The 143,015-nt window shown below is 35.5% G+C and overlaps 12 protein-coding genes and 1 pseudogene across 19 annotated transcripts; 7 read left to right on the forward strand and 6 right to left on the reverse strand.

Annotated features, from left to right (window-relative positions):
* The first annotated feature begins 3,475 nt into the window (after positions 1-3,475).
* Positions 3,476-20,145, forward strand: LOC109005119 (villin-4-like). Of its 3 annotated transcripts, none has more exons than XM_018983913.2 (25): positions 3,476-3,823; positions 4,107-4,240; positions 5,867-5,964; positions 6,223-6,322; positions 8,095-8,163; positions 8,253-8,489; positions 8,619-8,796; positions 8,884-9,016; positions 9,532-9,694; positions 9,801-9,948; positions 10,111-10,211; positions 13,787-13,942; positions 14,979-15,047; positions 15,155-15,223; positions 15,356-15,493; positions 15,656-15,784; positions 16,051-16,198; positions 16,321-16,331; positions 16,822-16,962; positions 17,213-17,338; positions 17,419-17,484; positions 18,746-19,073; positions 19,173-19,375; positions 19,461-19,627; positions 19,742-20,145. In XM_018983913.2, exons 3-24 carry the CDS (start codon positions 5,909-5,911, stop codon positions 19,572-19,574), a joined length of 2,883 nt encoding a protein of 960 aa, XP_018839458.1. In that variant the 5' UTR covers positions 3,476-3,823; positions 4,107-4,240; positions 5,867-5,908; the 3' UTR covers positions 19,575-19,627; positions 19,742-20,145. The 3 variants fall into 3 exon arrangements, with proteins under 3 accessions (XP_018839458.1, XP_018839459.1, XP_035549006.1); XM_035693113.1 differs by lacking the exon at positions 3,476-3,823 and adding an exon at positions 3,952-3,968; XM_018983914.2 differs by lacking the exon at positions 4,107-4,240.
* A 2,288-nt stretch (positions 20,146-22,433) lies between these two features.
* Positions 22,434-23,963, forward strand: LOC109005121 (peroxidase 16-like). The gene is made up of 4 exons (XM_018983915.2): positions 22,434-22,652; positions 22,764-22,961; positions 23,165-23,330; positions 23,557-23,963. Exons 1-4 carry the CDS (start codon positions 22,434-22,436, stop codon positions 23,961-23,963), a joined length of 990 nt encoding a protein of 329 aa, XP_018839460.2.
* A 2,418-nt stretch (positions 23,964-26,381) lies between these two features.
* Positions 26,382-29,847, reverse strand: LOC109005122. The gene is made up of 3 exons (XM_035693046.1): positions 29,411-29,847; positions 27,872-28,110; positions 26,382-27,249 (listed from the first exon to the last, which is right to left on the reverse strand). Exons 2-3 carry the CDS (start codon positions 28,106-28,108, stop codon positions 26,605-26,607), a joined length of 882 nt encoding a protein of 293 aa, XP_035548939.1. The 5' UTR covers positions 28,109-28,110; positions 29,411-29,847; the 3' UTR covers positions 26,382-26,604.
* An 18,244-nt stretch (positions 29,848-48,091) lies between these two features.
* Positions 48,092-50,494, reverse strand: LOC109005118. Its single transcript, XM_018983912.2, has 3 exons — positions 50,255-50,494; positions 49,937-50,107; positions 48,092-48,588 (listed from the first exon to the last, which is right to left on the reverse strand). The coding sequence occupies exons 1-3, from the start codon at positions 50,395-50,397 to the stop codon at positions 48,345-48,347; spliced, it is 558 nt and encodes a 185-aa protein (XP_018839457.1). The 5' UTR covers positions 50,398-50,494; the 3' UTR covers positions 48,092-48,344.
* A 1,694-nt stretch (positions 50,495-52,188) lies between these two features.
* LOC109005530 (homogentisate phytyltransferase 1, chloroplastic-like) lies at positions 52,189-57,596 on the reverse strand. The gene is made up of 13 exons (XM_035692995.1): positions 57,424-57,596; positions 56,899-56,943; positions 56,476-56,798; positions 56,243-56,326; positions 56,089-56,163; positions 55,648-55,731; positions 55,118-55,207; positions 54,169-54,270; positions 53,868-53,963; positions 53,663-53,734; positions 53,468-53,563; positions 53,098-53,202; positions 52,189-52,432 (listed from the first exon to the last, which is right to left on the reverse strand). Exons 1-13 carry the CDS (start codon positions 57,473-57,475, stop codon positions 52,391-52,393), a joined length of 1,266 nt encoding a protein of 421 aa, XP_035548888.1. The 5' UTR covers positions 57,476-57,596; the 3' UTR covers positions 52,189-52,390.
* Positions 57,597-63,602: 6,006 nt separating this feature from the next.
* LOC109005528 (pentatricopeptide repeat-containing protein At2g18940, chloroplastic-like) lies at positions 63,603-66,831 on the forward strand. The gene has a single exon (XM_018984511.2). It carries the CDS (start codon positions 63,866-63,868, stop codon positions 66,401-66,403), a length of 2,538 nt encoding a protein of 845 aa, XP_018840056.1. The 5' UTR covers positions 63,603-63,865; the 3' UTR covers positions 66,404-66,831.
* Positions 66,832-67,294: 463 nt separating this feature from the next.
* On the forward strand, positions 67,295-77,797 carry LOC109013202 (adagio protein 1-like). The gene is made up of 2 exons (XM_035693681.1): positions 67,295-67,808; positions 75,692-77,797. Exons 1-2 carry the CDS (start codon positions 67,564-67,566, stop codon positions 77,298-77,300), a joined length of 1,854 nt encoding a protein of 617 aa, XP_035549574.1. The 5' UTR covers positions 67,295-67,563; the 3' UTR covers positions 77,301-77,797.
* An 890-nt stretch (positions 77,798-78,687) lies between these two features.
* On the forward strand, positions 78,688-81,841 carry LOC109013203. Of its 2 annotated transcripts, XM_018995203.2 has the most exons (4): positions 78,691-79,145; positions 79,585-79,682; positions 81,316-81,384; positions 81,472-81,841. In XM_018995203.2, the coding sequence occupies exons 1-3, from the start codon at positions 78,857-78,859 to the stop codon at positions 81,367-81,369; spliced, it is 441 nt and encodes a 146-aa protein (XP_018850748.1). In that variant the 5' UTR covers positions 78,691-78,856; the 3' UTR covers positions 81,370-81,384; positions 81,472-81,841. The 2 variants fall into 2 exon arrangements, 1 of the variants encoding a protein (XP_018850748.1); XR_004802156.1 differs by lacking the exon at positions 81,472-81,841 and having other exon boundaries at positions 78,688-79,145; positions 79,585-79,752.
* Positions 81,842-82,361: 520 nt separating this feature from the next.
* On the forward strand, positions 82,362-84,061 carry LOC118349294 (annotated as a pseudogene).
* Positions 84,062-85,522: 1,461 nt separating this feature from the next.
* LOC109013201 (WD repeat-containing protein 75) lies at positions 85,523-95,287 on the forward strand. Its single transcript, XM_018995200.2, has 16 exons — positions 85,523-85,741; positions 85,820-86,005; positions 87,303-87,482; positions 88,029-88,437; positions 89,066-89,184; positions 89,299-89,376; positions 89,524-89,664; positions 90,310-90,354; positions 90,484-90,650; positions 90,877-90,955; positions 91,033-91,118; positions 91,853-91,982; positions 92,370-92,502; positions 92,867-93,030; positions 93,707-93,905; positions 94,542-95,287. The coding sequence occupies exons 1-16, from the start codon at positions 85,622-85,624 to the stop codon at positions 94,745-94,747; spliced, it is 2,442 nt and encodes an 813-aa protein (XP_018850745.2). The 5' UTR covers positions 85,523-85,621; the 3' UTR covers positions 94,748-95,287.
* A 3,231-nt stretch (positions 95,288-98,518) lies between these two features.
* LOC109013200 (probable receptor-like serine/threonine-protein kinase At5g57670) lies at positions 98,519-101,875 on the reverse strand. The gene is made up of 7 exons (XM_018995199.2): positions 101,333-101,875; positions 100,965-101,219; positions 100,729-100,886; positions 100,560-100,639; positions 100,332-100,467; positions 100,060-100,209; positions 98,519-98,877 (listed from the first exon to the last, which is right to left on the reverse strand). The coding sequence occupies exons 1-7, from the start codon at positions 101,541-101,543 to the stop codon at positions 98,662-98,664; spliced, it is 1,206 nt and encodes a 401-aa protein (XP_018850744.1). The 5' UTR covers positions 101,544-101,875; the 3' UTR covers positions 98,519-98,661.
* Positions 101,876-107,273: 5,398 nt separating this feature from the next.
* On the reverse strand, positions 107,274-113,819 carry LOC109013199 (VIN3-like protein 2). 5 transcript variants are annotated; one of them, XM_035693202.1, is made up of 5 exons: positions 113,587-113,819; positions 113,310-113,400; positions 111,323-111,998; positions 108,997-109,316; positions 107,274-108,792 (listed from the first exon to the last, which is right to left on the reverse strand). In XM_035693202.1, the coding sequence occupies exons 2-5, from the start codon at positions 113,332-113,334 to the stop codon at positions 107,516-107,518; spliced, it is 2,298 nt and encodes a 765-aa protein (XP_035549095.1). In that variant the 5' UTR covers positions 113,335-113,400; positions 113,587-113,819; the 3' UTR covers positions 107,274-107,515. The 5 variants fall into 5 exon arrangements, with proteins under 5 accessions (XP_035549095.1, XP_018850741.2, XP_018850742.2 ...); XM_018995196.2 differs by having other exon boundaries at positions 107,274-108,702; positions 113,587-113,810; XM_018995197.2 differs by having other exon boundaries at positions 107,274-108,702; positions 113,572-113,759.
* Positions 113,820-132,850: 19,031 nt separating this feature from the next.
* LOC108979244 (AP2-like ethylene-responsive transcription factor AIL5) lies at positions 132,851-136,496 on the reverse strand. The gene is made up of 9 exons (XM_018949884.2): positions 136,208-136,496; positions 135,732-136,089; positions 135,495-135,577; positions 135,075-135,083; positions 134,741-134,829; positions 134,562-134,635; positions 134,357-134,407; positions 134,047-134,123; positions 132,851-133,868 (listed from the first exon to the last, which is right to left on the reverse strand). The coding sequence occupies exons 1-9, from the start codon at positions 136,323-136,325 to the stop codon at positions 133,192-133,194; spliced, it is 1,536 nt and encodes a 511-aa protein (XP_018805429.2). The 5' UTR covers positions 136,326-136,496; the 3' UTR covers positions 132,851-133,191.
* Positions 136,497-143,015: the final 6,519 nt, after the last annotated feature.

Below are 143,015 nucleotides of genomic sequence, written 5' to 3' on the forward strand. Positions count from 1 at the left end.
TATTCGAGTTTTCATGGATATGATCATATCTTGTCATTAATTGAGTTGAAGTCTGTTTATCATTCAGCCTGTTTTGAGTTAGCATTTACAAAATTTATACCTCATGGCTACCAAAGTTCCCAATGAATATAAATAAATAACATGATATAATTTTAGAATTTTACTACATATAAATCGGTGTGTTAATACACCAATTATATTAAGATCTATTATAATTTTAAAAAAATAAAAATACCAATTATTTTTTCAGCATAATTGATAGCTAGCTTCCACAACAACGATATATTTATTTTATCGTATAAAAATGTGTGTGTGTATATATATTAGCATGGCCGGTTGTATTGAGATTGTATATATATATATATATATATATATATATATATATAAGCTCTGCTAGGTACGACCGACCATGAGGAATTGATGTGCAACCAGCTGACACGTTAGCATTTCACAATTTCAATACAACTGCAATTTCCTTCCCCTCCATCTTCATTCCACACTAACACAATTCATTGGGGGTATTACAATCTTTCACGCCAATGCCGACGCCCAACATCTAGCATTCTCTCTGGAACTTCCTCTGTAAGTCTCTTCCCTCTCTTTCTGAATCCAAATCTTAGGGCTTTGGAGAAGAATGAGAGTGAGCCAGTAAACCCCCTTTCGTCTGCAGTCTACGCTCCTCTTGATTGTCATGCATTGAGCACGCTCTTTCTGATTTTCATTCTTGGTACGAAGAGCAGAGAAGAGTGACATTGAAGTAGGAGGGAAATGGTGCTGGTCGTTGACAAGTCTGGGAGGCTCTTCATGGCAATAAAAGAGCAGGAGCAGAAGACTAGATTGGGAGGCTTGGATGCTCAGAAGGCCAAAACTTCCTCAGGTATGGCCGTCGCTCGCCTCCTCCATACCTCACTGAGACTCAACTCTATTGTTTTTGGACTGTGCTTATGAACATGCTCTGGGTTTTTTACTTTTGGAAGATTAAGGAATTTTGAAGTTTGATCTATCTACGAATTTTAATTTATACTTGTCAAAACAATTGACTACGAATTTTAATTTTTAAGTATGAAATACTTTATCTAAGATTCTAAGTATTGGTTGCCAGGGCAAGTTAAAGGTAAATGACCCAAATTTGTTATTTTGAATTGAACACATCACTTACTATTGTTGATTCTCCACCAAAGTCAGAGAGTAAGGAAGAGGATCTTAATAAGTCAATAGATAAGCTGCATATTGAGGGGTAAGTTATCTGGGCAAGTTGGAAGTGAGTGTTTTTCCCTTTTTGTATATTATCTACGTTTACTTTTTATTTACTTTATGAGTTTATATACTTACGCTTCCAACTTTTGATGGTCAGCTCCCAAGCAATGGGAGGAGCCCAGCCTGGTGCTTTGACCGCGTGCCTATTGAAGAATCAATATATGGTAAATTATTGAGCTTGCTTGCTAATTGAGGGGAAAAGAAAAAAAAAAAGCAGTGGGAGGAGCCCAGCCCAGCCTATTGAGAAAGCATAAAGAGAGAAGGTGGGGGAGGGGGGGGGGAGGGGAAAATAAGTGAAATCGAGAGGGAGGATGAGAGGAAGAAGAGGGTAGGAAACATTTGATAGAGAGAGAGAGGAAATGAAATGAAGAGAGAGGTAGAAAAAGTAAAATTTTTTATCCACCCGATTATGTGAGGGTTCCCCCAACAGGTTGCAAGTAGAGTTTTTCTATATATATATATAAAGGAAAATTATTTGTATAATCATAACATGTACTTTCTTTGAAGAAAATACGACAAATATGAAATTTATATGAAAAAAATAGTATTTTCATGATAAGAACTACTTATATATATATATATATAAGAGTGAAAACCGACATAGGCTGTTCGGTTTCAGTCCAAAACCAAGATCGAACCGACTGTTTTCTTACATGTTAAAAATAGGCCGATTAAGGGAGAGAAAACCGGCAAACTCGATTTCGGTGTGATTCCAGTTGGTTCATCATTTTCCTGTCAGTCATGCGATGAGAGAGTGGCGAGATAATAAAGGTCACGATGAGAGAGAGATTGGTGGCACTGTGTGAGAGAGGAGAGAAAGATGAGCCAGTGGATGAAGCTGCATGAGAGAGAGAGAGAGAGAGAGAGAGAGAGAGAGAGAGAGAGAGAGAGAGAGAGAGAGAGAGCTGGAGAGGAATTGAAATGAGGAAGATGGGAGGAGAAGATTGATAAAACCCTAACCAAAACGATGTCGTTTGGTGTATTAAACCAAACGACATTGTTTTACATAAGAATAAAATAATATATATTATTGGCCGGTTTACATGCAATCTAGACCAGGGTTCTAATAGTTTTGGACTACTGGCCGACCGATTCGCTGTCAATTTTGGCCGGTTTCAAACTCCAGAAGCTGGTTCACGTCATTGACGATCAATTTTGGTCCGTTAGTGTAAACCCCTACTTTTTTAGAAAAGAATGACTTACCTATTTTAATACTATATCTAAAAAATGATACATTTATACAAGTTAAGGTGCAGTTTGAATAAAATAGTTTTAAATGAAAATTAAAAGTTAAATAAAATATTGTCATAATATTATTTTTTAACATTATTATTATTTTAAAATTTAAAAAAAATTGAATTATTTATTATATTTTGTGTAAAAATTTAAAAAAATTATAATGATGAAATAAGATAAAATAAAATACTTTCGAGACTTAAAATCGTCAAAACTCAAAAACTAAACAAAAAATCAAAAAATGAAAACACCTTAAGCAGGCTTTGCTTTTAAGAATCCAAACCTTACAAAGTGGAAAGTCTTTCCTCTATGCAACCAATCATTTATTTATGAGAAATGTTTTTAGTAAAAAAATAAATTCATAAATTAATATAATTTAAAATAATATATTAAATTTATTTTATAATAGAAATAATTTTATAATTTAACATATTATATAAAATTATTTTAATTTATGAATTTATTTTTATAAAATTTATATATGATAAGTATATTTTTTTTAATTGATACTCTAATTTCACCTTTTTTTTTTTTTTCAAATTTGATTAAAAGTTTCAAAAGAAATAAAAAAATAAATCTAAATTACAGAACAAACAAAAAGCACAATCTCACAGAATACAAAAAACATAACAGCTCACGAAGACGACGACAACAAATTCTACCTGTAAAGGTATCTTGGCATATTTTCTTTTTCAACCTTTTTTACTGTTGTGATTAACGTTTCACCTTCCCATTCGTCGAATTGGAAACAATCCTCGAAGTTTTGACCTTAAAAAGGCACCTGAATTCACTGTTGCTGATTGATTTTCCATTGAAATTAATTTAACCGCGAAGACATTGATAGAGACTAAAATCATTGAATCAATGAATCCATTGCCATACACAAAGAAAAGTAAAAAAAGAAGGAAGAAAAGATGTAAAGATGATTTTTTATTTCCTGGGCAACACATGGAAATGAATTAAACAGCCGAAAACAAAAGAGATTAGAAAATCATCAGTTGACGAGCGAGGAAGTGAAGGTGGGAGGGGGCAACAGCTGCTGCCGCTAGTGATAAGCACGATTGGCATTTCCATCATCGTCGTCGTCATCATTCACTCCAACCCCTTTCACCCCCCCTTCTCTCTCTCTCATCCTTTTTTTTTACCCTCCAAAATTCTTCTTCTTCAGCCCCACTTTCTTTTTCTCTGTCTCACTTTCCTTCTTCTCGTTCCCCTGCCTTTTTCCACTGTTCTGGTCCTCCAAAATTTTCATCGTGATGCTTTCTTTTATTTTCCTTCGTTAGATTGGATCTGGGTGCTCCTTCGTTCCGTTTCCCCCCTTCATTTCCAGGTACCCTCACCTCAACATTTCGTATTCTTTTTCTTCCTTGTTTTTTTACCCATACTTTTCTTTAAATGCTTATTGAGTTCGTGAATTGGATACTTTTTTATTTTCCTTAATCCAAGGAGTTAAACCCTATCGAACGCTAGAACGTGTAAAATTCTAGTATTTCCTTACTAATTGTTATGGAAATTAGCAAATTTGACGTCTTTTGCTTTATTTTATTTCTTATTAGTGGTGGGTTGTTCTGATTCATGGATTTGCCTGTTATGATTGAATTTTACTGATCTAGGTCGTATAGAGGGTTCTGTTGCCTGATTTTCCCCCAGCACACCGTAGTTAGCGACGTGATTGAGCTGAAACTGTTCGAATTTATGTGAAATGTGGTGCTTTGTAAACCACATTGTATCGAAGTTCGGAACTTTGGTATTCTCCTTCTTCTTCTTTATTTTAAGCACGGAATTTTGGTATTCGTAACATTACATAAGAATGTTGGGCTTCTGAAATCAGTTTAATAGTGGAAACGGTGACGTACTGCTATAATTTGGTTTTTTTAGTGAACGATACAAGTAGCCAGCTGTTGGAGAAAGACCCTTCTGAAATAAATTTCAAGTTCCATAAACACTCGGTGTCCACCTCCTCTGTTGCAGTTCCTTGCTCAGTTATAAGACATACACAAACTTTTTATATGTAACATCATTTTTATATCTCTACAGTGTTCCAGTTATGTTTTTCTTCCCATTAAAATTTTTGCGGTCATATATCTTTCCGATGAACAGCTGTGTATGCTTTTATGCTGACATGTATAACAACCATGGGCTACTTATAACGAGTTTCAAGTTAGTTGGCTGCTGGGTAGTTAGCTTATTTCAGATCAACTGAAGAAGTTCTTTTTGTTTTTTGGATAAGTCAGCCATCTCAGTTGATGAGTGGTAGTTGGCAATTACACTTGGAATCAATGTCGTGATAGTGCGTTCAGCTGAGCTGAACACTTTCTAGTTGTTTTTGAAAGTAAGCACTCCATGGAGAAGCCAAAGCCTGAAATGATATTGAAAGCATTTCAAGGTCACTCAAAAACATGTTGGGTTATGATTTTCCAATTTCTTGGCAAGCATTTCACCAATTACTTTTCTCAAGGTCCTCAACAAATTTCTGTCATCTAGCCTTTTATGCCTTCTTTGGAAATGCATGATAATACAGGGGTTAAGATCAGGGGATACTAATTGAATCAAAATCCTAACTAAACCGTGGTTAGTTTTTGAAGGTGAATTGGTGACATCTCGGATATATGTCTAAATTGCAACTTCAAAAGAGTTATATGAGATGAGAAACGGTCTTGAGAGGACTTTGTAGTTTCGGGTCAATTGTGATGAGAGACTTTTATTGGTGACCATTACGAACACTACAACAAAATGCATGTGAATTATTAAGAAAACATATGAAAGCCTAGATGCAAAGGCTCTCTAACCTAATGAAGACATTGAACTAAATTCCAAAAATTATTGGATAGCATTTCCCATGGAGGACATTACTGGATATATCATGATGATAGGATAGCAGTCCATTTTAATTTCATAAATTGAAGGTTTTTCCTTTAGCATTCGTTAAAGGTTTGCGGTGAGCCTGTATGCTTCTCATACTTCTCTGTAATTATGCTAAAATGTTGTGACTAAGCTTGTATAGATGTTAGACTATTATTAGAAACACATTATCTACCTGACAAAAACTGAACTGTTATTTAATTTTTTGCCGGCATAAATAAGTTAAAATCACATGTGCAATGACCAAATCCATGGTTGGATTTTGGCTTTTCCATTTTACTGTCTTTTTTTGGAGATTTATATCTGCCTCATTTTAACAATTGATAGATGTCAATAATTTTGCTCACCTTTTCTTTGTAAGAGTATTAGCAAGAGCTTTCTGTGCTGGCGAGAGTGAGTAGTTACCAGAAGTTTTTGGTTATTTGTGTCTCCTTTAATAATATTCCAATTATATTTACCCTTCTTTATTTTGAGTTGAGACTCATGTAATATTTCTGTTTCTATCTTCAAGCCATCGTGGTGAAAATCAATTGGTTAAAGCTGCAAAAACAGAATGTCTGTTTCGATGAGAGATTTGGATCCAGCTTTCCAAGGAGCTGGACAAAAGGCGTATCCTTTATCTGTGAATATTCAACGTCTTCACTGTTTTAGGATTTGGTGAACATATAAAAATCTTCTCCTTGACATTTTCCCTACTGCTAATAAACTTAGGTTGTAAATTAGGGTAAACATAAGAAAAATCTAAAAACATGTTGCGGGTTCTGCTGCTGCTTCTTCTGCCACGTGTGTTCTTTTTATCTTGGATATGGGTTCGAATTCGATCTCTTTCCTAGAAGGTTTCCAGTTATTCTCCTTGACAATATATAGTGGACTTGAAATATGGCGCATTGAAAACTTTCTTCCTGTTCTTGTGCCAAAGTCTACTTTTGGAAAGTTTTTTACGGGGGATTCCTATGTGATCTTGAAGGTAAGCAATTTGGTTCTGATCCAAATTTGGTACGTATTTATTTATATTAGATAATCACCTGAATGTGGCTTAAAATATTTCTCACTCAGTTATAGTTGTTAATGTGATGGCCAGAATCTTTCTTCCTTTATTTTGTTGCTAAACCCAATCCTTCACCTGAACAACCTTAACTGGGTCTGCTGAAACAAAACATGCCATGGACATATTATGGAATATGTGCTTAATCTGAATAATCTTTAGTATTTTGGATGAAGTTCATGCAGGTAGATTTTGTGTGTACCATGATCCTCAGATGACACCCAATATCGAAGGTTTTTGAAATGATTAGAATGAATATTCTTTTGCATTTCCTTAAAGAGTTGGTTAAACTACTACATTTTGCCTGTTGATGATGCTGTTCCATCAATTAGGTTAACAGTTGAACTGCAAGGTCATTGAAATATTAACTAAAAAAGTTATCCTGTTTTGAAACATTGGAAAAACTCAATAATCAATATACAAAGCGCAAATCGTTTGTAATGTGCATAAAATGAGAAAAAAGTAATAAATAATGACATGCTTTGTATGATATTAATTTTTGAGCTTGTTTTATGCAAGATAAACTAAAGGAGCTCACCAAATATTTAAATTACGATATAGATATGGTATGAAGTCGGTGTCTAGAAAAGCATGGGCAAAGTAGGTAATAGAGAACACTGGATTTTGATTATTAAAGGAATGGATCAAGAGATACAATTAGGAAAAGAATTTATATGTACATAGCAAGAAAGTCATATAAAGATAAACATATATATTTAATGAAGATTGTCATGAGGTCAAACAATTTGATATGGAAGTAATTCCAAACATTTCAAGTTTTATAACTTTTCTCCGTAATTATTTTACATAAATCAGAATTATGAAAGAATCAAGGAAGATGTATTCCCTGATGTTTTCCTTAGTATAGTTTTTCTCCCGGTGATAAAGATCAAAATGGCAATATATTATAGAATAAATGTTTAACATTAAATTGGTTTGTACCATGAAGTACATAGAACAAAAAAGAAACTCTTAACAGTACAAACCTGTCTGATTAAACATGAAACAAAAATCCCATCGAGTTTGACTGAGTCATACACATAATAGATTTTATTATCAGCCTGGACTGGTCGAGGCACCCATTTCCAGTTCACTGGTCCGACCTAGCGGACTGATCTGGGTTTAGTAACTATGTGTAAAACCATATTTTTAAGAATTAAGTTTACTTATCAAAAAAATATTTTTAACAATTAAGTTATACCACTATTGACCTAGGTACTCATATCACTATATTTATTGATTTGATAATTCTAGTTTTCATCATGTGCCTTTGCCCAATACCAGCACAAAATACAGGTTATATGGATGTAATTCTATTGCAATCCAATGAATCCATAGAATCAAAACAGTATTGTTGTGCTTCCATCTTTTTTCATTGGAACTAACTTGGCTTTCCTCAAATATTGGGAGTAAGATCATCATTCCTGAGTGTTTGAATAGCTGTATACTAATTTAAACTTTGACTGCAGTTTTTCATCTTTGTTTTCATGATGTAAGTCCTGTATTTCTGAAATACTTTTGTAGATAGGTGCTTAAAAGTTCATTTACTTGCTGCCTAAGAATCATGTTATGTACTGTGATCTGTTTCTGTTATACTTATCTGCAGACAACCACCTTAAAAGGTGGTGCCTTACAGCATCATATCGATATGTGCATTTGCTAATTAAGTTGTTTGCTTCTGAAACCGCTTGCAGACGACTGCCTTAAAAAGTGGCGCTTTGCGCCATGACATCCATTATTGGCTTGGTAAAGATACCTCTCAGGTTAGTGATTGGCACGTAAATGTGGTTTATGTCCAATTCTATATTGAGGGTGAAAATTACAACTAATGAGCTCAACTTTGTTCAAACAGGATGAAGCTGGTGCAGCAGCAATCAAGACAATTGAACTTGATGCAGCTCTTGGAGGACGTGCCGTTCAGTATCGCGAAGTACAGGGTCATGAAACTGAAAAGTTCCTATCCTATTTTAAACCATGTATCATACCTCAAGAAGGTGGAGTTTCATCAGGATTCAAGCATGCTGAGGCTGAAGAGCACAAGACACGCTTGTTTGTCTGTAAAGGAAAACATGTTGTCCATGTAAAAGAGGCAAGTCTATGGACAAACCTCTCTGTTGGAAAAAGGCTAAAAGCATGACTTATGTTTGTATGATATAAAATATTATAATCTAATAAAATATATCTTCTCTCATTGTTGATTTGTTATTGTTGGTGACAGGTTCCTTTTGCTCGATCTTCTCTCAACCATGATGACATTTTTATTCTGGACACCAAGTCAAAAATTTTCCAATTTAATGGTTCCAACTCGTCCATTCAAGAGAGGGCTAAAGCATTAGAAGTTGTTCAGTACATTAAAGATACTCATCATGATGGGAAATGTGAGATAGCTGCAATTGGTAAGTGGACTACTATATTCAGAAGCTCAAAGATGATTGTTAACTAATATCACCTTTTTGAGTCAATGCACTTACCTTTCCATGTAGAGGATGGAAAGTTGATGGCTGATGCTGAAACTGGAGAATTTTGGAGTTTCTTTGGTGGGTTTGCTCCACTTCCTAGGAAAACAGCTAGCGACGAGGATAATACTGTTGATTCTCATCCTACTAAGCTATACAGGTAATATGATGTTTTGTTTCTTTTATTTGTGATGATATCCCAAGGATCTCGTCCTACTGTTCTCCACATCCCGTTATTTCTCCATCGACCAACACCTTATCTTGGAAATAGGTAGATATACATATTCAGGTATATTTTATCCATGTATATATATTTTCTTTTTTCTTTTTCTTTTTTTGGACAGGTAAGTACATAACTCATGCTAATAGACAGAATTAAACCTGTGATTTCACCAGTCCCATGTGGGGGAAGATGTGATTTGGTTTAGATCATCTGCGTTGCATTCTTACTTTCACTGTTTCACATTATTATAAGTGTCATTATTTTTGTTTTTCTTTTGTTATGATTTAGGATTTTCAAACTTTTCTGAGGTTTTTAGTAAGAAAATGAGAAAAAAGTTCAATTATTTTGATATTTTTTGAAAGACGCAAGTCCAATGAATTTTTCATTGATCAAAATTTATTGTGGGGTCCAATTATGTTATAGTGCTAACAGATATATATTTTCCTTTAAAGCATTGAGAAGGGGAAGGCAGAACCTGTTGAGGCTGATTCTTTGACAAGGGACTTGCTAGACACAAATAAATGCTACTTACTCGATTGTGGTATAGAAGTGTTTGTATGGATGGGGAGAAGTACCTCTCTTGATGATAGAAAGAGTGCAAGTGGAGCTGCAGAAGTAGTGCTCATTGCTTTTTTCTTTTTTTATTTAAATCCAATATAAGTTAGGCACTTTGATGATAATATTCAATGGCACTCATACTATTATTGATCTCACCAAACAGGAGTTAGTCCATGGCCCCAATCGACCTAAGTCTCACATCATTCGTGTAATCGAGGGATTTGAGACAGTGATGTTCCGCTCCAAGTTTGATTCATGGCCTCAGACAACTGACGTAGCTGTGTCAGAGGATGGTAGAGGCAAAGTTGCAGGTAAGTGATTAAAATATTTTCTGGATGATTTTTTCCTTTGTGATAGTTTATCTTTACCCACCGAAAAAAATATCACTATCATCATCATTATCAACAGCAGCCTAGCAGTTGTCATTTTTCATATAAAATTTTTATTTTTGTTCCTTCTCGATGATTCTGTAGCACTGCTAAAGCGCCAAGGTGTTAACGTGAAGGGTCTATTAAAATCTGATCCAGTTAAGGAAGAACCTCAGCCATACATTGACTGCACGGGGAATCTACAGGTGCTGTATTGATATCTGTATTCATATTTTAGTTCACCAGACTAGCTGTTAAGTCAGGATCTTGAAAATGGAGGATTTTTTTTTCCTCCTTATTAGCCAACTAAAACTAGGGTTTGTCTTCCAAAAGTTGTTTTAGGACAAGAGTTTTGCTAGATGTACCACTTACCTGGAAACTCCAAAATGCTGCCTGCTTAATGTAACCTGAATGGAAGCAGATGCCAAAAAGGCATGGGGAAATGGCCGCAGGAAATGTGGTCAGTAAGATACCCGTGATCTCCGAACTTTGGATTTTAGGAAGTACAATTCAAATGACTGGATGACTTGTAAAAAAACGAGTCAACTAAGAAGCGAGAGAAAGATTGACCAGAAAAAAAAGAAAGGGATTCTGTGAGAAATATTTTCTTATTATACATAGAAAGGGCTTAAGAGACAACTAAGAAGCACTAGACAATTATGGATTCTTTTAGGTTCTTTTTCTATTTTATAAGTAATAATTTTATTCAAAGAAATAGGCATAAGCCCAAGTACACAGGACGTATACAAGGGAAATACCTACAACTTCTAGAAACAAAAAGAATACTAACACCATAAAGCTAAAACAGATGCAGAAAATTATCCGCCATTACAAAAGCTTTAGCCCAAGAACTCAAAGTACTCAAGAAAAAAACCCTAAGATCTCCAAAGAACGTTCTCTATCTTCTCTCTATCTTCAAAGCATCTCCCATTTCTTTCGAGCCAAATGCACCACACAAGACTGCCTTCTTACAGCCCTTCACACCCTTCCACCCTACCAATAAATCCACCACTTCCTTGGGCATTACCCAATGTAATCCTATCCAACTCAAAACCTCGTTCCACAAGAATCTTGTCACTTCGCAGTGAAGGAAAAGGTGATTTACAGATTCACCATCCCTTTTGCACAAAACACACCAATCAGCAATAAACAAACCTCTCCTTCTAAGATTATTAGTAGTCAATACTTTGCCCAAAGTAGCCACCCAACAGAAAAAAGCAACCTTAGAAGGAACTTTCACTTTCCAAATACTTTTCCAAGTAAATACACAACTACTATGGCTTGACAAAATTCTGTAATAAGATGAAACTGAAAACTTAGCATTTCCAGCAGGAATCCACACCATGCAATCCTCTCTATCTTGCACCAGTTTTGGGCTGTAAAGTTTAACCAGCAGAGCCTTAACTTCATCCACTTCCCAGTCATTAACATCCCTTTTAAAAATAACATTCCATTCAACCTTATTGTTACTACTGCAATACAAATCACAAACAGCTCCATTTTGATCCCTTGCAATTCTGAAAAGGGCAGAAAATTCCAACTTAAGAGCAGTATCCCCACACCACATATCATGCCAAAAGAGTATCCTCTTTCCATCTCCCATCTTCAATCTGAAATTATTGGAGAAGGAATCCCAACCTTTTCTAATAAATTTCCACAAACTAACCCCGTAAGCTCCGCTAGATGCTTTAGAACACCAACCTCCCCACAAACTTCTATATTTCACATCTATCACATTTTTCCATAGAGCTTTACCCTCCAATTGATATTCCAAAGCCATTTCCCAAGTAAAGCTCTATTAAAAACCCTTAAATCTTTAATCCCCAAACCACCGCGATCCAACGGTTGACAAACCTTCTTCCAACTAACCAAATGACACTTCTTTTCCTCACCTATGCCTCCCCATAAGAAGTTTTGAAATAAACTCCCAATTCTCCTTTCAACCCTTGTGGTTAGAGGAAAAAGAGAAAGGAAATATGTGAGCAGGTTAGACAAAGTACTTTTTATAAGAGTGAGTCTTCCCCCCTTAGACAAGAAAATTCTCTTCCATCCAGCTAACCTCCTTTCAATTTTTTCAATCACCCCATCCCATATGTTTACAGCTTTAAAAGAAGTCCCCAAAGGAAGTCCAAGATACCTCAAAGGCAATGAAGAGATTCTGCACCCCAGTAAGTTTTGCCAAATCTGATAAATTCTGAACATCACCCACAGGAACAATTTCAGACTTCGGTAAATTAACTCTTAACCCCAAAGCAGCTTCAAAACACAGCAAAAGTGCTCTTAAAGCACGTATATTATCCGAATCAGGCTTACTAAAAAGCAAGGTATCATCAGCAAATAACAAATGAGAAATCTTTAAACTATTCCTTATCTCATTACCCACCACAAAACTGGACAGAAAATTACCTCCACAGCCTTTTCAATCATTCTACTCATGGCATCCATGATCATAACAAAAAGAAAAGGGGACATGGGATCGCCTTGCCTCAAACCGCAAGAACTATAGAAGAAACCAGCCGGTTCTCCATTCGCCAAAATAGAAAATTTTGAAGTCGATACACAATGCTTTATCCACGATCGCCATTTAACACCAAAGCCATATCTCCTCAATAGATAATCAAGAAAATCCCAACTTACATGGTTGTAGGCCTTTTCCATATCCAATTTAATAAGAATACCAGCTTTTTCCAACTTCAATCTACTTTCCAAACATTCATGAGCAATTAAAACAGAATCTAAAATCTGCCTACCTTTCACAAAAGCATTTTGAGATGGTGAAATTATCCTCTCCATCACCCTACTCAAACGATTAGTCAGCACCTTAGAGATGATTTTATAAATGCCATTTACCAAACTAATAGGCCTAAAATCTCTTATCTCCACAGCCCCTGCCTTTTTTGGAATAAGAGCAATGAAAGTCGCATTCAAGCTCTTCTCAAACTTCATAAACGAGTGAAACTCGGCAAACACCTTCATGATATCATCTCTAACAACATCCCAACAAACTTGAAAAAATGCCAAAGAGAATCTATCCGGTCCTAGAGCCTTATCCTTGTCCATACCCTTTACCACATCTAGAACTTCTTCTTCTTCAAACTCTCTTTCCAACCACACAACATCAACCTGCTCTATTGAGTTAAAAACAAGGCTGTCCAGTTTTGGTCTCCAAGAAAAATTCTCTGAAAACAACTGCTCATAATAATGCACAATGTGGGCCTTAACATCTCCTTGGTCCTTAATCAACCTGTCCCCGTCACGAAGAAACTCAATCGCGTTATATCTTCTATAAGAGTTCGCCATTTGATGAAAATTTTTTGTACACCTATCCCCTTCCTTCAGCCACGACACCCTCGATGTTTGCCTCCATGAAATCTCTTCCATTAGTGCTAAATTTTCCAAATCAGAAACCACCCCTAATTTTTTCATCTGATGGGGAAACACTGTTGCATGTTTATAAACCATGAGTCAATTTGTACTTCGGATTATAACCCCTAGGGGTTGGCTCAAGTGGTAAAGGCCTAGGGCTTGGCGGTATGCTCCCCTCGGGTCTAAGGTTCAAATCCCCTTGGGCGCAAACAATCTCTAGGGGCCATCGGACTAGGGGATTTTTCCCTTGAATTAACCGAGGTGCACTTGCGGGAAACTCCTAGCTGAGGGCTTGTGCACCCCCGGGAATAGTTGGGATGTTCCCAAACACCCGGTGCCAATCTAAAAAAAAAAAAAAAATTATACTTTGGTTTATAGTGCTGTTGCTGATGGCTGCTCAATCCTGGTTGCACAGGTTTGGCGTGTGAATGGCGAGGAAAAGATTCTACTTCCAGCTTCGGATCAATCAAAGTTTTACAGTGGAGATTGCTATATCTTTCAGTATTCATATCCAGGAGAAGATAAGGAAGAATACCTTATTGGAACATGGTTTGGAAAGCAGAGTGTTGAGGTGAAAATGTTTTGTGCATTTTGTGATTACTTTTCTAGTTTATATTTTAATACCATGTTAGAGCATTTATAGCCTTACAAACATTTTGATAAGAAAGGCCTTGGGGACCTTGAAGGTCATATGGTTAAGAATGGGAAATAACTCAGCTTCATTGTTTTTTATCGGAAGAGTACATGGCATCTATGATAAGCCTATTTACTGACTATTGTTTTAGTTCTACTTTCTTTCCCTGCAATAGTTTATATGCTTTATCATTATGCATGTTGTGCAATTTTGATTTGATTGATAAATTTTAATTTTACCCTATTTACATCAACAAATTCCTTAACAGATTTTTTAAAAGCTTTGTATACCTAATGAGTTGTACTGATTGGTGACAAATAATAAGAGAGAATCTCGTATCAGTTTTAAGATGGATTGTGATGTGAGATGGGAAATGATTTTATTTAATTTGGTTTAGATACATTCGAATGGTTAAGTTCCATGTTAAAATAACCCCAAGGGGTTGGCCCAAGTGGTGAAGGCCTTGGTCTTGGGGTATCACTCCCTTCAAGGTCCAAGGTTCAACACCTCATGGGTGCAAACATTCCTTTGGGGCCATACCTCCTGGTGAAAAGCTAACGATTTAACCAGTTCCGTGTAAGGAAACTTCTGAGGGTGCGGTGCACGGGACCGGGCTTTACTCTACAGGGGTGGGTCCGAAGGGCCTTGCCTTAGAAAGGTTCCCCGACATACAAAAAAAAAATCATGTTAAAATAGGTCCTTTATTTGAATGTCATAAATTAATTCTTCTTAAAGAAGTCCTCTTAATTTAATCAAGCATGTGTACTGACTTATTGACACAGACTGCTTTGCTTGCAGTCTGGGCTCTGGAGACCAGAAGCTATAGTTATTTGTTTTCGTCTATAACTATTTTGTGTTTGAATGGATATCTTTTTGAATAATCACACAAAAATGGAAGAATGATTTTGGCTACCCTACTGCAATTATCAACCCACTAGTTTTTTACTTGCAATGTATTTGCTTCTGGAAATAGGGTGAAAGGGCTTCAGCTACTTCACTGGCAAGCAAGATGCTTGAATCATTGAAGTTCTTTCCTTCTCAGGTTGTTTCTTTCACTTGTGAGTTGTAACTACTGTTGTTTGATCAACAAAATTATTTTCTTTATTGCTTTCATATGCCTCACACATGGCATTCATTATTTATTGCTAGGCTCTCATCTACGAGGGAAATGAGCCCATTCAGTTCTATTCAATCTTCCAGAGTTTTATTGTTCTCAAGGTTTGTAGAATTCTGAGATACAGTAGAGGGAACTTAAATTAATAAACCCATCTTCTTCTTCTTCTTTTTTGACAAAATACTACTAAGTAAAAATTCAAATGACTGCCAAGTCAACTTATATGAAATTAACAGGGCGGTCTAAGTGATGGATTCAAAACTTGCATTGTGGAGAAGGGAATTCCAGATGATACATACAAAGAGGATGGTATTGCATTGTTTCGTGTCCAGGGCACTGGACCTGATAATATGCAAGCAATACAAGTTGAAGCAGTATGTCTTTTTCTGAGTTTTTTTTTTTTTTTTTATTGGTTAAACTGATTATACCTTCTGGATATTTGTTGGCTTTCCCCCATCTTTGGTTGGCATACACCTGTTCTCTATGTTAAAATAATTTTACCTTCTCATTTCATTTTCTCTCTTTTCTTGAATCAGGCTGCATCATCTTTGAATTCCTCCTACTGTTATATTTTGCATAGTGACTCTGCCGTCTTTACATGGTCTGGAAACCTCACAACGTCAGATAACCAGGAGCTGGTTGAGAGGCAGCTTGATCTGATAAAGGTCTGATTTTGTTTGTTTTGCTCCTCCATAATAAAAGGAAAATGAGTCAACATATATAGATTCTTTCCTTTTTGAACAGAGGCAGTACTGGTGATGGCTAGATACATTTTATATATCTTTGAGTCTTATCGACGAATTCACTGGTGGATTACTTTGTTGACAATATGGCTGCAAATTCATCTGAACATATGGCTGCTATATTTGTTCTGTGCATCAGGATTTCAGTATGTCTATCTTCTTCTCATATGCTTATTCATTGTCTGCAGCCAAATGTACAGTCCAAAACCCAAAAGGAAGGTGCCGAATCTGATCAGTTTTGGGCTTTGTTGGGAGGGAAATCTGAATACCCCAGCCAAAAGATTGTCAGGGATGCTGAAAGTGATCCTCACCTATTTGCTTGCAATTTTTCAAAAGGTATGGACAATTAAAAATTTTGGTCAGTAACATTTATATATTTCTCCTATTTTGTATCCGGCTGGTTCAAATTAAAATTGACCTTTTCTTTTCCATGGTTTAAATTGCACATGGATCTGCAGGAAACTTGAAGGTGTGTATATCTTATAGCTTATCATTTTTATTCTTGTACCCTGATTATCTTTGTATGATCGTCAAATTCATTCAGTTATGATGCTTGTAATGAAAAATGCTGGCATTTTAGGAAGTACTTTCATTTGTTTATGTTCCATGTGCTTCTATGCTTTTTTTTTAGTGTAGCTCATCCTGGTTAGATGCTCTATAGTTTATTGAGTTATGTATTCTCATATGAGAATATTTATGAAACTAATGAGAAAAAAGAGTGTTATGAAACCAATATGATGAGATAGATGATGTTGTTCACCTTCATGGTGTATAAAGCCCTATTTAAACGAAATTCATACTGTGAATGTTATCACTCAGGACTGGTACCACTTAAGTTGGGGGTCATGTAAGAAGTGCTTTGGATAGGGTTCTGGCCTTTTGCCTGAGAGTCGTGCTATATTTGTTCTAAAATTCTAATTTAATTTGCACCATGAGTTTAAGTTGATTCATTCTTGCAGGTGACAGAGATATACAACTTCACTCAGGATGATTTGATGACTGAAGATATATTCATTCTGGATATTCACTCAGAGATCTTTGTCTGGGTTGGTCAACAAGTTGACTCTAAGAATAGAGCGCATGCTTTAACTATTGGGGAGGTGAGACTAGTATGGGTTTTACAAAGTATAATGAGGTAGTTCTCTCCCTTTTCTTAAACCCTACCTCTCCTGATTTAGATGGGATTCTGCAGTAGGTTCCATGTATGATAAAAGACCTTACTTCCGAGCTAACTGAAACCCAACTGCTCATTTAAGTATTTGAATTTGAGTTAAATTCAACATGGTTTTGTTCCAGAATCGTGGAAACTTTCATTGCATGTTCTTAACTCTTGCCTCTCACTTTCAACAGAGTTTTCTTGAGCATGATTTTCTTCTAGAAAAGTTATCTCGTGAAGCTCCGATATATATTGTCATGGAAGGGAGTGAGCCGCCTTTCTTCACACGGTTATTTGAATGGGACTCTGCAAAATCTGCTGTAAGTGACTTTGTAATTGTTGTGAAACTATTACTAATTATGACTATAATGTTCGTAAAAGTCTCTTCATTTGGGTATAGATGCTTGGGAACTCATTCCAAAGGAAGCTTACCTTAGTGAAAAGTGGGGGTACTCCAACTGTTGATGTAAGTTAAACCTTTCCGCTCGCTTTAACTTTTCTTTGATCTTGATCTTGAGCAACTGCTTCTGAGTTCATTTACATTCTGTTCGTGGGACTCTCTGTCATCGTATGTTGATCTCATCTGCCATATTGATTCGCGTGTTTGTCTGTCTAACTTCAGCTAGTGTTGCCTAATAATATGTGGGATTGAAGGCATTCCATTTATTATAACATGGTGCATTCATTATTCTACCACATAAAGATGTATTAATGTGTACTTTGCTTTCGGCAATTTTGGACTAGACAGTAATTTATTATTTTGCTGCACTTACATTTTTGCTTTGTTTTCTTCCGGATTTCGGTCATTTTTTTTTTTTTTGGAGTATTAAAAAGTCTAAGGTACTTCTTGAATTTTCATATTTTTTTTTTAAGTAAAGTTAAAATTTTGTTAATAAAAAAAGGGCATAGCCCAAGTATAGAGGAAATATACAAAGAAAAAACCTAACAACAACTAGGAACTATAGATGGAAACAACTTCTTCAATTATCATGTTGATCAAAGCTATAACTGTTTTTTTATAGGTGAAAGACATTTTATTAATAGAAATGAAAATAGGCATAGCCCAAGTACACAGGACGTATACAAGTGACTATAACTGTTTTACTAGTGTGATAGTCAAGTCTTTAACCAAGCCCGAGAATTACCTGCTATTATTAGGAAATCAAAAACTATGGGGTTCCTTTCCGTAATAAATCTGTGGTACGACACCACAATTTTGCATGAAGCCTCCAAAAAAGTTGTGCTTTACATTTTATCCAACTTTCTTATAATGTCAAATTGAGAAACTTCAAACGAAGTTAATTACTTGATAAGATAGCGTATACAAGAGGGATTAATTTTTCTTCATAAACAAAAAATATTAATTTTTTTATGATTTCATTTTTTCGAGAGAGAACTGATTAGTTAACAGAGTTTAGTGATTTTAGGAAGGTCCGGAGGTCGATATATAAGGTTATGAAAGCTTAAATTTTTTTTTTTTTTTTGTTGAAAGATAACCCACTAGACACTTTCAACGCTTGTTTAACTGATAGATATGTCAGCTTAACGCAGTAATCAGTTAATTATACTTTAGTTACAGTCTTCATATTATGTTGGAAAACTTTGGTAATACATGTCAAGGTAATACAACATAGGAAATAGTACATCGAACAATCTCATGAGATATCTGGTTTCTTGTTGCCACCGTTCTGACCTTAACTTACTGATGAGATATGATGCACACTTAGAAACCCAAACGGAGAACACCAGTATCTTATGGAGGAAGGTCTAGTGTTCCAGACAAATCACAGCGTTCCAGAAGCATGTCTTTTAGCCCCGACCGAGTTCGAGTAAGGGGCAGGTCTCCAGCTTTCAATGCACTAGCAGCTAATTTTGAGAACCCTAATGCCAGAAACCTTTCTACTCCACCCCCTGTAGTGAGAAAGCTCTACCCAAGATCTGTAACCCCAGATTCGGGAAATTTGGCTTCCAAACCTTCAGGTATTGCAACACTAAGTTCCACTTTTGAACAACCTCCACCAGCACGTGAAGCTATCATACCTCGATCTCTTAAGGGTATGCATTTTTTAGTTTCTTGAAAGCAAAATTTATTACTAATGCACCTAAACCTTAGAAGTTGCTTAAATTTGATGTACTTTTTTTTCCTTGGTGAAGTGAGCCCAGTGGCCCCCAAACAAAAACCAGAGACAAATGATAAGGAGAACTCTATAAGCAGAAAACTAGAATCGCTGACCATACGGGAGGATGTGAAAGAGGGTGAAGTTGAAGATGAGGAAGGTCTCCCAGTATACCCGTACGAACGCCTTAAAATAACGTCATCAGATCCTATTACGGAGATTGATGTGACCAAGCGAGAGGTAAATAATTGATATTGCATTATATCATCGTATATACATTCTGTCATTCTCATCTCAGTTCTGAGTTCTTTTAATTCACATGCAGACATATCTGTCTTCTACCGAATTCAGGGAGAAATTTGGGATGACAAAGGATGTTTTTTTCAAGTTGCCCAAGTGGAAACAGAACAAACTCAAGATGGCCCTTCAATTATTCTGAGTCTCCTTTATCCCCTGATTTTTTCTTCGGCTCCCTGCAGTTTTAGGTTGCAGGTGGATGAAACCTTCCTTGCAAATCTTCACATATTCTTGTGATAATCTTACTTTCTATGTCCTTTTTATAACTCACTAGACATTCTAAGTGCGAAGCTGTTTTATTTTGTGCAGTGGGGAACACAATCTCAGGAGTGAAAGGGACAGCATCAGTGCATTTTTAGCTGCTTCTGCTCCCAAGAAGCTTGTTTCAATGGAGGATGGACAGAATCAGATATTTTCCCTACACCTCTTTTCCCCCTTTCTGGTGGTTTGAATATCTATTTTAGTTTCTTTGTTGAGTTAGTTGCTTGGTATTCTTTTTGGTCACAGGCTTGTTGTGAGTTTGCATTTTTGTTTTTCTTCTTCATTTTCATTGTTGTCGATTCAAAATTTATTTCGATAGCAATGAATGCAGTCTACTTAGGTTGTATTGATAGCTGAGGATGGGAGGATGGAAGTGTGTGCAGCAGAGTATAAAAAACCAGTACTCTATACTTGTTTATTTGTTTTGACAATAAAGTGTGATTTTTGTCTTCTTCTTAGGACACCCTTCCCCCCAAAAAAAAAATCATAAAAAAAAAAAAAGAAAAATAAAATAGAAAACCAATATATTTCTTTCTACATTTAAATCTTATCCTGTTGGCTCGGAGCTCTTTTTTTTCGCTGTACATCAAAGCTTACCACCACCATAAGATTGAGAATTTTGTCATATTTGTACTTGTACAAACTGTTTTACCTGTAGTCAATTTCATTTTCTATATGATTTTGACATACAAAGGATGCAAATTAAAGTCTAGTTTGTTTTTGCAGATGAGATGAATTGATATTAAAGTTAAAAGTTAAATAAAATATTGTTAAAATATATTTTTTTAATATTATTTTTATTTTAGGATTTGAAAAAATTAAATTATTTATTTTATTTTGTATATAAATTTGAAAAAAATGTAATTATTAAATTAGATGAGTTGAGAGGAGGTTTGAAAATAAACAAGGCAATTCGATTGATGAGTCTGGATTTCGTTTTAAGTTATATTAATAGCCATCTGTTGCTGAGAGTGAGGTGCTTTTTTGGAGCTGCGTTCTTGTGTACTGTTTTCGGCCATATCAGAATAGGTGATATTCTGTGTCATGCTCGTAATCCAATAGGCAGGATATATGCATCTGCCTCACACCGGCACACACTCAACCTATTGAGTGTAAAAAAAAAAAAAAAGTGATGTGAAGTGTGTGCCGGTGTGGGGCAGATGCATAGCATTTTCCAATCCAATAACTGAGCTTTCCGTAACGGAAAATGCTAAGTGTCCCGCTCTCAGCGGTGGCTGTAAATTATTCTCATTACAGTATATAGCTAGATATCATTAGACACCAAACGTCGAGATTTCTTCAAAATATTTGAGATTTGTAAAGATAAAGTAGAAGGTTTCATTTTAAAATACACACATAAGCTCGATAAAATATTAAAATGTAGAATGTTTTAATTTGCTAACTACAATTGAGGAGTCAAATTCCTAACAAATTTGTCTTGCCGTTCCGTTGTAGGTGACACAATTCAAGTCTCACTAATTATAATACAATTCATAAAAATTCAATAAAAATGCAAATTGCGTGTGGATTTATATTCTCCCACAAGATATTTTAATAAAATTAGGTCTCATCCTCTTCTTAAAAAAAAAAAAAAAAGTATGTATATGACATACATTTTTTAAGCCATCCAGACAACTAATGCCAAAGGATAGCCATGTGATCTTTGATCAAGTCAATGCACCAATATTCTTCATTAATTGGTATGCGACTATGTTCTTTAGTTGACCCACGTCGATAATGAACCAATTCTCATTATTTTCACTTGCAAATAGAGGTTTAAGACAACTTTTAGAAGTAATTTTAAGATACTTGATGCATGTTCTCCCATGATTTTCAAATCTAAAACAATTAGCTTAGTGACCACGTTAACCCATGTATCAATTAATTGGACAATCTTATAATATATTTTTTTTCTAAAAAGAGGAAGTCAAAGCAACTAATTTGTCCATTTTAACCTCATAATTAACTACCGTGGCTTGTTATGATTGTTTCTCAAATGTCTTAAACGAAATTGGGCAGAACCGGTCGAAAGCATTCTAACGAGATTTTTTTTTTAGACAAAGCGTTTTCATTCCAGAAAACCATTCGAATGGAACATTTTATGTTCGAATGGCGTTAAATCACGTTAAGCTTTAGAGTATTAGGTAATATGATACTCTAAAATCACGTTAAATCATCAATTATGTAAAGATTTAAACAATTTTATCATTCAATCTAAAACAAAAGAAATTAGATATTGCCTAGAATTGTTACAAAAGGAAAATAATAAATTTACAACTTTTTTATAATTCTATCTCAAACGAATGGTAATTCTATAAAATTAAAATTATTTTTAATGAACTGGTACGATAAATTGGTTGGTTGTAAAATGGGTTTCAAGAATCAAAATAGTTTGTAAAAGAGTTGTAACTTAAGAGTATTTCAAATGTGATAGTTTGAGGTTTAAATCGAAGATTTTGGTAATTTGTGTAATTACAATTTGAAAAAAAAAATGATAATTTGAGGTGTACATTTGAAACTAGCTTCCTCGATTAAAAAACAAAAATTATACACCAAGGCCAGAGTGTTCTTGTAGATTCTTATTTCTTTATCTCAACCACCTCTGTCATTCACTTTTTTCTATTTTGGGGGGCTGGGGGAGAATTTTGGTTCACTTCCAATCCTGTATCTTTCAAATTTCACGTATAAATAACAATTCAATTCCACGTCGTAGCATGCAAAAGGACGACAACAAAAGATCATGGAAACTCCTCGCAGCCTCATTCTCTTGTCATCTTTAGTACTTCTTCCTCTCCTCCTTATAACTCCTGCTTCAGCTCAACTTCGCAGCGATTTCTACAGAAACACATGCCCCAATGTTGAATCTTTAGTCCGCTCAGCTGTCACGAAGAAGTTCCAGCAGACCTTTGTGACTGCTCCGGCTACTCTTCGGCTCTTTTTCCACGACTGTTTTGTCCGGGTTTGTAGCCTAACCTGATCGAAAAGATATTTTTTTCTTGTTTTTCATGAACGTTTTGGTTGAAAACATGCAGTAACTAATTGAGAGATTGGCTTCTTCTGGCATGCATAGGGTTGTGATGCATCAGTGTTGCTTGCCTCGCCAAATAATAGAGCAGAGAAGGATCACCCTGATGACATTTCTCTTGCTGGTGATGGATTTGACACTGTGATCAAAGCCAAGGCAGCTGTTGATAATGATCCTCAGTGCAGAAACAAGGTTTCCTGTGCTGATCTTTTAGCTCTTGCCACTAGAGATGTGGTAGTATTGGTATACGAGCTCCCCCCCCATCATGTACATAAATTAACCGTTGTCTTCTCTTTTTCAATCTTGTCATTTTCAGGAGAATTAATTTTGATGGAAAGTGGCTATACAGTTTACTTGTTTCCAAAAACTTGAAATAATTTACAGAGTACTTTTTAAACCCCTACAATCATATATGCTTTAGTTAATGCATGACATGTAATACACAGGCAGGGGGACCAACTTATACCGTCGAATTGGGGAGACGTGATGGGAGGATATCTACAATTGCCAGTGTTCAAAAGCATCTCCCTCATCCTGATTTTACTTTGGATCAGCTCAATTCCATGTTTGGCCTACATGGTCTCAACCAGACCGATGTGATTGCATTATCAGGTACGCATTGTTCTTAAATTGTTAGAATGTGGTGTGTATAAATAATAGGACGGGTTGTTCTATTTACAATATGTGTAAACACATCGCTTATTGTGAGGTTCGTTATAATTATTAAAAAGAAAGTTGAAGTACAAATGCTTTCTAATAATATCTGATGTCGCAAACTTACAAATAGATTTTTTTCTAATCCCACGAAGCTACCGAGGTTTAATGTATCTGATCTTAGGTGCGCACACAATTGGGTCCTCCCATTGCAGCCGGTTCTCCAAAAGGATACACAGATTCAGCCTTCAAAACCGGATTGACCCAACACTAAATTTAACCTATGCTTTACAGCTAAGACAGATGTGTTCATTAAGGGTCGACCCCAGAAACGCCATTAACATGGACCCAACCACGCCTCGATCATTCGACAACGCCTACTACAGAAACCTTCAGCAAGGAAAGGGTCTCTTTACCTCTGATCAGGTATTGTTTACAGATGCAAGATCAAAGCCCACCGTCAACTTATTTGCATCAAACAACGATGCTTTTAGACGGGCCTTTGTGAGCGCCATTACAAAACTGGGAAGTGTAGGGGTCAAGACTGGAAATCAAGGTGAGATTAGAAAAGATTGCACGAGGGTGAACTAAAAGAAGACAGTACGTAGAACTTTTCCTTCTTTCTCGCAGCTTTATTTTCTGTTCATATCCTGGTTTTACTTAAATTAATTTCTTCAAACTTTGTGATTTGGGAGGGTACGTATGACCATCTCCATGTACGTGTAAAGTGCATCTCAGATATTTCAATCTTTACGAACTTATTATGATTGTAACTTAAAAGAGTGTAATAATGATTAGTCCAATCCAGGGACAACGTCGTGAAAATGAGCATTTCGTAGAACATGCAACTCCATTTCGTAGATAATAAGCATTAATTCGCCAGCGAAAGGCGTGTAAAGTTGATGAGGATGGCATGGGGCATTTGAAAGAATGCTGGAAAGCTTAATTTCTTTAAGATATATTCCGAGGTGACGTACAAAAGATGGAAGTTTTTATTGCAGAAAGAACTCGTAAGGGATACCGGAGACTGATTTTAGCTGTACATAGTCTGTCATATATGGCTCCTTTCATTAGATTAGAATAAATACAACTGGAAAGATGTTAGCAAGCAAGCATGAATCACCATTTCCTCATTTATCATCCAATGATAAGTAACGAATAACAAATAGTTTTTAATAATTTAGGTTTGGTTATACAGTTCAGATGAGATGAAATGAAATATTTTGAATAGTAATGAGATTTTTTAATTAAAATGAAATCATAAGATAAGATGATTTGTAAAAAAGTATATATTTAAATAGAAATATGAGATGATTTTAAATTTTTAGAGGTTCGATAAAGTGGTGAGTCTTACCAAAATATATTAAAAATAAATAAAACATTGGCATGGGTAGGAGAGGCGTAAGATAAAGTTGGGAATTTGATAAAGTTGACCGTAGGATTACTTTGACTTTTCCAACAATTTATAATTGGCCGGAGAAGGATAAAAAGTTTGTCTGAAATCAATGTACAATATAGAGATATACATGAGTTAAAAACTTTACATTTAGGCGTTTGGATACACAAATAAAACAAACCATATAACTCAGATGAGATGGTTTGTGTTTTATCTGTGTATCCAAACCGGCCTTAATGCTTCATTACAAGATGAAAGATGGAAGAAGATTGTAGAAGGATGATAACAAAAAAAAATATTTAATAACCTTTCTCTAATTTGAAAGGAGGCAACCTAGGACAAGATAACAGACATTTGCATTATCATTAACATTGCATACATAGTTAAAGATTGTGTCATGTCGCCTATTTTTTATCCATGTTAAGTGTCAAAACTGGAAAACGATCTAAAAAAGACTTTTTATAGTTGGAATGTAAAATATGTCGATTTGATAATTTTGAGGACATGAAAGTATACCATCTTCAAAAATTACATTAATGACGGTGGTTAATAGTTTTTTTTTCCTAATCAAATATGTTTTATGTTAAAAGGAATCAGAATATAGCAGTGTTCAAGGTGGATCATTTCTGTCGTCAATAAAAACAAAATATCTAATGAGATTATCTAGAAATATGTATCCAAAAACAAAATTAGTTACTACCCAATACGTTACCGAATGCATAAATCAATTTTGGGATCGATGAATTTTGCCTACTTTCGTCTGAATTCAACATATTACGGGTCCCAATCTTGAAACCCAACAAGTAGCCGCAGAACACAAGGCCCTATCTGAACTCATAATGAAGCCCTATAACAGAAGGCCCAGGACTCGGTGGCTGCAAACCCGACAACCGAACTCATTTGGTCTCGTTAACCCACAACGGTGTTCTGTTCTCTCTGAGAAAACCAAAAAAAAAAAAAAAACCCTTCCAGATTTATCCATGTTGTTGCAGATAATTAGAATCTCGAGGGAAGTGATACTGCGTACTATTGTATCACTCATATTGGCCGAAGAAGTAAAAAATATCTCTGAAATTAGTCTTCATAGTGTCAACACTCGCAGTGAGTTCATTAGAAGTATGCATGAATTGCCTTCTGTAGCTTGTCCTTGAAAGCAAAGTCAGAAGCACATTAAATAGGTGGCAGATAAGCTCGTACATTCAAGTTCTACAGTTTGCAATTTGTCATGGTGGAGAGGGGATAGAGACAAGGAATCGCCTGAGAGATCGTACCCCAAGTCCCGAAAAAACACTGTTTTAAATAGTTTGGCAACAAATTTCTTGATCAAGGAAATCCCATCAGATTTCCTTGATTGAACGACTTTAATTTTAACTAATCTCTATTCCCCATTTGGCTTCTTGTCGATTGTCCGATCAAAAGTTTGATGCTTCTTGATCTGAAATCTTGTACATGTTAGACTCTGCAGTTTGATAACTCCCTACTGTTTTGGTGCTCTTTGAGGCGGAAATTTCCTCATATATACCATATTGTTCATATCATTCTTTCATTCAGTTCCCTTCTGCCCATGCAATCACAGAGTTGTTTTGCTTCCACATTGGCTTTTCCAAGATTCAAAGCTTAAACACCCCACTAAACTAATAAACAGGACAAGTAAGGTGATTAGCTTGGTAGTTCACCTATTTACAACAATGTACACACCTCAGAAATAGGTGTTAATTATGCATTTATCAGGGTAAGGTGGCAGATAATTCAGGAATCTTAATGCACAAACTGTGTAAATCCAGTGGTCCACGTAGAGTTGAAAGGATAACCATCAACAAGTTCAAGTCCAAAGTCCTATTTAAGCTTTAGATCTTGGAAAAGCCAATGTGGCCGGTTTCTTTCCTGATCTAAAATCGCACTGGAACTGCTCATGGGGGTGGTGGGGTCACTGCAGTCCTCTCCTCGATCAGATTTGAAAGAGGCAGATGAATCAAGCTCCTTGCTTCCCATTTGGGAGGACTCGCAGAATCCTAATTCAGTTTGGGAGGATTTCAATGCCTTCTTGCTCAAGCTACCACCAATGCTTAATGTCAGCTCCACTTGGCTATCTTCAGCAGACCCATCGATGCTCATCTTATGAATTCTGGTGGACCCGTGGGAGCTTAGCCCTGCTTGGTCTTCGTCAAAGGCGGTGCTGACTCCCGTTGAGATGTCTTCCCCAGCAGGCCTTTCAAGATCAAAACCCCTTGGCATTCTCATGGTGTCTCCAGAGCAACTGCCACTTCTCTCCCTTGAGTTTGGATCGTCTCTCAAGCTTTGAAGATTGAGATTAAATCCACCAGTGGTTTGAGTTGTTGGTGGATGGCTGGAGTTAATGAAGGGAGAGCGGTTTATATCTGAGTTAGTCATGGAACCACAAAATATGTTTTGTTTGAGTTCTTTTTTCAGCTCCTCCATTAGCATCTTTTGCACACTGTAGAGCCTGTGGAGTTCCCGTACCTGCAACTTTCAATCTGTTATTACATTGCTAACTTCCATCAACAAAAAGTTCCTGTAATTACTGTGTTCAATTGATAAATAGCAAACTCATAGGATGTTTGAAAGGTTCAGAACTTTTAAGGAGACAAGTCAATAGTGTATGAAAATAGTTAATTAAGGGAATGTGATCTCATATTTTATTAAGAGGTGGTTGGTGGGGCTCTTGGAAATGATGGACAAAGCCAATAGTGTGGCTCTGGTTGTTATAGCATGAAACAAGAGTTATGTTTAATATAGCTATTGATGCCACCAGATAAAAGGACTAAAGTCTAAAAGTGTTGATTGTGATGGCAGTAAATGCAATGATTGTAAGTATTTTGCATTATGCTAATGAATCAGATGTGCCAGCACAACTAACTCCTTCCTGGCACAGCGAGTTCACCAAAATAGGTAGAATATATGTGAAAAGCCTGAAAGGGAGCCTTTATTTTTCATTTCAGGGAAGAAATATAAATATTTGACACCAAAAAAGCTTGGTAAAAGCCCATGGCCCTATAACTGTACCAGTTAATGTTGAACAGATCATTACAAAATTTGCAGAAAAGAAAAAAGAGAAGGATCAGTAACTAAGGATTCATGGTACCTGGTGTTTGAAGACATCTTCATGCATCTGCATTGTCCTTTTGATGGATTCTATGCTGTGATTTTCAAGCTTCTTCTCCATGGAGTCCCCAAAGTTGTCCACACCAGTCCTAGAGCAATTCCCCTTTATTCCCCTAATCTGCAAATGCTCCCAGTCATCCACACAAAGCACAGCAAAGCTTTTGCTGTTTGGTGAGGCTGCTAAGAGATCGATGGCGTATCCAATTTTAGTCCCCATGCCTGAAATAATAAAACTGTCAATTTGTTTCCAATTATAACATATTTCAACATACATCTTGAGACACCACCCGGATTTTTGGCTGGTATACTATTGATAACAGTTCGCAATAATTACCAAATTTTAATAAAAAAAATTCTGAAGATATTGAGACATTCTGAAACGAGCAGAGAACAAGAAGATTTATCCATATTTCTCCCTCTTTCTTATCTTTTTGCGTTTCAGTGGGGTGGTTGTGATTTATAGGAAGCCACTACATGAAGGTGGAGACAGAGTTTGGTTGACTAAGTCAGTGTCTGATGCGAAATTCAGGCACCAAGAACTAATGGAAAGATCTGATCACGTTATCTCCAACCTTGTCAAAATCATATATGATTGCTATAAACAGTTGATAAACACTTCGAGCTAGTGGAACTCATCCACACCCCAACCCCAAAAAAAAAAAAAAAAAAAAAACCAAAATCACTCATACTTGCCTTTAATTGCAGAAGATTGTCCTTCAATTATACCAAATCCCTTTTTGATGCCACAGACTATTTTGCTACATAGAGGAAATTGTGGAAACAGAGGTCTTTGGTGGTACTAGATAAAAGGTGAACAGAAGGAATTATTCAAAACTGCATAGGCAGCTCTGAAAGCATATTCCAACAGTAGACAGACAATGAAGAAGGATGAAAAAGAAGATACGATGTGGGCAATATTGAGACCAATAATGGGAAGTGGGTCTTTCTTCTTCCCTCACTCTTTCTTTGGTGCCACCATCAGTGGCTAGAACAACAGTGATCTTCATCCCAGGAAAATTGCTCTCAGAAAGTGTCCACTTCCTCCTGTTTCTTCCAGTGGCCTTTTTGCTATCCACATGATGAAATCACACAATAGCCCAAAGTATATTCCGATGATGCTCAAGATTAAGAACTTAGAGAAAGCAAAATTAATTAATTACTAAATAGTAAAAGAGAATATGAGATAGAAAGAGCCACGGATTCAGTTTTTGCAGCAAATTTACTGTTTGAGAACCATCAATTCAGCCTTACATCAATTTGTGTACTGTTAACTATTTAATTGGAAGATCCTTTTGACTTTCAAGCTTGTTGACATATCTCTGTGCATACAGCACAAATAACACCATAACAGTCCCCACCCAACCCCCCCTCGAGCGGAAAGATTGAAGGAGCAGTATTTAAAAAAAAAATGAAAAGTTGCTGCTATCACCTACATTACTTATTACATGAAAACAAACAAGAACTTGCATGAAGAGTCATCAACAAACTTGTGAAAAGACATCTTATAAAGTCACGTTACCTGTGACATAAAATGGCCTGATCGTGATTCTCTCCTCCGAATCTCATTGAGCATCTTCCTCCCTCATGCCACTGCTTTCACCCATATGCTGGCTTTGCTTAATATTAAACTAGAATAAAAAGCATAACTAGCCAATTATTTAGTCATCAGAACCCATGAATCATTCTTCGAAACATGGACGGAGCAATCTAAGCAGTATAACTGTGGTGATGTCGGCAAAAAGACTCCTTGACACCTCTTTCCCAGCAAATCCCTTGGCAGGCCAAAACCTGCAATCTCTCACTTTACTTAGAGAGAACACAAAGCAATCCTCCCTCTAAAAAAAAAAAAAATAAGCCAATAACCTCGATCGGTGTTAATAATTCAGACTTGACAGGCTGTGAAGAAGGGAAGCAAGTAAAAAAAAAGATGGACTAGCTATGTTCTTGTGTGTCGAATATTTTGAGAGAGAGAGAGAGAGAGAGAGAGAGAGAGAGCTGTTATATGGTGTTGTATTATTATATTTTTGTTGCACTGGACCTTGGGAGGAAGATCAAAGAAGGGAGTGGGGGCCACAAATTTGCATAATAAGAACAAATGACACTACTAAAACTATGAGCCAATGTAGGCCAGTGAACAAGATATTCCAGACAAAGTCTTGCGGACATCCAGATATCCATAAAATAATGATAGAAGGCTGGTGCCTCCTTTCTTTCCCACCTTTTTTTTTTTTTTTTTTCTCGACTTATTTCCTACCTATATTAACAATACTAATATTTTCCCATGGCTATTATATATATATATATATATATATATTTATCTTCTTTTTTATTTTCTGCAAATTCATTAATGATTCCCATCCGGCCAAGTACTATTATTTCTCCGTACTGAACCACCACATCAAACTAGCTAGTCCAGTGCAGTGATTGAGATTTCGTCTGAATACCAAGATTCAGGTGCTGGGATATCCACTGCCGGTGCCTGACATTAACGTGCGCAAAAACAGCTAATGTCGCTTTTATTTTTATTTTTTTCCTTTTGCATGTAATATTATGACATCACAATGCCATATTCTTCTTTCATCTGAAGATTTATGATCCGGTTTCGTTCTTTCCTTTTTAGGTTTTAGCTGTATAATTTACTTCTTCTGTCACTCATTTTTCTCATGTGAATCATAATAATAACAAAGAAAAACTCTTCACATAACTAATCGTCTATATATATATATATATATATGTGATTACATTATCATCATTAAGTTGCAGAAATTTATAACAAAATGTTTTAAAATGTTTATGATCACAATATATAAAAGGAAAACCACTGAGATTGGAGATATATAGTAGAAGATATGGGAAACTTCCGGCCAGTACACATCGCTTTCCTTCAAAAGCTAAAGGGCAAAGACATATATACCTGTCCAATAGCTATTAAAAATCCTAGACCTCACAACAGTACCTTCGAGGTGATCTGATCCTGCATCCAGGGAAATCACAACCAGACACATCCCACATGTATATATTATATAATAATAATTATAATACGCATGATTTTGCATTTTACATTTCTTGTTCTATGTGGGCATGCCTTTCCTTGTCTTCTTCTCGTTTATTATATCCATCAAATCCTGTTCAGTAACATGGGTTTTTTTTGGTCACATGCAATAATGTACATACTTCATTGCTCCAGATCATATACGTACAACATGACACCCCAATATGTACTCTGCATGCATGCACGGGGGCTAGCGAGAAGCTGGCATGCGAAGATCGAATGCATGTTGCACAACTCTATTAGGGTTAATTTACTATATATGTTATAATTGAATGCATACATGATTCTTAATTAATTAACATCAAATTATATAACATATATTTAAAAAAATAAAAAATAAAAAAGGACTAGTTTTGCTAGCTTGTGTGTTAATGAAACACATTGACCATGAATCATGCATTAAATAATCATAAATTTTGTTACTTGAAGTCTAAAATAATTTGAAAGATTATATTAATAAATATTAAAATTTTAAAAATGTAAATTAAGTCCTGCTTCGTATTATTTCCTCCAAAAAACAGGACTAGTCATGAGTTAGTTCAATCGGTTAAGTACTAGACTCGACCAAAAAAAAAAAAAAAATCCAAAAATGCCAATTATAATGACATTATTAGCTAGGCGTCAAGCAACGACGTGCCCCCAAATGACAAAGAATGCATGCGCGCAAATATTTTTTGCAGAGTAGTCATGACAAATATTATTTAACTCAAAAGGCATTGGCAACAATTTTGCTTAATACACAATGTAAAGATGTTTTTTGTATCTATATATATATATATATATATATTCATTATTTAATTGCTTATTTATTTAAATTAGTTATTTTTTATTCCCATGCATTAGATCTGAATTACAAACGTGAGAAATTCCATCTTTCCTTAATTAATATAGAAGTCAATATTCAATTGTAATTGCATTTTTTTTAACCTATAATAATTATTAATTATATGGTAAGATATAGATCACTTATTTAAAATAAATTATTAAAATCTGTGCAAAGTTCATATTTATGTAAAATTAGTTTAAGAAAGTCAAATTAATTAGTTCATACGTAGATTCCGAGGTCGATCTTCGTTTGATCAATCCCACCCTCCCATATAATATATATATATATATATATCCTTATACTTAAAAGTGTTTATTGCCCGCTAAACAGCAATGAACAATAACTTGTTTTACACTTTTCTTCTTTCTCTTACGTCCCTCTCTACATTCCCACAGCAAAACCACCATAAAATTACTACACAAATCACCACACAAATCACAAAATCACAAAATCACCAAACAAGTTTCCACACAAATCACAAATCAACAAATCTCGTGAAGAGAGAGGGCATGAGAGGAGTTGGGGTTTCGGCTGGAGGAAAGGAGGAAGTGGAGGAGTCCTCGGCGAAGGACGAGGTTGCTGGTAGTGGTACGATGGCATAGGGGTGGCTAACGGCAACGCTAAGGGGAGAAACTCATGCGTGTAGAGGGGCTGCGTGGGTGGGGCTAGGGACAAGCTACAGGTGGTGGGTTCCATGGAAGTGGTCCACAGCTTGAGGGAAACTCGGTGGTGGTGCTTGGTGGAGCTGGGGCTGAGCCGTGGTGGTGCAAGGGTGGAGAACCCGTGCGTCGAGACCCATTTCAGGTTGCTCCCGTGCAGCTAAAGGAGGAGCTGCCAAGGGGGTTCGACGGTGGGGTTTGCTAGCCGGTATGAGGGGAAGCCGGTAAGGTGGTCAGTTAAGCTGCAGGGTGGCGCACGGCAGCGTTGGGCTGCTTGAGGGAGGAGATCGGGTGAGAGAGAGGAAAGACGTGCGGCTGAAGGGGAAGAAAAGGGAGGGAGAAAGGGAAAGTTATGGGAAAATGTTAGGTTTGGGGTTTTAAATCCTAACCCTTCATTTTGAATCCCCAGATTTAATCTAACGGTAGAGGTTTAAACATTGATTTAAACTAACATAAAATAGATAATTAAAATATAAATATTATATCATATACTTAAAATCAACTTTAATTTTATAAAATACTAATATTTCATCATTAAATAAATGATGAAATTTTGCTAAACATTTTTAAGCTAGAGAATAAAATTATCTAATTAATTTAAATTTTTAACATAATTTAAATCACATAATAAATTATATATGAATATGAATAAACAGTAATTTTGCTCTTATACATTAGACTATTTTCAATATTTGAAGTCTCACTTTATTTTCTCCTTCAATTAGGCAGATGTGACAAACGCTGCTAGTGTGTGTGTATATATATATATATATATATATATATATATATATATATATATATATGTATGCATGCATGCATGCATATAGATCATGCGTTTATTGCATGAGAATAACCACTGTATATAATGAGTAATTTCCACTACGTACGTTGGATTAAAATATGAGGAATTAATTATGAGCACGTTTAGACAGCCACACAATTGATATGGTTGGTTTGGCCGGTTGGCCATGTGAGGCATTATTAGGTACAGATTTATTAAACATTATTATTATACCAACAGATCATGATCAAGTGAAATATTGATAATACGGTAATATATATTAATTAATGTAGTACTTTAATATAACTTTTTTCTGAATGAATATTAATATACATATAGAACATGACTCCGATCGATCTGTTACATACGTATACGTGGCATGCATTTGAAGGATCGATTGCTTATTATATATTTGTTGCCTTGAACACAATTTATACACTAATAACATGCTGTCAGCACGTACGACACTTAAGGTTATGTAATATTAATATGTTTTGTTATACATCATCATATTATTTACTCACACACCCAACAGTTATTTTTTGTCCATAAAATATAAAATATGAGATAATAACAATATATAGCTGATGAAAGAAATTAATCTATTAATATATATGTATCGTCATTTACCACGTTAATTATTAATTTAATGGTCTTGTTTGTATTCAAAACTCACCTCAACTCATCTCATCTTATCATTATAATTTTTTTAAATTTCCACATAAAATATAATAAACAATTCAACTTTTTCAAATTTCAAAATTGTTGATGTATATGTGGAGACTGGTTTTGGAGCTAAAAAAGTATTTGCTGAAAGTTGACTTGACAGTTGGCTCGAGCCAAAGTTCGCTTGACGTCGCTCGACATACCACTCGAGCGAAGATCAAGTCCGAGAGTTCGCTCGAGTCCCGCTCGACACTCTGCTCGAGAGAAGTACGCAGATTTTGTCAGCTTAGGTTTCCAACACCACTCACTATAAATATATCATATTAAACTTGTGTTGGACGGCCTCAAGCATATTTTGAGAGAGAACAATTGTCTTGTGAGTGCATATTGTGTGAGAGAGCAAAAAGTCCTAAAGAGTGTGAGTTGAGATTAAGTGATTGTAATCTCATCTGGTTAATAAGATTTCTGCAGTTCTGTGGACGTAGAAAATTTGTCAAATCACATATATTGTGTGTCGTGTTCTTGATTGTGTTTGCTTTTACTTTATTTGTTATCGTTGGTATGTGTGTTTTTGTATAGTATTTTATAACAAAAATAACTTTCTCAAATTTTCACACAAAATATAATATATAATTCAATTTTTATTCTATTATTCATAAATCATTTCAACTCATCTCAACTCATCTCTGAATCCAAACCACTCATCTAGATCATTGTAGAAATTAGTACAACGAAGCAAGCTAGTACATACATGGATACGTGTTTCTTTTTTCAGTACAAATTTGAATCGGATTCGAATTTAATTTTTTTTAATAATATCATATCAAATTACTTTTATCTAAAATAAAATTTATATTTTAGCAATTAATTATCTTTTTAAAATAAGATTTGAGTTTTTTAAATATCTTGTTATAAATAAATCAAGCTCTTTATAATAGCGGTCGCGTTGGAACGTATGCATGTTTATGTACGGTTGCTTGAGTTTTCTTTATGTTATTCATATATAATTTGGCATGTTCTAAATTCAAATCTGAACATAAATATTTCGCTTCAATCTTTTAATATCAACCATCTAAGAATATATATATTAAATTGGAATTGAAATTTAGAGTATATAGTTCAAAGTCCCCGTTACCATTTTCTTTTCCTAGAAAAGAGAAAAAGACATTCGTACGTATTGGTAGGGCTAGATATAAGTACTCCGTCCCGATACAGTAAAGTAAGGGTAGTCTCAAAAGAAAATGAACAAAACAAGTGACGGAATCTCGGAGCAGTCGTAGGCTAATACGTAAGTTGGTTTGGATGGATTGGAATAAGCACGCGTTGTAGCCTAGACAAGGCACAATCCCCGACAAGACTCAAGACCACCTCCCCATTGGGCCAATTCCACGTACGTACTCCTCAACCCCCAGCATCCACCCTTGCCTTTGTTGTTATTCTTCTTTAGTTGTTATGGAATTTAAATGTGATGAGATATTTTTATTAAAATTAAATAAAATATTATTATAATATAAATTTTTAATATTATTTTTATTATAAAATTAAAAAAATTAATTAATTATTATATTTTATGTGAGAATTTAAAAAAATTATAATAATTATATGAAATAAGATAGTTTGGTTTTGTGTAACTAAACTAATCCTTAATTTCCATCTCCATTCATTGATCCATCCCTAATTCCAAACGCACCTCAAGCTGCATGACTGCATGCATGCATCCATCTACCTAGCTATCGTCCACTGCCAGCTCACTACTTCACTCCCCAAAACAGCTAGCTTTCTCCCGGCCATCCCAATTTGTGCCCCCATGCACTTTCGTCATTTATAATAGTTTCTCGCATGCATGGTGCTTAGGCAAAGTTCCCTAAAGATACTAGATGAGACAAGTTTGGAGAAGAGTGACGCTTCGGGCCGGTCGGGTGTCTAACGATATTTTACACCAACAAATAAACAGTTGACATTTGAGTCTTGGTAATATTAACAAAATACTTGGATGTAGCATATCACAATTTCTCTGCCAGATATATCATGTGCCCCCACCGAAACATTTCTTGTGCCCCCACCTTGTCGAAACGTTGCCCCCACCCCCGTCGGCCTCCTCTCGTCATTCTGAAAAAAAAAAACTTGACTGTCGAAGCAGGGTGCGCCCATCTTTTTACCTCGGCAACTTTGAAACCTCCCCGTCAAAACAGTGTCTCTCTCTCTCGCTTCTGTGTGCAAAAATTCCATCGCTTGAAGAAATTTATATCTCTAAAGTTAGATATATAAATAGTTTCGGATTTGGTAATTTATGATTTGGTAATGTTTGGTGATTTTTAGAAAATGTGAGAAACTAAATTCTAATGAAAAACTTTGGTGATAAAATGATTAAAAGAGCACATTTTGCTTGTACATTGGTTGCCATTTGAGTGGAGCTAAACGTTTTTTAAAAAAACTGAGTCAGAAGGGAAATTCCGATCAAGAGGTTTGTGTTGAAGTTTGCATTGATAGTCTTGTTGATATTGGTGGCTCTCACGGGAGAATGTCACAGTCGTGGAGTGTTCCTACTTGCTGCAAATTTGATCCCCTTTGCTACATAGATCCTCGCATCTCAACCCAAGTGGAGAGAAAGAATAGAGGAAAGGGGAGAGGGAGAATCAGGGAGAGAAAAACACGAAATTAATTCAATGCATTATAGTTTATTGTAAGACAAATATACTTCACGGAAGTTGAAGTCCTATTGGCCGGTGTGAAAATGAGATATTCACCTAATTGTTTCTCACCTTTTTCCTTTGGAGAAATAGTAGTGTTAGAGTACTCACAATTGATTCTTCGTTCTATTTTTTAAAATATATCGATCAAAATTTATTTTTTTTATTTCACATATTAACTTTTTCAATATATCATATATTAATTTATCTATTTTTTCTTCTTATCATTTAAATATTATAATTTTTAATCTTTTTTATTCATTTCAAATATTTTCTCTAACTACTAATGATATTTTCATATCTTTTGATATTTACAATATATCTTTATATACAATGTCATTTAATTATGTCATATTTTAAATTATTCTAAATTTATAAATTAAAATAAAATATAAATTAGTATTATTATTTTTACAAAATAAAATAAATAGTATTAGAAAACTTAAAGCCATCAACGACCAAAATCATTACATGCATGATCTATTGGTCAGTCCGATATTTTAACAAGCATATCTTGTACGCAAGGGTCTAATGTGAATAAAGAGAGTTAATAAATGAAAAATTCAACTGGGGAAAAGATAAATTAATTAAAAATATTTACAATGATAAACAGTATATTTTAAAAATATCTTTAAAATAAAAAATTCAATAGAGGTTATTTTTTAGAGTATTTTTTTTTATATTTTAAAGAAAAATATATTATAAAATATCATTGTGAGTGCTGGATTGCAATTGCATATGATCTACTACTTCATCGTACGTGTGTGTCAGTACATCAGACCTCTCATTGTCCTTCGTTAATGGCATTCATGGTATACCCCACTATTTAAGATAAAAACCCATCAATAATATATAGTACTACACAACTATATAGATCGAACTTAAACCAGGCGGCCAATGGCGTCGGGCGTCAAGTCCAGTCATGATCCATAGATATCGGAAAGGATAAGCTTCCCTAGCTAGCTAGCTAGCTACTAGCTAGCTTTTGTATATATATATATATTTTTTTGGGTCACATCCATATATATAAACTACATGATATCTGACCTAACACTTGTCCCTAACCCCACCACTACCAAACTGCCCTGTTTTTGTTCGGTGAAGATCTAATGGTCACTTCCTAACTTAGACTCCAAGTGGTCTTCCATCCATCCAATACGAGTGCATTTTGGATGAGTGCATTTAGATTTTAAACTGAGTTGAAGTAAATTAAATTAAGATAATAAAATATTATTATTTATTATTATTATTATTTTAAAATTTAAAAAAATTAAATTATTTATTATATTTTATATTAAAATTTAAAAAATTTATAATGATAAGTTGAAATAAATTAAGATGAGTTTAAGTTCTAAACGAAAATTTATCACTTTTATCATTAACGAGTAATCTTAAATTATATTAATTTTAGTCATATTTATTTATTTCAGTTTTGTTTGTGTGTTTTTTTTTCGTTTAATCGTTACGTATTAAAGTGATTTTTTTTAAATAACATGAAAAGTAGTTGCAATTTTAAAAGAGTATTGACAAAATATCTATATAACATTTAAAATATTACATCTTTTATCTTTTTGATCTTATGATCACGAGATCGGCATTACCTGAAATATTGACCTTTTGACATTTCTACCTAAAATATTATTTTTAAATAAATTTAATATATTTAAAAATATTTTAATCATATGATTGCTAAATAGTAAATAATTTTATAATAATAAAATTTATTACTAAAAATCCTAAAGTTAGTAGTAATCACCACAATCCAACTTCGAGTAAAGATATATCCATGCACCCGTATATATAATATCTAGAGTTTATCTATCGATCTCTTCCTTTTTCTCTCTTTTATATTTTCTGCATTTTATATCTTATTTAATAGCATGGTGTCCACCGCCACCATTGCCATGCGTGGCAGCGTGGGTCTTTGCACGCATGCATGCGTCAGCTGATCATATATATATGCTTCGCCTGATCATTTTGACTTCAACACTGTAAATTCTTATTTTATAATTTCGATATCCGAATCTTATGAGATTTTAAATTAAATTAATGGTAGCCTTTATTATCAGGGATTTCGTTAAATCTTGAATGGAAAGTTGTTCTAGTGGATCCCATTGATGAAGGAAAAGACCCCATCACCATGATTACAATGGGAAATTTAGAGACAAAAACAAAGAAATCCAATAAAAGCCACGAACATCATGGCCCAATATTGGAGGTCCACCTCCACGGACATGGAAGATGGATCAGGAAGTACTATAAATAAAATGAATAATATTCTGACAAAAAAAAAAACTATTTATAAATTTGTTTACTAACATATTTTTTTTTTTTTTAAGAAAAATCGATAGCCACATATATAGCGTCTCCGTCCTAATTTTATTAATAAATAAACCTCACTTATAGCGAAAGAATACCGTGATAACATCAATACATTTAGGGGTTTACAAGATAATCACTAGGAACTAACCCAAAACTAAGTGTCATACTAACATGTAAAATACATTATCGATACAAAAGAACTAAATAAATTATATATAATGAAAGAGTAATGTTAGTTATAAATTAAAAGATATTTATACCACACATTATCTACGTGACATAATTTAAATTAAAAGAAAAATTTAGTATCTCACAAATCAAGGGAAGGGTAGTGTAATAAAGCATATTAATTATTATTTTAAAAAAAAAAATTGAAAATCCTTAAAAGTTAAAAAGCTAGCTATAGTTCAGTTGATCCCACATTCAATGCATCAGACTTGGAGTACGACTTCCCAGCCAATAACAATAAAAAAATAAATAAACATAGAGTTTTAAATTAATTAGTAGAAGATTGGACTACGAAAGGACCAAAGGAATCTCTAATTTAATGTTGAGTCCTAAATTAAGCTTATCTTGATCTGATCTCACGTGCATCCAATACGTAGGTAGTACTTATACCTTCCCTGATTACACAATTACATGAATAAATATCCATATATCCATAGGCCTTATCATCCCCACGTTGTAATTCTCTAGTGCTTCTTTTTTGTCATTATTTTTTTCTCCATTGTTTTCGTATTCTAATTATTGTTCATGTCAACATTATTTATTATTAATTTTTTGAGTTCAATATTCTATCATTGTGAGACAAAGAGAAAAAGTAAAGAGCATCATTTTAACATAAATTTTGTTATGTACAAACAAGTTTACGTACAAATCTGCGTATTAATATTATATTCTTCATATTCTAAATTCAAATTAGCACTGTTTTCAATAAAATATACTTTCTGACCAATTATATTAAATGAATACACGTATTAACGCGCAGAATCGTTTACAATTAAAATTTTCCAAACAATATATATTGGCCTTGACCACAGCCTAACCTCCAAATATATATATATATATATATATATATTATGATAAATGTATTTTATTGAGACGTCAAATACATTGTTGATGTATAAAAGCTTTTGATATCAACCAGTTTATTTTATTTTATTTTTATTTTTTATCGTTTTGATATATAGTCTCATATTAAGGAGAGTTAGCATACACGCCGGCACATAATTCGATTGTGTTTTTTTTTTTTTTTTTCAATTTACGTACATGTGAATTGGTTGGTGTACCAAAATGTTGAAGAATAGTAGGCGGCCAGTCTGTGGATCATCACATGGAGGATACTTTAGCAAGAACAAGTTAATATATATTGAAATTTGAGGAAGCTAGGAGCGTCAGATCACAAGAATCGGAAGCTTGATTGCACTTGTCTGAGAGAATGTGTTTGTTTCGGAGGAAAATTTGATGACTATGGACAACAAACAGGGATGTCCATGTGTTGTTAGATAATGGGTTGTTGACAGATTTAAGAACCAAAATTATAACAATTGTCTAGAAAAGCTCCCCTGTGGAAATCTCATGCAGCACTTCATATCAGTACCAATCACTTTTTAGAGTAAACTTTCTCGATCCATCTGTACGTGTCTTCCAATTCCAGCCATTTGGATGATGAAGCCGAACATTTTTTTAGGGTGTGAAGAAGCATTTTTATGAATTCTGATATGCAGTTCAAGTGACAAACATATCACTTTTTTTGTTTTCTTTCTAAATATGTGAAAGCACAATTATTCAAAATAAAACCGATTTTGCATGAGGACTCAACTTTCCATATCAACTTTAAGTGATACAAACCACCAAGGTTGTAGCTCCGAACTGGTATTCTATAACATCGAGGTCAGTATAAAATCTCAAGATACATGTAATTTCAGTGGAAAAATCACCACAATTTTTCATTAACATTTGAATGGAATATATATAGAGACTAAACCTATTTTAGGTAATTGCTTCATATGTACATTTGCTGTAATTTTAAAGGAGTATAATTTACAATAAATGAAAGGATTCGTAACAGCTAGAATGCTAAACTTGAATAAAAAACTGTTGACTGGGCAGAATTGATGCTAGGTAGATTTTGTGCAGGATTTTATGCAGTCTTCCGTAATACGCCCCCGCAAGATGGGACTACCATTGGTAAGGCCAATCTTGGATCTAAGAATTTCAGTACGCTGTCTAGACAAAGGCTTGGTTAGCAAATCCGCAAGCTGGTCCTGAGTATGAACATGTTTGACATTGAGAGTACCCTTTTGAACCAAGTCACGTAGAAAATGAAGATCAATTTGAATGTGCTTCATTCTAGAGTGATGAACCGGATTGAAGCTGAGATGAGTGGCTCCAAGATTGTCACAGAGCAGTGAAGGTGGAGCGGTGAGTTGGAATCCGAGTTCATTGAGAAGACTTAATAACCACATTGTTTCTGAGGCTGCATTAGCTAAGGATCTGTATTCAGGCTCTATAGATGAACGTGCAACAGCCCGTTATTTCTTGGAACTCCAGGAAATGGGATTGTGGCCTAGGAAGCTAATATAAGCTGAAGTAGAAGTACGATCATCAACATTCCTAGCCCAATCAGCATCAGAATATGTTGTGAGATGCCAAGTGGTATCCTTTTGAAGCTGAATAACGTGGAATATAGTCTGCTTCAAATAACGAAGTAGTCTTTTGATTGTTGTCCAGTGTGTAATGGTGGGCTTGTGCATGAATTGAGAGAGCTTGTTAACGGCAAAGGAAATATCAGGACGAGTAAGTGAAAGATATTGAAGACTCCCAATGACACGACGAAATTCAGTACTATCAACAGAAGTAGTACCATCAACTAGTTTTAGAGATGTACTAGTAGATAAAGGAGTTGAGATATCCTTAGCACCAACCATGTTAGTTTTGGATAGCAAATCACGAACATATTTATGTTGTGACAAGAATAAACCTGCACGACTTGGAATAACTTCCACACCCAAAAAATAGTGAAGATTGTCCATATCTTTCAATGAAAATTTAGCACCAAGTTACTGAATAACAGATTGTACAAAGTTTGAATCGTTCCCAGTGAGCACAAGATCATCCACATAGACCAAAAAATAGCACATCAGTGAACCACTTCTATAAATGAACAGTGAGGAGTCAGCCTTAGAGTTATGAAAGCTAAGATGAGTAAGAGCATCCTTAAGAGTAGAATACCATGCCCGAGGGGCCTGTTTAAGCCCATAAACGACTTTACGTAATCTGCACACGTGATTGGGTCTTGACTGATCCTTAAACCCTGGTGGTTGGCTCATATAAACATCCTCAATAAGTTCACCATGCAAAAAAGCATTGCTAACATCTATTTGACTTAAAGTCCAACCTTGCATGATAGCAACAGTAAGCACAGTCCGAATAGTTGCTGGTTTTACAACGGGACTAAAGGTTTCTGTGTAATCAATCACAGGTCTTTGATGATACCCTTTGGCAACAAGTCGAGCTTTAAAGCGATCGATTGAGCCATTAGCTTTTCTCTTAACACGAAAAACCCACTTACAACTAACGGGATTACAACCAGTTAGAGGTGGAACTAATTCCCAAGTGCCATGTCTCATAAGAGCAGTGAGCTCATCAGACATTGCTTCACGCCATTGTGGCATGGATAAGGCCTGGGTCACACACGTTGGTTCTAGACTTTGAGGAAAAGGATGTTTGGTGACAATGTTGAGTTGTTTGGGTTTGAAAATATAATTCATGGATCGGGTAGTCATGGAGTGTGTTCGGCGATTTGGGGATAGTGGTATCGGGCCTAAGGGAGAATCAGAGAAAGGTAAAAGAGACAATTGTGAATCTATTGGACCTGACTGGGAAGCAGGTTGAGATGAATGAGCAGATTCACAATTATTTTCAGTCACACATGGGGCCAACAGAGATGAAGTAGTGAGAATATTCGAAGGATTAGAAAAAATGGGAGAAGAATTACCTGGAGGAGATGGATCCACGGCATTAGCAGATTCCGAAACCACTGGTGCAGCAGAAGGTGGATTCACTGTAGCATATGTGGGCTGGTCAACGTTCGAAGAAGATGGTGCAGAAGGAGAGGATGAGGACGCGATGGAGGCTAGGGTTTTTTCTTTATCAAAAGACACATGCCGAGAGAGATAGACTCTATTTGTTGTGGGCTCGAGACAACGGTAAGCATTTTGGGTTAAAGAATACCCAATGAAAACACACGGAATGGACTTGGGCTGGATTTTGTGTGTGTTGTAAGGCTTGGTTAAGGCATAATAAATGCAGCCAAAAGTTTTTAATTTGAGATAATTGGGCTTTTGTCCAAAAAGAGTCTCAAATGGTGATTTGTTTTGAAGAAGAGGAGTGTGTTGACGGTTGATTAGATATGTGGCAGTATGAAAAGCATGTGGCCAATATGAGAGAGGGAGATTAGCATCATGAAGAAGAGTGAGACCAGTCTCAACTAAGTGACGATGACGAAGTTCAGAGACACCATTTTGTTAAGGTGTGTGAGGGGCAGTTGTGTAGTGACTAATCCCATGAAGAGAGAGAAACGGTTTGAGACTGATATATTCGCCATCATTATCAGAGTAAAGACTTTTTATTTTTGCTTGAAACCGTTTCTCAACAAGATTTTTGAATTGAGGAAAAATGCTCTTAACACTGTATTTTGCATTAATGGGATAAAACCACATATACTTTGTGTAATGGTCAATGAAAATTAAATAATAGCGAGAACCATCTAGACCAACACATTGAGCTGGTCCCCAGACATCAGTATAAATAATATCAAGAGGAGCATGACTTTGAAAACTCGTGGGCCGAAAAGGAAGTTGATGGGCTTTATTAATAGAACAAGATGAACACAGAGAAGACTTTTTATTGGTCACAATAGGAAGAGAAAAATGATTACAAAGACTTTGAACGACTTTGAAGGACGGATGTCCAAGACGTTTGTGCCACCCATCAAACGAGGTTCATTCATGCACATTTGCAACAATTTTGGAGCCCACCAGTGAGTTCGGAAAATGATAAACACCATTTTCACATGCACCTCTTAACAATGTCGCCCCCGTAGTTTGATCCTTCACAAGAAAATGAGAGAGGTGAAGCTCAAGAAAAACATTATTTTGAGATGTGAAATGATGAACAGAAATTAAATTTTTGCAAATATTGGGGACACAGAGTATCACGAAGAATAAATGTTCGTGTTGGTGATTTTAAAGTCAAAGAACCAATGTGTGAGACTGCCAAACCTGACCCATCACCGATAACGACTTCATCAGTGCCATCATACTCAAAATGAATAGATAAATTCGTCAAGTCACCAGTGATATTATGAGAGGCAGTAGAATCAAGAAGCCATTTCTGATCTTGTTGACTGGAAGTAGTAACACAGTTAGCCGTGACCTCTGATGAATGGTACTGTGGACAAGACTTGGCTGTATGACCAATTTGAGCACAAAGTTGACATTTCGGTTGATAGCGCTTTTGAGTGGGCCGACTTGTAGAGAACCTGCGGTTGTCTTTGGATGGGCCTTGAGAAGGTTTATTTTGGCCTGGAGGCCGAAAAGACGCATTAGTCTTATAAGAGCCCTTGAGTTGAGACCCACCAGAGGAACCAGCGTCCTGCTTGTAACGATGAGAGTAATTTGCAGAGGCCACAAGCTGCTGGGTCGAAGACTCTAGGCGCCACAGGTAACTTTCATGCCCCACAAGGATGTCGTGAAGCTCTTCAAAGGCCAAGGATGTTTCCTGTGCTCGAATTGGTGCAGCAATTTCCCTGAAATCAGAACCCAATATAAAGAGTAAGATCATCATCAGATATTGGATGATCGATGAGTGCGATCTCATCAGCAAGGGCTTTCACTGCATGCAAATAGTCAAGAATAGAGCGATTTCCTCGCTAAATCAAGGTAAGTTGTTCCTTGAGTTGCATGGCTCGGGTTCTAGATTTACTGGCATACATGTGATGAATTTTTTTCCAAGCCTTGTGAGAGGTTTTGGTAGTGGCGATGAGGGGAGTGATGGTGGGGGAGGTGGAAGCCAGTATGGCGCTCAGGATTAATTTATCCTGACGAACCCAATGAGTTTTATTCAACTCGGTTTGAGGTGTGCTAGCAGGGGAGGGGCACTGGGAAATTCCATGAACATAATCAAGGAGGTTGTATCCTATAAGGAGAGCTTCAAATTGTGCTCTCCATTGCGGAAAGGTGGATGGCATTAGTTTCTCATTGATTTGTGTAGTGATGTTGAGAGCAATGAGTGCATTTTCAGTGGAAGAGATGGGAGGAGTATTGGAAAGGGGTTCAGAGGTTTGATTTGCAGAAGATGACATTTTAGAGGGGAGGATCTTTTTACTCGTAGGAGATTGGCTCTACTGATACCATATAAAATCTCAAGATACACGTAATTTCAATGGAAAAACCACCACAGTTTTTCATTAACATTTGAATGGAATATATACAGAGACTAAACCTATTTTAGGTAACTGCTTCATATGTACATTTGCTGTAATTTTAAAGGAGTATAATTTACAATAAATGAAAGGATTCGTAACAGCTAGAATGCTAAACTTGGGATAGAAAACTGTTGACTGGGCAGAATTGATGCTAGGTAGATTTTGTGCAGGATTTTATGCAGTCTTCCGTAATAGTCAGGAGTTTGAGTCAGGCATAAATCGAAACCGCTTATGGGAGAAGTGCCTAACTAAGGGTCTATGGGATGGGCTTTGGATCAACTGACAACTTGGTGGTGCTGTGGTAATGGGCTCGCCCATTGGGCAGTAGCTATGGCCCAAACCGAACATTCCACAGCGAGAAGGGGCTCCTATGGTCACACCCAGAGAGGATAGCTACGATGGTCGCCCCCACCTCCCCTTATTTGATTAAAAAAAAATATTTAAGTGATACACTTTTTTTTTTTTAATATCTTTTGATGGAGTCAACCAAAAGATCAAACTGTCAAGGCCCAGAGACTCAGGGTGTAAATTGGTTCGGTCCGGGGATGATTTCGGTCCATCATCATTTTTCCTGATCAGACCAGACCATTCACTCCTAGTGGATCAGACCGAACCGTTAGCTCAGGCCAGTTTCTAATGGGCCCCAATCATACAAAAAAGTTCATCATTCTTGAAGTATACAAAAAGTCTGCAATGTGTATTTTGGGCTCATTAGTATAAAAAAGAAAACTCACAATATTTATAATTTTGAATAATACAATTATTTACCTTTATTTGCACATTTTTTACTTAAAAATAGCCTAAAAAAAGTTGTTAAAATTATCAAAATTGATAATTATATATTAGTTAATTGATATTGGTTAATTAATAATTATATATTTAACATTTTATATTGTCAATAGTTATAGGTTAAATGAAAATTACATAATTCACTTATATAACTGATATATAAAATTTATAAAAAAATATTTTAAAAAATATATTTGTAGTTCAGTTGGTCCGATCTGGTCCAGGGTGAAAAAATCCCACCCAAGACCAGACCGAAACCCATTCGGTCCCACAAATGGAGGATCGAAACCGGCCAAACAAATATTCGGTCCGATCGAGATCGAACCATTCAATCTAGTTAGTTTTTCCTATAAAATTTTACACCCTTTCTAGATAGCTTCCTAAAGCTAATGCTTGAGAGAGAGAGAGAGAGAGAGAGAGAGAGAGAGGGGTAACAAGGAGGGATCTACCATATTCATTGAGTATTTAATGCTACTTGAAAAATAGTATGGACAACAATAAATTCCATGCAACCTAATTTATGTGTATTGTATGAGGATGTGAAATCACTATTTATTTTAAAAGTTTGAATTAATGAGAAGATGTAAATTTTATTATTTATTTTATATCTTAACACTTATTCTTACGTGTGGATCAAACTACTCTTCAATGGATAAGGTTTGGCAGTTTTTTCCAGTTTTATTTTATCATGACATCATCAGGCAATCGCAAAAACACTTGCTATCAACATCCCCACCATTGCATTTATAACAGTACTCATGTAACAAAAAACAAAAACAAAAAAAACATTGAACTACAAACAGAAGCGATGACAATTCCAATAATCGATATTCGTTTCCTTCATTGATTCTGGAAAGAGACCAAATTGGTTCCTGTCAGTGGGTGGGTCTCCCACTCTTTCTGCTCAATGGTGGGTGCACTCTCAACCCTAGCACAGGGTGTCACAACCCTAGCACAGGGTGTCAAAACAAGCAACACCACCCGCTGGCAGCTGAATGGCCCATCTGAAAGTACTTCATGAGTTGCCAACTTTCCAGGTCTTTTCAAGTTCATTCAAAACTCCCATCCATGTAAAGTTATTTCGTTATTGCTTTACCATGGAGTTCATCATGGTTCATTGACTAGCTCAGTTTTCGTACACTCTCTCCAGAACCCCCCCACATTTCAGATTCCAGAGGATTTTCTTCATGACATAATGCTTTCTTGGGTTCTTTTAGTAGTTACGTACAATTGAATTAGTCGAAATAAACTGCAAAGATTGGAAAGATTGGTAGAATTTATACAAGTTTTCGTTCTGCTCTAATAAAGCTACCTTTGGTTGCTTGTAATGAAGTACATTTTGAGAGTTAGAACCATAATGTTTGTTTAACGGAAAATGCTGTTCTTATGGAACCCTGACTCAAATTCCTTCATAATTGATGCCCCCTTTCGAAATTTATAAAGAAAGATATTCAGCTCTTGTTGAAATAAACGGAAAAAGTGAGAGGCTGATTATTTCACAAAGGAAGTCAGAGCCTGAACCTCTCTAAGTTCATTAATCTTCCTTCGTTTCTTCTTCAAACAAAGAGATTAGCTCCGTGAATACTAGTTCTAGACTTCCAGTCAGTGAAGTTAGTACCATTTTCGTGAAATTGACATTTCTGCAGACTTTTGAGGTTGAACACATGGTTATCTCTGTCCTTAATATTAGCTGCGATCTGTTAGTTGTGGGAAAACATATTGTGTTGTGTGGCATGGATCGCCAAAAGTTAATCTCCTTCATTGATGATGTCGTTGAGATTTCTCAGGGCATTACTAGACCGACTCTAATCCATTTTCCACCACCTGCAAATAGTCGGATCTGTGCAATGACCCAAAAGTGCTAATCTCTGTTAAGACTACCATCAATCACTTGTATCAGAATTTTACTTAGAACACACCTGATATTGGACTTAACACTTGCTGATGTCATGGATTCATAATCCGCACAATTAATCCATAGAATACGATATACAAATACACATCACAAGTGTGTTGTATTACAAGATTTTCTCTTTTCTTTGGCACAATTACATTGCAGAATACTGATTCAAATCATAAGATGGTGGCTAGTTAGAAGCGTCCTGTAGGCTTGTACCCACGTAACTGAAACATCTGCATATCACTATATTCGAACATCAAAAAACAATTTCTCTGCCCCTAGTACTCATCATCTTCATCTCTTCGTCGGGTGAATCTGCTCGCAACAGCAGTTATAGCACCAAGAAACAGAAACAGAGCAAAAATGTCAAATCCACCTCCAACGCCGACGGCGACACTCGGACCAGGTGCAAAGAAAGAAAATGGTGACCAACCCCAGCCACCGTAGAAAGGTACACCATAACCATAACCGTACCCACCAACTAAAGGCGGTGCAACTGGAGGATTGACGTAAATGTTGGTCCTGCCAAATAAACTTAATCATGTCAATAGACTGGTAGATGATATCTTGCTTAGAATTTTATGCAGTTAAATTCGTAGATGGGAAATCAAAATGGAAATGAAATCAAGATAGAAAACCTAAAAGGAGCATTTTTTTTAGTTCTTGGCCTCCATACGTTCGTTATACAAGAGAAGCCAATACAGTATCCATTACAAGCCTAATGGACTTGGGACAAAAGTGATCCGGTATTGAATGCTCAGTATCATCAAGAATGAAAGACATGGTTGGTCGACCATAAGCACATCAATCATATCTTGAATTTGGCCCAATGGCATTTTATTGGTGCTCAAAATAAGCAATCTCTTGTTGTTCTTTTTACATGTGAGGCAAAATATGTGGCTGTCACTTCATTGTATGTCAACGTCCTTTTTTATCACAGAGTATGCTTAATCACAGGTAGTTATAAATGAAATAAAATAATATGCTTAATCACATTAATGTTCAAGTTGATGGGTCTACAAACATTTTTCTTTGTAGTATTCCACCTATTGATTCAGCAAAGAATCCAATCACTAGTGAAAAAAGCAAGCACTTAGATACATGATTCCACTTTACTAGAGATATCAACCTTTTTGTTCGAGATAGAAGATCACGCAATTGGCTCCCTCACAATTAAGAGAATGATGGAAAGGCAAAAATAACTGCATCCGGACTAGGGGGTGGTTGATGTTAATCCGATTCTTCTAAAAATGTTGAGATTTAGTTCAAATTGCTCTACAACTGTCCTAGAAGACAATTGAATGTCAACTTTATCTTATATGGTGTCAAATATACCTAGGAATAGTTTTGTTGTTGTTTAATATTTATACAGGATTAGTTTATTGTGGTTCTATTTAAATTCTTCCTTTAAGTGGGTCAAGTCACTATCAGTGTGTACAACAACAATCAATAAAATTTCAGTTTTCCACCTTCTTCTTTTGCCTCTGCCCAATGTTTCCCTATTCTTTACTGTGTTTGTCCCACTTAATTTGTTTTCTCATTTATTATTATATTTTTTTCCCAATATTATTGGCCACTCAATTAAATAAGTTTCAACTAAGTAAACCACAAAAATGCATTGTGGAGGATGTAAGAACAAAGTCTACCAATAGGAACACCTGCCACAAGTCATAGAATAGAGCACTGAAAATGCATATTATATAATCAAGCAAGTTCAGCTGACATCTATTGGAGTTATTTCTCTTCACAGTACCTTTCCTTGCTAAGAAAAAGTCCAACACCAAGAATTATCCTTGTTACAAATAAGTTATAAAGGGTACCAAAACCAATGCCCAAATTTAAATAGAACAGTATTGTAATTCCAAAATACCTAGAATTATTGTTGATTCTGGGGGCTGACCGAGGTGCCGATGGCCGGAAAGCCTGGCCGCCAACTCTTCCGCCACTCTTGGCAGCAGATGCATCATGAACTGAGCCCAGTGTCAACACCCCAGCTGCCAGTGTTACTATGGCCAGCTTTCCCAACTGGTTCACACTCTTCCTGGGAAAACCCAATACCCAGCACACAATCTTTTCTCAGAAATGATTGCAAAAAGCAAAAACAGGGTAAAAAAGAGAAAAGGAAAACGTAGAATTTCCAATTGAAGGAACTACCAAAAAAGTATGCGATTTAGTTGGGTGACATTACCCTCGAGAGTCGTTGTGGTCATGAGGTGGGTATCTGCATGAGATTGTTTTAACTGGGTAGAGAATCTTTGTCCTTGGTTTGTGGGTCGGTGGAGAGCTGAGGGCGTTGGTGAGGAAACTTTGCTGAGATGATGCCATGGACATGTTTGCTGTTGGAAATAGGCCTGTATCTATCAGCAGAATCGCGGTACTTGTGCTCCAACTCCAATTTTCAGTTGTAGTTTTCTGATAGATTTTTATTTTCGCGGGGACGTTGTTCTATTTGTGCACGGAACAATAGCCTCATCCTTTGCATGATCCTGAGTCTGCCACTTGTAAAGATAGTAATGGCTAAAACTCATACAACCGACCCCACATAGGTTGAGATTAAGCAAGAGTAACATCTAATAAACCGAGTGCTTAAAGAGAGTTTTGGCTTCTAATGATCTAATTTCTTGAACGTTTTAATAAACTATTAAATATTAATGTATATTGATCTTGTATGTATTGAAAATATAGACATTTGCAATTGCATTATCTAATATGTGATTAGAATATTAATATGATTTAATGTAATAATTAGATTATAAGATAACTATATCTCACATGTCATATCAAGTCATATCAGTTTATAAATTTATTTTTATAAAATTTATTTTTGCATAAAAGTAGCATTTTTCTTTTTCAAAGAAGTTATCATTTTGGTGTCAATACTCGACAGGCAGCTCATTTTGCAAAAATAAGAAGGAAATATATACATTTATAAATGTATAGACACATATAAAGGTTAAAACAATGTTGAGAGCCCATATTTCCCGAATCCCAATACGCATAATCCTCAATTACATAATTTAGTCGCCAAAATGGAAATAAAAAATAAAAATATATAAACTTTTGTAAGTCCCAATTTTTCCAATATATAGGATAGAAAAATATTTTAATCACAAAAAAATTATATAAAAGTAAATTTATAAATTAACTTGACTTGATGCAATACGTTAGATTATAAAATTATTTTTAATATAAAATAAATCTAATGCATCATATAAAATCATGCTAATTTATGAATTTACTTTTATATAATCTAGTTACATATGTAACAATTCTATATTGGATATATTATTTCCAACCTTTGCTTAATTAAGATACGCGCATATGCATCCACGCCTTGCATGACAGTGTAGGCTTGTGACCAAAAATCTTAAAAAGGTTGTTTGGAAATAATTTTTCTCTCGTTTCATTATGATTTTCTTATCAAATATCACCTAAATATACATATTTTTAAATTAATCATTTATTTTGCTAAATTTTTAAATAAAAGACAAAAAATAATTTAACTTTTTCAAATCTTAAAATAAAAATAATATTAAAAAAATAATATTTTAACAATATTTTAACCTTATAATATATTTTTTTTATTCAATTTTTTTCTCTCATTTTCTAAAATCCAATAAATACTTAACAAATTATCTCATAATTATTCACACAATTATCAACTCATCTCATTTCTCAAACATCCTCCAAGGACAAAATGATTTCACCGGACTCTATAAAAATATATAAATTGAATTATATAATATTTATCTAATTTATGGGACAAAAATAAATGTTGAAAAAATATTAAATTGCCATTTAAGGCATGTGACTATGTGAGTCTTTTCGAGAGCAAGCAGCCGTTAAGTAAAGACCTGCAAATGTGCGTTCGTTCGAGAGTAATGCTATATACAAATCTCAAATAGATAAGTCTCATATAAGTTTTTTGTAAAAAAATAAGTTCTACTAATAAATAATAATTTTTTTTACACTTTTTAAAAGTGAGGTCTACTTTTTACAAGGACTTGCATGAAATTTACCTATTTAGAACTTATACAAATCATTTCTCTTTCTCATATATTATATAATATATCAGTATTACTCATATATTATATATATATATATATATATGGGCTTACGAGATGCTGAGGAGCCTTGCCCCTGTAATTATCATTTCAGAAATAGATAATGTGATATTGAGGGCAAAACTAGCTCAAGAGAACAAATAGATAATGCGATATCGGAATGCCCTAAAGATGGCATCTTGCATACATCCCATACAACTTCGAAGCCATAAAACACTTCAGCAATGAACCCCTCTCTTTCTCAAAAGTTTTCCACATCCTCACCTCACAAGTGGAATGAGTAAATACTCAGCATAGAAGAGCTGCAAAAAGAAACAAGATATCCTATGATTAAGAAGAAAATAACAAAGCGAAATTGAATCGATTCCAAGGTGTATACTCTACTAAATGATTCCAAGGTCTTAGGTAGAGTCAGCAACGTCGGCTCATGTTGATCTAGCAGGTTTGAGGAGGGTTCGATATGCGACCAAGTTCGCTAACAGTTCATATTTATCACGCCACACCACCAAAATGTCAAAAATGATTTGTATAACCCAAATGTTGAAAGCTTTTACCCTCTGCTGAGTAATCAATCAGTAAATATAGGTTGGGTAGCATCTGAGAATCAAACTCATTCAATCAACACAAGCAGGTTCCGGTAATTTGTCAGCCTTTGCCAATCTTCTTCTTAATATTATTATTTTAAGAGGATGGTAACCAGGTTTTTATTAACATTCCCTCGCTCTTGGTGGAGAAATACCTTTCCCGGCCTTATGAAAATAGGTTTCATGACTGAAAATTTAAGTGTTGATATATAATACTAGTGTCCCAAAATTGTGTTCGAGTGACATACATGTCTTTGACACAGCAAATGTAAGTCATATTAGGAATATCCCAACTATGTGGTCAACCACACAAAGGACCACCTGCACAGGAACAGAATAGAAATGGCTGAATCTTTGGTATAATAAAAGGTAGTACAAGTTACCTTCCAAATAAACATGTAGAAAGATGTGATTGCAGCTTTGCTGCTCAGATCAATAGATTTGGCACGTCTCCAAAGGGTTGTAGCCAAAATTGCATGTCCCAAAACCTGAACCAAAGCAAAGATAAACTTTTGTTGCTTCATGCAATAATTATGCAGCATGCGAGGGAAAAACTTGGATCATACTCATAAATCTTAGTATTCTCTTCTTTTTATTAGTATAACCATCAGTCTTTTCAGTTGCAATGCAGTTCTGAGATCTAGAGTAGTTTTAGCCATGTTTTCCAATATTTCACCGCTTTCTGCATTTAGAATCAGAGGGGAGAAACCAAGCCATGCAATAAACTCAAGAGAAATAAACTGAACAGATTACCGTGATGACTCTACTCCAGAGGCAGCAAGATGCTAGACCGACTAAAAGGGCAACACCATAAGCCATTTCAAGAAGTGAAATGCAAATCCAAAATACCTGGCCAATGTAAAGCAGGAACAACCAATGGGAAAGATAGCACTTACAAAACCCTACAAGATTTTGCACTTAAGGAACATGTTCATACTGAAAACTAACCCGCTTTTGACCCAAATGCACTGAAAAAGAGCGGATGCCATACATCTTATCTCCATCAATATCGGGTATGTCCTACCACCAAATCCAGCAGTTAAAACTGAACGTAATACTTCAATATATATTGGATTGAAAAAATACAAACTTGAAATTTAAATTTATCTATACTTATAATACACCCTTCTTAAAACAGGATATGAGCTTTTACCTTGAATAATGCTATAACAACCGAAAAAAAGCTCATGAATGCAGTAGCGAAAATCAGTGGCCTTGACAAGACAGCAGGTCTTTTGTATACATGGGTCTGGAAATGGAACGAGAATTAGTACCCAAACAATGGAAGTGCATCAAAATACACAGAAAAGATGATCCAAGCTTTTCCTTTTCTTTCTAGTTGTCAGGTATCGGTTGCTATTTTTTGTTTTGAGGTAATTGCCTGTGTGATGGACCAGATATTGCATGAGATAGTGCAAAGATTAAAACTGGACTTCGAATAATTATAGATAAACCTGAATATGTAGAAAAAATGCAAGCTGAACAATCACCGCCCGCACAACCAGGATGCACATTGCAGCAACTACTGCAAATCTCTTCCATCTCATTAGGGGCAACTAAAATCAAAGAAGATTTTCAAATAACAGCATGTTGTAATAGTAAATACCATCAATGGAAATTTTCCCAAGATGCAACTAGTAACTAAACAAATGGAGCTGAAAAATAATCAAGGATTATCGTCTCAAAAAACGAACTTCATTTAATATATCACCAGATCAAGCCATTCAATTACCTTTCCCAACTAAAACTACTAAAAGTCACTTAACCAGAACCAAACCTTTTCTCTTCTCTGTGTGGGTTTCTGATCGAAAATGGAAGCAAGTGTCATGCAGTGAGTACTCTAGTACTTTGGCATTTGCTGCAGAGGATTCTGCGGTATGATGTTTACTAGCTCTTTTTTTTTTTTTTGGTTTTTTTATAAGTAATGCATGCTAGCTCTTTAGGGTCTCTTTCATACATTACCCATCTATTTGGGTCATATTCCTTCAGCAATATCTAATAAATTATCTGCTCATCGAAAATAAGAGTTTTTTTTTTTCTCTAGGTGACAGGGAGGAAAATCCAGCTTAGATCTCACCCCTGAGGTACAGGGGTTGTTGCCATTGGCCAAAGGCCACTGGAAAAATGAAGTTTTGATTACAAACACAGATGTATATACTCAACATGCCTTTTACATGTGAACGGGTTGAGAATAACATATGAGCTGGATTCTTTTGGACGTTTTCACTCTAAATTTTGGAGAAACCGTTTATTTCTGATATTTCTTGCTACAAGAGAATGCATCAGTAGAAAAAATTTATTATGGCTCAGGGTATAGATACACATCATATCAGACTAACACAACTGCACCATACAGCTATATGAGGAGTTCAAATCATTTATATGCGAGCAAAACCAACTCACATCTATTGAATAAGCAGTTCCAAGTAAAAAACTGATGAAGAGAGCCCAAAACAATGGCCATGAACCCACAATCCATCCAAGCCAAAAACTCTGTTAGAAAAGAAAGGAGATAATAAGCATGCATTCAGTCAAGAATCCAGATCAATGCTTGAATTTTCAAGACCATGGAAAATGCATCCTGAATAATGGAATAAAGAGAGGAATCACAAAATTTTACCGATTAAAAATGAAAATTCAGGAGTATTCTAGTAGACTGTGAATTACATTTAAAAATATATTGCGCACCAACCTATTTCCTTGACTTCTTTTAATTATTAGTTTGGTCTCTACAAGTTCTGCACTAATCTTATTCAATATACTTTATTAAATGATGTTTACTCAAATAAAAGTTCCCTATTTATTCAACGTACAACTTAAACATTCCAATTGAACATATTTCCAATATTAATGAAAAGAAAATCGTTTTATAAAAGGTTTTATAACCTGTATCAACTGAAGAGAGCTGTGAACAAAAATATAACTTTTAATACCAGAATGGAGAAAGACGTCACAATCATGACACCGGTTACAACTGAATATTCCCCTGATGCTAATGGAAGATATGGCTTGTTAACCTGCAATGAAACAACACAGTAAAGAAATAGAATTTGACAGTCCCCTTATGCTCCATGTATATTTTTTCCGGATATGAAATTCCAAGTAAAGTACAAAGAGTTTGAGGGAGAGAAGGGGGTTGGGGTGGGAGAGGGGGTTATTTGAATGAACGTATAGGTAAATTAGCTAGACTATGTTATCAGCTGGATATATGGTCTACAAGGTAATATCCTCCATTTTAATCACTCCCAATGATGGACCCTGGCCAGTAGTTTCAGACAATAGTATCTTTCTCTGTCCTTAGGCTGCACAATTTTTGTTTCTTCATCATTGAAGTCACTGCAATGCTTTCAGTAGGACTCACTCATAAAACCTACCTTGTCTATATCAATGTCAGATAACTGATTCAGACCAACAATGTAAATGTTCATTAATAGGGCAGCAACCAAGGCCTGAAAAGCAATACAAAGGCTTAAGATTATTAAAGGTATACATGTAATGTTCAAGTTGATGTGATATTTGAGGCATCACCTCCACTACCCCATTGAAAAACAATGGAGATATATCTGAGAGCCTCTCGACTGCAAGGAGAGAGACTGAGATTATGCTTAATGCCTGCTGACAGAAAAATTAAGTTAAGGCCTCTCTAAAAATTGAAAAAGAAAAAATGAAGAAGAAAGATAAAAATTAAATCTTGAACCAATTAGATTCAGTATTAATTTTCAAGAGTGGTTCCTTGTAATACTATCGACTTTCAACTCAACTGTGCCTATGACCGTGTGTGGACGAGAAAACCGGTAAAAAGCATCCAAGGAGTTTTTTAATGAGTCCCAAATGCTTTTCGGTTTACAAGCTTCAGGCTCGGACTCCAGAGGGTATCCAGAGGCTGCATTCACCAAGCATGTTTTATCACGCCTCTTGTAAAATTTAGTTCTTTCCTCAAAGCTTCTGGTACTATGCTCTAAAAGATGCTGCTGAGACCTGATGTCTGACTGTCTCTCCAGAATGTTACATGCTCCGCCGCATCTTGAAAACTTGATTGCTAAATGAGATCCTACACTAGCAGAAATTGGAATGCTGACACATCCTGGACGGAACCGAAAAGGACAAATTACAGATTAATTCCAAAAGAAAAAAATATGAAGAATGAACACAAACACACACATTCTTGAGATTTGGGGTCATACTTGGGGTGAAAACCTTCTGAAATCTATCAGTCCGTTCTCTCCCACCTGCCAATTATTGCAAGTTTACAATCATATAATGCATCATATACACGTTATACCAAGTAGCATCAGTACACTGATAATATCTCTAAGAATATAATTGGCAATCCATGCATACGTGTGTGTGTGTATAAAAACGCGCCCGAGCACACAGAAAAACATTAACAAATATATATACATTCTTTATAAAAGGTGAGAAATGCCCAGATTATAAACAGCAGCTTGCTCTTTTTTCTTTTTTCTTTTTTATCTTTCCTAGAATACCGAAGTCAAAACGTGTGACAGCGTGAGAACACAAGAAGCAAGGCCGCCAGAGAGAGCCACACGTAGTGACACGGTTGAAGCAAATCCAAAGCATCTAAAACCCAGTCTGGCAGAATGCCAGAAACCCCCTCAAAAAAAGAAAAAAAATGAAGACCGTAAATTCAAGATTCAAAAATCAATCCATTGTTAACAAGAAGTGAACACAAATGATCATGTACGTACCGATACCGAGTGAAGAAGGTCTTGGGAAGGACCCAATAAGCATCGAATCCATTTTTAGTTCTTGAAACAAGAAAGAGGCATGCAAAAGCTCGAAACCTATCGCTCTCAATCCCAGCCTCTCTCAAGGAACAAAAATGGGATGTGATTTTAAGGGTCTGATTAATGAGGTTGAACAAAATGGTGACATTGGAAAATACTACGGTTAAGCTTACTGATGCTATATATTATATAATATAACAAGGCATAGCCATGTACGGTTGGGAGCACGTGGCGGCCACTTCGTATATAAAGTTAGGGTATAAAGTTAGGAGCCGGTGAGAAAGTTTATCTCATCTAATTTCATCAATATATATTTTTTTAAATTTTTATATAAAATATAATAAATAATTTCATTTTTTTAAAATTTTAAAATAATAATAATATTAAAATATATTTTTTAATAATATATTATTTAACTTTCAACTTTTATTTCAATCTATCTCATTGCAACTCACTACCTTATAATATGTATAGAATTTTGATAATTTTTTTTATTTAATGATTAAGAAATTTTTTTTAATAATATTATAATTTTTTTTTTAAATATATATTTAAGAATATAAAAAAAATTTACTCTTATCGGAACACATCTCGGTGGGTGCAGCACTCCTCTAAATAATAAAAGCGAGTTATACAAAGATAAAGATAAAGAATGCGTGATTTATGATGACATCGTTACTTTGTCACACTTATTACAGAAAATATACCAATTTTGTTTGAATTTATAGGCCTCAATTGAGATATGCGTTAAATATTTTAGCTATTATTAATTAAATAATAAATATTATGTGACTCATTTTATGTGTCTATTTTTTAAAATATTAAATTGATTAGAAACTTTAGAGTACTTTGATACTAATCTTATTATAACAAAAACATAATAATATTAATGGTATTAGATTAATAAAAGTGAGTTCTTCATTAAAAAAAAGACATCCACTCTTATTGTCTCTTTGTAAGTTCTCAATTTGATCTAAAAGCATCGCAATTATTTCACTTGACATCTAAAAAATCTTATCTGTTATTCTAAAATTATTAATAATATTAAAAAAATATGTATCTCACGTGTTTAAGATGAGATAAACAATTTGAAAAAAATAAGCAATTTAACTTTTTTAAATCTCAAAACTAAAATTCAAAATTTTGAAAACCTCTCATCTCATCATTACAACTTTAAAGGAATGAACAGTTACCTCTAAATATAGATGATTTAATGTAACTGAATGTAAAATAGAAATAAAACATATGATCTAATAGAAGATACTTTTGACTATCTTTCCTTATATTTTAAAAAATGAAAATTCTATACATCATACTATCATCTTATTTTTATCCCACTAAGTATGATGTGATACATTTATCATTATTAAATGATCATTTAATGATGATAAATGTGACACATACTACTTAGTATGATCAAAATAGGATGAGAGTAGTGTATAACATTACTCATTTCAACTAAATAAATGTTTTAACCATAATTTATAAAATATTTTACAAAAATAAGTTTATAAATTGTCATGATTTGATGGAATACATTAAATTATAAAATTATTTTTATTATAAAATATATATAACATATCACATAAAACTACATTAATATGTGAATTTATTTTTATAAAACATGTTATACCTGTAGTACTTATGTTCCAACAATGCAAATGATATGACTTTCTCATTCATTTGTAAATATGATTTTCCTTGTTTTTATAGTCTATTTGGATCTAACAAGCTTAAAATCATGCATCAAGAGATATGGAGATGCATAAGTCAGATGACTTTATTGGTTAGTATATGAAGAGAAATGCACTGCTTTAGAGAGAATTATAAAAAATAATTTTAAAGTGTTAATAAATCTGAAATGACTTGTCAAATTTAATATTATCATTATTGTACACTAATATGAATTACCACGTCATGTCAAATAATTTTTATAATTACTTTACATATCTATCATTTTCCATTCCAATGTTGGAAACGTAATTGAGATGATGATTAGAATTTTATTTTTCTTATGATCATTTTTGGGTGTTTTATAATGCTCGACAGGAATACAATACGAAATAAATGAATTTTTATTTCATACAAATGAATTTTAATCAAATTAAGTCAATCTGATAATATACGATTAATAAACATGATCAATTATGGGTTAATTCTCAATCAATCCATATAATACGAAATAAATTTAATTTTTAAATTTTATAAATATTTAGTTTTATATGTTTTTTTTTTATTGTTCAGAGCATGTGATATTAATATTAGTATTTAATTACGTTATATCTTAAACTATTGAACATTTTTTTTGTTAATATGTAGTTTTATTTTATGAAAATTTAGTTTTCTTATATATTATTGGTTTGGATATTGATAATAAAATGTTTTTATCATTAATTTAGTTGTGATTATGAATTATTTATATAGTCGTCCTTGTATTATATATGAAGTTATATTATTTGGGTAAGAAATAAAGTCTAGCTCAATCCATTTATAAAAAACAGGTTAAAGTGAGTTAGATGAATTGAAACGGGTTAAATGGATTGTATCTAGATTAACCCAATAAAAATTAATTACTAAATGGATAATGTGGATCCTGTCGTGTCACTTGTTAATTAAACGGGTTAGACTAAGATTTTCGATTTTGATCAGCTTAATTAAATGGGCCAGTGTAGTTAAAAAATAATGAGTAGTTAAAAAATTTCATCAAAGATTAATGGTTGAAAACACAAGGAAACAAATAATGAGTAGTTAAAAAATGCTAAAAGAAATTAGTTAAAAAAATAAAGAAATATTAGTCTAATATAGTAGAAAAAATAAACAATAAAATGTAGGAGATTTTGATAAGGTGAGTAGTTAATGCAGAGTAAGATGATTTTTGAATAGAAAAATACTTGGTAGCAGCCACTGTTTGCCGCATCCAAATTGCACACATTATGTGTCGAAACGCAGGGCTTCCACCATTTTGTACACATTTTGAATTTTTATTTCATCCCTTTCGTTTCTCTCCCCCCATCTCCCCGCGGTTACCTTTCTTCCTCCCTCCCTGTTTCTTTCTTCCTATTCTCCCTTCCCGTTTATTGCCTTATTCTCCCCCCACCCCCCCGAGCTTCCGAGAGAGATGGCGCTGTGATTTCAGAGTTCCTCTGCACTACACTGTGATTTCCCGAGTTCCTCTACACTGCATTGAGATTTCGAGTTCCTCTCCCGAAGCCCCGAGCTCCTCTGCACTACGATTTCGAGTTCGCAGGTGATCCTAACGATTTCTTCTTCTTCCTTTTTCTTCTTCTTCTCTGAGATTTCTTCTTCTTCTCTAAGATTTTTTCTTCTTCTCTAAGGTTTCTTCTTCTTCTCTGCGAGTTCGACACACTCAGATTGAAGCCCTCAATCCACCGACGTTAAGCCCTATCATTTCTTGTAAATAATATTCTTCAAGTTTTTCCATGTATTACTCTTTTTTTCTCTGTGATTCTAGGGTTTAGTTATACATTTCTTTTTTTTCTCTGTGTTTACAGCATCTCTTTTTTCCTCTAGGGTTTAGTTATATGAACTGTAAATTAATGGTATTTTGCTAGAAATTAATAGGATTGTTTCTGGATGATGCATATCTAGTATTAGCTAGAGATTGGAGGTTGCATTCTATCCCGACTAGTTTTAGTTTGTTATTGAAGGTGGAAAAAAGCTAAAACGAATTAGATTTTAGTGGAGGGTGGTGCAATGTAACCTCTTGGGTATGTTGTATATCTTGATTTTGGTCATGTATATAGATATATATATATATGTGCCGTACTGGACATATATTGATTTGAATCACGAACGTAGGCGATGGATGGTGCATCACCATGGGACTCTAGTCGGGTTTGTTCAAATCAAAGTGTTTGTACAAAGTTTAAGGTAAGTGTTTGTTGAGATTTCTGTTTGGAATTCATCTTTGACCCCATGTAGATCATTTTATTCTCACATTACCAATCATTATCTTGGAAAATGGTGGGAAACAATCTAACAGATACCTTCAAAATTTGAGGGTGTTGAGTAACTCTGGAGAGGCTCGGGAAGAAAGGTGCAGCATCTTGAGTCAAATTTTAGTCTTGGACTTGCATATAGGGGAAATATTTTCAATTCCAAATGTTTTCATCCATTATCATTTGCATAATGTTAATAAATTTTCAATTGTTTACCAAGGTGTGAGTTCACTTAGATATCATTATTCTAAGTTCAGGTTAAAGGGACACAGTATCATCAAGTCCAAGCTCAGAGTTATATCGAGAAGAAGCGTGTTTTGTTAAAACATACAGACATGAGTATTTGAAGAAAACAAGTTGTGCACTTCTCTGTTTTTTGAAAACTTTTGCCAAGTCTTATGTAGTTGATCGACTATGATCATTTAATTTATAATTAAAGCAACACAAGTCTATGTAGATTATTTTTTTTTTGAGATTGTCATGCAAGGGGGGCTGAGGGTTCCTATGGAGATTATTGGTGATCATTGAGATTATGCATTTATTAGATGTCTTTATAGAGTGGCCGAAATTTTGAGAAACAAATAGCTTGTGTTCCCTCTCGTATTGGCATTGCTTTTCCCATAACCATAAGCATCGCAAGAGAGTGACAAAAAACAAGAACTATGTCAACAGAAAATCTTTTGTGCTCAACCTAGCGACAACCAACATGGGTACCATCAAAAGTTCATGATATAGTTCTGCAGAGAGGTACATATATTTTATCTGATAGGGAAACATAAATCAGAACATAATAAAACGCAAGTATTTACCTCGGCTAAAACAAATCAATAATGGTTTGTCCATACTGCTCGACAATTGCCTTGCATTGCTGACTAACAACTCCAGAGGCTCCAATTGCATGATTTATCATGGTAATCACAGTCTACAAGAAAAACCACCATATATTTGAAGTAAAAGCATGTATATATAATAATACAATCCTTTAGGACATCAAGAACATATTTATGGTACAGTTAAATAACATCTGGAGTAACCTTGATATAGTGTGAACAAAGTAGTGCATTTTATTTATATTATATTGAGGAGATGAAATGGGAAAATAGAGGAAAAAATATGGGGGAAAACTAGAAAAGAAAAGAAACTTGCTGGTAAACACTTCATACCTACAATGTTCCATCCTGCAGCTAACTATCCAAATAAAGATAACCAAGAGATTGGAAGACTGTTAATGATAGCATGTAGGAAAGACCAGCTAATTAACAAAGAGGACAACCTCATACATCCTCTACAAAGACTAGCTAATTAATAAATGAAATAGGCATCATCATCTAGAATTTCTGCTTGAATTTCACCAGCTCTACCAACCCCACATATATATGTAGTCATATCAGTGTGCATGTATATAGAGTCCTCCTCCAATGGCTCACAGCCTGGACAACCATTTGAGATTTAGCCAAATTTACAACACCAACTCTAGAATTTAAAAAGCAAAATTGAAAGAAGTAGCAATGGAGTCAGTTCTAAACTAATGCTAAGACAGCTATCTCATGTCATGCAGTATGAATTAAACCCTCACCGGATTAGTATTGTTTATATCATTAACATATTTATTTACAAATCCCTGCTAAAACAAACAAGTTCCAATCATTGATGAGAGAGACAGCGTTGGTGGCGAGGAAGGAGGGTGGTTTCGCGGGATTCAAGATTGGGCAGACGGAAGAGCGCTGCTTGGTCGCATTGATGAGAGAGACAGCGTTGCCAGGAGGCGCTGGGTAGAGGATGCTGAAGCAGGTTGGTGTCGAGGGAGAAGGGTGGTCTCGCGTGATGATTTCGAATAGGGATGAAAACTGAAACTGTTTTTCAAATGGAGTCAAAATGTACATTTTGATTGGAAAAAAAAAAAACAGCCACATAGTGGCTGCATTGTGTGCACAGCTACAGTGGATGCTATATAGAAAATTTTTTGAATAAAATTTAATAAAAATCTTGCAGTGATCTGAGAAAAAGAAAAAGTGATCGAGATATTGTTTTGTTTTAAGGTATACAAATTTAGCTCACTCTTCATTTAAAAAAAATGAAATTTATTATTAAATAAATCTCAAATTTATTAATTTGAAAAAAAAAGAATATGCAAAATTTACGAAACCTGCCACCACAAATATCTTCTCCCTGAGAGAGCAGCATATGAAAACTGGAAGATGTCGAGGTGAGCGTGAGTGCCTCTGTTTCGGAAAACCGATCTGCTACCCTCATCTTCAATAAAGACCAATCATACCACATCCTACCTTCCCTCCCTCATCTCTCCCTAACCAATATCATCCTCAGAGAGATGCCCTCATTTCCATCATCTGCCATCCAAACTGTCCGACTCTCCGTCCTACGCTCCGAACTTCACCAGCTATAAACTCCCACAATCCAGAATCCCGAACCCACCTCTCTCTCTAATGGAAGGTGCTCTCTTTCATAACCGGCCGGTGTATCCCATCCCGACCGACAGACCCGCCCAACCTAACCCGCCTCTGAAATTCACTTCAACAACACTGCCGCCCCCTCCTCAATCCCCGCCTCCTGCCTCGTTCCCCGTAGACACTCTCCTTCAGCACCTTCTTCACCTCTCTTCGCCTCCCAACACCATCCACAGGCTCAAACCCATACATCCAACTCAGCGCAGCAATACCCGATTCCCCGCCCATCACATTTCGGTTGATTCGGCCGAGGCAGGGCACGAACTAGCCCATCCCAAAATAATAACTTCAGTTTCAGCCCCACAGTATGAGAACAACAAAGAAGAGGCTCGACTAGAAAATGGCACTCTTGAATTCATGTCAATAAAGTGTAAGTTCATGTTCAATTCAATTTTACAACAGCCTTTGACTAGTTTGAATGCATTCTTTGATTCTGTCAAGTTTGAGTTGCGTGAAGTTGATTTGATCAGTCTCTTGAAAGCATTAGACCTTTCGGACAATCGGGAGAGAGCCTTTTTGTTGATTGAGTGGGTTTCCATGAACTTAAGCTCTGAAAATGTGAAACTGGATAATCAGGTTATTGAATTAATGGTTAGGATTCTTGGGAAAGAGTCGCGGCATTTGAACGCGTTGAAGTTGTTTGATGTTATTCCTGTTGAGGAATACTCGCTTGATATCCGAGCCTATACCACTATTCTTCATGCATATTCTCGCACTGGCAAGTACAGAAAAGCAATCGCTATGTTTGAGAAGATAAAGGAAAGTGGTCTCTCCCCTACTTTGGTAACTTACAACGTGATGCTTGATGTTTATGGGAAGATGGGTCGTTCTTGGAATAAGATTTTAGTCCTCTTGGATGAGATGAGAAACAAAGGGCTTGAGTTTGATGAGTTTACTTGCAGTACTGTGATATCTGCGTGTGGGAGAGAGGGCCTTTTGAAAGAAGCGAGAGAGTTCTTTGCTGGATTGAAGTCTCAGGGGTATGCACCTGGAACTGTTACTTATAATTCTCTGCTACAAGTGTTTGGGAAGGCAGGGATATTCTCAGAGGCTTTGAGCATCTTGAAGGAAATGGAGGATAATAACTGCCCACCTGACTCTGTTACTTACAACGAGCTTGTAGCAGCTTATGTCAGAGCGGGATTCTATGAAGAAGGAGCGGCTGTCATTGACACAATGACGCACAAAGGAGTATTTCCCAATGCTGTTACATATACCACTGTGATAAACGCTCATGGCAGGGCAGGAAAGGAGGACAAGGCCTTAAGGCTGTTCAACCAGATGAAGGTGTTGGGTTGTGTTCCTAATGTATGCACATACAATGCTGTTCTCTCAATGCTAGGGAAAAGATCGCGACCAGAAGAGATGATAAAGATACTCTGTGATATGAAGTTAAATGGATGTGCTCCAAACCGTATTACATGGAACACAATGCTTGCCATGTGTGGTGACAAGGGTAAACACAAGTATCTCTCTCGCATCTTACGGGAAATGAAGCATTGTGGTTTTGAGCCAGATAGAGACACCTTTAACACTTTGATCAGTGCATATGGCCGGTGTGGCTCTCAAGTTGATGCTGCTAAAATGTCTGAGGACATGATTGAAGCAGGTTTTACTCCGTGTGTTACCACTTATAATGCTTTTCTAAATGCTCTGGCTCGTAGAGGTGATTATAGAGCTGCAGAATCTGTCATTCTAGACATGAGAAGTAAGGGTTTCAAGCCAAACGAAACTTCATACTCACTGATGCTTCATTGTTATGCAAAGGGAGGGAATATCAGAGGCATAGAGAAGATTGAGAACGAAATTTATGATGGTCCTATTTATCCTAGTTGGATGCTTTTGAGAACTCTCATTCTTGCAAACTTCAAGTGTAGAGCACTAATGGGAATGGAGAGGGCATTTCTGGAATTGCAGAAGAATGGATATAAGCCTGATTTGGTTTTGTTTAATTGCATGCTCTCCATTTTCGCCAAAAAAAACATGTATGACAGGGCCCATGAGATGCTGCACTTGATTCACGAGAATGGGCTGCAGCCAGATCTCGTGACCTACAATAGCTTGATGGACATGTACGCTAGAGGGGGAGAGTGCTGGAAAGCAGAAGAAGTCCTTAAGGGACTACAAGAATCTGGTGGGAAACCAGACCTCGTGTCTTACAACACTGTCATCAAAGGATTTTGCAGACAAGGGCTCATGCAGGAGGCCATAAGAACTCTCTCAGAGATGACGGCCAGAGGGATTCGGCCCTGTATCTTTACATACAATACTTTTGTGGCAGGCTATGTTGGGCAGGGAATGTTTACAGAAGCGGATGAAGTATTAGGCTATATGATTCAGAATAATTGCAGACCAAATGAGCTAACTTACAAGATTGTAGTGGATGGTTATTGTAAGGCGAGAAAATACAAAGAGGCCATGGATTTTGTGTCAAAGATAAAGGAGATGGATAATTCTTTTGACGATCAGTTTGAACAGAGACTTGCTACCCGTATCAGGGAGTTTTTGGAGTCATGATTTCGTCCCACATATCCACTGGCATCTTTTTGTTAATAACTTGGGGAATACAGATGCAGAAATAAGGCCCGTGAATTGCGATTTTCAATCACTCTGTTTGTCCTTAAAACAGTTCAATGGTTTGAGAATTTCAGGGGTCACGTCAGAGTCAAGTTCTTCTTGCTCTGAATAATGGTATTTTTATAGTAGTAGTATACAACAAGATGTTGGGAGGCATTAACCGTGGAGGCGCTTTTATGGCTATACGCAATTGTAAGCCTGTTGGGCTACGTGCCGGGGATGATCATCCTAGTGTGCTGAACGGTAGAGGGCTGAAGAGGCATTGATCAGAAAGAGTTTAATTTCTTTATTTTTTTGAGTTTGTAAATTGTAGCTTGTTCCAAAGCTTCTTTTCTGAGTCTAATATGAGAAATGATTCTTAATCAGAACGCGGTTAAATTAATTCAGTACCCCGAGTCGATCTGCATCACGCGGAAAGCTAGTTGGAACTTGGATGGACATAGCTTTGTAACCACGCTGTTTTGTCTTGTGTCTATGCCTATTAAGCCTACCGACCCGAAATTGCTTTGCTTCTAATTTTTTTGAGGTCACGCTGTTCATCATCCCAATTTTTCAAATTACACATCATATATATTTTAAATTTTTATTTTATTTTATTTTTATTAAACTAATTAAGTTATTTTATTTATCATATTATACACCACATACTTGTTATGTGAAAAATTAAAAGAGTAGAATTATTATTTTTTCGATATTTTTTTTCTTTTTATAATAAAAAAATTTAGTCATCTTCCATATTAACCAGCTCGGCCCATATTCCAGACTTTTATTTATTTTATTTATAATTTTGTAAATTTATTTATATTTCCCAACGTAATAATGAATCAAGGCGGTGCGCAAAAATAAAAGACAACGGCAAACCCATAACAACCCGTACTCCGCTTTGTGCCTCATGAAAAACACGATATACAGAGAGACCTTTAGCTAAATCGCCAAACGCTGCCCACCATTCATTTCCTGTCTGCTGGACGGAGACGTGGATAGATAGATCGAGAAAGAGAAAGAGTCTTCCTCCTTTTGGGTAATCCGAATATTTATAAGGGAGGATATTTCTTTTTGTGTGTGTGTGTGTGTGTGTGTGTGTGTTGGGTATCTCATTTATGGTTGAAGCGATGGAGTGGGATAGTAGCAATTCGGATCTGAGCGATGACGAGGACGAGGACGAGGGTTTCGTCCTCAACGATGGCGGTCCACTGCCCTTCCCCGTTGGAGACCTCTGCCAAACCGCGCCTCGTGGCTTCGTCGTCACTGACGCCCTCGAGCCTGACCACCCCATCATCTACGTCAACACCGTCTTTGAGATGCTTACTGGCTACCGCGCTGAGGAGGTCCTCGGTCGCAATTGGTTTGTTCTCCTCCACCTCCCTTTTCTCTTCCTTTTATATTACCATCATATATTGTATTAGGGCTTGGAATGTTAAGTTTTCCCCTTAAAACTTAAATTCTCGTTATTTCGTTTGGATGGGAGTACGATTCGATAGAAATTGGGGTGTTCTTTGCAAATTTTTGGCGTTTAACCCTAACCCTTTTGTTTTGTTCTTTGAAAGACCTAGAGATTTCACTTCTTTTCCTTTTTCGTTTTGTGAGCAAAATGGAAACCAAGTTTTAATTAGACCTTTGAAATGTCATTTTAGAAGTGCGTTCGAGGAAGTGGTTTTCTTCTGGATTGAAGGGTAGTAATCTGCAAATGGAGCCCCATTATTTGTCGGTTAGAAGATTCAGAGCTTTGTAAAGTTATTGATGGCTATGGCCCACGTTAGTTGGCTTATAGCCACGTTAGTTTGAGTTGCTTAGTTGTTAAGTTCAGTGGGTTGTTAATAAAGTGCACATGCCGTGGTCTCTAACCTCGTCAAAGTGAAGAGTCTGTAGTTTTGCTTGATTTTAGAGGTTGTTTTGGGTTGTTTTGATTCCTGGTAATGAGGCAATGTATTTGCCATTTTGTTGGTCTTGTTCACTTTTAAATATTCATTCAGTTAATGAAAATGACCGAGAAATTTTCTACAAGTATTTGCTAGTAGACTAATCATCTCGAACAGACCATTATCATTCTTTGTTCCTTTCAACATTGTTCTTAATTGTGGTATACAGAGCAGGTCAATCCATGGCTGAGAGTAACACTGGCACTCGCTATTCGCAGCTGGCCAAGTCTTTAGCAGCTGTCCGGCAGGTTCAAGAAGCGCAACAGAAAACTCATGATTCCCTGCAACAGGTCGTTGCAAGCAATTTGGAGACTTTGATAAAGCAAGTGGGCAAACGGGTTGAGGAACCTCTGGGTGGTCATGTTCTACTCAATAGCAACCCTCTTTTGAAGATTTTGGTGGCATTCAAACCAAGACTGACGTTTGGAGTTTCCCAAAAACCCAAATGGATGGCTCTATAGAGCTAACCAATTCTTTAGTTATCACCAACCTCAACCCTAGCAGCGTGTTTTATTAGCTTCCTTCCATATGGAAAGGAAGGTTCTTACATGGTTTCAAGAATTGGAATCCTCAGGTGGATTCTCTAGCTGGGACAACTTTGTTTGTTCATTGCTGGGTCAACCCAATGGAGGCTCTAACTAAGCTGCGGCAAACCACTACGGTGGAGGCATATAAATTTGAGTTTGAGTATCTCTCCAACCAGCTTTGTGGGTTAGTAGAGCCTTACAAGCTCAGCTGTTTTTTGGGAGGATATTCGTTACATGGTTCGAATGATGCAGCCCCAATCATTATTAAATGCATTTGGCTTTGTAAAAATGCAAGAGGAAAATGTGGCAGCCTTAAGGAGGGTAGTTAAAATGGGTCCAGGACCTCCAAAGACCTCTTTGGCTCTTCCATCTCCTACTGCCAAGGCTACTGTACCAGTGCAAAGGCTGTCTCCTACCCAGATGAAGGAAAGAAGGGATAAAAGGTTGTGCTATAACTGTGATGATAAGTGGGCACCAGGACATAAATGTCGTGTAGCTAAGTTGTTCATCATGAAATGTGAAGACTCAGGGGATGAGGAAGATACCAAATCTATGCCTCCGCTTATTGAAGAAGGTGGGTCCAGCTCTAAGCATTATGGTGAAGTGGACAAAGTCCACGCGAAGATCAGCCCCATAAATTTCAATCCATGCGATCTTAGGATCACCAAACCCAAGCACTATGAGAATTATCGGACAAATCAATGGAGTAAGGATTGTTATTTTAATTGATACTGGAAGCACCCACAATTTTGTGGATTCTTTTGTGATAGCCAAGGCCCAAATTCCAGTCTACCACACTCCAGATTGGTCAAGGTGGCTAATGGGGAGGCATTGTGTAGTAAAGGAATCACCAAGACAGTTGAATTTCAAATGCAAGGTTTCACATTTTCCATGGAATTTTATGTACTAAGGTTGGGTGGTTGTGATGTGGTTTTTAGGAGTCCAATGGTTGAAGACTCTTGGGCCTATTCTGTGGGACTTTTCTCGATTATCTATGGCTTTTAAACTCCTTGGCAGAAATATTACTCTTCAAAGTCTCAACCCTACTACATTATCACTAACGGAAGGTGAAGAATTTGGGAAGGCTACTAAGATTAATAAGAGAGGTATTGTGTTACAATTTATTGAAGGTCCTGAATTTCATATTCATTCTATAGATCTTCAACCCCAAATACAAGCCCTTCTGGATCAATTCAAATCTGTTTTTGAAACTCCCATAGGGTTACCACCCACTAGGACACAAGACCACCATATTGAACTGTATGAAGTATCCAAACCAGTGTGTGTTAGACCTTATAGGTACCTTTATTTCCAAAAGACCGGAATTGAGAAATTGATCAAGGAAATGCTCATTTCGGGAATTATCCGACCTAGCCAAAGTCTTTTTTCCTCTCCCGTTCTTTTAGTTTGTAAACAAGATGGAAGTTGGCGTTTATTTGTCGATTATAGAGCTGTTAACAAAGAGACTATTAAGGCCAAATTTTCTATCCCTATTGTTGTGAATTATTAGATGAACTTCATGGTGCTTCAATCTTTTCTAAGCTAGACCTTAGGTCTGGATACCATCAAATATGAGTCTTCCCTAGTGACATTCCTAAAACTGCCTTTCGTACGCATAACAGTCATTATGAATTTTTGGTCATGCCATTTGGTCTCACAAATGCACCAGCCACATTTCAAAGCTTAATCATATCTTTCGTCCTTTCCATAGAAAACCGTTTTCTTTGATGACATATTAATCTATGGAGGACCATGTTCATCATCTTAAACTAGTGCTAGAAACTCTACACAAACATCAATTATATGCAAGGCAATCTAAATACAGTTTTGCTTGTTCAAAAATTAGTTATCTTGGTCACTTAGGGTTAATTTGGTTACACAAAATCAAACTATCTCATTTCATTTCATCTCATATAATCATTACAACTTTCTCAAACTCCCACAAAAAAATATAATAAATAATTCAATTTTTTCAAATCTCAAAACAAAAATAATATTAGGATAATATTTTATTCAACTTTCAACAAAATATCTCATCTCATCTGAACTGTGTAACCAAATGAGGTCTTAATCTTCCAAAAAGGGGTTAGGGCAGATCCTTCCAAAATAGAGTCCATGCTTAATCAACCAAACCCAACTACTCTCAAGTTTCTTCGTGGATTCTTAGGACTCACTGGATACTATAGAAAGTTCATAAACAATTATGGTTTAATTGCTCCTCCTCTCACAGCATTACTCAGAAAAGACTCGTTCCATTGGTCTGAGTAATCTAAGCTGGCTTTTCAGGCCCTAAAACAAGTTGTAACATCTCCTTCTACAAGGGTGTCAAATCGTGTTAACGGTTCGTGTCGTGTTCGTGTCGTGTCAAGGCATGTATGTATATTATACTATATTGGTCAACCTGATCACGACCCGTTAAGTTTATCGTGTCAAAATCTTAAACCCTAACACGGCCCATTAACATAATGGGTTGACACGACATGACACGATCCGTTAGTGAATACTATGATAGGTTAACACGGGCCGCCTGACCCGTTTATGTAAATGGGTTGAATAGACCCAAAATTAACCTGTTTGACCTGATTAAGTTTAGCATAATTTTTTATATATATGTTAAAATCACAATATCTATAAAAAAATATAAAACTAGCTACAAGTCCCAAATTATAATCCAAATAATAAAAATATCGAAATTAAAATCACAACAATTTTACTTTTAGATATAATTGTAATTTTAACTTTCTTTATAGGTCATAACGGGTTGACCCGTTAAGCAAATGTGTCTTAACAAGTCAACCTGTTTTAATCCGAACTCATTAAGATTAAATCCAAACTTGCTATTATCGTGTCGTGTTCGTGTTGGATTAAAGGGTCGTGTCACATGTTGCCACTCCTATCCTCTTGTTTTAGCACTTCTTGGTTTTAGTAAAACCTTTACCATTTAGTGTGATGCATTAGGTTGTGTCATTGGGGCAGTTTTATTGCAGCTGGGAAGGCCTATTGCATTTATGAGTCAAGCTTTAAGGGGAAGGGCTCTTAGGATAGGTTTGTATAGCAAGATGAGAATTTTTGGTTTTAGATAAAAGTTTAAAATATTATTTTTTAATATTATTATTGTTTTAGGATTTGAAAAAGTTGAATTGAGATTTGAAAAAATTGAATTGTTTATTATATTGTGTGAGAATTTGAAAAAGTTGTAATGATGAGACGAGATGAGAATTTTGTGTCTCGTTCCACTTGCTAAACATATCCTAATCTTTCCACCTATGAAAAGGAACTATTAGCATTGGTGTTAGCTGTGAGGAAGTGGCGGGCTTATGTCCTTGGACAGAAATTTGTGGTGCAACTGACCAACAAAGCCTCAAACATATGTTGGATTAGCGTGTGGATACAGCTGCCAAGCAAAAGTGGCTTACAAAATTATTGGGATATGATTTTGAAGTTCAGTACAAAAGAGGAAGGGAGAATTGTGAAGGGGAATTTTCAACTCTAAATGTACTAGTGGCAACTGGCTGAATCAGTTGAGGATTGATTATGTCACATCACCAAAACTGATTTCCTTGCAGGAATAGTTCAAAGCAGGCCAACTAGATCAGTCTAAATACAGTGAGAAGGATGGAATTACTTTCTACAAGGGTCGGATTTATGTTGGGGCTGCTACACCTCTTAAGGAGCAGCTTATTCAGCTATTTCATTGTAGTCCTCAAGGAGGTCATTCAGGGTTTCACAAAACATTACATAGGGCTAGATCTGAATTTTTTTGGAAGGGTATGCGCAAAGACATTAGATCATTCATTAAAGAATATGATAATTGTCAAAGGAATAAAAGTGAGAATATACTTCCTCCTGGACTTCTTCAACCTCTTTCAATTCCCACAAAGGTATAGAGTGACATTTCTATGGACTTTATTGAAGGGCTTCCAGTCTCTCAGGGGCTTAGTGTAATTATGGTGGTGGTTGATCGACTTACAAAATATGCCTACTTCATTCCCCTTTCCCATCCTTATACAGCTTCCAAAATTGCTCATGTTTTTATGGATAATATTTTCAAACACCATGGAATGGCCACTTCTATTGTCACTGACCGTGACCCAACATTCACAAGCAGTTTTTGGAAAGAATTATTTAGATTACAAGGAACCTCCTTGCAGCTCAGTTCAGCCTATCATCCTCAGTTTGATGGCCAAACTGAGATAGTCAACAAATGTGTTCTGCAGTATTTGATAAGTTTTATTGGGGACAAACCGCGTCATTGGGCTAAATGGATATCTTTGGCTGAGTGGTGGTACAACACCAACTTACACTCTTCCACCAAACTTACACCATTTGAATCAGTCTACGGTTATCCACCCCCGAAATTATTGCCCTTTTCCCTCGGCACTACACAAGTTCAGGCAGTTGATAATGAGTTACGTACAATGAATGAACTCTCTAAGCTACTTCAACACAACCTACAGCTAGCTCAAGAACGTATGAAAAAATTTGCTGATTTGAAGAGAATAGAACGTAGTTTTGAAATTGGGGATTTCGTTTACCTTTGGTTGCAGCCCTATCGTCAGCACTCAGTGGTATCTCAGAGTAAATTGAAGCATTCCCCAAGGTTTTATGGGCCTTCCAAAATTTTGGAACATGTGGGTTCGATGGCTTACTGATTGGAGCTTCCGTTGGATTCTAGTGTTCACCCAACATTCCATGTCTCGTGTTTGAAGAGGAAACTGGGTAAGCACAACATACATTTATCCTCCTTATCCCCACTTGCAGCGGACAGAACGTGTAAACTGGAGCCTGCTAAGATTCTGCAATGTCGCATGGTGCAGCGGTGAAATTGTGTGGGTGCTGAGATTTTGGTAAAGTGGAGAGGACTTCCAAATGATGAAGCCTCGTGGGTTGACTATAACAAATTAACCCGTGAATTCCTTGACCTTGTGGGCAAGGTCCTGTAGGGGAAGAGATTGTTATGGGCCACAACCCATGGCTCACGTTAGTTGGCTTATAGCCATGTTAGTTTGAGTTGCTTAGTTGTGAAGTTCAGTGGTTTGTTAATAAAGTGCACACGGTCTATAACCTCGTCAAAGTGAAGAGTCTGTAGTTTTGCTTTATTTTAGAGGTTGTTTTGGGTTGTTTTGATTCCTGGTAATTAGGCAATATATTTGCCAATTTGTTGGTCTTGTTCACTTTTTAAATATTTGTTCAGTTAATGAAAATGGCACAGAAATTTGCTACAAGTATTTGCTAGGAGACTGATCATCTCGAACAAATGATTATCATTCTGTGTTCCTTTCTACATTGTTCTTAACAATGGCTACTTATAAAAAAAATATCGATAGTTGTAGCATATACAAATGTTGGATCAAATGGTATTAGTATAAGAACGCTAGCTTTGGTTTCTCTATATGCATATGCAAAATCACATCTTTTGGAGATTGATTTTGCATATCAGGAAAAACTCCCACATTGGATTATACATCTTTGAGCCAAATAATAAAAAAATATTATTATTTATTTTTTTCCTAAAATTATTTTTTTCTTTTGTTATTTTTCCGTTGGTGGAGAGAGGGAGAGAGAGAGAGCAAGGAGAAAGAAATGTTTTGAGAGAGGGTTTGTTTCCGTTGGTGTCGAGAGAGAGAGAGAGGGAGAGGAGAGAGAAAAAGTAGTAAAATAAGATTTGAGGAGTTAACAGTGCATCTTCAAATTTGTAGAAACATTGTTTATAGCTATGCAAATTTTTAGATATGCATAATCCAATGCAATCCAACTTAAGGTCATATTATGCAAATATGTAGATGCATAATCCAAGCTAATTTTAGTTGCGGACCTTGCGGTTGATGTATGGAACATCTAGGAATGACATGTGATACAGATATAAAGATTCATGGATAGCTTGGGATTGCAATATTTGCACTGAACCCTTTGGTGTCAAGCTTGTGGCCCAAATGCGGTGCAGCCTTGTCATTTGGCCCAAATTGTTGGACATAATGCTTCTACGTCCTTTTCCCCCTCTTGAAAGGAAAAAAATTAAACTGATACACACATGCATGCACTCTCTTCCCCCCCCCCCCCCCCCTCTCTCAATAAGTTCTCATCTTACTGTTTCTGAGATTTACTATATTTCAACACCTGAATTTTTTCTTGATAAATATATTTAAACTCCATAAATTGAGACACCATTAATAGATTAGAGGACAGAAAATGACCAGGATCTACTTAATATGATAACAAACATCTACCAAGATCTTATCTTGCAGTGCAATAGACCTATAAGGTATCTTTCAATTCCGGTATTAAATGAGAGATTTTGTTGACATGTTTTGCCATTTGGAGATACCTAGGTAGTTTATACTGTTTAAGTATCATCACACTTTGAGGGTACCATTGAGAGTTTGGGGTATTGTTATATATTGCATAAATAATTACTTGGAGCTTTGGATGTGTTGCTGTTATGGGGTCAGCCTACAAAGCTAACCATCTTATTCTGGATTATTTCCTGAAGTTAAATTCTCATTTTTTTGGGATCGTTACATTCTCAAATAATTTTATTCTTACTGGTCATAACTGGATGACATACTGATATTTCACTATGATCTTTGTATACTTTTTCATGTTTCTATTCTGCTCCATTCTTGCTTGTTATACTTGTCTCGTCTCTGTCTCCGTTTCTTTCTCTCTCCCTTTTTGGGCTTGTTAGCTAATGTCCTGATCTTTATAATTCTTTATTCATCAATTGGTTGGATACTATGTTCAGATTTTTTTCTTTGTTCTGATATCATGGGACTTTGTTACAGCCGTTTCCTGCAATGTAGAGGTCCATTTGCAAAAAGAAGACATCCATTAGTGGACTCCACGGTAGTTTCAGAAATTAGGAGATGTCTTGACGAGGGAATTGAATTCAAAGGCGAGTTGTTGAACTTTAAGAAAGATGGATCTCCACTGAGGAACAGATTACAATTGACACCTATATATGGAGATGATGAAATGATAACTCATGTTATTGGAATCCAGTTCTTCACTGAATCAAATATTGATCTGGGTCCGTTGCCTGGCTCTTGGACGAAGGAATCCATAAAATCTTCTGATCGGTTTTGTTCTGTTCTTTCAGCTATCCACCCCGACACCTTGGGGGACCGAAATGTTTGTCGTGGGATTTGCGGGATATTCCAATTGAGTGATGAGGTGCTGTCTCTCAAGATTCTTTCACGTTTGACGCCTAGAGACATTGCATCAGTTGGGTCTGTATGTAGACGATTGTATGAGCAGACAAAGAATGAGGACCTTTGGAGAATGGTCTGCCAAAATGCATGGGGTAGTGAAACAACTCATCTTCTAGAGACTGTACCAGGTGCAAAGAGACTTGGGTGGGGTCGGCTGGCAAGGGAATTGACTACTCTTGAAGCAGCTGCATGGAGGAAACTGACTGTTGCGGGTGCCGTTGAACCCTCACGCTGCAACTTTAGTGCTTGTGCAGTTGGGAATCGAGTTGTTCTTTTTGGTGGGGAAGGGGTCAACATGCAACCTATGAATGACACCTTCGTATTGGATCTAAATTCCAGCAACCCGGCATGGCAACATGTCCAAGTGAGCTCACCACCTCCTGGTCGTTGGGGCCATACACTTTCTTGTGTGAATGGGTCTCATTTGGTGGTATTTGGAGGCTGTGGAAGGCAGGGCTTGCTCAATGATGTGTTTGTGTTGGGTTTGGATGCCAAGCCTCCAACTTGGCGTGAAATATCTGGATTGGCCCCTCCACTTCCAAGATCATGGCACAGCTCTTGCACCCTAGATGGCACCAAGTTAATTGTTTCTGGTGGTTGTGCTGATTCTGGAGTACTCCTCAGCGACACATTTCTGCTTGATCTTTCAATGGAGAAACCTGTCTGGAGGGAGATACCAATGGCATGGACCCCACCTTCTCGGTTAGGCCATACACTATCTGTGTATGGTGGTCAGAAAATATTGATGTTTGGGGGTCTGGCCAAGAGTGGGCCCCTTCGATTTCGTTCTAGTGATGTCTTCACAATGGATTTAGGCGAGGAAGAACCATGTTGGAGATGTGTAACTGGGAGTGGAATGCCTGGTGCTGGAAATCCAGGGGGCATAGCTCCTCCACCTAGACTTGATCATGTGGCTGTGAGCCTCCCAGGTGAGAGAATCCTGATCTTTGGTGGGTCGGTGGCTGGTCTCCACTCTGCGTCGCAGCTCTATATCCTGGACCCAACAGATGAGAAACCTACGTGGAGGATATTAAATGTGCCTGGGCGACCCCCAAGATTTGCTTGGGGTCATAGTACTTGTGTTGTTGGGGGCACAAGGGCCATTGTTCTTGGTGGTCAAACTGGAGAGGAGTGGATGCTAAGTGAGCTCCATGAGCTATCGCTGGCAAGTTCTATTATCTGATTCAGAGGATAGAGAATAGAAAGCAGTCGCAAAGGTGTCAGTAGGAGCCTTCAACTGCCAAATGCGAGATCATTCCCTGGAATCATTTTGCGGAGAATGTTGTTTCTGTCACTAATAGCTCTTAAAAAAGGTTACCTTAGTCAGGATGTGTATCAGGTGGTTGCTCATAACGCATTATATTGTATGGGGTTGTTCTGGCTTGGGATAAAATTCTAATTGGCTTTCGATGAGTGAGATATGTCTGTTCTGTGAGGTTTGCATGAGACTTGCCCTCCAATACGTGCTGACGGATTATTCTTCACGCCTAGTTTAGTAGTATCTGAATGTACAGGTAGGTTTATGTATGTAGGTTTAGTTTCTACTTGTTCCGCCCATGGGGCTGCTTAAGGTTATGTAAATTGAACCAAAAAACTGAAAGAGGTGCATGTTAATAATATGGCTACTGCTGGAGCCCTTAAATCTTTATATGTAATGGAATCTGCATTCAGTTTTACTCACTTATGGAACGTGTCATCCTGCTCAAAAGAGAAGCAAGAGGAGAAGGTAGAAGAAGCAAATTCGTTCTACTTTTTTTTATAGGCCAAATTGCATTTGCTTTTTATGATTTTTTTTTTTTTTTTTTTTTAAATTCTCTTATCCGGAAATGATGATAACCAAAAAATCTACTTCATTTCACATTAAAAATAGAGAGAGCTATTTTTTGTCGAGTAAAGCGGAGAGCATAATCAAGACATATAAAATGTTAGTTTTTATAATACCATTTGCGTTGGAATAACTCATCACGGCTACTGTTCCTAATGGGAAACAATAATGAGGTTGAAGTTGTGTTATTATTCAATGATACAACACGCATGCATGTGATGTGGATTACTTTAATAGTAATGCTATATATAGTTGTAGAATGTGTAAATATTGTACGGTCATTTTGAAAAAGAGTAAAATTTATTATTAAAAAGTTAATTTCTTTTCATGTGAGTCTCATATTTATTCATTTTTTTCAAAATGACTGTATAGCACTTACACACTCACGATTATAAATATTATTTTCATTACCTTAAAAGCTACTCAAACGTAACTTATCCAACAAAACAACTCAAAAATAATCCCTTATAATTTGTTTTATATTTTTAGTTTTTATTTTTGTTTTTGTTTTCATGGTTGGCCATCGAACTCGAAGTTCAAACTCACGAAGTATACAATTTACCCAGACGACAGACAGTAGGACGGAGTCAAAAACCCAAGTGACAGAACAGAACAGAACAGAACAGAACAATGTTTAGCCCTTCACATAAGCCTGACTTCTTGTCTGTCCTATCCTTCCCATCCCATGTGCAGCACCCTTCCGATTCCTATCGATGATAAATAAAAATAATTTTGTAAATAAAAATATTCCCTAAAAAACACAGACACAGATCTTTAACTTGAACCCACTTGAGTTGCCTGCTTTCTCTCCCTCAGAATCTTTACTCTCTCTCTCTCTCCCCAAATTCACTTTCCCCTCACGCTCCCCACACTTACTCTCACGCTCTCTCTCTCTGCTTTCCACAATTCCCTCAATGGCTATCAACCGAGACTCCACCATTCCGCCTCCTATGATCGGCAAAATCGGACCCTACACGGTGTTCATGACCCCACCTTCGACCCCCAAGCATTCTCAGCCACCGGTCTTGGATTCGCCCAAGAAGATCCTCACTCCGCCACCGGTCTTGGATTCTCCCAAGAAGATCATCACTCCGCCACCGGTGCAGCCTCCTCCTCACCAGTTCCACAAGTCCACTGAGTCCGTTGCGTCCAATGGGTCTGTCTTGGGGTTCTTCAAGAATGCCGCTACCAAGGTGCAGAATGGTATGTGGGTCTTGTCGGGTTTGAGAGTTTATTTGGTTTCTGGAGGATAGGAAAAGAAAATGAGGTTTGGGTTTGAGAGAAATGAAAAGCAAACATATAAAAAAAAGAAAAGGAAAACCCCGCTACTATGGCTGCGGATTCTCATGTATCAACGAGAATTCTAATTTTCCAAATTATGTGTGGCCGTTTGGGTTTGGTTTCTTATTTTTCCCATATTATTGGTATACAAACACAGGACTTAAGTGATTATTTGTAAATTACCTCTCTGGTTGCTGAGGAAATGGAGGAGATATAAGGAAAATAAGTTATTCGTTGTTGGTTATCCGCTTTTTCTATTTGCAATTGTTGAAAATCAATATATATATATATATATATATATATATATTTTAAAATGTGTTAAGAGACAAATTTTAAGGGACTCTTTTTCGGAACTATACAGCGCATTCGAGTTTGGATGGCCATTTGGCGCGCTGGTTTGGGTTGAATCAGTCAAAGTATCAATGGGCGCTAGACGACTATTACGAGAGCAAGGGCTCGGTAAGCGTTTGAACTGGATGTTAGTTCTTATGAAAGAAAGGACTAGTGAGCATTTTATAGTGAAGGATCAGTAAGTCTTTATTTGAATGTTTTTCTAAAACATTATTATTGTCAGATTCTTTGTTATGTGGCTTTTGAGCTTTTATTACCATTCTCTGTCGATGTTCCTTCCATCTGTTTTTCTGGGTTTTGGTGGATTCGGCGTTATGACTCAAGTAAAGTCCACTAAACAAATGAGTTTATATTCCAAAAGGAGAACTAATTTAGGTTTCGATTGCTCCTTTGATTTTTCTACGTTTTTCGCATCCTGTGTGGATAACAATGAATGGCTCCCTATTGGTTTAATTGTGCAATTTTGGGGAAAGTAGGCCGACTTATGTATTAAAAGGCACCATGTGGTATAGTACCATATTAGTATCAGAGATCTTGTCTTCCTGGTTGTCATTTTGTACTGCAGCATTCTGAATATATGATTCATTGAATGTGACTCCCATCAATTTAATGAGATTTTGACAAATCCTGGACTAGTGGCAGCATGTGTGGGTCAACATCGTACAGCTTACTGGAACAATAGTTGTCCGACTTCATTATGGATTAAAAGATCTATGTGGTCCATTACAAAGAGGTCTTCAGCTCATTTTACTTTTCTACCAATTTGTTGGGTGGTAGAGAGCTTTGTAGCATACTCGGACTGGATTTGGAGGTCATACACCTAATTAGTTTTGACTCTGATATTTATATTATAATAGTCAATGCATATATCTGGTTTTGTAAAAGACCATAATATTCAGTGCATATATAGTTTCTGGCTTAGAATAAAGTGAACTAAAGGCCAATGCCAGACATGGTCGCAACAATCCATCATGTTTTGCCCTGGTAGGGCTTGGCTTGGACCTTCTTTGCCTGTCTGTACGTGTTTTGCCATGCAAATGGATTGAAAATGCTATCCCAAGCTGGAGTGTGTGAAGTTTCTTTCTGAAGTTGCTTCCCAGTGGTACAGGAGTCACCTTGGTTTTTCCATTGAGCTTTAGCTCAAACAGCGGCTCCACCTTTGTAAGGATCGGGAAGAGAGTGAGGTCATTGATTCAAAACCCACTAGGTACAAGTGTAACATACTGGTTGAAAGAAATAAAAAATTCCCTGAGCTAATATTTTCTGCAAGAACAATTCATCCATATTTCTAAAATGGTTTCTGGCCCCCTTTCATGCGGCGAGATGATCAAGCCAAGAACCGTACTAAGGGATCTCGGCTGACACTGATCCTGCCTCCTGAAATGGTACTCTAATGTTGAAATGTTCTGTTTCAGTGCTTAAACAAAATGTTTAGGGGAAAAGGAATTCTAAACTTTGCCTTTTGCTGTTTTTTCTTTCTATAATTATGGGGGCCGGGCCTAGCATATGGGTTGGGTCTTTAAACATTTTTGTTTTATTGGATATGGGGCTGGTATGGTATGGTCTGGTTTCAGTGAATGAGGACCTTAAACTGCAGGTTGGTTTGAGCAATCGGTTCTTGGATAAATTCAACCTGAATGCCCTGATAGAACTTCACTTGTATAAGCTTTATTGCAATTACTGTTGCTCAGGTCTATGATTTCGTTTCCGTGTAAGATGTTTTGAAATTCAATGGCTGCAGGAAAAGGGGGAAGCAAATGCCAAAGATATACCAAGCAAAGCACAGAGTGTGTAAAATGCCTGTTGGATTGTAAGTTTTGTTGTTTCATTTTAATTTTTACTTTGTCAGAAATGTTTATTGGAGGTACTTGAACTTGAAAATGTTGTTCGCATGCAGAATTTATTGGAAGTGGAAGTGTCTGCAGACTCTCCTTTTGAGTATACTATATTTATGTACTTACGTATGAATAGCATGGATGCATCACAAAAGGATCCTTTGACCAAGATCTGGGATTTGGGTAATGAAATTCTCTCCTAGTGAAGCAGCTAACTGAACTGGATCGTGTGACAGTCTACGAGCCTTGTAATCGCATTTCAAGTTGATTATTTAGTTGAATGGACAAACTTTTTATTCATGTACCCCACTGAACTGCTACTTAATTTGATTTGGTTCAAGTTTCTGGGTTCTGTACCTCAGGAACGGTTAAAATGTTTGTATTGGAATTTATATTTATGTTTTATTAAAAGCAATCGTTTGTAACTTCAAATTGTGGGAGAGCCTTTTTAGCGTGTATCCATGTTGTTACTGAGCTGGTCTGGCGAGTTGCTAGTATATTTTGGAGGTAAAAAAAAACATACAGAAATGGCAGAGAGAGCAAACCAATAACACAAGGTGAGGAGGCCTTAGGCGAACGAAGTGGTGAAGATGTTGGGGCCAAGTGTTGAGATTCCGACAGCAGGGCGCCAGCTTGACGCTATGCATGGATGCCCCTGCCCTGCCCACACATGGCAATTATCGGCATAAATCTCCCCGGAAGGTTTTGTTGGGTGCTAGCAGGAAGGGTACAGACTTCATGCTGAGAAATTGTGTTCAAGATGGAAGCCTTTCCGTTAAATTATCATTTAAAAAAAAATTAATTATTTAAATATTCTTCTCGCGTGTAGTAGCTCTGCGGTTGGCGAGGATTTCTTGGCCATATCTCTGCAGTGGCTCTTATTTTTAGTTTTTTCCTTTTTAAACCACGCGTTTGGTATATTTTTACGACCTTTTTCGGATGAGATCCTATATGTTGATTTGAGTAGATGGTATGCTATATGCTCATTCATCAATATTCATTTTCGTTCTAAATTTTATAGGACTTACCGCTTGCTGTTGTCTGACAGAATGCAGAGTGTCTGTTTCTTCATGTCGTTGCAGTCTGGAAGTTAATATAGATATAACGATGTGATGTTCTGTCTTCTGTCCCAAACTGCATGTGGCACGTATCAGCTGCTCACCAATTTTCTTTATCACCACAACTCTTTTGCGTGCCATAAGAGTTTTTACGGGGTGCTTGAAGCCACTGCGTTCCATTTCCTTGCCAATGACCGGTGCAGCGGACCAAGGGATACCAGGTGCCCAAATTGCTGTGGTTGTTGTGAGCCTGGGTAAGATCTTAAATCCTTATTATTATTATTTTTTGGTTCTTTTTCCAGCCTTTTCTTTTCCAGTGACTCATTCAATGTTACAAGAAATAGTTTTAGACAGTTGAGAGGTTCTTATTGAGTTATGACACTTTGCATTTGTTCTTGTGAAGATTGTTTTTTTCGTTGTGGTATGCAATAGAAGACCTCAAGGAAGTAGCAGCACTGTTAGTTTGGACTCAACTTTTCTGACTTTCACCATGGATAAATTTCTCAACGATATGGAAAGAGAGAAGCCTGTCCAATTTACCTCTCAGCAGCTAAGGATTGCAACAGAAAACTTCACTACTTTTCTGGGTTCAGGGGGTTTTGGATCGGTTTATAAGGGGATCTTTAGTGATGGAACAATGGTAGCCGTGAAGGTTCTACATGGGAATTCTGATAAGAGAACTGCGGAACAATTCATGGCAGAAGTGAGTACAGTTGGAATAGTTCATCGCTCGAATCTGGTTCGTCTTCATGGTTTCTGGTTCGAGAAGCACTTGAGAGCACTTGTTTATGATTACATGGGGAATGGCTCCCTTGACAAGTACTTGTTCCGTGGAAACAAGATCCTAGGATTTGAAAAGCTTCATGAGATTGCAGTTGGGACAGCCATAGGGATTGCTTACTTGCATGATGAATGTCAACAGCGAATAATCCATTACGATATAAAACCAGGAAATATTCTCTTGGATGCAAATTTCTTACCTAAAGTAGCTGATTTTGGATTGGCCAAGCTGTGTCACAGGAAAACTCCTCACGTCACTATGACAGGAGGAATGGGAGCTCCTGGTTATGCTGCACCAGAAATGTGGACGCCATATCCCATAACTCACAAGTATGACATATACAGCTTCGGGATGCTATTGTTTGAAATAATTGGTAGGAGAAGGAACCTCGAAATCCGTCTTTCAGAGAGCCAAGAGTGGTTCCTAGAGTGGGTTTGGAAAAAGTTTGAACATGGAGAACTGGAAGAGTTGACCATAGTTTGTGAAATAGAGGAGAAATACAGAGAGAATGGTAAAGGTAGCTCTCTGGTGTGTGCAATATAGGCCAAACTCAAGGCCTCTGATGAGTGTGGTGGTGAAGATGTTGGAAGGAGCCATAGAAATCCCATCACCTATAAACCCATTCCAGCACATGTTTCCTTGCCATCAATTACAGACTAGTAGATTCAGAATTCTCATCTCAAATGGTTACAATATCTAGCATGGCATGTACTACTCCTGTGATGAGAAAATATGAGATTGAAATTGCCTTTATGTAGGTGGGATTAAGAACATCTCTCTCTGTTGTTAAGCTTTTGGGATAATGATGATTTAACAGTGATTAGTATTCTATTGTTCACTTATGAGCCTGACTCAAGATATCTTGAGCATTCTCGATGAATTAGCTAAAAACTAAATCTATTGAGTATTTAGCCAAATTCTAAATAATTAGAATTTAGTTGCAATTACATTAAAAATAATTTTTAAATTTGAATGTTCCTGTTCATAGGCCAAATTCTTATTTTACGAATTATTTCTCTCTCCAGCAAACCAACATGTCTAATTTTTAGAAATGTTTGTTGAATGGATGCTCTCTTCAACTGCACGGGTTCATGGATACTCTGTCCAAATTTGATAAAAAAAAATATAGTTGGATCGAAATGATAGAAATTAGTAAAATATGATAAAATAAAATAATAATAATAATTAAAAAAATTAAATATTTTTTTAATTATTAATTACTCATTACTATATAATGAATAAATGGATAATGTAATGTGAAAATTTGACAAGCCAAATTCATTTTATATTATTTTATTATTATATAATAAAAAAATAGTTATTCTAATGTAGAGATTTATGTGAATAGAATAGCTAAAAACTAAATTTATCTTATATTCATAAAAAATATACTTTAAATTTAGCTAATCTATTGAAAGTGCTCTAAAATCATACAAAAGTGTGTAATTTTATTAGTTTTTCCCTGTAATATCTACTCGAACAAAAGGACAAAAAAAAAAGAGTGATCCCTGATGAAAGTTAAGAAGGAAAGGAAAACATATACGATTTTCATTGATGAATGTTTCTGTGTACAGTAATGAATATATATACAGAGGTTCAACAAAATCTTCTCCTAGGAATATTCCTGAGCACCTACTGTGCATTACAGAAAACAACCATATGACAAAGTTTGTTACAAGAGTGTCGGCCACTTTACAAAACAATTCACAAGCCATACCTAGAGGGTAAGCACCATTCTAGTCTAGGTGATTCCAGAAGGACCTTCTTGAGAGGCATATGACGTGGTGGATTTGCTTGAGGAAGCTGAGGTGATGGAGTTTTTTGCAGCAGTAGTAGACAGCTCAATAATCTCTTTGGTGGAAGGAAATAGAAATATAAAACATTGCCTTTTGGCACTCCTGAACCTATTTGATGGATTCTGTTTGGTTGAAGCGAAAAAAAGTATTTTTTATTCTTGATTTTTCTTTTATCTTTTATTGTTGTGGAATTGGTGTGTGAATTGGATCCTCATATGATGCCACATTCGTTCATTAAAAAAAAAATCCATACCGAGAGAGGAAGAGAACCTATGGGCCTAATGTAGCTGTACAAACTGACCAAAACATGGGCCGGAATATATAAACTTACCTGAATGGGCCGTGACCGATATTAAACTCTATGTTAAATATTTTGCGCGTTAATTGGACTGGAAAACATTATTAACTTCAAATAAAAAAACTTTTAAGTCAGACAGGAATATATTCCCCAGGGTTTTAGCAGAAATTGTTTTAGGGCTTTTGCGGAACCACCATCCAAGCAGCGGTAGCGAGACGCCGAGAAACACCCCCCCCCGCGCCCCCCCCCCCCCCCTCCCTCTCCCCGTAACTCTGCAACATGAAAACTGGGGGGAAGAGCTATGTATCTTCGCCCCCTGCCTTTTCGAACGACGGGAAGCGTCTTCTCGTTTGCACAGGCAACACCGTCTCCATCTTCAGCACCTCCACTGGCTTACAGGTTCGCTTACTGTCACCCTTTCATTTCCTGTGGAATAACAGTGTTTGCTCCCCATGAACCGAATTTCTTCTTTTGTAGATTGCATCATTGGAAGGTCATACGGCGCCGGTGACGTCGGTGATTGTGGTGCCGGCATCGAGCCCCGCTTCTAAGATTTTGTGCTACTGCTGGACCGCCTCACTCGATGGGTCGATTCGGCATTGGGATTTTTCGGTGCCGGACTTAATGAAGAAGGTCGATATTAAGATGCCCATTTTCTCCATGGTAAGTTTGATCCCTTGCTACCCTACGCTTTCGCTGCTAAATTCTGTTCTGTTCTGTTCTTTCCTTTTCTTTTTTTTTTTTGTGTGTTTGTTTGTCTTTTTAGCTGCTGTGTGGTTTATGTCGCTAGGTTTATAAGCCAATGAGCGCTAGCTTGAATGGCGCTTCCTTCTCCTATGTGACACTCTCGATGCGTGTAACTCACCAATCGACAAGGTTATATTGGTTTGTAGACCCAAGAGAAGCAACTGCTAGAAAAGGGAAATGAATGACTCAAGGAAAAATTTTGAAGGGATTTCAAGAGAGAGTGGAAAAAAGTCACGTGTAGAAAATAAACGTAATAAGGAAAACTTTAAACCGGATTGAAGAGAGTAGAAAAATGCCATGCGTTATGAGTTATTTTTTTTTAAAGAAAAGTAAAATTTTCGCTTTTAGGGCCAAAATTTTAGTATCTTGAGTAAAATTTTGTTTTGAGATTTTGGGGCTAATTTTTAAATTCTAGCATCAACCTAAGTATGCATATTTTTAATTTTTTTAAAAACAATATGGTCAGTGTAGATTTTTTGGGACGTAAATGGGTTGTTTAAATTCTTTAGGGGGACTAAACGGAATTTCTAATGATTTTAATAAGGGGTCAAAGGAGGGAGGTTTCCTGTATTATTCGGGTGTAATGGCCCCTCACCCTCTTTGGATCTGCCACTATCAACTATAAGTATAAAACTTGAGCTACTTATAAAAAAAAAAAAGTATAAAACTTGAGCTGTGCCATAACCGAATGGCCTGGTGAGGGTTTCAGAGGTTGTAACACCTAACATCTATGGGAGGATGGTGAATGAGGTCCCGTGCTGCATCGGAGGATTAAGTTCTTGGCCTTGATAATAATTCTAAGTTCCTCCAATTGTAATTTTGATTGGTCCTTTGGAATATAAGCTTTAATGTAGCTTAGGCTTTTCCTTGGGCTTATTGCAAGCAGTATCATTTGATGTGGTTATGTATGCATGTATATATGCTAATATCTCTGCGGTTGGAATGTGGATATAATTTTGGAGAAGTTGGCTGGTTTAATTATGTTGATTTGTTGGAATTTTGGCTGATAATTTTTAAATTTGTTTGTGCTTTGTCTGAGTAGTCAAAAGATATGGAAATATTTATAGGTTGCAATTCTGGGTGGTATAGATGAGAATTAAGAGCTTTCAAAGGCTTGGTTGTCCAAAATTGCTATAAATTTTGCTTTTGTTTTAACTCTATTATTTGTGCTAAAAGTGAGTACTGACTTTAACTTTTTCATTTTTTTGTTTAGGTGATTCCGTCTTTATTAGACCAACCAATTGAGAACGATGAGAAACCAAGTGATCTTTTTGCTTATCTGTCTGTTGAAGATACCATAGAACAAGAAAACAGGCCCAAAGCTAGGCGCGGACAGATTCGGAAGTGTAACTTGACAGCATCTCGTTTGATTGGTGGATTAATATTGAAAGAGGTGCCACTTGGTGGAAGTGTAGCTACTTCTATTTGTCTGGCATTTAGCTTTAGTAGTTCCAAATATCTAGATATAAGGATTTGATTCAATGCAGTGGATTGAAGTTTGATAGAAATTATAAAAACAATAGTTTTGTAAACATCAAGTTTAGTGGAATGATCATATTTTTTAACGCATTGATAATAACACAGTTTTCTTTAGGAAGGAGTTAGAATAATTCACTTATCCAAAAAAAAAAAGGATTTAGGACAAACCAAGTCTCTATGAGCAAAACAAAACTCTGAAACAAGATATTCTTTTTGTTGGCAGTGGTGATTTGCTGATTCATTTAAAAATAAGCCTAAGAAAGTTAGCAAACTCATGATTCAATTAGCAAGAGTCAGATCATGGTTAAGAGTTTATTGAGTTCAGTGCTGCTGCATCGGTTTCTTATGTACTGTAGTTGTTGAGTGTGGTTCAAACTGTAATTCCTACTTGTTTCTAGTTGCTGTATTTTCAACTGTTCTGTAATTTATGGGAATGATAATTTTTGTATCTTTTTTACAGACTCCAAAACCAGAATTTGTAGCTGTTAGTTCAGTGGGAAAATTCATCGGCATCAGAAATAAGCGCAAGCTTCATATATGGATGGTCCCTGAAAAAGATTCTGGGCGTTCAGTGTCAAAGAAAATAACCCTGCATCATACAAGGAATTTGACTGTTCTTGCATTTCATCCATCTAAGAGGATTGTAGCTGCTGGTGATGTATCTGGGAGAATTTTAGTCTGGCGGGGATTTGGTTATCGAACATTTTCTGTCTGTGATGACCTAGTGAGTGGAAGATTGGTGGATAAAGAGGAGGAAAGACCTGGGGTGAGGGGAAATGACGATGCTGATTCTTGCTCCACATGGCATTGGCACTCTGCTGAAGTGAATGTCCTCTTTTTCTCTTCTGATGGAGCCTATTTATATTCAGGTAAAAATGCTTTTCCATAATTGGATAAAGTGTAGTTCTTTCAGATACATTGCTTTATGCCTTGCAATGCATATAAGACAAAAATGCAGTGAAGCTAACATTGGGCAAAGGGGAGAACTGCTTTGACGGTTTTGTATACTTGACATGAAAAACGGTTTTGTATGCTTTACATGAAAACATTGGATATATAGTACATCATATTTCTAATTATATTCATGCTTATTGCTACCTATAAAAAAATTTATATTCTTGCTTATTGCTGAGTGTAGTTGATGATTGGTCTGTATATGAAGGGTATTGCAGTAATCAACCAACTGGAATGCCTTTATATAGTCCCTGGGTTATGGAGGGACATCTCCTAGGTTGTTGAACGAGTGGTGCATGACAAAACCTGTTTCCTTTATTCTATTCTGTGGTGATCTACCTATATGCATTGATTTAAGATCTATTCCAACCCCTACACCAATCTTTAAGTACCATGATATTTTATTGGCTGTCCAGCAGTTTCAGATGAAAAAGAACTTGTATGCTTATCGTAACCATTTTCTGTTGTGGTTTCATTTATCATTTTGTTTATTCATTCAAGCGCAAAGTATTTCTTGATTCTGATGCTTCTGTTGGGGTCTAGGTGGAAAGGAGGGAGTTCTTGTGGTCTGGCAGATAGATACAGGGAAGAAGAAATTTTTACCACGAATTGGATCTCCACTTCTATATTATACAGATTCTCCAGATCCTACACTTTCCTCTGTAAGGAGAATATTTATGCACTGAACTTAGAATTCTTCTGTGTTGAATCACTGTCTCTGCTGAAACAGATCTAGTTAATTTCACTGTTTTTACTGAAATGAGGGCCTTCTTCAGATATCTTGTGCTGATAATCAAATTCATATACTGAAAATGCCTTCAATGGAGATCTTGAAATCCATCTCAGGGATCAAGGTTTGTTGCAATGAGCTCGCATACTGTCTTGAAGCCTTAATTATCTAAATAAAAAATGAGCATGCTATATCTAACTATATTTTCTGAAGTTTTATGTTATAATAATTTAAGTTTCAAATTTTTTTACCCAGTTTCTTTTCTTCCCAGCTTCCTCATTCACTCCCAGGGATATACAAAGGTCTATGTAGTGGGTTTGCATTTGATTACTCATCTGGATTGGTTGCCCTATGTACAGAGAACTATGGGATCCAATTCTATAGCTTGTTTGATGACCGTGGAATAAATGAGGTGAGGTGTTTTAGCTTGATGGTTTGGTCAATTTATGTGGAATCTCCTACTTATGGTCAATTAGTTTCTCTCTCCACAGTTTTGCCTGTTGAGCTGTGTTTACTTTTAAAAAGCTTTTTTTTTGCTTGAGTTTCAGCTTTAATTTCTGTGTAGTTGATACATGACATTTTCTCGATATTATTTTTTTGCATTGGGTATTTGAAGGGAAAGAGGTTGGAGCCCAGGGGAAAAGAAAATCGAGTCATCTTTTCTTTTTCTTTTAATTTTTGATCAAGCCATCTGTTTTCCTACTTTGTTAAAAAAAAATATCTGTATTTATTTTGTTTTATATTTGAACCCAATTGATATACCTGGTGGGGCCCTGCTATGTTCACTGCTGCAGTTCTGATTTGCATGGATGCACTCCATTTATTGGGCCTTGATAGAATCACATCGGTCCTATGTGGGGCCCATGTCAATGCACAAACACATTCAATTTATTCCATAAATTTCAGTGGATCCTTCCCTACTAGGTGGGGCGCATCATATACCGGTCCAACCCCACTTTCTATTTTTCCGAAATCACAATCATTTGTGTAAGAATGCTCCTGTCCATTTCAAGCGATAAATTGGGAGTTGATATGTTCTAAAACTGACGCTTTGCAGGTTCAAGTCTGTGAAAGAAATCATCAACCAGCTGATGAAATCACGGTATGGAGTTCCTTATTTGTAATTTTTTTTATCATGAAATGTTATATTCTAGGTCATACATACTTGTGGTTGATACGATCACTGTTTTTTAACAATTTCATCCTAAATCATGGATTATTATTGTTACAGGTTGTAGTGACTTTTGTGGCTGTCTCCCTAGATGGATCTATGATGAGTACTGTTGAAGCTAAGCTTCCTGAAGAGGGAATAGGAAGTCTTGTTTGCCTTAAGTTTTGGGCATTGGGTTCAGAAAACAAAAAGTTCAGCTTGTCAACTGTTATTTATGAACCTCATAGGTTTGGTCTTGACCTATTTATCTAGAAAATTTTGAAATTTTTTACCAGCTAATTATGCTTATCGAAAGCCTCTGGTGCTGTTTTCAAAATTGTTAGCTCCAAAGATGAAATCACACCATTTATCTTATGTGGTTCTTTTGTATGAAGCTGAATGTGTTCATTAAAATGTATCCCCTTTGTGTATATATTGCATGGTAGAGATGAACATTGTGCCCTTGTTATATAGGGATGCTGGTATTTCTGCTGTTGCTTTTCATCCTACCCGTAATGTGGCAGTTAGCTCATCGTATGGTGGGGACTTCAAGGTAATCTTGGTTGAGCGGCAATATAAAAGTTGAAAATCCTCCTTCCTGTAACTTACAATTTCAATTTGATATTTCAGTTATGGGTTTGCAATGATGAGATTCAGGAGAAAGGTCTGATGCTTCAGAATTCTGGCTGGACATGCTTGGCTGTTGGGGCATACAAGTATGATCATGCACTTTATTTTGTAGAGGCTAGTACTTTTATTTTCCTTTTTCCACAATAACATATTCGACATTTGATTATTAGATGTAAGTCTGCTTGTAGAAGAGAGGGCTTGATCACAAACATCCAAAGATTGTTCACAACGATTTTATTTTAAGATCCCCACCTCAATATGACAATATCCCTCACCATCAACGCCATAACCTATAACCTACATGACTTTCTCAGTGGTCTCATCATTGCTAATGTCCAACCTAAATTCACCAGAAAACATTTACCATCTTGTTGTAATCCCCATTGATAAGCCCATAGCTACCAAAAATCCACATGAATCAGATCAAATTCCTACCAATGAGATTGGCCACTAGCACCCGTCACAACCTTTCTACTTATGGAACCAGTTCCTATTGCCCACCCCAGCCCACATCTGTGTCTTTATTCATGTCCATTTAGCTTTCCTGATAGATTGGTAATGAAACCTAGATTAGTCCGTGCCCCTCATAAGGTTCTGGCCATTGTTCAGATCTAAAGATTTTTTTTTTTCTCTGAACAGGGTGTAAGGCTGCTAATTGCCTCTTCTTTTCTGCTTTTTAAATAGTTGATACTGTGAGATTGATATTCTTGATTGTGTTAAATGGCAGAACAAAATGACCTATAATTGGCTAATGCAGTATAATCTGATGATAGAAACTGTTAATTCCTGTCTGTGTGATAGATTTTTATTCCCAATGCAGAAAAAAGCCAATGACTGCTGCTGCATTTTCTTGTGATGGTTCTGTCCTGGCTGTTGCAGCAGAAACTGTCATCACCTTGTGGGATCCTAACAAGAATGTCCTTGTCGCTGTGATTGGAGAGACTCTCACGGTGATTTGTTAAAATCCTGCTATCTTTGTATGCTTCTTGGACTTTTGAAGAAGCCAGAGCCCTCACAAAACTGACCTTAAATGCGTTTTTTAAACCTGATTTCTGCCTTTCATCCATGGAAAATCCTGCACCTCCTTGTAGCTCATAGTTTATTATGATGATTGTCATAAGACCTAAAAAAGTGGAGCATATCTCAATTTAGGTTCATAGTTTGAGTTCCCTTCAATAATTTGATTATTGTTCAGAGTTGGTAGCATCAATTTTTTGTTGCCAATCCAAAATAGATTTTATAAAAGATCAATCCCAGGAACAGGTTGATCCGTTTGATGCATCTCTGGCTGATTCTGTATCTATCATTAAACTTTTTTTCAATATTATTCTTTACAGCCAATCGTTACACTGTCCTTTGCTGGAAATTCAGAGTATCTTGTTTCCGTGTCCCGAGGTTCAAAGCCACAGCTCTCTATATGGAGCATGTCAAAGTTGTCACTATCTTGGTCATACAAGCTTCACATTGAAGGTTTGGAGATCCTCATTTCTTTCATGCCGAGAGCAGTTTCTTAGTATGCTTTTCCATTTGATTCAAAAATATTTGTAGTCTAACATTCTCATCCAACACTCATGTATTAAATTTAGATACTTAAAGTCATCTCAGAATAAACAGTTGAGAATCAGTTTGTGTAGTCATGCCTCTTTCTGATGCAGAACATAGAAAAAGGAGAGGAAAGATTTGGTTATTTTCTATTCATGATATTTTTAGTGCTGAAACTGTTCTTATTGGTGAATTGGGTAATTGTATAGTTTAAGATGGTATCTTTATCTGGTTAATTTACCGATAAAAAAAATCTTTATCAGGTTAATGGTGCCATGTATGTTTTATGCAGCTGTAGCATGTGCAGTAAACCTATCATCTTTTGCCGTTCTTGCTCTTCTTCCTGAATCATCTATATGTATGGAGTCTGAACCATCGTTTCAAGGAAGAGATGGGATAATCTTAGTGTTCAATGCAATGGATCCTGTTCCTGTTGCTACCTGGTCTGTAAAGAAGGTATGATTTGTTTCCAGCTCTTTCCTTTTTTTTTTTTAAGTTCAAGTCTCATTGGCTATTCTCAATCTGGTAATATCTAGCCGCAAACGAGCATAATAAGTTAAAACAAAATTACATTTTACCCCCTCAAACTGCCATGCATTTTGCAATATGACCACAAAACTTCCAACACGACAACTTTGGTAGTTTGGTAGTCATGTTACAAAATAACTGGTGGTTTGAAGGGCTAAAAAGTAACTTTTCTTAAATAATTAGTATTATTTGGTTATACGTAGGCTTCCTTAAACTTTCTTAAAGTTATTTTAACCCAGTTATATCAGCCAAGAATAAGTCATGTTACAAGTGACATTTTTTTGAAATACAATTGAAACGAGCTTTGGTTGCAATGAAGAGGATGCTTGAGATCTTAAAGAATTAAAAGAACATTATGAGACAAAGTAATTGAAGACTAACACAAGAATGAAATAAGAAGAGGCTAATTCTTTAATAATATTTTGAAATGTATTATATTCAAAAAATACATAAAGATTGTTATTTTTATTGATACTTTTGCATTTTTATAAACAGTAAGGTAATTCGCATCCTTAATACTCTGTTACATCATAATTTACCTCATTCCTAATCCACTGGAGCAGGATGACAATTTATTCTGGCACCGTATTCTTCTTTTTTGCAGGCCAAGGGAGGTGGGGTTGCATTTCTTCAAGGGTATACTTCTTCCTTGAAACAGAATAATTCAGATGGGAATGCACAGCAAGAATTGCTTGTGTATATAAACGGTGATCATGAGTACATCCTCTTTGACCCATATGGCAATGAAGCAAATGAACTTGGCATGTCCCAGCAGGACGGTCTAGTTGAGTTTGAAGAGACAGGTCGGGCTTCCTTTACTAAAACCTTACTATTTTAATTCAGATTATGTGATATCCAGTTTCTATAGATGCAAACGACTAGTGCTCCCTGTGTGCTTGGAAACTCAATTTTGACTGTAGACTGAATCACTTTGAAATGCCCCATTTTACCAAATTGTATTTTAAGTTCACAACACAGTCTGTTGTTTTTCTCAGCATACATGTGGACTGGATGTTTTACTTCTATGATGACGTGTCAATGTTCTGTAAACCATTATTGCATTATCGTGAAATTGTTGGATACTAGATTTGACACTGTATGCGCACAGGTATGCTGGTGGCATGTCCCAGTTCCCACATGATCAAACAACATTGAGAAATTCATTTCGAAACATATAAAAATATAGTTGCTGCAATACTCACAATTATGTCTTTATTTTAAGCAAAACCTGAGTTTGGAACTCTACTTTTGAGTTTATTCTGTCAGAGTAGAGTTTATACTGTCAGAAAATAGTAGTGTTATTTTTGTTTTTGAAGCAATGGAAAAATAGTTGGGCTTTTGTAACTCATTCTTTGTTTAATCCCTATAGGGATGTAATACATAGCATAGCTTTTATTTTTGTATATATTTATAACTTTGCTCATCTATATTCATAACAGAGAAATTCGGATACGCATCAATTTATGGGGAGTTACCAAAGTTAAACTTAACAAGAAATCAGACTTCGTTGGTGCCATCTGTTCCATCAGAGAGGCCTTGGGAGAGCATATTCAGTGGTTCATCACATAATCTTCCACCCCTCACCAAATTGTGTTCAGCATTTTTGGAATCATTAATGGAAAAGCGGACTGCGGTTGTTGAGTGACTTCCTCCAGTTCAGCTCTTCTGAGGATAAGATATGGTGGAAACGGTACTTAATTTCTTTACCTTCACCACAAATAGAATATGATTGCAGTCCGGGGAGAATACTTAAAGATCATGAAGCGGTTTAGTTGATACAGTGACATGGCATTGGCAATGCTATTTGGTCAACGGTGCGGTTCAACAGCTTTATGCATTAAGGTAAATGGACCTGAGAAGAATGTCAAATTAATGAATGCCAAAGGTTTTTGGCATTCAAAAACTGTAACCTTCTATGTGACGTCGATCCCAAATTTAAGATTCTCAGTGTTTGTTCCATACCATAACTTAGGAGGGTGAATAGGGAGAGACGACGACATTTTCTGTCATACTGAAGACGGCTGAGTTTTCTTGGCTCAGAAAATTTTGTGATTGTGGGAGAGTGAATCTGTGAAAATATTGTCATTTTTTTTCTTTTTTTGGGTTAAAGGTAAATTTTCATTGTGATTTACTTATAAAAAAAGGTTGAATTGTAAATGAGCTTGGAGTCAAGACTGACTCAAAACTATAGGAAATTGCGACGGTGAAGGATGGAAGGAAGGAAAGATCATTTCATATACTGTCATCTCAAAAATTACGTTTGCAAGAAAATAATAATTAAAGGATAAATAATGAACTCTTTTGGCACGTACACAGGGTGCTGGTCATGCCAAGCAGCTAGATAGTTGGCTCGCCTATTTCCCTCTATAATCATCAATAATTCCCAGTGTTCAAGATAGAATGTTGTATGAATGTCACTCGGCATCGAGGAAGAAATGACAAATAATATATAGCATAAAACTCGAGGTCTCAAGAACATGTACTGTTTAGATATTTGGTGAAGGAAAATCTATCATTAGTATCGAGAGTGTTTTTTACTTTTTTTTGCATTTGTATTTATTTTTTTATTATTGTGTTTTTTTATTTTTTTGTATTTTCTTTATAAAATAATGCATTAAGAAAAACAAAAGAAGAAAAAAATAGAATACATCGAATGTGGGAGTACTGAGTAGCAACTCACTCCCCTATGGTGAATTGGCTGTATTAGCACTAGTAGACATGCACTATCCAACCCGTGGGTAGGGTTTTTTTTTTTTTCTCTCTTCTTTTTTGAGGGAAAAGAGCAAAGGGATCAGAGACCAAGGTTGAAGATAGAGTAACCTATATAGGTCGGTGTTGTAGCATAGGAATGTGAGAATGCTTTTGTATCATATATTATATAGGGTAGCTAGCTGTTAACCAATGCGCAGTAAATCAAGCTAATACATGGCTTCATGTTCATATATTTCAACAAAAAACAAAATTGTGCACCCTTGTGATTCACAGAAAAACTAGTTTTAATTCTTTCTATATTACACGTGATTGTACAGTTTTCTTTAACCGTAATAGATAGTATATGTAATGTAATTATGGAAGATGGTGAATTGTTAGCATCTGTACTATTGCTTGGTTCATGTTTATTTCTCTGTCAAAATGGTATATATATGCCTCATGAATGTGTATATATATATATATATATACTAGCGGTGAGTGACGTGCAATGTATGTTTTCTTAGTGACTAATATTCACAAAATGTAAAAATAATATATTTTTTTAAATAAAATTAATTAGTCAATAATTTAATATACATGAGTAGAAAAATAAATTTTAACAAGCATCATAATAATAACAAAATGTTACAGTAATATAAAAATTAAAAGATTTTAGATATTCTAGCAATAGTTTTCTTAACAAAATATATGAATTGTAGAATTTAACCACACTACTCAATGACCCAGGGAGTACTAAAAAAATCATTTTATCTAAATGATTTTAATTAATTAAGAATATTATGAGATTTTAATTATATTAAAAATTTTAATTATTTATATGATTTTATTCTCTTAAAAATATTTAACAAAATTCTATTATCATTTAGTACCAATAAAATCAAAAAGAGAGAGAAGAGAATATCCATGAGTGCGACAGAAAAAGAGCAGAGAGAGAGAGAGAGAGAGAGAGAGAGAGAGGAGATAATATCAACGGGGGTGAGAGAAACATATGTTAACGTGAACAATAATTATTGTTCATTACTGTTCACGTTATACACGCTTTTAAGATATAGAAAAATATATATAGCATTTGATGCTTTGATCAAATCAGCTGGTATAGACAGTACATTATTTACGTCCATATATTCATGCATGCACACTCGTTAGAGGCTTGGTTTAGATAATGAGTTAAGATAAGATGCGATGAAAGTTAAAAATTGAATAAAATATTATTTTTATTTCGAGATTTGAAAAAATTGAATTGTTTATTTATTTTGTTTGAAAGTTTAAAAAAATTATAATAATTAAATGAGATAAGTTGAGATAATTTTTCTATCGCCTAGGTTAGCCCGCCATTGCATATATACGAAGTTGGTACCGAGTCGAGACTACCTACTTGGCCCTTTAATTTTTAGTACTACTCCATCTTATTATAATTAATTGAAATCCCTTAAAAAACTTTAAATTAATTAAGCTTTTAATTAGCTATATGATCAGCTCACCAAAACACTCATATCTAATCCTATAAAAATTAAACTTGTCCAAGTAGTGGGATTAAGCTAATTATTTTATAACTACTTATTTGTATCGTTTCTTGTTGTATCCGCAATGTCTTTTAAGTTAAAACAATCTTCCATTGGTATACCCAAAAAAAAAAAAAACTTAAAGTGACATCTGATTAATTAGAAAAAAAAATGGTTAGAGTCTCCTATATATATTATATAATATATATATATATATATATATATATATGTATTATATGTTCCCTCAGCCTCAGGATAGTAATATAAATTCGTGGCATGCACATTAGCCGTCCAAAAGAAAAGTCTTACCTGTTCATCACCTGCCACTTATTAATTATTTTCTCAATTAAGGCATCATTAAATATATATATATATATATAATTGTATATGTGGCAGGAAATCTTTGTCTGTAATGGCTGTGAACATGCATTAATTTCAGTATGTGTTAAGAGGCTTAGAGCCACATGTTTATCAATCGAGGCTAGTACTCAATTATCTTGTTGGTTGAGAAAGCCTTGTCAGCATCCATCCTGGTCACCTAACAGCACAGCTGTTGCTTTGCGGACTTGCCCCTATCTCCATTACAGCTTTGGAAAATAAGTTGAATTTTTTTATAAATAATAATGAATTGAATGAATTTTATAAAATTTATTTAAAATAAATTTAGATGTGTTTATATATATTTATGAAATTTTAAAAAATATTATAGATTTTATGTATAAAGATGTTGAGTTGAAAAATATTATGAGTTTTACATGTAAAAATATTTTATATTCAGATGAATTTAGTGATTTTAAAATTTGATATTTGAATATTAGATTCAATTTAAAATTAGACTAAATTGAATTGATTTGATTTCAATTCAGTCCAAGTTCTAAATGGGACCTTAAATTACATGCTCGTTACATACACTATTTCCTCAGTGAAATTCACCTCCTCTAACTCAAGTAAATTAGCCTAGTTTTGTACTTAAAAATGTATACTTTTTCCACCCATAAATTTGACTTCTCTAATTGTTTGATTTCCCAGTTGGAAATTCTTAATCGGTTACTCACAAAAGGAAGTCTTTGTCATATAGAGATAATTGATTGGGTGGGACTGAAGGATACTACAAACCCTACATTTCCACATGCATTTTAATTATGAAAAATATTATTGATCATTTTTTAAACTATCATTCATTTGTCAATTTTTTGATGTGTCATCAAATGATCAATAAATAGGTGAAAAATAATAAATGATTTTTTAATCATTTGACGATACATCAAAAGATGATAAAATGATGATAGTTGAAAAGTTGACGAGTATCATTACCCTTTAATTACAAAGTACATAAACTGTATGATTACATGTCAACAAAAGTGACAAATACATTTTCATCAAGTTCCAGATCTCCAAGTGATCTAATAACTTTCTGTTCACGCGAGTCATGTGGAGAAGAGAAGGAACTGTCACATTCAGATTCTAGATCCTCAAATCCCCAGAACTCCTCCGGTTCTTCTTCCTCCTGCATCTTCCACCTCTCTTTGTCCACCTCTCCATCCTCCATTACCTCCATTACCTACCCATTTGGATAAAGATCACAAACATGGAATTTGATAAATATATAACAATTATTACTAATAATTATCCCACCCTAAGGATAATATGAGGATACAAAATGTTGGAGCTGCACATATTCAATATATACTTATTGCATGTAAAACCATTACAAGAAATATGTGGCCCACAAGCTCAACACTTTTTTATGTTTCTTTCAGCACTTTGTTGGGGAATGGACGTCCCGCATTTGTTCTAGTACCTTGGCCAGTTTTATTGGATTTGACACGATGCTCACAACACGTTAATATGAATGTATTTTGAGCTGTAGCTGTAAAGATCTAGAAATGGTCGTGACTTCCACAGCAGTTGTTATGATTAATCAGAAATTGCATTCTTTCAAACATATAATGGCAACAACATTTAGGGAAATGACCATTTAAGTTGACATAATTTATAGCAAAACCATCTGTTTCAATAATGAGCCAAAACAAGACCCACCTTCACAATCATATGTACATTAATTTATCCTAGTCCTCACATGGGTGTGCCATGTATTGTCTGTGACTCTGTTTTAGGTCTTATCATACAGACTTAGGTTAGGTAGGATGGAACATCTAATAAAACCATCAAGATTGGAAAAGAACTATAATATTAAAAAAAAGGGAAGAGAGGTAAATATCCTAATCTAAGTTCCACATTTGTCCTGGCTAGTGAAAAGGATGTGCGTAGTCATCACAGGAAAACCACCACAATTTGATAGGTGAGAGCTGAATATAATATTATCTTGAGTCATTTTATGATATTAATGTGTAATCACTTGGCCAGTCAACTAAAAGGTCATTATTTGATCCATGAATAGTTTACAAGGTATGACATAAGGATCCTCTATTAAGAAATAATTTCAGTGAGAATTTTGGGGCACTGTTGATGTAAACGACCCAATGAAAAGGAATATATCACACATCTAAGACTATCTGTCAGAAGACTCAATCTCACAAGCTGATACTAATATCTGAGAAAGCAAAAAATAAATCAAGTCCATTTGGTCTTTTTCAAAGGTTATTATCATCGTTGCAGTTGTACTGCAATTTTATTTGAAAAAGAAAAAGGACGTCTTATCTGAGAGTGAAACTAATTCTCTGAGCGCCCAAATACCTTAATAGTATGTGGTATTCAATCAAGGAAGAGCATAGTTAGCTACCTCACTCATAGTTGGGCGCCACATTGAAGATGAGCGGATGCAAAGTGAGGCTGCAAAGGCTAGCCTTTTCAGCTGCGTTACATCATAGGCCCCTCCAAGCCTTGGATCTATTAACTTTTCAGTCTCTCCTTGGTTCAGTATTGGTTTGGCCTGTTGAAATTTCAAACAACAATCAAAAAGTGAAGAAAAATTAACATTTACTCAATATTAAATCTCTCTAATTAGTCTTAAGTCAGTGACAAATTTTAAAAAGGTTTGCTGGCTGTTATTACCCAGCCGTGCAAGCTTTGGTGAGAGCCATCCACCGGTTTTCTTCCTGAGATTATCTCCAAAAGAAGAACTCCAAAAGCAAACACATCCGTTTTCTCATCCACAATCCCATGCAAATAGTACTCAGGAGCTAAGTGCCTGCACGGAAAACATAACATTATGCATGTAAAATCATATATACTCCAAGTGCTGACTCAAAGATCAGTTTGCCAAAGTTTTGTCTGGTTTACCCAAATGTCCCTTCTATTGGACCAATTGAATGGTGAGACCATTGAGATGGAAGCCATTTTGCTAGTCCAAAATCAGATATCTGCAACATAGAAGAAAGCACCATTCACTAACATCGAAAACAGAAGGATGGAAGGCAAAAGCAGAGGATGGTACTAAAGGCATATATACCTGTGGTTCAAAATCTGCAGTTAATAAAACGTTGGAGGCCTTGATGTCCCGGTGAATTATTCTTCTTTGGCAGCCCTTGTGCAAGTAATGGAGCCCCCTAGCCGTCCCAATGGCTATCTTATGCCTTGTTTTCCAATCTAATGGTTGCAAATTCGTGTCTACAACAAGGATTTCGAAACCAACCATCAAAAAAGAAGAAAAAAATCAAAGAAAAAGTTTTCTTGAGGCAATCATACCATGTAGAAGAGCAGCAACTGAGCCTCTCGATGATAAGTGGAAAATGAGGTAAAGCCCATTGTCGATACAACAGCCTAAGAGAGAGAGTACATTTGGGTGGCGCGCATGACCAATGGTTCCAATCTCTGTCAAGAACTCCTTCTCTTTTCTCTCATCAGAAGAAGCTTTTGTAAGCCTCTTCACTGCAATTTCTTCACCGTCTCCCAGAGTTCCTCTGTATACCTCTGCATAGCCTCCTCGGCCAACTAGATTCTCTGACGCGCGCATGAGAAAACACGAATTTCAAGTAAAAAAACCAAACAAATAAAATGGTCTAGATTAATACGAGCTATAATGTTGCTTTTCCAAAAGACTAAGAAGCAAAAACCTGGGCTAAAACCATTGGTGGCATCGAAGATTTCTCCATAGGAGAAGCATTTCCAAGTGGGTCTCTGATGATGTTCTGGTACTGCAACATTCCTGAAGATATCTTTGGTGTGTTCTAGGATAGAGCCATCTGGGTTTGGAATTTCACCCTCAAAACTGCGTCGTTTCAAAGAGAAGAGCCGCTTCAAGCTGTTGGTCCGAATATATTTCATCGCGCTAAAACTCTCGAGTACGAACTATATTTCATGCGGAGCACCAAAAAAAAAAAAAAAGAAACAGGGAAAGACAATGATATCTCCAGATGAAACAGGATAGAAACTAGGAACCAAATCCTCTGAGACAAACAGACATAAACTCGAGAGGAAGAGTCAGGTAGCAGAGTCAAAGGATTTTCGTGATGTTATTGGTACAAGGTGTTTTTTTGGTGTGGGAGTTGGAGAGGAGCGAAAGCTGCGTTTGTGTATGGGATGGGGAATTGAATAGAGGCACTTTAAAATGCTTTTTTCCTCCAAGCAAATGAAATATATTTAAGGATTTTTTGGTTGATTGGTGAAATGATCAGATGCTTATTTAACGTGTGGTTTTGTCAGTGGGTTGAGATTAAAATTAAAAGTTGAATAAAATATTATTTTTTAATATTATTATTATTTTAAAAATTAAAAAAATTAAATTATTTATTATATTTTATGTAAAAACTTAAAAAAATTATAATAATAAGATGATATGAGATGAAACATTTTTCTTATCCAAACAAAACCTAATACAATATGTACTTATTCTCTCTCAATTATTTTTTAGTTGGTTCGTTCCATTTTATGAGAGTTAAGGATCGAATTGTTCCTCAAAAAAGAAAAGAGATCATTATTATTATTTAGTAGTAAACTCTTATAATATCTCTTATTTATTTTTTTCAAAAATTTTTATTTAAAAAGCAAACTGAAATGCCTTGGCATGGGTGGTCGACCACCAAAAGACATTTAAAAAAACCACTCCACCAACTATCCCAACTGCCACAGGCGGTCACTCCACCTAGGCCAGTACCCTCGTAATGGCCATGTGGACAACCCTCATGGTCATTATAATGATTTGTTTTATTTTTAAAATTTTTAAATTTTAAAAATAATTATAACTAGGGCTTTTTAAGAAGAAGAAGAAAAAAAAAAAAAATGTAGAATTTGATCATGGGAAAGATAGAAAAAAGATTGGCTAGCTCAGGCCGGCAGTGGGTTGCAGTACTCACGATCTGGTGCATGCATGGGGGGTGAAAAGCTGGCAGGTCCAATACATGATCCCGATCGATCATAAAAACTAATTCAAAAGGCTGTGCTTTGGCTGTCAAATGAGAAATTCAATTTTGCATTAATATTCCTACAATTGCATAAAGCATGTGTGATCTTGGAGATAAATAATACTATATATAATTATTGAATGTGTAAGTATCGTACAATCGTTTTTAAAAAAAAATAGAATCTATAATTAAAAATTTATTATTTTTTTATATAAATCTCGTATTTTTTTTTTTTTAAATAATTATACAATAGTAACTACCATTTCTCCTTAAAAATTAATTTACACCAAAAAGGTTGCAGTTGCAATTACATGTCCCCACTACTTGTTACGATCGAGTTAATATTTAACTCTACCGATCATTAAATTCACCTTAATTGCTCTAACCCCGGCCTACTCATGAAAAGGAGTATCAGATTGAGCTAGCTAGCTTGCTTGCTAGGGTACGGATTTTATCAACATTATGAGCAAAGCCTATTAAAAATATCAATGTACGTGATACGGTTACATGTAAGTTGTCACTTCCGCCAGAGTCAAAAGCTAACCAAGTCTAAAACTGAGGTACAAAACCTAGGCGATCGATTAATTGAAGAAAAACCCAAATTGATATGGGATATTAATTTAGGTCTGGATTTTACATTAATTATATTAAAATATTATATTAAGAAGATAAATCTGCATAAATATGAAAAGAAAATTTAATATCGTTATTAGATTAAAGGTAATATTAATTATTTTCCTTCTAATTATATATTTATTATCATTATTACTTTGTTAATAAATATTTAGTTTTAAGTTTTGAAATAATTTTGATTTTAATTTTGACTAAATTTTTTATAAAATTATTGTTTATTTATGTATTAATTTCTCGTATAATAATTTAGAAAAAATCTTTATAATTTTAAATTTTGTAACTATTTAAGTCTGACTTATGGACTTCATAAAATAAATCAAATTTTATTATTAATCAATATTATTTAAAGTTTTCTATGTGTTTTGAGAAAATCTCTTTTTTTTTTTGTAATGATTATCTATTAAAATTAGTCTATAAAATAATCATGTCTGTCTCTCCGACATCAAAAAGTCTCTATGCCAACTTAATTATTGCCAAGTATATATGTTGTGCATTCATCTTGCGCCATCTACATCTTGCGCCATTAGATGATACATCTTCATTTTTTAATTATTTTTGCTGGGCAAATGATGAGATTATATTCAGCCATCTACTCCATAAGCGCCACGTTATCATGTAGATGATAATTGACAACTTTTGATGGTTTTGGTACGTAATCATGATTGACCTTCCATTCCAAACATGATTTTGTCACAACATTGTAGGTTAACGCTCCCTCGGCCACCAGCCTCTAATTAAAAACACTACTATTGTTCTTTGTTGTTCACGTTTCATTAACCCTTAAAATTTCTTTTGGAACACTCATGCTTGATCATTTCCTAGTTTATTCCTGTTTTTGATCATGAATATTGCCCCCTGGTAGCAGGTATAGGGCCTGCATCGATCATTCAACAGTTGAAAGACATGTGGCTACCATTGGCTGAGTCAACTTTAAATAATAAAATTTATTTATTTTTATTAATTTGATTTTTTAGAATAAGTGGTATTTTAGTTATATGATACTATTAGAGCAGAGTGTTAGATTATTTAAGCTAGCTAGTAACCATTTGTTGGGGGAAGCTGCCTCGATCCAATTACTATTTGGAGTAGTACTTCTATGTATGTTTAATCAAAGATTTCAAAGTATAAAAAGCAGGACTAAAGCCTCATAGATATAGATCTAAGAACCACATGACGATGATTCCATCGTTCGATTCTTATTTAATAATGATACATTTTATAATATATGTTACAAAATAAGAATATTTTTAAAAAATGATATTATTTTTATAAAAATATTTATATTTAAAAGTATTATTACATAAAATATTGTGAAAAATGACGTGCTCATGTTTATCATTTCATTCTCATCGGTCCCTAATCAGTATTCATTTGGATAGCGTATGGCAGAGTGTTTGAAGCCAACAGGCAACAACATTCGAACTTTATACAAGGTTGGCCAAGCTGAATTAACCTCGGAAAGGGATGTTTTCCCGCCAACCAAGAACCATTAAACGATGCATGTGATGATGTCACCTTCTTCCATCAAATATACTGTTCACTGTTCAGTAAAGCCAGAAAGTGATGTTTCACTGTTCTTCACGAGCGATCCGCAAGCTTTATTTTTCTACTCTCTCTTATTTTATATCTTTACTCGATTTTAAAGAGAGATATGCATGGGAGGAAAAATAATTAATACTATTTATAAATAATTTATTATTATTTCTAAATTATTCACTTTTTTTTTTATTATATACTATTTTTCACTATCATTTATAATTTATCTGAGATCACACCTGCCTTAAAAGTACACCGAAATCGAGCTTCTGTTGGGGGAGGAATGGAATCTTTAGAGGGACTGATAAATTAACACGTTACTTTAACTCACATTGAGAGAAGGCACTGGTCATGTTTTTTATTTTTTATTTCCTGAACAAGCTGGCCGGCACTGATCATGCGTACTTTTGGAGTTTTGCCAGTCAGAGCAGAAAGTCATGGGCTATGTTTGTCTAGCGATTCAAGGTTATAATTTTAAGTCGCAAGCGTTATTTTTTTTCAACATGTTTTGGACACACACGAGATGATGGACAATTACGTACACTCTAGATTCGAACTATATATAGTTTTAGAAGGTCATTCACAAAGAACATTGATGTCGAATCTTCGTCGATGTTTCTGGGTCGAACCGAATGCATGCATCATGGTAGTTTTAGGATTGATATTCAAAGATATATTGGTCAAAGTTACATATATATATATATATATTGGTCAAACCAGAACCAGACATGCATCAGCCATTTTAGGATTATTTTTTAATCGTCACGCATTTCTAGCTTATTTTTGTTTTATTTAATGTCATTTTGGTATCATTATATCGTTCAGCTTAGAGTTAGAATTTATGATCTAGCCTTTATAAAGTCATAATATTTTGGATATTTTGCCATCAACAAACATAGAGTTATTAAAAGAAAATTCTATATTTTCAGGTGATCAATTCAATTTTTCTTAAATTTTCATATTAATGGTTGATCCCTTAATATCCTTGATCACACACCTTACAGTACTGAATCGCTACATATCATAGGCCAAGAAATTTGCATGCATGCATGTCATAAAAGCCACGTATATATATATATGGATGAATCAAAACTTCAATATACTAAAATGACTATGATCTATCATATATATCCCTATCCGGTTTATTTGTGATCCGTACGTGGAACACTTTAATCGACGTGTGCGGACCATAGTAATTAATAATCACTGAGCTTGAAATTGCGAAAAAAGTAGAGATCTGATCACATGACGGGATTAAAAAGACAGACACGGAGAGCTAGCTGGCTAGCTAGCCGCGATCACATGCATGATGCGTTAAAAATGTAGCGCTAGCTTTAAGAAATGAAGGGGCTTGCATGCATGTATTCTAACATTAATTTAGCTAGCCAGGCATCCTTATACGACAAAAACAATCAAGTACTACTGCATGGCCAGGTGGGAGTAAATTACTGTTGACCAAATGGTCCCAAAAGTTGCCAGCATTTCCTGTTACCGATCGATCATGTACAAGTCCAAGAAATTTAATATCTTTAAGGACCGCGAAGTGGTTGGGAAGTTAAATGATATATATATATATATATATATATATATATAGATAGACGCCTTTTAAACAGGCCAGACTAGTACTACTACTGCATGAATCGTACGTGATTATATATCATTAGCTAGGCAGTAGAAGCTGGAGTTAATTTCCCGACAACCCACCGGCCCCCCACAATTATCCACGTACAACGTCAATGAGCGCTCTGATCGATCGAGCCTCTTATATATACCCCATGCACTATAATAACTGGGAGTTTCCGCTATCGATGGTATCAAATACAATATCATTGTCCACGCACGCGTTGAATTAACAGTTAAGTAATTGCTTAATTAGCAACTTATGATTGTTAATCAACAATCGAATAATCTTGACCACTTGATCGTATTTATTAGTAGCGGTAATTATAATATAATATTATGATCTTTAGATTATCCCCTTGATTAACTGATCTTTGAATTTAGATTAATTCCTTGGAATGGATTAATTATTTTGTATATATGCGCGCAATTGATCAGTGATAAATTAATTGAGCTTTTTTTTGCTTTTAATCTCATTGATTATAAGTAATTGGCACCCCATATATATATATATATATAGGAGCTGCGTGTCTGTCTCCCAAACATGACTGAGGCCTTGAGATCAACAGCACGGAGCATTGGAATGAAGTTTCCATGGCGAAACATCATCATGAGTTGCGTCTACCTATTAGAACGAGGGCGTATTAGTTTAGACATGCAAATATTTATGAATACGTAATTGAATTCGAGAACAAAAAAGAATTTCTGGGAGAAGAAAAATACCATATTGTAACTGCTACTGCTATAATATATATCTTAGGTTGGGAGGAAGATCGTCGATCCTCGACAAGAAGTGTTCATGTTCCCCACTTTTCGCCAACCCAATGATCTATTATTGTACAAATACCTCCACATTCATAAGCAGTTGAAGCAAATCAAATGACATAAATGGAATAATGTCATTAATGTTGTGATAGAGGCTGTATTATAAAATGGATCGAGCACTAAGCTTCTTACATCATCATAAGAATGGCATAATGGTGATCATGATGAGAAGTATAAATGATGAATGATAGGGGGTATAAAGAATTATAGATACACAAACCCTGATGGGGCCTGCATTCAAAAGTAGATCCATCTAATAGCAGATCACTCATTACATGATGGTCAATGCCAAAGCTTCATGCAAAATCCTGCTGGCACCACAGATGATTTCTTATTTGAAACACTTTCTGAAAAGGTGTCCACCAGCTGCTCTGCAAGACAAGCTGGATCTTCATGAAAAGTATCAACAAAAACCTTCACAATCCTTACCTCTTGTGAGTTTGCCCTCAAGCTATACCAAGTCAGGAATTTCTGCCTGAAATTCTTCTCGATGTGACCCTTACACTCTAACCATCTGATTACTTTCACACAATACTCAAAATCCCTGTCTGAAGTACCATTTGCGGCACATTCCTCAGCCTGCATTTCCATACTTTTCTTTTTCGATGTGCTACCATCTTGGGGTTCCTCTCCTTTCCCAATCCCATTTTCCAGATCCTTACAGCAGGATTTGGATCTCCCATTCCTTCCTAACCCATCCTTAAGCACTTCCAATTTGCATGGAGTAATGGGCAAGCCAGCTTCTGAATTACTAACAAACACCACACATTCCATTCCTTTTCGAACTGGAGAATTTGATCCATCATCAGTGCTCATGTCCTCAATAATTTGGCTTTGCGAGTTCTTGTTCTCAATCTTTGTGACATCAGAATTGGGCGCAGAGTCAACTGTCAGCATAGCACGCTCTTCATCCAAAACTGAAACCAAATCCGTTGGAGTTCCTTCACCCATATCACTGCAGTTCAGAGCATCATCACATCCTTTTGCTGAAATAAATTTATCTTTATCCTTGCTATAAGTAAGATAATTGTCTGCTTTATCAGCCAGGTCACTGTAAGCAGTAATGTTATTAGTTTCATCTTCCACCGAGGAAGGATTTGAAAGGCTACTACAGTTGGTAGCTGGGCTTTGACTTCTTTCTGTTACAAAGCTGTTTAGGACTTCATCATCAGCACTGCCGGTTGACAGACAAACTTCACACATACCCAAATTTCTCGCACCATTTACTGAAACAACTTTGAAACAATACTCTGTAGCTGGAGTTAGTCCTGTGATGACAAACCTTGTATTGGGAGCAACAAGTTTACGAGTAGGTTCTGAAGGATAATCCATATCATGAGCCTTTCGATGCCATAAGTTATACCCAACAAGATCTTCTGGCAAAGAATCTTCTGAACCCAAAATCACAGTGAGGCATGTTGCATGGACATCTAGAAATCTGACAATATTGGGAGCAATCATATTTGAATCTGTAGACGACGAAGGGCATAAAACAGAAGTATTGTCACTACTTTCCTCAGTCCTCAATAATCCAAAACACATCATAAAGCTAATACTTCCTGCAGAAGTTAAGTACAATGTTTGCAACAAGCAAACCAAACAACCCAAACTCAAATTTTAAAAATGCAAAAAATAAAACAAGAAAAAAATCCGATGATTACTGGGGAATAAGTAACTGTGTGCATGATCATCATGTTTCCGGATAAAAAAAAAAAAAACAATTTGTGGTGGTTTTGCTGAGATAGCACATAAAAAAAGATTACCTTGAATCACAGGATCAGACAATGGATGCAAAAATGTATTGGATTGCAAGGAATCCAGTGATTCCACAGCCAAGGCGCACAGTTTCTGGACCTCTGGTCCTGAAGAAAGTCTGTTGACAATACCCCTACCCATCTTTACAGGTAATCCAGTTAAAGGGCCCACGTCAGCCTCAAGCTTCTTAACAGCTTCATCCACAATCTCATAAAGCTTACGATACTTTTCAGTCCCCTTTAAAAGCTTTTCGCTTAAGGACACACGATAACACAGTATGTCAACACGTCTTGTATCCCTTGCTGTCATCAGTTGTTTTCTCCAGCATCTACACACATTACGAAATCAATCCCAATCAAACCTGACTTTAAGTAGGTTATATTTATGAATAGAAGCCTCATGAAGGGAACAATACTGCACATTTCATATAATGTGCTTGCTTTTAGAAGTTCAATCCAGACACATGGTTAGCATTCCATATGAAATTTTTACATGAAAGGATTCAATGTGCTAATTTTATTCGTACTTGTAAAAAATAATTCAATTTGCTAATATTACATTAGAAAGTTACTTCCGATAGACCCAGTTCACAAAACATTCAATGGCACAAATGGATTAAGAACAAACTGAAATATAGATAATAAGATTAGCATAATTTTGTTAAGGGTGCAAAAGTATGTTACTACTCTAAAATCACATTTATACTTCTTAAGAGAGGGTGAGAAATTGTTTTCTTAAAAGAATATCCTAAGATCTAAATCTCGAAATTCACAAGTGAAGGTTTGTAACTCAACAAAGGTGGTAATAAAGTATGTAGAGGAACATAGGATCACAGTTCACGAAAGTCCAAAATGAGGGCACTGACACATTCCAAAAGACGACAGTTGAAAATCTAACAAAGGCTACAAAGCCTATCATTTTGATAGGTAACAACCTAACAAAGGCTATATCACTCTCTACTTCCAAAATCCTCCCAAACCTGTTTCATCCTTTCCAAGTGGATCATAAAATGCGAAGAGAGAGCCTGAACAATGTAGGTTCTCATTAGTCTGACCTTTCTAATTCTAAAACTTCAGGAGTAAGAACAAAACTCGGAAAAGATAAGAAAATAGATAAAAACAGGCTTAGCTTGAGTAGGAATGTACATCAAAGATAACTCAGCATTGGTGATCATCCACTTCCACGAGAAAGAATAATAAACCTACTTGAATCAAAATCTGAGACATGTGGATAACTACTCAACAGCGAGAAAATTACAGTGTCGCTTTCACCTAACCATTCTCATTCTAGTCGTCAGAAAAACCCAATGACCTATACCAAGCACAAAGGAATTGAACTCCTGGACGATTAACAATCAACATCCTGACATGAAACAATCAATTTCAACTCTATATCCAATCCTAGAATGGCTTGAAAACTCTCACTGTTGTTTGTTCATAATTATTTCTATACATGTGTCACTAATGCATGTTGAATTGCATTCTTAAAACAACATTATATTATCCAGACGTGTAAGACTTGTTAAAGAGACGCCTAAAAGAAAGGGGTGTCACCCCAGACCACAAGAGGACAACAAAAACAATGAAAAAAAATCATTCATAAACACATAAAATCAGTGAATGAATACACAAAGGAGATGAAATTCAAAAACTAAATAGTTGTGAGATCCAGTTCTCCACCCCTGCGCTAACACCAGGTTCTTCCTCTATCTAGACAGATATTCATATTAGACACTTTGTGCTACTTCTATTGCCACCCAATTCCCCCTTGATCAGACCTCCCATCCCAGATAAAATCAAATAAAGTATTAAGTTATATCCAAAAATGGTTATTGAAAGATCATTCTGATGATAGAGAGTACAAAGAACAGAGAATAACCAATCCACAAGGTTATGAAATTAATGCCAAGAGTAAATTGCTGTGAGAGAGGGAGAGAGAGAGACAGAGAGAGAAATGTTTATACCCCACTAGAGAAAGATCATAACACATGAACTGGCACCAACAAAACGTACTAAAACATTTCAACCACCTGATGATGATAAGGCCATGACAGCAACATACAGAATGCATAAACCATGTTTTTCTTCTGTATAAGTAACAACTCATGAACCAAGTTACTCAGTAAATCTTTAACTTTGAATGTATCACTTGCAAATAAAAAATGCTAAAGAACATATACTTACGTTCATTGTCAATATTGTTAAAGATGGACTTATGCTGGGTAAGATAACTTTAATAAACGTAAAATAAAAATCTTAAACAGAAGCACAGCTTTATTAAACTCAGCAAAGAGGAATATATATATATATATAATGATCCAGTGGAAATATTTACCCAAGCAAATTATTCATTTTCCCACAAGATACACAGTAAAAGCTCCCATCAAGTCCAGCACACTGTCCTTTAGAAATGCCAGATCTTTCATGTTTTAGAGCACACTCCAGATGGCAGGACATGCCACATGAATTACGTTGAAATGGAGGGTCTGAGCTGCAAATCAACCACAGGCTTGGATCCTTGTTGTCATCGTACTGATAGCAGATGCAACATGAACATCTTTTGCAAAAGTCATCTACTCGATCTAAGGTAGCTCTGCAAGCTGAGTTTTTGCAATATATAGTATTACCTAGATCAGTGCCCCCATTATTGTGAGAAAGATTATATGCTGGAGCAGTTAGTCGAGAAGGGTGCTCAGTTTTCCTCTGCCTTTTGATAGTTCTTTGGCCAAGTGCAGGGGAAGACGGTTGTTCAAGATCAATTACAGCTGTGTGCCCCCCTAATTTCTTTTCAGATACAATTTTCAGAAGGTTCTCTATGATTTTCAACTTCGTCAAGCCAGTATATTTCCTTTCTTTTCCCATCTCTGCACACAGGATTTTTAAAATCTCCTGTCGGCTCCATGACTGCAGTATTTCAGGGGCACCATGTGACCACTTCGATATTTCATATACTAGTTCCCTCTTTTCCTCGATACTCAACTTACTGCATTTTGATGGATCAAGGATGACTCCTAACATCGAGGAAAAGGAAAACAAATATTAGTGTATAGAAACTAGGAACAGGGGTGAAAGAAATCAAGAAAGTTAAGTACTTGAAGAAGTTAATAAAATCAAGCTTAAACAAATAAAACAGAAAAAACAGAAGGAAAAATTAAAAGAGAGATCCTTGCATCAGAACCTCAAAATTATCGATATTCCCACAGCCTTATTTTAGGAAGGATGATGTTATTCATGGATCTAGAACCCGTCGACAACATCATCAAAAGGACAATGAGATCTTGCGGAAGAATACATAATCAACAATCTCATAATGCACCCAAATTGCAGTCAACTAATATCTATTACTAGATGATTACAAAGAGTCATTAGAGAATCTCAGTGTCAATTATCTTTTTATCCTCTTGAACCATTAAGAAATTTTAAAAAGAAAATAGAATGTCTAAGGGATGTATCAAAATAAATTATCAAAGGGTTGGCTTGACTCCCATTAAGAAAGACCGCCTAACTACATCAAATATACATTGAGTTTTTATATTTCATTTGCATGTAACTTGGTAAGAGCCCATCAAACCGGGACTAGTTATGAGATTAAGGAGGGAGGGAGAGGGGGGGGATTCATTTGACTTTGAAATTAATCTGGCTCTCTACGCTTGACTACGGGGTGGCAAATGGATTTCTTAATGTGGTAGCGTGCCACTCATACAAAGTACACAAGCATAATATATATAAGCTTTTCTTATTTGGTAATAAGAGGTGTCCCCGCATAATGCAACGATAAATAACATACAGAGAGAAACCACTGGCATTATGTATGATCGGGTAAGATGCAGCTACACAACTTAATATTCTTTCACCACAAAACAGTTTCCAAACAAAATTCCTAACCATCATGTAGAATGCCATCTATATACACCAAAATCATCCAAGAAAAGAGCCGAACAAAATTTATTGATAAACATGGAAATTCAGAAACTTTAAAAAATCACAAACGGCACGATATTTCTGAAATCTGACTATCACGATTCACGCAGGTTGTGGAGGAAAAAAAAAATGGAAAAAAGGACAATCATGCAGATTACAAATCCTCCCAAAGATTTGACCTTCAGCACCTCGATAAAAATAAAAAAAAAAATTTGAAACCAGACGTTCGATGACCAAGACGTTACAGCTTACAAAAAAAAAATCCCGAAGAATCATAGCTCAGAAATAATTTAATTAAAAAAAAAACTTCTTCCATAAAAACAAAAACAATATTCTTCTTTTTCCCATAAAAAAATAATATTGATTACATGACAGAGAAATAAAAGAGAATAGGGGGTTACCCTCGAAAGAAGAATCCATGGCCATAGTCTTTAAAAACGAAGAAACCAATCAGCCGAGAACATTACCACAAAAAACCCAACTTATCTGAACCTGAAAAAGAGAGATGGAAATCCCTTCAAACACCACCTTATAGTAACAAAAATGGTAAAATATATAAACATACACAATTTCTTTTTCAAAACCAAAAGGAAGAAAAGAAAGGAGAGGAAATTTGACCCATGAAAAGAAGAAAGAGATTGAAAGGGAATGGAATAACAAAACCAGAACAGGACACACTCGAAATTCCGCCACAACAAACGAATCCATGAATTCGGACAACAGCCTTGTCTCTCTATCTCTGTCTTCAGCCCTCTCTCTCCTCTCGGTGGGCTTCTCTTTAGTTTCAGGACCCGAAGCAGCAGTAGTGGAAGGAAGAGATTCGAAGAGGACTAGTTCTCCTGTGACAAAATGGCAATAGAAGTTTTTATTATACACCACTTTTCAGAGAGCTGTGGGAAAAATAAAAAATTACCAAAATAAATGCCACCCTATAGTCTACCCCTACAAACTTTTACCGCCCTAACCTAATGAATAACGCTTCGCACGGGGCCGAGTTTACTGAAATAACCCTCCCTCGTCACGTTATCTTTCTTGTCGGAGTGCCACTGGCATCACCGGCATGGGTCCCAATTATATCTACTCTTCGTTTATTTTTTTATTATTTTATTTTATGATACGATATTAAATAATAAATTTATAAATAAAATATAATAATTAATTTTTAATTATCTAATATCACATCATTAAATAATAAAAAAATGATAAATAGTATTACACATATCAATATTATTTTGTTTAATGAATTCATTTTACTTTCAATCATTTTAAAAATAAAGTAAAGTTAATAATTATTAAAAAAAAATTAGTAAAAAAATTATAAAAAAACAAGTGGCAGTCGGCGGTCGCAACCTCGGTCAGGACTCGGAGTGATTCTTTGTTGTTGCAACTTGCATACACGAGAGGAGGGGGGGACAATGTGATGAGGGTAAATATGTCAATGCACGGGTTGCACGGAAAATAACTGTATAGATAACTGTCATAAAGGCAAAAAGGTATCGTTTATGCATGATTTTGTAAAAAATAATAAATAAATATGGATAGTGCTACACATTCACATGCATGCCCCATCCATTGCCTTTTCTTTGTATCATATGATGTTTGTTACCTTCTTCTACCTTTAATTATTACTTCTGCCGTTTCTTTCCCTTTGTTAGTTCAACATCACTTGTTCTATCTAGCATCCATAGTGACTTGGTCAAATAAAAAAATTAGTTAAAATTTATATAATTGATGTCAAAAATATTTTCATATTAAATTGATTAAATATAAAATAAGATAGACTTCTATTACAAGTTGGTCAAAGATAGAAAATCATAATTAATTCACTAAATATTAAAATATTAATTTTTCACTCCAAACAAAAATACAATTTGTTTGGAGTAAATTAATTAGCAAATTTCATTACATTAAGTAAATGAAATCTAAAGTGTCACTGGATCATGTCTAAATTTTCTTGTCTCCTTAGAGTATTAGTAGTGGACTCAACAAAGTCTGATCAAAATTTAATTAGAGAATTCACTTTTATAAATTTAGCTAGCTACTTTTCAACAACACCAAATAACAGACTCTCCAAATATATTACTATTATATTAAAATATTGATTTTAACTTTTTTATTTATTTTAATTGTAATTTAAATATTTATTCGTTATTAAAAAAGTCACATTAATTTTCTAAGGTTCATATTATTCCTAACAGCTATAATTTTCTAACAATTTTTTTTATAATAGTCATATTCTTTCAAATGATATATTTTTTCAATGTTCATATTTTTCCAACGATCATATATTCACAACGGATATATTTTTTCTGTAGTATTTTTGGGCGGGAGGAACAACAAGGCAACATGAAGAGAATTGTTTATGGTAAAAATAATATTTAGCTAGCTAAGTGGCTGACTAGATTTGGCTAATGAATAAATTTTGGGCTAAAATTATTGTTTATTTATTTAGTCCATTATAGTAAACTTTTGTGCAACCTAGCTAAATTTTAGTCTAAATTTGACTAAGTTGAATCCACTACTAATGCTCTTAGACTGTATTTGAATGTTGAACTGATTTGAACTGAATTGAGTTCTTTATGAATAGTAGTAAGTTGAGTAGGTGGAGCGAGTTATGTGGGGTCTATCTAAAATAAGTTTAGATGTATTTAGATGTTAATATGAGTTTAATTTTTTTTATAAGAAATTGAAAAAGGTTATGGGTCCCACATATAAAGATGTGTTGAGTTAAAAAAAGATTGTGGGTCCCACGTGTAAAGAGGTTTTGAGTTAAGATGAATTTAGTAATATGAGAGTTGGGTATTTGGATGTTAGATTCAACTTAAAATTAGACTGAACTGAATTAATTTCAACTGAGTCTTGTAACCAAACAAGCCTTAAACTTTGTATAAATTTGTTGCTCTCCCATATCTATGCATAACATGCAGATGTGGGAGTCCATACCTTCTTTATCCTCAGGAATCCCTCATACTTGACGTGAAAACAAAATGATATTTTTGAGAGCATAAATGTAGTATTACAAGAAATTCGAATTTTTACATCACCCGAAATAGACGCAAAAAACCAAAATCAACCCATGGGTTTGATCTCATATATAATAACATGATCATGTTAGCTAGGCTAATATTATATATACGTCCTTGTATTAAATGTCACATTAATTCCTTTTAACAGGGAGAAACCAAGTTTTAACCATTAAACACCTTTTATTCCCTAAAAAAATCTATTCATTTTTGGTAACGAGGGGAATATTTTCACAGCTTTAAGCATTTTGCAGATGGTACCAACGCATGATTGACTTACATTGGGGGTCGGCACCGATAGAGCACAACATACAAATGCATGCATGGTACTAGAAGTACTCTATATAATGTTCGATATTGTGAGTATGATCAATCGATCGAGTTGCGGATCGAGTTTATCTTGATCAGATCCCACCTCAGAATTAATATTTATATTATATACGGATCAATTTTGAAGAGAGATGGAAGGTTTGATCGAAGAATATATAATTTTATATATTGGCCAGCCAATTATATATATATAATATGCTGTATATATATATTTTAAATATTTTTAAAAAATAAAAAATATCTAATACTCATTTTCTTAATTAATAAGTAAAAAAATAAAAATTATAAGATAAATATATAAACAATAAAAATAAAAAATTAATTAATAGGGCTATATATATATTAGAGAGAGAGAGAGAGAGAGAGAGAGAGAGTACTTTTCAGTTGGCAAATGGGATGCTTACCTAAATATATACCAAATAACACCTCGTTTACCTTTTTTATTTTCAATTTTTAACTTTTGTGAGCAATCAATCAATCGATCGAGCCGGGTGGGACGAGTAGTGTAATGCATGGGTTTTCCTTTCCTAAAAGTCCGTGAAAGTTGCCCACAGGATTAACAATATCATTCCTGTTAACTCTGTACGTGCTGACCAATTATTATTCAGCTTGAACTTGTACGTACAACCATTCCCAACTTTATTAATTACTTTTTATATTTTTAAGTTTTTTTTTTTTTTTTTTTCTGACTAATCGATTTAAAAGTAGCATAATTTTGAATATTTCAAAATGGTAAATCCCCAACTTAAAATAGATTAAAATATGAAAAATTCTATTCATAAGCTTCATACACCACACACCATTATTTTTATAATTTTTTTAATTTTATTCTCTTATTAAATATGTGGTATATGAATTATAAATAAAATAATTCAATTATTTTAAGAATAATAAAACAAAAAAAAACTTGAAAAAAATATAAAAAAATAAAAAAAATTATGGTGTGTGGTGTATGGGCTTATGAATAGCAATGCTCTTAAAATATACATCATTTTCCACAAAACTTGCTTAAAAGCAGCTAAATTTTCCTTCAAGTTATAAATTTGCATGCGTGCCAACCTTCATTTCATCAATGTACGTATGTAACCATGCTGCAGCTGGTTATATATAGAGAAATGTTACTGTATGTTCCATAATTTATATCATTTATTTTATTTTATTAATGTGCAATCGCATGTGATTTATAAAAAAAAAAAATTAAAAACATAAATATAAAAAGATAGAAAAAATTTAAAATTTTAATCTTTCATTTTTTTGTTTTCAAGTGCATGGGGATGAGAGACACAAAAGCATATATTAATCATTCATTAAATTAGGTAAAAGCTACGTGGAGAAACGTAATTGGGGGTGTTAAGTTAAAAAAGTAAAGGAAATTTGAAATATGCTTTTTATCGACGATATTATCAAAGAGTAGACTAGAAAATGATGCATGCCTAACAGGCCAAAAGTGATTAGCTATAGCCTATAGATATGGAAGTCATCTGATTGGGGCGCCGACTACTTAAAAATGTGTGAGAAAGGTTGGACATGAGTACTGAATAAACAGGATATCAGTTTAGAAGCATCTCGTTTTCTGGTACGACACGGCCTCGTGTCTTTTTTTTTTTTTTGTCACGTACCTAACTTTCTCGTGACATGTATATTTGAGTTCAGATTTTAAATAATAATAATTCCAAATTATAAAACATTTCAAGATATTTATTGATTATTTAATATTATTTATAAATTTATATAAGATTAGTCAGATAATTAATTGAAATTAAGTGGAAAGATAAATATTTTTCAATTCAAAATGGATTTGGAAGCAGCTCCTATGCATGCAAACAGATCATTAAAGCGATAAAGTTAAGGAACAGTAGGACTTTGCCAAGATATTCAATGGATGGTGGACAGACATGCTAAAAAACAACTGATCAATTATATATAGTTACTTATGATCAATGTGCATGGGCGGCATATACTTCCAAACGTACGTCGACCTCCACTCAACCGTTGCTGTAATGAAAACAAAATGTACTAAACATTTTAAACAACTTCTTTCTAATTTCAAAATCAGGGTAACAAATCAAATGAGAACACATGCAGTTTCCCAAAAGTAGTACTTTTTTATATGAGCTTTTGGGCTTTATCAATACTGTAAAAAACAATATTACTATCACTACAATAAATATGAGCTTTTTCACTAATTTTTTTTTTACGATATATAATCGTGATAAATAATTGGCTAATAACACGAAAATCATTTGTAGGAAAAAAGATAAGTATTTTGTCACAAAATCACATCCGCAAGTAAAACTTTGTGAAATTTTTTTTTTCCCATGAAATAAACATTTTTTGCGGCGATAACAAGTCGCAGAAAAAACATTTACCAGAATTATTTTGCTTTCGTGGGTAAATAGTTTTTGCGACAATGTTATTAATTTTTTGCGACGAAATTTTATCGCTGAAAATATTCTTAGCAGAAAGATTTTACTTCTCGTCCATTAATATTTTTTGCGACGATATTAATATCTTTTTGCGGCTATTATTTATCGTCGCAAATAAACTAACTTGCCACACCTTTCTTGCAATCTAGGTATTAGTATTTGCGGCGACTAAGTATATTTTCCTGCAATAACAACTCGCTGCAAAAAGTAATAAAATTTTAAACCCCTTCTTCCTTTCTTTTCCTCCTAACCTGCGACTATCGAGGCTCTCCTCCCCACAGCGCCACCGCGAAAGGCTCCCATTACTGTCAAGCCCCCGGGGATCTTCCCCCTCAGCCTCTCGCCCTCTCACTCTCACTCTCACTCTCCCTCTCGGATCCGAGCAGATTCGTGCACCTCCGTCGTCTCCAGCCATGGCCATCGCCACCCTCAGCCGCCTACGACTCCTCTAGTCAGCAATCATCGCTCCACCCCAGCTCCCGCATATCTCTTCCTCCAAGCCGTGCGACCAAAGCAACTAGGCAAATGGTTTTATTCCTCCCAAGCCATGCGATGCCCTCATCCCTCTACCCATTTTAGTTTCTTTCCAAGTTTGATTTAAGGTCTTGTTCTCATCTTTCCAAAGGGAAAACCTTGAAGGTAAGAACATTTTGATTCACTTTCTATTATGGTTTCGAATGAGTTTCGATTTCTTCAAGGAAGGTTACCCATTGATGTTTCGGTTTGGAGTTTTTCAGTGCAATCACTTGTGTTCTTTCCTTTACACGCCGATAGCATTCTTTGGTCCTCCATTTTACCTATTGAGAAGGAGCTAAGAACCAAGGTAGAAACCTTAACTTGACTCCATTTGATTTGGGTATTATTTTGAAGCCATATAAAGTCTTTTGTGATGGAAAGCTTGTGTCATGGGTTGTGTTTATTTCTCTATGTTATAAAATATTATAAATACTCTGTTTTGGTCCTAACCAAATGATGATGGAGCTGTTTTACTATATGATTTCCTATGTTTCAAATTTGGTATTTTGCTAATGAGGTTGGTTTAACCATAGGTGACTTTAGTATAATTTTGTGTATGTATGTTGGTGTCGTGTGTTCTGTCTTAGGATGCTAGAGGTGTTCGGTTTTACAAATTTATTGTGGTTGTATGTAATCCTATAAACTTGCTTTTAAAAGGTATTAAATGATTAATCTATAAACTTTAGTGTTTAAAGATTTTTAAGTTTACTTAATGGGTTATTCTTCGTATTCTCTGTCTTATGTTTAATTAAATAGTGTATGTTAACTAAGCTAAATATTATACTTGTGTCACTAGATTTATAGCATAGGTTAGTATTAGGAGTAGAGGATTAATGATGCATGACACTAGTCTTTGTATGTAGAATATTCTACCATTGGTAGCAATATTTTCTGAAAATGAGAAAAAAAATAAATGAATTAATGGATATTGTTGTGTAAACTTATGGATATTGTTGTGTAATGGGTTTGTGTTGAAATCAGTGCTAGATGGATGAAGTAAGTGTAATTTTGCTAGATTAAATTACATGGGCAGCAAGCATGCTGTATGTTTTATTAGTTGAATTATGTATATGGAAGTGTGTAGAGGAATTTTTGAATTTGGTACTAAGTAGCCAAGTGTGTTATGTATTGTTTGGGGTTGGTGTATAAATAATATGAGCATATTTATACCTTGAATGTGTTGGTTTCAATGAACCAAGAAAAATGATGTGAAGGTTAGGAATTGTGTGGAGCCATGAATGAAGCTTATTAAAATTTTGAAATTTGTAATTGTGTTGGATTGATGTAGATGGCGGCAAATATGTTTTATAGTTGATAAATTGAGTATGTGTATGGGTGGCAAATATGTTAAATTTTACTTAAATGCAATGGTTTATAGATTTGAATTTACATGAGGAACTTGACGTCCAAGAATTGGACAGATTTGATTATGTTGAGTGTGCTATGCATGAACAATGGATTGTGTGATTGGGCTTAGTTTAGGAAACTTATACATTTTTTCATTGATTAATTAAATTAAAGGTAGTTTAATTATAAACAAATTTTAATTAAATGTAGTTGTTTGGGTTAGTTACTGTTGCTTCTAATCTCTTCCATGTAGTATCTCCTAAAAAGTTTGTTGGTGATGGGGACAGGTGAGCCACTTTTAAAACTTTGAACTTTGATATTATATACCTGCAGTGGTACTACAATCTTTCTGTGTATGGTTTTGTATTGTTGCTATATGAATTGCGTTTTTTGTCAAACTCTTCTTGTTTTCACTTTCCTTGCTTGATAGATGGTTATAGTTATAATCATAAACTACTATTGCAGTTTATTTCAAGACTTTTTTAAGGACATTGAAAAATGGTTATAACATTAGTAGCCATTGCAAATGCACCTACAACCTTCACTCATTGTGCTAGAACTTTTGAGGCCTCATTTTGAAGTCTGTTTGGACACCCACTGGGAAACCATGGTCAGTGTTAAACCTTCTCAGACTGGTTATCTGGGTCATATGTAATTGATCTATATTCCCTTACACTTTGGTTGCTTATCTTTTCACACTTCTGAAATTATCTTTATCCATATGCTAAAAACAGATTGATCATAGTTGTCACTTGGGGAGCTTTGGGTTGGAACTGGCACTTACGTGACTTGGATGTACTCATGTCTATCCTACTCATCTTAAATAATATGTAACTTTTGTATAGTTATGACTTGATGTTTTGTTGCACTATTAATGTATTGGTTTGGAATCTGTAGGTGTTTGTTATTTTTGCTTTACATATCTCCATTGAGTTGAGTAATGTCACTCCTATTTTCATTTATGTTTATCCTCATTAAATTACTAACTACTTCTATCATTAAACTTGTCATTCAATATCAGAGTATTAGAACAAACCCAACCATCCATCTATGGTAAGCTGATCTCTTTGTCTCTCTCTAGCTTTGTCTCTATCAAGCCACGGTTGTCTTTGATGTTTGATTTATTATTTTTAGAATTGTTTGGTTCAATTATTTTGTGGGATAAACGAAATAGCTGCTTTATAGTTGATTTATACTAGGGAGAGATAGAGTTTTGGAGTTATGCTTGAATCTCAGTTGGTCTGTTAAAGGTTTTTGAACTAACTAACTACTATTGCATTTATTTGTGCCATCTTAATTGGGTTAGCCTCGAATGTTTTTGAACTTTTTCTTTTTAAGTGTTGACTGATGTGGTTTTATTTTGGTGCCTTCTTATTTAGTTGCAGGAAAGGGTAGTAGAAGCCATGAATATGTATCTACTACATGCACTTGTAAGAGTTTATAGCTTGACTAGGTTTCACTAGTTCCTTTCTCTTTAAGTTGCTTACAAGAAGACTAAGTTGTAGTGAGTTTGTAAAGTATGATGATGATGTTGGTTTAATAGACAAATCTATGTATATTAAATGTATTGGGTATGGATGAAACTTGTAAAAACAAATGAGTGCTTTGAATGGATTGTATGTTGATCTTATAAAACTTGAATGGATTGTATAGTTGTGGTTTTGTGGAGCCATGAATTCTAACTTATAAAGTTTTGTGGTTGTGTGGTGTATGTGTATAAGATCAACAGGGCAGTTTCCTCTTGTCGGTTCTCATTAGAAGTTTTTCTTGTGGATGTTAACATAATTTTACATTTTTTTTTTAATTATTATAAGTGTGGATTTGGATCTCCAAGGTTCAGATATATTTATTTTAGCATGTATTAGACTATTTTTGGCTCAGTCACATTTTTTTTTTACATTTTTTTTTTCTGAATTCACCTTGCATTTGCCGCAAATTCAACTCGTGGCAAATACTTTTTTTTTTGCCGGAAGTGATTATTTCCTGCGAGTGACTTTCTTCGTAAATAAGTATTTTCGAAGAAATACTTTGTGAAAGTATTTTATCAGAAATACCAAAGATAACTTTTTCCACGAAGATATGTCATGGGTAAACATTTTTTGCCACGACCTCTTCTCATGGAAAATGATGTTAGTTTCCACCACATTATACCAAAGGAGACCTTATTTGTCACGAAGAAAAAATGTTTTAACCGTCACGGATGTCTGTGGAGGAACAAAAAAAAAAAGCTTTTCCCACGAACTTGTAGTTTGGTGGAAAAATATTTTTTCTCCACCAATTATATGTCATGAGTCTTCCACGGAACAAATTGGTGGCAAAAAATTTTTCCCCACTAAAGATATATTTTTTTCCATGATAGTCACTCTTGGAAAAAACGTCCCATATTTATTGTAGTGTATATGTAAATTAAAAGCAAATATCGGTATGAATTATTATAAAGTTTGGAGTCTCGTCTTTGAAAACAAAAAACAGTACATACGTGTGTAAAATAGGTCAATTGAGTCACTTACATGATTACAAGAAAAATAATTATTTATAATAGAAATAACAATTTGTATGCGATGGAAATATAGATCATACTCATTTTTATAAGAAATAATCATTTTATCTTAAATGAATAATTGCATAAAAACATTTTTCTTGTAATGTGATTATCATAGATACTGTTGGGGTTAAACTGCATGCGATTTTACTTCGACATTGTATGTCATGAAAGCAACTGAACAACATCACGTACGATGCCTTTATTTTAATGATATGGGGTTTTATTGGATTCAATGCTAGCTTGGGTTTGGGAGCCCCCAGCCAACATCTACATAGCTGGCTTCAACATGCTAAAAAAAAAAAAACAAACAAAGTACAGCTGGCTAGGAACTGACTCTAGCTATTGGCACAATTTTTGACCAAAATCGACACGGACCGATAGAGAAAATTTACATAGAACAACCGATAGTACTGGCAGATGGGGAAGAGAAATACCAGCTGTATCGACTCTGGTAGTACTTCTCGATTGGTTCTCGATCCTCGTAACAGTAAGGTTAGTCTGGGAGAGTAGAGAGAGAGTGAGTGAGTGAGTGAAAAATCATAGAAGAAGAGAGAAGGGGAAGAAGATGAGCTCAAATCGAAACGACGCCGTTTGGTTTAAAATCAAACGGTATCGTTTCACTCATTGTTTTTTAATATGTTATGTATAAAATAACGCCGTTTGGTTTAACTTGTATTTTTTTTTGTATACTTTAAGTCTAAAACTACTTCGTTTCACTTAAATTTAAGTGGAATGACCTTATTTTAACTATGATATATATAATATATTTATTTAATCAACCGGTTCGGCGGTTGAATCAGCTGACCTTGGTTTTAAGGAATTTCTACTGCCGGCCGATTAGTTCTTTGCTCCAACTATCGGTCTGTGTCGGTGCCGGCCAGTTTCTTTGGATGTTGTTCAGCCCTACACCTGGCCACAACACTTCAAGCTAGAGATCGAATTGGTCAACTTGACTCGTAAATATGGGGGCTGGTGATTCATTAATGTTATTCAATTGGTAACCTCAGATGATCATTTTTTATCATGCGGCCGTGTTCGAGTTCAGAAGGTTTGAAACATTTGGTAAATGTAGTTGGCCTTGGCAATGTGCAAGCTGGGCAACTGGGCAAACATAAAAAAACTGAAGAATCAAATAATATATATGAGATATATTGGAATTACTTAGGGTATATATATCCTTGATATATAATATGTGTGTCTATATATAACGCAAAACAAACTTAACCTGCTTTCAGCACTTTCATTTGAGCAGATACTACGTACGTAAAATTAAAAAAAAAAAAATGGAATTAGGTACGTAGGAGCTGGATTAGGTAGGTTAGGGTTAGAACATGAGTACGTACTCTTCCTCAAACACGAGCTGAGCGCAACCACCCTTCAAAAGTACTACTTGATCATGGCTTACGTACGTCTCGCTGGGACCTCCACTTATATAAACCAATGCTGCAGTACTCTCCAGATCAGAACAACTGCAAGTGCGAAATTCATTCTAGCACCACATTACTTTGTTATATAATATATAAGTCCACAAAATGTACTACAAATTTTGAAGAACTTCTTTCTAATTTCAAAATCAGGGAAACAAATCAAATGAGAACACATGCAGTATCGATCCCAAAAGTACTAGTACTTTTGTATATGAGCTTTTGGGCTTTATCAATACTGTAAAAAACGATATTACTATGTAAATTAAAAGCAAAGATCGATCTATGAATTATTATAAAGTTTGGAGTCTCATCTTCTGAAAACAAAAACAGTACGTACGTGTGGAAAATAGGTCAACTCAGTCACTTACATGATTACAAGAAAAATGATTATTTATAATAGAAATAACAATTTGTATGCGATGGAAATATATGTACTCATTTTTATAAGATATAGTCATTTTATCTTAAATGAATAATTGCATAAAAATATTTTTTTTGTAATGTGATTATCATAGATACTCATGTTGGGATAAAACTGCATGCGATTTTACTTCGAAATTGTATGTGAAAGCAGCTGAACAACATCACGATGCCTTTATTTTAACGATATGGGGTTTTATTAGATTCAATTCTAGCTTGGAATTGGGAGCCCCCAGCCAACATCTACATAGCTGGCTTCAACATGCTAAAACAAAAAAAAACACAAAGTACAGTTGGCTAAGGGTGAAAACCGACCCTATTGGTGCGGTTTTTGACCAAAATCGATGTCGACCTATGGAGGGAATTTGCATGGAACAACTAATCGTACCGGTCGATGGGGAGGAAAAATACCGGCCATATCGACTCTAGCGATTCTTGATCCCCCTAGAGGCAATGTTTGTTTGTGAGAGAAAAAGAGAGAGATCGGAGAAGATCAATATATGAGGGAAAGAAGACGAGCCCAAATAGAAACGACATCGTTTGGTTTAAAATCAAACGGTGTTGTTTCACTCAAAATTTTTTTAATATGTTATGTATAAAACAATGCCACGCCGTGTCACTGGTATTTTTTTTTTGGATATACTTTAGGTCTCATACGACGTCGTTTCACTTAATGACGATATATATATAAATATATTTATTTATTTAATTGGCCGATAAGGCAGTTGAAGCAGGTTCAAAGTCGAACTGAACTGGCTGACATCAGTTTTTAAAATATCTCTACCGACGACCGACCGATTCTCTGTCAGTTTCGATTGATTCTGTGCTCCGACGGTTGGTCTGCATCAATGCCGGCCAATTTCTTCGGTTGTTGTTCAGCCTTACAGCTGGCCACAACACGTCAAGCTAGAGATTGAATTGGACATCTTGACTCGTAAATATTAGGGGCTGGTGATTCATTAATTTTATTCAATTGGGAACCTCAGATGATCATTTTTTATCATGCGGGCATGTTCGAGTCTAGAAGGTTTGAAACATTTAGTAATTGCAGTTGGCCTCGGCAATGTGCAAGCTGGGCAAGCATTAAAAATTTGAGGAATGATATAATATATCTTCGGAGTATATATCCTTGATATATATGTGCGTATAATGCAAATAAAATGTTGGTTCTGTTTAGATTGAGAAGTGATCTCAATTCAATTTATCTCATCTTATTATTATAATATTTTAAATTTTTTATATAAAATATAATAAATAATTTAACTTGTTCAAAATTTAAAATAATAATAATATTAAAAAATAATATTATAATAATATTAATAATATTTTATTCAACTCTTTTAAAATTATTTTATTTTAGCTATCACTCTAAACTGAGCTTTTAGTAAAAAAAAAGGAATTAGGTGTACGTAGGAGCTGGATTAGGTAGGTTAGGCCGGTTAGAACATGAGTACGTACGTACTCTATCTCAAAACACGAGCTGAGCGCAACCACCCTTCAAAAGTACTACTTGATCATGGCTTACGTACGTCTCGCTGGGACCTCCACTTATATAAATCAATGCTGCAGTACTCTCCATATCAGAACACCTGCAAGTGCGAAATTCATTCTAGCACCACATTACTTTGTTATATAATATATATACATATATTGGTCCAGGGTCAGGTGCATTAAAAACAGGCCACCAAGTAAATTAAAAGCTAATCAATTTTCCACCTCAAAGGTAGTTCTAGATCATGAACACACTATATATATACACACTGTATATCAATACATTGCATTTGTTACTTTTAATTACTAATATGTTTTATTATGTGTTTAAGTGTTAAAAGGGACACGTGAGAAGCTCGTGGCTTTAATCTGAAAGGTTATGTGCTGAACCGTTAGATCTCTACACGTGGTGGCATCTGTTGCAATCTATATATACATCCTTATACGTTGTAACACTAGTGAGAGTGATTTCATTTTTCTGTAATTACGGCAGTTCTAAGAGAGAGCAAAGAATGGAGGTGATTCTAGAATTTTTTAGGATTTGCTCTTGGAGAGAAAAAATCTGTGCGATTTCTTATGGTTTTCGGTGAGGACTTTGTAACTCTAGTGTACTGAGACTTCTCTGTGAAATATTTTCCTTAATTATTATACATAGATAGATAGATAGATAGATCATGTGCGTGAGATAAGTAGTACTGAATTATACAAGTAGTAGTGTTATATATTTATGTATTAGTGGTAATTGGCAACCACGCAGAACATAAAAATATGATCAACTTGGTGGTCCTAGCCTAGCTAGGCTCTAGCTACCTGCTTACTTGTACCCAAATCACGATGTTATAAATTGCTTCTTTTGGAGTCCCGGCCCGAATATATAGAACAAGACTTTCATCTCGTGGGAGCAATGGATCATTAATCACGATCTTAATTCTCATTATGTAGTGATAGGGTCTTCATGACTTTGTCTAAAAACAAGCCAACTAGTACTACTCAAACCCAAAAATATTAGTCCAAGCTAGCCAAGTTCGATATATCGGCACATCATGTGATTCAACTACTTGCAACTCTTCCTAATCCCCCTCTTCTAATTTATAAACTTGCTAAAGTACTACTCGATATCTTTCGATTCTCTCGATCACGCCCTGCATGCATGATTAACTGACGATTTATCATCCAAGAATATTAATTGTCATGTTCTCTCAACATATGATTTCAATTAGGTTTTTCTATTATCACCTCATGGACACTGCATGATGCGATCGATAAAGCCCATTCATAGTACTCATGTTATGATAAAGGACGACACCAATTAACACTGGGCATCATCAACCCAATAGCTAGCCAGCCAGCCAGCCCATTAACCCATTTTCTCTTTTTTCATTAATTTTTATTATTTGTTGTCACATATGATAACAAATAGCATTTAGTACTACTCTTTGAAATATAGTTTAAGATATAATATTTAAAGCGCGCACAGAGATCATCATGATCATCACGATATATATTATCTCTACTAGTATATATAATTTAACACCCGTCTTATCAAAGGAAGCTCGAAGCTGGGATTCCAAGTCCAGCAGCAATATTATTAATCAACCGCATGCTTGGCAGGAGTACTGCTCCAGTCAGCCAGCACGTGCGGCCTCATTACTACGTGATTATATATTATAATCGCAAGTACGTACTGATCTCTGTGCAGTACCCATGTTTTTAATAATTACAACAAGGCATAACAAGAAATTAAGAGGCAAGATCAAAAGGAGTACATGAAGATCAACTGACGTGTCCGGATCCATGATTTCTCATAATTTGTTTGCATTCAACAAGACAAAGTTCCTAATCCTTCATTATTATATAACAAAAACAAAAAAATGTGCATGGTTTTGTTGCTGCTAAAGATACTGATTATTGTGGCTTAATTCGGTCAAAGGGAACACAGGAAAGATAAAAAAAGCTAAAGGGTGATCAGTGTGGCCGACATTACCTGTTTGTAGGCAAAACAAAAAGGGCGCAACACGGATTGATCAGGAATAAACTCGATCGATACAAATAAAAAAGGGGTCCAGCTGCATGCAAGCTTGCTAGCTAGACGTTTAAAGTTGGATTGCATAAAATAAAATAAAATAAAAAAGCGAAAGATCATCTCTTATCTTTTGCAGTATGACATTTGACTATTCCTTCCTGCATTTTATATAAAACGTTAGCCTTTTCCAGGAAATGCCATGTGCTGCATGCAGGGGTGGGTGGGAGCTAGCTAGCTAGCTAGGCCTTGAATTGATCATCTTTTGAAGATCATAGATTTTTATCAAGTATAATAAATGAATGCAGTACGTCATGAAAGTGCTTAATTAATTGGTACGTAATTTTGGGAAGAATATATCGTCTATTTCACGTATTGATTCCTCGTATTCTCACTGCGCACTTAATTTACATATGATTGGATGAAATCATTAATTTAGAAAAAATAATTATTAACATCTACATACATATATATATATATATATATATATACACGCACGTAATTAGGCAACACTAGTTAAGTAATTATGTAATACACAGTATAAAAAAATTATTTAATTGTGATTAGTTATTTTTTATAAAAATTATTATTTTTATTATATATAATTATTTTTATTATAAATAATCTATCACAAATATTCGTTAATTTGACTCGGAGCTGGATTTTACCACTATTCACATTCAAAGAGCTCAAAGTCTAGAGCATTCTCGTTGGATTAGCTAAAAGCTAAATCCAATGAGAATTTAGCTATTAGGTCAGTAAATTACTCACATTGAATTAGTTATATTCCAAAACTACAGTAATATCCAAACTAATTTCTAAATTTGAAACACACTATTCATTTATCAAATCTTTTTTATATTATTTCTTTCTCTCTCCTTTTAATATCAATTATTTCTCTCTTTATTTTAAATGACAATTGAAAAAATATAATTAGAATACAATTATTAATTAATATATAATATTATGAATAGTAAAATATGATAAAATAAAATAAATTTATAATTAAAAAAATTTAAAAATTTTCAAAATTATTAATTACTCATTACTATATAATAAATAAATAGATAATCTAATTTGGAGATTTGATGTGAATAGTCAAAGTTAAATTTATCTTATATTATTTTATTGTCATATAATGAAAAAATGACTATTCTAATGTAGAAACTTATGTAAATGTAATAGTTAAATATTAAATTTATCTTGTATTCATAAAAAAAAATATTTTTAATTTAACTAATCCGTGACGTATCACTGCAATATATTTTAGGCATTTTTTACTTTTTACTGCACAATGTGGTTACTTTTGGTCAAACTATACTTATGCCGGCGCGCCACAGCTTTCTTGGAGCACTAGCGCAATTGGATATAATTACATAACGTAAATTAGACATATTATACATATTCAAAAATTTATATAATTATAAATAATATTTTTATAAATTTAAAAATATACTGTTTATTTTTCAATTCTTATTTTATTATTTTTTTCTCTCCTCCTTTCTCTCTCCACCAACGAAACAATCTCTCTCTAGATATTTCTTTTTCTTTGTTCTCTCTTGATACCAACAAAAAAAAATTTGAAAAAAATAATAATAATATTTTATTATTATTTAATTTAAAGATGTATAATTCAATACGTGCGTTTTTTTTAGAAAAATCAATACTAGTACTTTAAATTGGAAAATATTGATCTTGTACTGCCAGGAAAATTAATATATAAATAATGAAGCATTATGTTCCAGTACAATATGCTGGAAGTTTTGTGACCATAGGATCAGTACTGACTTGAGCGATCAGCTGGATACATGTTTTTTTTTTGTTTTTTCTTTTCCTATTTTTTGTAAGCACTCGGAGAGGAAAGAATAATATATAGATAATTAAAAACAAATATATATATATAATTGAAACGTGAGTAATAATTTCACTCTTTTAAATAATAAATGTCTACTGTATCACCTAAGATATGACCGACAATTAGAGTCAAAGAAGACGGTCACGATCTCAGTTAGCTGATAACATTAAAAAATAACTCAAAATCTTCGGAGGAGCATCAAAGAATGAACTCATATAGCTAGCATAGCCCTAGAGATGAATAGCTCCAAACATAATTTAGATAAAACGGTCAAAACAGTGGTCAAAGATGTGGGCACGTCGGTGGGGGTGAAGATCTTGCATAAGCGCCGAAAGGTGCGAAGGACACTCATAAGCTAATAGGGTTTTGAGAGACAAGAAAGGACAGGTTTTTTGAATTGAACCTCTTTCAATTCTGAAAGGAAAAAATCCCGAAAAGCTCAGGTCACAATAGACAGCAATGTGGGTTTTGTTTCTGTCCCATCGAATATTATTTCTCACATTAAAGCCTGTTCGATCTCTCACTTTTGGTCAAGAGGTTCTGGCATGGCCCCCCTTAATTACGAAGAGTCTAATAAAACGCCTTTTCCCTTGTTTTGCATAGATAATTTTATGCATTTCTATATATTATAGTTGTATCTCAAAACTGAGTACTGAAAAATCAGTAAAAACAAAACAAAAAATCCTATAACTATGTGCAATTATATGTATATTTACATGCATATATACATGTAAAATGCATATATACATGTAAATAGAATATTCACAATCTTAATGATTTAAAATATCTACTTTTTTGGCTTTAAGAGCATTCTCATGGTAAACATTGTCTATTTTGAAACCTTATAGCTTGTTTGGACAGGAAAAATGTTCCATTTTATCTAATATCATCTCATCTTATTTCATCATTATAATTTTTTTAAGGGAAGCACTTGGCCGATAGGGTGTCAAGTGGTTTTTTACACCAGCGATAACAACATGCCGCCACCGTCGGCCTCTTCCCCTACCTCTCTCTGGAAAAAAATTGTCTCTTCGACCTCCTCTCTTGTAGCTTCCGAAAAATCTAAAGTTAGATAAACGTTTTTCAAGCAGAGGAAACAATTAAAGAATCAATTTTTGCCTTTATGTCTAATCTATTTTTTGAACCACCAATTCTACTCCAAACAGGCGAACCAGTATCTTGTAAGCCAACAGCAGTTACGGTACTTCTAACAAGGCACTCATTATCAGTACTGCCACATAACCTGCCATTGTGCCTATCAGAGAGATCATCATCCAACATGGTTTCAGTTTCATCATTCTTGGGTGATTGTAGAGTGAGCAAGCCATTTGATGTTTAAGGGTCGTTGTTATTTCACAGGGGTTGATCAGGATCATACAAATAAGCTCATTTGAGCATTTTATCAAACATCTTGCATCCATACCCATCTCTGAATTTAGCAAACCTACCCAACAATCTAACCTTAATTTCCTTATTACATCACAATAAGCATTCACCATTACATCACGGTAATTATTTATCATGTTCATCATAGCAAGTATTTACGCAGGTTCATAACAAATTATCATGGAATACACAGCAAGAATCAGTATAAACAAAATAGAAGAAAATTCTGAAAATTATTCCAAGCATTTATGCAAGTTCATATCTAGTTTGGAAAATTCTTCCGAGCAGTTACGCAGCCTAATGTTCAAAAACATTACTCAATTATCTAATTAAAGGAAATGACAATTATAAGACTTTTGAACAAATTATACATTGTACATACGTGTTTCAATGGAGGAGTGCCTTGGAAGGATCCAAAAATTGGATAAGATGGATAAGATTTTGATGGTCCAGAAAATAGATAAGATTTTAAAACATGTGGAATTGAAAGAACCAACTGTAGAAGAACCAAAGAAGAACCGATTGTAGAAAAAGGAACACAACGATAAAGAAGAAACGGAAGAACTGAACGGAAAAAAAAATAAAAATAGTAGAATCAGGGAGAGAATAAGCGGAAGAGACGAATAATCGGGAGGAAAGAGTCCCAAAGTTTTATACAGTAAGGTGTGATTTATTATAAGATAAATACATCTGTCACATATTGTGTTTTTATTGGCTGGCGTGAATATGAGTTAGACACTTTTTTTTTTTTTTTTAATTTTCATATAAAATATAAAATATAATAAATAATTTAATTTTTTAATTTTTATGTTTATTACGTGCCTACATCGTGCTGCTGAAAAGAAAACATCGATCAAATATCCAATCTTTTTCGCTGACGGAACACCACCGAAGGATCGATGGTTATGTACCATGTGATCAACACCGTGGAAACATGTACGTTTGGTGGAAATAAATATATATGCTGCATCAGAGTACCATTGGGCATGATGAACTCCGAGTGAGGAATCATTTTTTAAGTGGCCTGCCTGGAAACAATATTATCCATTTCTTGAAGGTGGAAGAACGTCGCTGTCAAACATATGCTTGCAAGATGACCGTAAATCCCAGAAAATCTGAATGTACAGTACGATGGTGTCACAAAGGAGAGAGAGAGTGGAAAAATGAAAATTTTCACGTTGATAATTTAAACCCTAATTAAGAAGTTGGAAGGATTACAAAAGTGTTTCTTTCCCGTTATACCCATGTAAATCGTGTCAGTAAAAGCAAAAAGAGAAAGGGAAAAGATGAATGGAAAAGCCAGAAAAGAACCGCCATGACCTTGACAAAGAACTCCAGTCAGTACACCGTGAACTCTGCTCCCGTGAATCGTGATTGTCAGTCCCCCTCTCCCTTTTCAACAAAAGTTGACCCTCTCATTCGGCTTTCTTTAACACCAACATCATTCAATTCCATAATTTTGCACGGATTCCCATCTATCCTCTCTAGTGTGAGAGCTCATTCTATGCCAAAAATTGGTGTCTGAAAGAGATTGGGCTTAGCATGAGTTTGGAATGTGTGCAGAGCGGGGCCAATCCAGCTGCTTCCAAAACCGGAGGAACTCTCATAACTATTGTTACTACTTACGGCAACTGGTGTGGGATAAGGGATTGACGTTCCATTATTCTGTTCCTGAACATAACCTTCATTGAAAAACCCATTGCAGCTTTCGTTGGCAGAGCTGGAAGTTGTAGAGAAGTCCACGTTGAAGGGTGAGGTGGTGTTCTGAAAGGCAGAGCCATTGATGGAAGCTGATTGAACTAAATGCGGTGCAACACTAGGGTTCTTAGTATAGTTAAAAGAACCGTTCTGGTAACCAAGAATAGACGGCCAGTATTCTGTTGGGTCTTGTTTGATGGGTATTGCGAAACTTAAGGAAGAGGCTGAGGGCTGTGAAGCAAAGGATATGGAGGAAGCTGAGGAAAGATCTCGGTCATCGGAACGGCTTCCATCGATACTCTTAGTCTCAGAAGCAGACTCGGAAGAAGTCTTCGATTTACCACCGCCGATGGGAAGGTTGCTGTTGGCAATGCTCTTTACGTCGTAGCGGCTCATGTCAAAATTGGTCACGGCGTTTAGCCCTCTGAATTTTATAGCAGCAATGTCATAGGCCTCAGCAGCTTCTTCTTGGGTGCCTGTTTTATTACCCCAAACAAAAAGCAAAAACAAAACCAGTCTTATATAAATAAAACTTTAAACAGACTAATATTATAAAATACGGAACTGCATTTTCATGCATCCAAATAATGTAATTGGATTCTAATCCAACCAATGAATAAACGCCGGCAAGATAACGAGAGTAAAGAATCTCACTGAAGGTGCCAAGGTAAAGATCTTTGTTGCCAGCAACTCTCCCGATTCTTGCCTGCCATCTGCCGTGTTGATGGTGCCTGATATATATATATATATATAAAGAAAAATAAATAACGAGACCACATTTTTTTTTTTGGGTATTATCAACGGTTTTAGTATATATCAGCTACTATTCATCCCTCATTCCATACTTGACAACTTTTTTTTTTTTTTTTAGGATGTAGCGGAGTAAATAGTAACTAACAAGAAGAATTATCCATTATCAAAGAGCAAAATATTAAACAAAGAATGAGGGAATAATTTAGCAAACCTTGTGACGCCTCTGTAGATGGAGGCTCCTCTAGAAAACCCACTACTTTTCCTAAAATAATGGTAGGAAAAATGTTTCAGCAACAACTTTACATGCCGCTAGATAATCTACGTACATTATTCATACAAGACCAGTAGCCGAAAGGATTCTCCAAAAAAACAAAGAGATAATTAAGGAAAAGAGTCATGATCAAAAGCAAATTTACCTTCGAAGAGAAGCAATAAACTCCAACCTAGTCATGATCTTCATCTCCTCAAGTTCTTTCTCATAGTTAGAAACCTTTAGAAAGCCAAAAATAAAACATTGAAAAGCCGGATCCAAACTGCGACGCAGAAAAATAACACAAGGAAACTAAAAATTCAATATATTTGATTAGCCACTCACCGGAAAGTTTGTGGTTGTGTTCGGACCCCAGTATTTGAGAGCTGCCAGATCATAAGCTCTTGCAGCTTTCTCTTCTTTATCATAGCCCCCTTAAAAAAGTAATTGGCAAAATCAGATCAACGATGAATCTAAAGTACTATATAGATTACACGTTCATGCAAAAAAGAATCTATTACACAGTAAACAAAATCTAAAGGTCACCTCGAACGTACTAGCATTCACGAAAGAGCATAATATCAATATAGTAAAACAACATGATGACCATAGTTACGAGCCAGGACTACTACTACTACTGTTTACTTGTGGAAGAGACAAGCTAAGAGAGAGAACTCACCCAAATAAACTGAGATAATGATGATGTTATGAGCATCCATGGCGGCGACAATTCATCGTGTACATGCCACGCAAAGAAACAACAGATGCCACATCAGATTCGATCTTCACACCCGTAATAAATGCGTATAGTATTATAGCAAATTCAGCTAAACGAAATCTAAAGCACGCCTACGGCGTACAGAAAACCAGCCCGGAGATCGTCCAAATCTGAGACGCCCTTAGATATTGTTATTGGGAAGTGCACCGCTCATTACGGTATGGTCAAAGAGATATCATTGATCGCCACCTCGTTCGCGCAGGACTATTCTCGGCGTCTCCTCTCAGACCCAGATCTCGCGTACCCGGATTAAACTGTACGCTCCCTAGGCGCACGTTAGAAACCATCCTACTGGAATAAATGGAAAGAAAAAAAAGTTACCTTGTCTTCCTTTCCTACTCTGCCCTTCTCTTCTGCAACTGTTGTCCCAAAGGTGAGCTTCATATCTCCCTGTCCACCTATGTCTAGGATTTTTAAAGAAATGAAAAAATATTTAGTAATTATATGTTCTATTGTAAGAATCTCTCATCCAAGCAAAGGGTTCTATAAGAACTTCGAAATGATCAAGTTCTATTATTTTTTGTTGTCATGGTCTCATAAATTCGAGTATGAATTTACCGTGTGACGCCACGGTAGATGGAGGTGCGTTGGCCGAAGGTGTCTGCGTTTTTCTTTGGCGACAGTTCCGCTGGAGCCACTGGCAGCTTTTCCGCTTGGGTTTTTTGTTCGGTTGAGAACCCTCGGAGGAAGCCAGCGGCTATGGTCTTGAGCTCAGAGTCGTACATCTCAGGCTCGGCCGACACATGCATAGCCATGGGACTCTGGGTAGAAAACTGAGCCAGCGGTGCAGCTCCGGATGTGGCGGTGGAGCCGCCAAGGAAGTCCTCAAGCTTCGGCCCGGTGGTAAACATGGACAGGTCGTTTGCACCACCAGTCGCATCATGATCTTGATCTTGCGTTACGTCGGTCACAGAACCTGCGTCAAAAAATATATATAACAATAATCAGAGATGATATTCTTGAACAAGAATACGTATCCGTCCGTGGTGTTCGTGTCAGTACTGTGCCTGCTACGTATGAGAGAGAGAGAGAACCTGAGGCTGGGGAGGTAAAGGCATGGAAGAGGGAGAGATGGGAGGAGTCGGAGCGCAAGTGGGGGTTAGTGTGGTTGGAAAGAGAGAAGCCGAGCCAGTTCTGGGGAGAAGAATCCATGTCGTCGATCGATGAGCGTGAAAGAGATGTGTGGAAGCTGGGTGAGTGGGTTGTTAATTGTTTTGGGGTTTCTGTCTTTGGAAATAGCAAAAAAAGGAAAAAATAGAGTTTTTTCTTTCTTAAACTGCGAGGAAACCAGAGGGTTAGGGGAGGTAAAATGGGTAATGAAGGAGACTGAGGATTGACACAGATATAGAGGAAGAGGAGAGAGATGAATACTGAGAGAGAGAGAGGGGGGGGGCTGCAGCGTGCACGAGTATCGAAGTTATTTAATTTTATAATACAGAACATGAGAGGGAGAAAATAATACATAATAACAGAGACAAAATAAAATAAATAATAAATAATTTTTATTTGCATGTACACATTAATTGATCAAAGGATGGGAGAGAGAGTGAGCAAACTGCACAGCAAGTGGAAGCTTTTCATGGGACGACTAGGCGGTGTGCCCCTCTGATCTCTCTCTCTCTCTCTCTCTGATTCTCTATCTTCTTGACCTAATAAATTAAGCATTTTGTGCTGTTCCTTTCTTTTTTTGATAAATGCATTTTGTGCTCATAAAATAAAAAGAATTAATCATTTTGTCAAGCAGATCTTCTTTGACATCAGTCCGTTATAGCAGCATCATCGTCTCAAATTCTCAACAACCATACGACAAAACTTTAAACATTTGATCCTGCTTGAGCAAACAGTTGACGATGGCTACGTACGAGATTATAAGGGATTACAGCATATCTTCTATGTTAAAGACATCATGATATGCATTTTTAATAACATCTTTTAATGATTTATTAAAAAAATTAACAAGAATATCAGTTATTAAGATCATTCTCACAATATCATAAGCTATTATGTAAGAGAAATAATATTTGCAGTCGTGAAAAGCGTAAGTGTCATACAATCTTTAAAAAACAGTAAGTAATAAGGACTCATATCGCATGTACAATTCTTTTTCAAAACAATTGTGTAATGTTTATACTCTACGACTGTATGTAGTATTACTCATTATATAATACGCACCCGTATCGCTTGGATCTGATAATCTTCTTAGTACGCTCTGTGTCACGATTTTGTTTAATATAAATTCCTTTTAGATGTTAAGTGTATTTTAATAATTTGTCAATAATAATAAAATATTTATAAATAATAATAAATTAGTCAGTTATGTCCCAAACATATCCCTATATATATATTTAAAAAAAAAACAGCATTATTTGAAGAGAGAAAAGGAAGGGGAGAGGGTTTGTTTTATCATTTGTATGTGGTAATGTGGGACATGCTGACGCCCACGAGAAGGAGCGAGGTTTGCATGAGAAAAATACTATAAACACAAAAGAATTTCATAAAGAAATCTCACACATTGATGTGACATACTACCAGTGTACCACGTCTCTCCCTATTTTTTTTCTTTTTCTTTCTCCTCATCTCCCTCATTTCTACCCCTTGCCATCTCCTTGTGCTCGCTCCCCACGGCGGCCATAGTGGTCGGGGACCACCTCATGATAGACAAAAGACGTCAGGGGTCCAAGTGGTACTGTCGGCGCGGAGTGCCGATAAGAAGGTTACCGAGAGAGGGAGGTGCTTTATCGAGAGAGGGGGACGTTGCTCAGGGAAAAGGGAGAGAGAGAGAATGGCTCAGGTAGTTGGGGGAGAAACTTACGTCAACAAGGAGCTAGGTGTAGTGGCGTAGTTGGGCTGCGACAGTGACGCTGGCAACGGCAAGAGAGAGAAGTCATGTGAGAAGAGTTCGATTTCAAGAGGAGAGGGAGAGGGGCTGCACTGTGAGGGGCTGGGTCTGGTCGGAAGGTCACCGATGAGGGGGCCCTACCAAACCACGCACTAATATTAAATATAAGACATTCGTTTAATGAAACAATACGAATTGAAGACAAAAATAATTTTTGTGAAATAGATGACCTTATTCTTCTAAAAAAAAATTCTTTTTTATTTTTTTTTTATAAAAAAAAAATTATATGAGTGTTGGTACGCAATTTGGTGCACCAAACCGCTTTTTACCTAACAAATCACTAGAAAAAATAAGTATTCATGTCTAGTTATATGCGATCATGCGAACAAATTCATTTTAACAAAAAATAATTAATTATAAATAAATATTTTTTTATCACTAGCAAAAAATTATGTTATTAGAACTTGTTTGTCATATAGTAGAGCTCATACATTGTCCATAAAATACAGGAGCCAAAGCATGTATTAGAGGAGAGATCACATTAATAGTTGTGAAGTATGTAAATATTGTATAATTTTTTTAAAAAAATTGATTAAATATGAGATTTATATAAAAAAATTAATTTTTTAATAATTAATTTGATTCTTTTTTATAGTGATTATACAGTATTTATATATGAGTATTACTATATCCAAAAAAAGATTATATAAAAGTAATCTTTCAAGTTGACATGATTTCATGTAGTTTGTTATATTTATTTTTATAATAAAAATAATTTTATAATCTAACGAATTACATTAATTTATAATATTATTTTTATATAATTTATTTATGATTAGATTGTTTTTATTTATATATTTACGACGATATATATATATAGCATTATTCGTACGAGAGAGAGAGAGAGAGAGAGGGATAGACAGGCAGGTGTAAGAAGGAGGAGGAGGCATGGAAGGAGGGCCCTGCCATCTGCCAGAGGATAGATCTGCTAGTGGCAAATCCACATGCCTGCATGTCACCCGCTTGTCACGTTTGCATTATAATAACATTTTCTTCAAAAATCTCAGCACACGTGTCAGCTGGATCCTGAAGATGCCATGCATGCATATTTATATTATATATATATGTTGGCATGCAATCGGATTGGAATTGTGATTAATCGTAGGAAGTGTGCATGTTAAATGTTTCTTAATTAAAAATGATAAGTATAATATATGGTTTAACAATTAATAGTTCATTCGTGCAAATCGGAAGTCAAAAGACTGTAGCATGTATGCATGCATGCAATTGCATGGTGGTTTCTCTAAATTTTAAGGATGATTGCAGATTCGTGCATGTATAGTACGAGCTTGAAGGATGGGATTATCTCCAATAATTGTCTTTTGTCATCATCTGGTGTTTGTTTAGTTTAAGATTCGGAATTTTTGTCTAATAATTATATTTAGGATTTGGGTAATTTGATAGAGTAGAATGAATTGATTTTTGTCAATCCACACACACACACATATATATATATATATATATATATAATTCATTGTCCAAAAATATTAAAATCTCTGTCAATTCTTTTTTTTTTCTCTCTCTATTTAATTTATTATATCCGCATAAGATCCAACAGCCAATATATAATTTGCATATATTTGAAACGCCATTATGTTTAATTGTTAGTATTATTATCATAAAAAAAAAAATGAGTTCTTCTTATACGTATAAGAGGATTTGCTGACCAATTTGTACATTAATATTGATATGGATTATTTTGTCAAATGTTAATTAAAAAAAAATAAACCATTTTATTAAAGTCTATATTTCCACTTCAGCATTAGTATGTGTATTGGTGCGCAAGTCCGCTTACATTCAAATTTTTCTTAAATAAAAACCTATTTTGTTAGAGCTCATGTATGTCTTGATCAATATCATGCATTGATTAGAAGCACACGCAACACACGAACTCAAAACTCAAATTGACTTAGGCATTGGAAGTATTCCCACCACCCCGAGCCTTCATTCCTGCGATACACAAGAACAGATCAACCCAGTGCATGGAGTTGCTCTGATTGTAAAACATGACATCAATAAAAATAATACTAAACACTAGAAGTGTAACTTTGACCAATGCATAAACTAGAGTTAAAAGCTTAACTCTTACACAAAACTCTTAGATGAAAACTTATATGGAACCATTTTAATAGTCTTGCAAAATTAAATAAATTACATATATATATTGTAGTGGGTTTGGGTTGCCGAAAACCAAGATCCAATGAACGACCTCCGAAATGGCCATGCATGGCCACTTATCCTCCGGGTCCTACGGCCACATGTCCCAAGTCTTTAAGAGCTGGGTGTCTGTTGTTGGTGATTCAGAGACAACAGCTAGCAGCAATGCCAATCACCCAGCAAAGAGGTCCCAACCCCAAGCATGAATGATGAATAAATTAGGTATCAAATACCAATCACGTTAATGTGGAAAGCAGGCCATGCCAGCATGACCTCAAAACCCGGAAGAGCCTACCTTCAAACTGTTGCACTAAGCAACCCAACAAAAAACAAACAAGCCATGAGGACAAAAGTTGCAACTGAAGATTGAGAAAAAAACAGAAAAAAAAGAAGAGGAAACTAAGCAGATTGGCAGAGAGTTCGGCGGAGATTGTTTGCATGCTGATCAGTTTGATTCTTTCTGCAGCAAAGGATTATAATATATTAAGCTTTTAAAAATGCAAATACCACAAGTGGGATGGACAAATCCTATCCTCAGTCAAAGTCAAACTATGTATAAAAATAATTAAAAGGAGATCGAGTGGGTTTTGTGGGCACTGAAATGAATCATAACTCACGTTCGCTCGCTGCCTAATATACATATTTTCCTTCATTTATTATTACTGCATGATCACCTCTCACATGTCCCCCTCCTTTGTATCTCTCTATCTTTTAGTATTTTGCCTGATACGTACGTGTCTTTTTTGTGTGGACATGTGGGCCTAGCAAATGCCGATATGATTCTCGTTCGTGCAACCATTGATTGAGTTTGCTTAAGCTGATGAATCGATTATATATATCCCAAGGCTGTTTGCTCCCTATTTGAGTGTTCTTAGAACAATTAATGAGACGATAGAGCTTCTGCATTAGCTGTTCATTACAATAAATATAATTGGAGATGATAATATTTAAGATAAAAAAAAATGATATTAATATTGTAAATTAACTCAGTTCCAAAGGCGGAAGCCAAGCTCCTGATTTTTCTACTGAGCTTTAGCCAAGCTCCTGATTTTTCTACTGAGCTTAAAAGATTGACAAGTGTTTATATATCTGAGAATCAGTTTTCCAAATCCTGATCAGTACCTTCAATGAAGTGATGATCACCATTTTTTGCACAAAGTGCCACTAGCAAGGAAATATCAAGTCAAAATTTAATGAAGAACGGTGACATGATTCATAAAAACTTTGAATTGCTAAAACAAATGTCACTTGTCTATTAAATCCTCTACCGAATGCCTCCCATTTGCAGGGCTTTGACACGATGGGAACCAAAACTAAAAGTGGAGAGAGGCTGTGAGATTACAACAAGATCTAACTGAAGACTTAAGAGCAGAAGTCATCTGTTGTGGAGTTAATCAAGCCTTCCTCTACAAGATTTTGAATCCCCCATATGTCAACAACCTGGAAATTGTTAAGGATCCTACTCAAACAGAAGCAGCAGTTGCAGACACGGTTCCAACTCCTATCAACTCAGCAATCAACTCTGTTCCTTTACTAATCAACTCGAGCTGCGGATGGATCAGCAGGATAAGATTATAAAGATAGCAAGTCATGTCTGTAAATATCTCTACTTGTAAACTTATCATGTAAAGTTCTTTATATACAAAGTCAATACAACAGAATCACCCTTTCTTGCTATTTTAGACTAATTGAGACATTCTGTTAGAAGGCATGTGCGTAAGAGAGAGAATGAGAGAAAAGACGGAAAGGGAGGGAGGGGGGAAGAGATGAGCTTCGTGGATGGGCAATAGCGTCAGAGCGTACCCCCATTTCATCTGCCTCTGAACATTGGAAGATTAAAAGATGTCAGTAACGCAGCCAGAGGAACCAACCTGGCCTGAATGGTATCATGCAGCACATCGTTTAGAAAATGTTGGCCTACATGTATATCCGAGCATATACAGAAAATAGAAAAGATATTTGCCACGGTTAATTGTGTAATCGTCGCGTAATTATTTTGAAAAAAGTGAATAAAATATGAGACTCACATGAAAAAGATTAATTTTTTAATAATGCATCTCACTCTTTTTCAAAACAATTGTTACGCACAACAACGCAAACAGCAGAAACGCAGATTTGTACGCACAACAACCCATAGTATGGGGAATGGTGTTATCGCTAGAGGGAGGATCACCCAATCATTATCAAAAAGGAAAAACGTACCAGATTGAAGTATTTAATTGAAGTATTTACTTTGGATGAAGGCAGCTGCAACAAATCTAATACGATTGGTTCAATGTTCTTCTGTCCATCAACATTATAGTGACCATAGAAACTAAAATGGAAAAATATAGGGGCCAATAAGCATATCTACCTTGGTCTTTGGACTGTAAGTTTCAGCCTGTTCCCAGCTTGCCTTACTCTCAGGTTGGCCCTTCGATTTGACTAAGTAGTCTACGGGCTAGCACATGCATGGTGCGGTCAGCCTGATCTACTCAACTTCTCTCTTAGATCCCAAACTCGGTTTAGCGGGGCAGCTTGGTACCCCTTCATAGGTGCACTACTGCTTAAATTTGCCATCTGTGGCTGGTTTCTACTTTCTATGAGCAGTAAAACGCATAAACACCAGAAAGCCAGATAATAAATGATATAGATGTAATCCATGTCATGTAAAGCATAGATGAAATCCAGTATCATAGAGATGGACATGTCCAATCAATGAAATGGCTAGCCAATCTCATTAGAATAACTGACGGGCCTGAAAACAACCAGGTTCAATCTTAGAAAAGTAATAAAGGAAAATACGT

Source organism: Juglans regia, chromosome 8 (assembly GCF_001411555.2).
Source record: "Juglans regia cultivar Chandler chromosome 8, Walnut 2.0, whole genome shotgun sequence".
Taxonomy (NCBI): domain Eukaryota; kingdom Viridiplantae; phylum Streptophyta; class Magnoliopsida; order Fagales; family Juglandaceae; genus Juglans; species Juglans regia.

What these genes read in the sequence shown, in the direction of transcription:
- LOC109005118 (XM_018983912.2), bottom strand. Translation starts at nt 50,397, where the DNA reads ATGTCCATGGCATCATCTCAGCAAAGTTTCCTCACCAACGCCCTCAGC. An exon ending in GACCACAACGACTCTCGAGG is followed by an intron (nt 50,108 to 50,254) that starts GTAATGTCACCC and finishes GGGTTTTCCCAG; the next exon opens with GAAGAGTGTGAACCAGTTGG. An exon ending in AGAATCAACAATAATTCTAG is followed by an intron (nt 48,589 to 49,936) that starts GTATTTTGGAAT and finishes TTTATTTGGCAG; the next exon opens with GACCAACATTTACGTCAATC.
- LOC109013202 (XM_035693681.1), top strand. Translation starts at nt 67,564, where the DNA reads ATGGTTGAAGCGATGGAGTGGGATAGTAGCAATTCGGATCTGAGCGAT. An exon ending in GAGGTCCTCGGTCGCAATTG is followed by an intron (nt 67,809 to 75,691) that starts GTTTGTTCTCCT and finishes ACTTTGTTACAG; the next exon opens with CCGTTTCCTGCAATGTAGAG.
- LOC109005528 (XM_018984511.2), top strand. Translation starts at nt 63,866, where the DNA reads ATGGAAGGTGCTCTCTTTCATAACCGGCCGGTGTATCCCATCCCGACC.
- LOC108979244 (XM_018949884.2), bottom strand. Translation starts at nt 136,325, where the DNA reads ATGGATTCTTCTCCCCAGAACTGGCTCGGCTTCTCTCTTTCCAACCAC. An exon ending in TTTATTGCTTCTCTTCGAAG is followed by an intron (nt 134,408 to 134,561) that starts GTAAATTTGCTT and finishes CCATTATTTTAG; the next exon opens with GAAAAGTAGTGGGTTTTCTA. An exon ending in TCTTTACCTTGGCACCTTCA is followed by an intron (nt 133,869 to 134,046) that starts GTGAGATTCTTT and finishes GTAATAAAACAG; the next exon opens with GCACCCAAGAAGAAGCTGCT.
- LOC109005119 (XM_018983913.2), top strand. Translation starts at nt 5,909, where the DNA reads ATGTCTGTTTCGATGAGAGATTTGGATCCAGCTTTCCAAGGAGCTGGA. An exon ending in TGGTAGAGGCAAAGTTGCAG is followed by an intron (nt 9,949 to 10,110) that starts GTAAGTGATTAA and finishes ATGATTCTGTAG; the next exon opens with CACTGCTAAAGCGCCAAGGT. An exon ending in CATACCTCGATCTCTTAAGG is followed by an intron (nt 19,074 to 19,172) that starts GTATGCATTTTT and finishes TCCTTGGTGAAG; the next exon opens with TGAGCCCAGTGGCCCCCAAA.
- LOC109013199 (XM_035693202.1), bottom strand. Translation starts at nt 113,334, where the DNA reads ATGGCCATGGATTCTTCTTTCGAGG. An exon ending in CATGGATTCTTCTTTCGAGG is followed by an intron (nt 111,999 to 113,309) that starts GTAACCCCCTAT and finishes CCTCGATGTTAG; the next exon opens with GAGTCATCCTTGATCCATCA. An exon ending in AAAATGAATAATTTGCTTGG is followed by an intron (nt 109,317 to 111,322) that starts GTAAATATTTCC and finishes TAATGTGTGTAG; the next exon opens with ATGCTGGAGAAAACAACTGA.
- LOC109005121 (XM_018983915.2), top strand. Translation starts at nt 22,434, where the DNA reads ATGGAAACTCCTCGCAGCCTCATTCTCTTGTCATCTTTAGTACTTCTT. An exon ending in TCCACGACTGTTTTGTCCGG is followed by an intron (nt 22,653 to 22,763) that starts GTTTGTAGCCTA and finishes TGGCATGCATAG; the next exon opens with GGTTGTGATGCATCAGTGTT. An exon ending in CGATGTGATTGCATTATCAG is followed by an intron (nt 23,331 to 23,556) that starts GTACGCATTGTT and finishes ATCTGATCTTAG; the next exon opens with GTGCGCACACAATTGGGTCC.
- LOC109013200 (XM_018995199.2), bottom strand. Translation starts at nt 101,543, where the DNA reads ATGAAATATATTCGGACCAACAGCTTGAAGCGGCTCTTCTCTTTGAAA. An exon ending in CACCAATGGTTTTAGCCCAG is followed by an intron (nt 101,220 to 101,332) that starts GTTTTTGCTTCT and finishes TGCGCGCGTCAG; the next exon opens with AGAATCTAGTTGGCCGAGGA. An exon ending in CTGCAGATTTTGAACCACAG is followed by an intron (nt 100,640 to 100,728) that starts GTATATATGCCT and finishes TCTATGTTGCAG; the next exon opens with ATATCTGATTTTGGACTAGC.
- LOC109013203 (XM_018995203.2), top strand. Translation starts at nt 78,857, where the DNA reads ATGGCTATCAACCGAGACTCCACCATTCCGCCTCCTATGATCGGCAAA. An exon ending in CGCTACCAAGGTGCAGAATG is followed by an intron (nt 79,146 to 79,584) that starts GTATGTGGGTCT and finishes GGAACTATACAG; the next exon opens with CGCATTCGAGTTTGGATGGC. An exon ending in ATTACGAGAGCAAGGGCTCG is followed by an intron (nt 79,683 to 81,315) that starts GTAAGCGTTTGA and finishes CAATGGCTGCAG; the next exon opens with GAAAAGGGGGAAGCAAATGC.
- LOC109013201 (XM_018995200.2), top strand. Translation starts at nt 85,622, where the DNA reads ATGAAAACTGGGGGGAAGAGCTATGTATCTTCGCCCCCTGCCTTTTCG. An exon ending in TGGAGCCTATTTATATTCAG is followed by an intron (nt 88,438 to 89,065) that starts GTAAAAATGCTT and finishes GTTGGGGTCTAG; the next exon opens with GTGGAAAGGAGGGAGTTCTT. An exon ending in ATGACCGTGGAATAAATGAG is followed by an intron (nt 89,665 to 90,309) that starts GTGAGGTGTTTT and finishes GACGCTTTGCAG; the next exon opens with GTTCAAGTCTGTGAAAGAAA.
- LOC109005122 (XM_035693046.1), bottom strand. Translation starts at nt 28,108, where the DNA reads ATGGGGACTAAAATTGGATACGCCATCGATCTCTTAGCAGCCTCACCA. An exon ending in AAGATGTCTTCAAACACCAG is followed by an intron (nt 27,250 to 27,871) that starts GTACCATGAATC and finishes TGAAAGTTGCAG; the next exon opens with GTACGGGAACTCCACAGGCT.
- LOC109005530 (XM_035692995.1), bottom strand. Translation starts at nt 57,475, where the DNA reads ATGGATTCGATGCTTATTGGGTCCTTCCCAAGACCTTCTTCACTCGGT. An exon ending in TTGTTATAGCATTATTCAAG is followed by an intron (nt 53,735 to 53,867) that starts GTAAAAGCTCAT and finishes ATTTGGTGGTAG; the next exon opens with GACATACCCGATATTGATGG. An exon ending in TCTACATGTTTATTTGGAAG is followed by an intron (nt 52,433 to 53,097) that starts GTAACTTGTACT and finishes TTCTTTTTGCAG; the next exon opens with CTCTTCTATGCTGAGTATTT.